At 43.6% G+C, this 143,788-nt stretch overlaps 4 protein-coding genes across 7 annotated transcripts in view; 3 read left to right on the top strand and 1 right to left on the bottom strand.

The window, feature by feature from the left end:
* Positions 1–13,115: 13,115 nt before the first annotated feature.
* Positions 13,116–13,893, bottom strand: LOC115781336 (MAGUK p55 subfamily member 4-like). Its single transcript, XM_030730967.1, has 4 exons — positions 13,866–13,893; positions 13,621–13,703; positions 13,452–13,526; positions 13,116–13,358 (listed from the first exon to the last, which is right to left on the bottom strand). Exons 1-4 carry the CDS (start codon positions 13,891–13,893, stop codon positions 13,116–13,118), a joined length of 429 nt encoding a protein of 142 aa, XP_030586827.1.
* A 4,010-nt stretch (positions 13,894–17,903) lies between these two features.
* ska1 (spindle and kinetochore associated complex subunit 1) lies at positions 17,904–27,157 on the top strand. Of its 2 annotated transcripts, XM_030732138.1 has the most exons (8): positions 17,904–18,226; positions 18,343–18,524; positions 21,220–21,305; positions 21,402–21,517; positions 23,026–23,120; positions 23,790–23,912; positions 25,120–25,289; positions 26,777–27,157. In XM_030732138.1, the coding sequence occupies exons 3-8, from the start codon at positions 21,224–21,226 to the stop codon at positions 26,923–26,925; spliced, it is 735 nt and encodes a 244-aa protein (XP_030587998.1). In that variant the 5' UTR covers positions 17,904–18,226; positions 18,343–18,524; positions 21,220–21,223; the 3' UTR covers positions 26,926–27,157. The 2 variants fall into 2 exon arrangements, with proteins under 2 accessions (XP_030587998.1, XP_030587997.1); XM_030732137.1 differs by having other exon boundaries at positions 17,904–18,524.
* A 2,123-nt stretch (positions 27,158–29,280) lies between these two features.
* On the top strand, positions 29,281–114,818 carry LOC115781526 (A-kinase anchor protein 13-like). 2 transcript variants are annotated; one of them, XM_030731211.1, is made up of 48 exons: positions 29,281–29,699; positions 53,738–53,781; positions 55,740–55,899; positions 56,909–57,006; positions 58,061–58,138; positions 58,254–58,443; positions 60,008–60,200; positions 64,104–64,320; positions 65,715–66,255; positions 67,469–70,519; positions 74,776–74,825; positions 83,701–83,773; positions 86,082–86,182; positions 87,545–87,713; positions 88,752–88,926; positions 90,011–90,070; positions 90,802–90,861; positions 91,650–91,836; positions 91,924–92,017; positions 92,158–92,283; positions 93,116–93,158; positions 93,475–93,586; positions 96,857–96,989; positions 98,922–98,989; positions 99,667–99,724; positions 101,078–101,252; positions 101,594–101,700; positions 101,883–102,026; positions 102,110–102,219; positions 102,307–102,450; positions 103,556–103,681; positions 103,773–103,890; positions 104,022–104,142; positions 106,225–106,355; positions 106,462–106,538; positions 106,624–106,690; positions 106,863–106,977; positions 108,167–108,249; positions 108,335–108,526; positions 108,602–108,754; positions 108,946–109,016; positions 109,505–109,549; positions 110,019–110,069; positions 110,158–110,373; positions 110,545–110,823; positions 111,850–111,969; positions 112,067–112,289; positions 112,382–114,818. In XM_030731211.1, exons 2-48 carry the CDS (start codon positions 53,749–53,751, stop codon positions 112,438–112,440), a joined length of 8,997 nt encoding a protein of 2,998 aa, XP_030587071.1. In that variant the 5' UTR covers positions 29,281–29,699; positions 53,738–53,748; the 3' UTR covers positions 112,441–114,818. The 2 variants fall into 2 exon arrangements, with proteins under 2 accessions (XP_030587071.1, XP_030587072.1); XM_030731212.1 differs by lacking the exon at positions 92,158–92,283 and having other exon boundaries at positions 89,990–90,070.
* A 7,841-nt stretch (positions 114,819–122,659) lies between these two features.
* Positions 122,660–143,788, top strand: part of enc2 (ectodermal-neural cortex 2) — a 21,969-nt gene continuing 840 nt past the window's right edge. The window contains exons 1-13 of one of the 2 annotated variants that reach the window (XM_030732389.1): positions 122,660–122,814; positions 127,280–127,353; positions 132,768–132,985; positions 133,115–133,220; positions 134,188–134,433; positions 134,544–134,633; positions 134,826–134,989; positions 136,824–136,971; positions 138,264–138,460; positions 139,186–139,291; positions 140,810–140,953; positions 141,237–141,653; positions 142,915–143,788. The exon at positions 142,915–143,788 is cut by the window's right edge and continues 840 nt beyond it. In XM_030732389.1, the coding sequence (XP_030588249.1) occupies positions 132,804–132,985; positions 133,115–133,220; positions 134,188–134,433; positions 134,544–134,633; positions 134,826–134,989; positions 136,824–136,971; positions 138,264–138,460; positions 139,186–139,291; positions 140,810–140,953; positions 141,237–141,623 (1,770 nt within the window). In that variant the 5' untranslated portion in view covers positions 122,660–122,814; positions 127,280–127,353; positions 132,768–132,803 and the 3' untranslated portion in view covers positions 141,624–141,653; positions 142,915–143,788. The remainder of the gene's footprint in view (positions 122,815–127,279; positions 127,354–132,767; positions 132,986–133,114; positions 133,221–134,187; positions 134,434–134,543; positions 134,634–134,825; positions 134,990–136,823; positions 136,972–138,263; positions 138,461–139,185; positions 139,292–140,809; positions 140,954–141,236; positions 141,654–142,914) is intronic. The other variant, XM_030732390.1, reaches the window with a different exon arrangement.

Genomic DNA, 143,788 nt, shown 5'->3' on the forward strand with positions numbered 1-143,788 from the left:
CTAGTTTTACTGTATAACCTCTTCTATATGAGCTTATTTGTTCATGTATCTGATTTCCAGATAACTCAGCTTTGGAAAAGGAGGGATACAGAAGTTGTTGTTGCAGTTGTCCCTTCACAAATTAAGGGTCGGAGCTTTGTCATCCACCATTCAGAGCTGTGCTCTCTTCGTCCACATCAGTGGTTGAATGGGGAGGTATGTGTATGATTGTCTTTTTTCATTTAGTTTCACTAATTTATGCAACACTTTGCATGCAAATCTGAATATTTGCCGATATGAATCTTGAAATGACCAAGACTTTTGTAGACACTCAATGTAGAACTGATGATAATACTTATGCAGATCATTGAAAGCCTGTTTCATGTGGCTGCCCATGCATCGGGAGTGGTGGACACCATTTACATCCTCAATCACTACACAGCTGGTGTGATTTAGTTTGGGGACAGAACAGAGCTTCCTCGCCAAAGTTTACCTAGGGTAATATATATCTTCATTTGTTGCTATATTGTGTCAGTTTAAGATGAACAAATAGAACTTTTATGTTTACACATCAGCTACATCAGCTTCAAACTTCCTTTACAAAACATTACATAATACATCCCATATGTAAACCTTGTTCTCTGCTGGCCACTACATAACATACCTTCGAGTAATGTTGATGTCAACCACTTAATAAAATTAAGCTCACAATATTGATCAAATTACACCCACATTAATTTAGGTCACAACATGTCACTTCTCTGTTCCTTACTTAATAAAATCAGTATCACTGCAAGTTTAACCCTCCCCCCATCTCTATAGCGGAAAAGGTTATCCACCCTAACAGGTATAAGCCGGTACTCCATTTGTTGAGGTTTTTCATAACACCTTTTTGACAGAAAGTGTACTTGTCACTAAAAGAAATTATTTACATGTGTGTAAAGATTAAAGTTGAGATATGAGCTTAAAATTTGTCTTCAGCATTTGACATGGCTTCTTAAAATATATATCAATGCTATTCCAGGTGAACTTTGACAACTATGAAGCAGTTCTATCTTTTGTGCTGGTGAACAACAACCACTGGAAGTTGCTGGTTTGTGGTTTTTCCTTACATGAAATGAATATATATATATTTTTGGTAGGATTACAGCCAGCCATATTGACATAAGTTTCAACAACATTGTTCCCTGTTATGTTACTTTTTCTTTGTTGGTGTCTTTCAGTACATCAATACAAATGCCAGCACAGTATTCCTGATGGATCCTGCACAACTGTCATCAGAGCTCGAGGACTCCAAAAATGCAGCTAAAAGAATACAGTAATTCAAGCTTTAATACATGTCTAAAGTTATTTTAGAAATAAAAAGATAACTTGCAAAGTAATCACATAGCTTTTATGGAATATCCCTAAAACTAAAGTGGTTGTCATTTTGAGAAGCTGATAGTTGCATAAGAGGGGGGCATCAGTTGTCATGAATGGAATTACAAAATACAATTGCTCTTATACAAATCATTTCATTTGTTATCCAGGGAATACTTCAAGATGAGAAGGACATGCCATGGGAAAACAGATTGGGTTGGGATCCGATGGAAAGAGGGGCTATGAGACACCCCATTCAACAAGATGGAAGCAGCTGCGGAGTCATTGTAGTGAAAGTACATTGAAGAGTTAATGTTTTGTTTTGTGCAAGTATGGGAGGTGTGAACGTGAAAATAACATCATAGGGAAATGTAAATTACAATGAAATAACAGTTTGTCTAGACTGCATGTATTTTCTAGATTTTGGTAAGTCTTAAGTCACTATTGCACAATGGATCCTGTAGGGAAAAAACAGAACAGGGATCAGTGCAACATGCCACACAGTCTTTGCAGTGACAGTTCTTTTTGCATCTTCTAAATGTATTTATACATTTGAGTATTTGTGGATGCCTTATATAATGTGTGTCCAGATGTAACTGTTAGGGTCTGTTGCATTATTATGCCATGAAAACAATGTCTTTCAAAGCAGTGTTGTTTCTTTAGATGGCGAAAGCACTGATGGAGGCCTTTCCTCTTATGCCAGATGTGGAATTTGACACCAGCAAAAAGGCAATGAAAGAAGAAAGAAAAGCTCTGGCTCTTCAAATCCTTGAAGCATCAGGTATAATATATATATATATATATATATATATATATATATATATATATATATATATATATATATATATATATATATATAAATACATATATACACACACACATACATACATACACACACAGCTCAAAAAAATAAAGGGAACACTCAAATAACACATCCTAGATCTGAATGAATGAAATATTCTCATTGAATACTTTGTTCTGTACAAAGTTGAATGTGCTGACAACAAAATCACACAAAAATCATCAATGGAAATCAAATTTGTTAACTAATGGAGGCCTGGATTTGGAGTCACACACAAAATTAAAGTGGAAAAACACACTACAGGCTGATCCAACTTTGATGTAATGTCCTTAAAACAAGTCAAAATGAGGCTCAGTATTGTGTGTGGCCTCCACGTGCCTGTATGACCTCCCTACAATGCCTGGGCATGCTCCTGATGAGGTGGCGGATGGTCTCCTGAGGGATCTCCTCCCAGACCTGGACTAAAGCATCCGCCAACTCCTGGACAGTCTGTGGTGCAACGTGACGTTGGTGGATGGAGGGGGACATGATGTCCCAGATGTGCTCAATCAGATTCAGGTCTGAGAAATGGGCGGGCCAGTCCATAGCTTCAATGCCTTCATCTTGCAGGAACTGCTGACACACTCCAGTCACATGAGGTCTAGCATTGTCCTGCATTAGGAGGAACCCAGGGCCAACCGCACCAGCATCTGGTCTCACAAGGGGTCTGAGGATCTCATCTCAGTACCTAATGGCAGTCATGATACCTCTGGTGATCACATGGAGGGCTGTGCGACCCTCCAAAGAAATGCCACCCCACACCATTACTGACCCACTGTCAAACCGGTCATGCTGAAGGATGTTGCAGGCAGCAGATCGCTCTCCACAGCGTCTCCAGACTCTGTCACGTCTGTCACATGTGCTCAGTGTGAACCTGCTTTCATCTGTGAAGAGCACAGGGCGCCAGTGGCAAATTTGCCAATCCTGGTGTTCTCTGGCAAATGCCAAGCATCCTGCACAGTGTTGGGCTGTGAGCACAACCCCCATCTGTGGACGTCAGGCCCTCATACCATCCTCATGAATGAATGAATGAATGAATGAATGAATGAAGTTTTATTGCCATGTGGGTGAACAAGTTCACACATTGGAAATTGCAGTTACAGAACACCATCCAAGAATACACAAACACAACACACATAGGGGGATATGTGTCCTCGGGTCTTGCAGCCGACTTGCAGCGCTACCTTTGGCAGGAGGAGAAAACAACACATCATGGGGAAGTTAGGTTAAAAAAAAAGTCATCTGGTACAGTGCTCAAAAGAGCACTATACCAGGGTCCAAAAAAACCACCTTAGCAAAGCATTTGCACATGTAAAGCAAGGACAGCGGCGGTAGGTGAGGTCAGGTCAGGAGGGGATGCAGACGGAGACGAGAGGTGGGGACATTGTGGAGCCAGATGCCAGGATCCAGCCAAAACAGTTCGCTGATAGTGGTGGAATTTCATCAGCGGCCGTGGTACACCAGACCCAGCTTCACAAATCACAACGCGGAGTGGGGGAAAGAGCAGCCGCACACAGAGCCCTGGAGAGAGATATGGTTGCCAACCCAAGGCCGGCAGGGGAGCTGAATTCCTGATAACAAATGTTGTTTTGGAACAGGCTGCTTGTTTTTCCAACAGCCTTCAGTCTTACTGGGAAACCATTCGAAAATCCAATATTCCAAATTCGTTGATTGCCGTCCTCACTGTGCAGAACCGAACTATATCTCCTGATCTAACCCCTCTCGCCTGCGAGCTCGCTAATCTTGCGGCTCAGGTCCACCAGGCTTTGAGTCTGAGTTTGTACGGCTCTGCTCAGCCCTTCCACCTGGGTCGGCAGCCTCTGCAGATGTCGAACCGCCGTCCAGATTTTCTTAATTTCCCAGTAAAGCAGGTATCCACCGAGCCCAAACAGAGAAGATACCGCTACCAAAAAGCCGAATATATAGGCGTCTTCCACGTCTTCCACTCCAAGGGCTGAGAAGCACACAGGTCTCCACGAGCTCCAAGAGTCGATGACGTATCCAACCGGGTCTGTTCCACTCGGACACGCAGGCTCCCCTGTCCCGGATCTCATAGTGGAAAAAATTCGATCAATGATGGAGAATGCCCAGTTTGCCAGATCCATGGTTCAATCTTGTTCTTATTCGGACAGTGTGTAAAAGACGCTCTCACAGCAAGCAGCAAGCAGCAAGCGGAGAGATGGGGAGGGCAGGGAGAGAGAGATAGTGCGACCGTCTCCGACAAGAGCAAGAAGAGAAGACAAGTCGGCTTCTAACCGTTTGTGCAGACACATGCACATTTGTGGCCTGCTGGAGGTCATTTTGCAGGGCTCTGGCAGTGCTCCTCCTGTTCCTCCTTGCACAAAGGCGGAGGTAGCAGTCCTGCTGCTGGGTTATTACCCTCCTGCGGCCTCCTCCACGTCTCCTGGTGTACTGGCCTGTCTCCTGGTAGCGCCTCCAGCCTCTGGACACTACGCTGAGAGACACAGCAAACCTTCTTGCCACAGCTCGCATTGATCTGCCATCCTGGATGAGCTGCACTACCTGAGCCACTTGTGTGGGTTGTAGAGTCCGTCTCATGCTACCACAAGTGTGAAAGCACCACCAACATTCAAAAGTGACCAAAACATCAGCCAGAAAGCATAGGTACTGAGAAGTGGTCTGTGGTCCCCACCTGCAGAACTGCTACTTTGAGTGTGTCTTGCTAATTACCAATAATTTGCACCTGTTGTCTATTCCATTTGCACAACAGCATGTGAAATTGATTGTCAATCAGTGTTGCTTCCTAAGTGGACAGTTTGATTTCACAGAAGTTTGATTTACTTGGAGTTATATTGTGTTGTTTAAGTGTTCCCTTTATTTTTTTTGAGCAGTGTGTGTGTGTGTGTGTGTATATACATACATAAACTTCATAATATAATTCATCATAATATTTGGTTTATTTCCTAATTTGATTACAGTGTTCGATGACCAGAGTTGCTGTGCAATGTGTGCTGCCTACAAGCCCCCACTTTCGGGACCTCAAATGACAGACTGGGTAAGAGTATGAGTTGTCAATGTGAAAATCTGAAGCATAAATAAAGAGTAACTCTAGGTACTGATAAAGTCGTAAATAACATATGCCAAGCAAGTACACACCCTACTGTGTGACTGGAGAGGAGTATTTACTGTATTACTATACCGCTAAACATATACGTTTTCTGTTATATTTTAACAGATCCAGTGTGACAGTTGTGACAAATGGTTCCATGCCCTGTGCCTAGACATCAAGAGCAAACAATATGAAAAGGCAAAGAGAGGCAGCTGGAAATGTCTGTTGTGCACGTAATAAAAAAATCTTTCTACCCTGTTGAATGTAGTTCAAAAGAAATAATTTGAAATTATATGTAGAAAATAAAACTGTACTTTGTTTCAATAGCATTAAGGCTGTGCCTCATCTGTCTAGTGTAGTAGCACAATTTCACACAGATTTTGAGTCAGTGGGTCACATGACCTGGAAGCTATTGAAGAAAAATCAGAATTTTTGGATAAAGAAAATCCTAAAAAATATAAAAAGGCTTAAAATGGAAAGAAAATGAGTGTGCCTCATTTGCCTAGTGTAGCAGAATAATGTCACACAGATTTTGAGTTTGTGGGACACATGGCCTGGAAGCTATTGAAGAAAAATCATATTTTTTCACATAACAAATTGCTAAAAAATATAAAAAGGCTTAAAATGGAAAGACAATGGGTGTGCCTCATTTGCCTAGTGTAGCAGAATAATTTCAGACAGATTTTGAGTTTGTGGGACACATGGCCTGGAAGCTATTGAAGAAAAATCATATTTTTTCACATAACAAATTGCTAAAAAATGTAAAAAGGCTTAAAATGGAAAGAAAATGAGTGTGCCTCATCTGTCTAGTGTAGCAGAATAATGTCACTCAGATTTTGAGTTTGTGGGTCAGATTACCTGGAAGCTATTGAAGAAAAATCTCAGTTTTTGGATAAAAAAAATCCTAAAAAAATATAAAAAGGTTTAAAATGGAAAGAAATTGAGTGTGCCTCATTTGCCTAGTGTAGTAGAATAATGTCACACAGATTTTGAGTTTGTGGGTCACATGACCTGGAAGCTATTGAGGAAAAATCAAAATTTTTGGCTATAAAAAATCCTAAAAAATATAAAAAGACTTAAAATGGGATAAAAATGTGTGTACCTCACCGATGTAATTTATTGGCATGATTTGATATTAGTTTCCTCACAGGTGGTGACAAGATAAGGAATTTATTGATTTTTGTTTCTCAAGAATGTTTGGCTCGGAAATTTATTGATAGTCCCTAAGTTAACCTCCGCGCGAGAGAACAGGGAGCGGCAGAGAGCGGCTGGCCGAAATCTGAGTCCCTGAATCGGATCAACTGCGAGCTAGATGCCGCTAACTCTGCGGAGCTTGAATATCCAATATCCAACTTGAAACTAACTTCACCGCGGTGCGTGACTCCCCGATCACGGCTTTCGGCCAGTCCATTGTTTCTGTTTCAGTGATCTGAACACTCTGATATCCAGATAATTGATATACCTTCCACAGAATAGCTGCAGCATCACTACATGCTTTCCCTAATCAGCGATACAGGAACAGCTGACTGTCTCCACTTTCCCTTAGCATGACCCATGCTAAGCGCTTAGCTTGGCCGATGCGCTTGCTCGGCTCTACAGCTGCTTAAAGGAAAAAACGTTGCCTTGTTTGTTAATATGTCTGTGTAGATTCTCAGTTATCCAGGTCATAGTAGTCTCTGGAGCTTGAAAAAAGGCGACTGGACTTCTTTTTGTTTCTTGAAGACGTTTCACCTCTCATCCGAAAGGCTTCTTCAGTTCTCAACCAAATGGTGGAGAGACCCAGGTATTTAAACCCCTGTGGGCGTAGTCCCCTGGAGGTGGTTATGACCCTCTATTGATCATGTGCTTGAACACATGTGCCCAGGTGTGAAGGGGGCGTGGGTCATATTTAATCAGTGGTTTCAGTTGAAACCAACTTAGGACTCCGCTCCATTGTTTCCTGTGGCCTATTGAGGTCACTGGAACAAAGGTGTGAATGGGGGTTGAGACGTCTGGGAAGGGAGCTCAGGACAGCACTGTAAGCGGGGGAAAGTTGGTGACGTAATCCACCTCCTCTGTTCAATGATGGTTGTTCACAGTGGACATAGATGGCTTCTTTCACTCCTCTTTCAAACCATCTGTTTTCCCTGTCCAAAATGTGGACATTGGCATCCTCAAAAGAGTGCCCTTTTTCCTTCAGATGCAGATGTACTGCTGAATCTTGTCCTGTCGAAGTGGCTCTTCTATGTTGTGCCATTCGTTTGTGAAGAGGCTGTTTGGTTTCACCAATGTAGAGGTCCGAGCACTCTTCACTGCACTGAACAGCATACACTACATCGCTGATCTTGTGTTTGGCGGGTTTGTCCTTGGGATGAACCAGTTTTTGTCTTAGGGTGTGACTTGGTTTGAAGTATACTGAGATGTCATGCTTGGAGAAAATTCTTCTGAGTTTCTCTGACAAGCCTGACACATATGGGATGACAATGTTGTTCCTCTTGTCCTTCCCATTCTCTGTAGTTTGTGTTTGGCCTTCATTCCTGTGCATCTTAGCTGATTTGATGAAGGCCCAGTTGGGGTAACCGCATGTTTTGAGGGCTTTCTTAATGTGTGTGTGTTCCTTATGCTTCCCTTCTGCCTTAGAGGGAACACTTTCTGCACGGTGTTGTAGGGTCCTGATCACCCCAAGTTTGTGTTCCAGAGGGTGGTGGGAGTCAAAGAGGAGATACTGGTCTGTGTGTGTGGGCTTCCGGTAAACTTCAATGTTGAGGCTTCCATCTTCCTCGATAAGCACCGCACAGTCCAGGAATGGTAACTTGTTATCTCTGGTGTCCTCCCTGGTAAAACGTATGTATTTATCCACTGAGTTAATGTGACGAGTGAAGGCTTCTACTTCTCGGGTTTTGATTTTGACCCAGGTGTCATCTACATATCTGTACCAGTGGCTAGGTGCCGTCCCTTTGAAAGAACCAAGAGCTTTACTTTCCACTTCCTCCATGTAAAGGTTGGCTACAATGGGAGACACTGGGGAGCCCATGGCACATCCATGCTTCTGTCTGTAGAATCCATCATTGTATTTAAAATATGTTGTGGTAAGGCAGAGGTCTAAAAGTGCACAAATCTGATCTGGGGTGAAGCTGGTTCTGTTCAGTAAGGAATCGTCTTCCTGTAGTCGTCTTCTGACGGTCTCCACTGCCTCAGTTGTAGGTATGCAAGTGAAAAGTACCCTGGAGAAGCCACTCCATGCATTTATGGACTCCCAAAGATCCACAAAGAAGGAGTCCCACTTCGACCCATTATCAGCAGTATAAACTCGGTCACCTACAACATTTCCAAACACCTCGCCACCATCTTATCACCGCTTGTTGGCATCACACCCCACCACATTGAAAACTCTACAGATTTTACTAACAAGGTCCAGAATCTTGTACTGGATCCAGATGAAACCATGGTGTCCTTTGATGTGGTTTCACTTTTCACTTGCATACCCACAACTGAGGCAGTGGAGACCGTCAGAAGACGACTACAGGAAGACGATTCCTTACTGAACAGAACCAGCTTCACCCCAGATCAGATTTGTGCACTTTTAGATCTCTGCCTTACCACAACATATTTTAAATACAATGATGGATTCTACAGACAGAAGCATGGATGTGCCATGGGCTCCCCAGTGTCTCCCATTGTAGCCAACCTTTACATGGAGGAAGTGGAAAGTAAAGCTCTTGGTTCTTTCAAAGGGATGGCACCTAGCCACTGGTACAGATATGTAGATGACACCTGGGTCAAAATCAAAACCCAAGAAGTAGAAGCCTTCACTCGTCACATTAACCCAGTGGATAAATACATACGTTTTACCAGGGAGGACACCAGAGATAACAAGTTACCATTCCTGGACTGTGCGGTGCTTATCGAGGAAGATGGAAGCCTCAACATTGAAGTTTACCGGAAGCCCACACACACAGACCAGTATCTCCTCTTTGACTCCCACCACCCTCTGGAACACAAACTTGGGGTGATCAGGACCCTACAACACCGTGCGGAAAGTGTTCCCTCTAAGGCAGAAGGAAAGCATAAGGAACACACACACATTAAGAAAGCCCTCAAAACATGCGGTTACCCCAACTGGGCCTTCATCAAATCAGCTAAGATGCACAGGAATGAAGGCCAAACACAAACTACAGAGAATAGGAAGGACAAGAGGAACAACATTGTCATCCCATATGTGTCAGGCTTGTCAGAGAAACTCAGAAGAATTTTCTCCAAGCATGACATCTCAGTATACTTCAAACCAAGTCACACCCTAAGACAAAAACTGGTTCATCCCAAGGACAAACCCGCCAAACACAAGATCAGCGATGTAGTGTATGCTGTTCAGTGCAGTGAAGAGTGCTCGGACCTCTACATTGGTGAAACCAAACAGCCTCTTCACAAACGAATGGCACAACATAGAAGAGCCACCTCGACAGGACAAGATTCAGCAGTACATCTGCATCTGAAGGAAAAAGGGCACTCTTTTGAGGATGCCAATGTCCACATTTTGGACAGGGAAAACAGATGGTTTGAAAGAGGAGTGAAAGAAGCCATCTATGTCCACTGTGAACAACCATCATTGAACAGAGGAGGTGGATTACGTCACCAACTTTCCCCCGCTTACAGTGCTGTCCTGAGCTCCCTTCCCAGACGTCTCAACCCCCATTCACACCTTTGTTCCAGTGACCTCAATAGGCCACAGGAAACAATGGAGCGGAGTCCTAAATTGGTTTCAACTGAAACCACTGATTAAATATGACCCACGCCCCCTTCACACCTGGGCACATGTGTTCAAGCACATGATCAATAGAGGGTCATAACCACCTCCAGGGGACTACGCCCACAGGGGTTTAAATACCTGGGTCTCTCCACCATTTGGTTGAGAACTGAAGAAGCCTTTCGGATGAGAGGTGAAACGTCTTCAAGAAACAAAAAGAAGTCCAGTCGCCTTTTTCAAGCTCCAGAGACTACTATGACCTGGATAACTGAGAATCTACACAGACATGAAAGGAAGAAACCCTTCTCAAGAAGAAATCCTTTCTATGGACATTGGGAGACCCATGACCAGAAGCATGTACAAAAATCTTCTAAACCTCAACTCCAACCCTGGAGAAACGAACCCTGGACCAGGTGAGGGGACTCCATTGGGTGCTGTCAGACCCAACATGAGAAATCAGCAGCAAAACCCAAACCCCACACAAAGAAACCCTGGACCAGGTGAGGGGACTCCATCGGGCACTGTCAGACCCAAAGCAAGAAATGCACAGCGAAACCCAAATCCCAGAGAGAGAAACCCTGGACCCAGCAAAGGGACTTGGCATCATCAGGGCAATCCCAACTTCAGGCCCAATGATGGCAGACCTCCACAGAGTGCGAAAGAGGAGATCGATATGCTGAGATCCCAACTGCAGCAGGCTCTGCACATGCAGAAAACCAATCACCACCAAATGGTAGCTGCAAACCATAAAGCCGCTAAGTACAAGGTCCAGCTGGATTGGGTTAAGCTGCAGTTGGACTGCTGCAGAAAAAATGCACAGAACACAATTCAAGTTCTCCAAGCACGCAGGAACAGGCCCGAGTCTGACACGGAGGAGAACTTCACTGCTCAGCTGAGTGAAGCTCCTACTGAAGGCCCTGCTAATGCAACAGATGTTGCAGGTAAGAGTCTCCTAACTGGTGAACCAGATGAGACCTGTGATGAGGAAGTGAGCAGCCACCATGCTGCAGAGCTGCGTGTGCAGGCCTCAACACCAACCATGGAGGCTCCACACACTGACTCTGTAGAGCTCAAGGTAACCAGAGAGGCTACCTTAGAAACTCAGTGTGAGAAACAGCAGGAGCACATCAACCAGCTCCAGGAGCAGCTCCTCAGGGCTCGGGAGCAGCTGGAAGAGGAGGCTGAAAAACGCCAAAAGGAAGAAAAGCGAGCCCGCTGTGAGATCACAGAACTCAAAGCTAAGCTCTGCACCAGTGAGGCCCTTCTTCAAGAAAATGATTTGAAGGTACAGAACTTCAGTGAAGAGCTGGAAACCTTCAAAGCTTCCTACAAGGAACTTGTAGAGAAGCAGGAGAACATGAAGGATCCTGAGGCCCAAACTGAGACACTGAAGGAGACTCTGGACACCCAACAAGGGATAGAGTCCAGTGCTAACAACCTAGAGGGTCCAGAGGAAGCACCTAAAAAGAAGAAGAAGAAGCATGGCTGGCTGTGTAGACTATTTACTTGTGGTAGTGCAGCACCCACATAATCTCCTACATAATCTCATTTGTATACAAATCAATATCAAGAGCAAATAACTATTCACTTTGCTCCCCCCAACCGGTCACGGCAGATGACTGCCCCTCCCTGAGCCTGGATCTGCTGAAGGTTTCTTCCTGATTAAAGGGAGTTTTTCCTTCCCACCGTCACCGCGTGCTTGCTCACAGGGGATCGTCTGATTGTTGGGGGTTTCTCTTTAATTCAGTTCAGTTTCATGTACAGCACCAGTCACCCATATGGATACACTCAGCCATTCATATAAAAGGGTGACTGGTACTGTAAATGAAACTGAATTGAATTAATGATGATTTGTAGGAGATTGATAAATTTGACCAAAAAATAACAAAATAAAACAACTGGCTTTCAAACAAAAATCTGAATTGTGAAGACTTTTTTTTTTTAAAGCATTTCAAATGTCAAATTACAGAAGCTTAACAGCAGAAATAACTATGTTTACAGTCTGGTTAAAAATGGTTTTGTTTTTTGCTCTGTGGACGGTTTTCACTGCATTTGTTTTGTTGATAAGTATTTCAATAGAATTACCAATCAAATCATAATCAGCCAACTCCACTTTACTGACTGCACAGTGCCCAGGTCCTGTGGCTGCAAAATACGCCCATGCCATCATCCCTGCACCACCGTGCTGACAGTTGGTATGAGGTGTTTGTGCTGATATGCTGTGTCTGGTTTCACCAAATGTGGTGCTGTGCATTACGGCCAAACGTCTGCACTTCCCTCTCCGCTCTCCAAAGGACCTTGTTTCAGAAGTCATTTGGTTTCTCCTGGCAAACATTCCAAAGCAGTCGTTCTTGTTAGGCCTTTCTGTAATTGTGCTGTCACAAACATTAACAGCTAACATGCTAACTGAGGCCTGTAGAGTTTGAGATGTAGCTCTTGGGTTTTCTGAGGTTTCTCTGAGCATTGCACAGTCTGAGCTTAGAGTGAATCTGCTGGGACATCCACTCCTGGGAAGATTGTGGCATCGTGTTAACAGAGCTGAATGCTCCAGAGCAGCAAACTGCCAAAGCTTATACTTTTATAGAGATGCTCACACTCATTGATCATCAGTTAATCAAGTGCATTTGATTACCCTCTTAAATTCCTGTGGAAACGGTCAAGATCGACTCAGTTTTTGGGACACAAGTTGCTAAAAGGATTCTTTGTAGCTGTTAGCATCATAAGATAATTACAGTCTAAACAGTTAAAATGTGTGGCTATTTTGAAAAAGTGTGTTAGAGAAACAGTTTCATAAAAAAGTTGAATTAGCTTTTGCACAAACTACAGCTATTTTATAAGTCATGCACTTAGTGTGGTTAGGTTAATTGTGATTCTAAATTGTGCATAGGTGTGAATGTGAGTGTGAATGTGAGTGGTTGTCTCTGTCTTTGTGTTGGGCCTGCAACATGCTGTCAAAGGTGTCCTGGGTGTACCCTGCCTCTCACCCCATGAGAGCTGGGATAGTCTCCAGCCGCCCTGCAACCCTGCAAAGGATATGTGGAAGAAGATGGATGGATGGATGGATGGGCGGGCTTCACTGGTTGTGTGGAGTGACCACTGATCTACAATTTCAAAATATTAGTTCAAAATTGGTGGTTGACCTCTTACTTGCAGTCTAAGCTTGACATCTTTAAAAGCGCCATATCAGAGCGTCTGCGCAGGCTGGTGGAGGGAATGAGGCCGGCACATGCCGTGTTGCTCGGGAGTTCCTTTGCCTGCCACCTCAGGGTGTCTGTCTGATCCACCATCTCCAGGATGTCACCTCTTCTCAAGCTCATGCCGGCGTCGGCGCAGGAGATGGTCGGGTCCTGCTGAGGGCTGTAGTCGGTCATAGCCCGCACATACAACTAACAAGCAAACAAAACAACATGTTTATAGAGTGTGTATACTTTTTATGCTAAAAGAGGCAAACAATAAGGAAATTTTGGAGAAAGACTTACCATGGTCTGGTTGTGGATCGGCCTTTCTGTGATGGGAATGACTTTAAACATGATGGTGCCGTGTGACCGAGCTTGCTGATTAGCTGTAAAAAACCAACAGGATCAGAGGTGGATACAAACTATAAACAACAACAAAAAGCATGACATTAGTTTAACAGTGACCCACCACAACTTGGATGACTTGCTCAGGCTCCATCCCATCCACAGGAAAACCGCTGACCTCTATGATCCGGCCCCCTGCATGAAGCAGACCTACACACACATAAACACAAATATGGACACAAAAATAAAGTTTTTCACATCTCTTGATCTTTTATTTCAGGTGTTTTTCTTCAAGGAAGAAAAAAGATCCACACAGCAGCATGGCTCCTGGATAAAAATTACATTTAATAAAAAACCTTTAAAGAGACTAACGTTTTAGGATAGAGCTGTCTTTCCTCATACTTGACAAACAATGCAGGAAACACGTTATTTATACACGCCCACATCTAAAAAGGGTCATGTGATTGTAGGTGCCTTCTAAATAAATAAGGGAAAAGAGGAGCAGCAACAAACGTGTATAAAATCAGCAGTCAAAGTGAAGATATAAGCAGTGGTATTTAAAAATAAATATTCATATGTAAGTATATTATGCGCCAGTGACGTGCGGTGAGGGTCGTGACTGGTGAGGCACTGACGTCATCACATCAGATTTACAAACATATAGCTTATTCACCATTTGATTGGCAACAGTTGTTTTGTTTAACATTAACATAGTCTGAAGCAAACCTTTTAGCTCCGGTGTTGGTCTTCCTTTAATTATTATCTTCTGCTTCGATTGAAAGTCCAGTTTAGAAAATTCTTTCAGTTGAGTTATGTAATCTTCCATGTTGAACATAAGGCCAAGCAACAGGAAAAACTAACTGGCCTTGCTAACTGTTTATGGTAGCTTGCCGCCGAGGAGTCGTAGAGTCCCTGGGATCACCAGCGCCCCCTACCATGAGGCACGAGAACTGCGTGCCTCACCTAGTGTCTCTTCGCAGCAGTTTCATGATCGCTCAACACAAGAATGCATTACACACACATACAGTTAAAGAAAAAACAAAAAAAAAACTGCATTATATACACCAGCTAAAATATAGAAATTTAGTTCATATAGTAAAAGTGTTAGAACATTTTAATAGCCACATGCAAAGGGAAAGTAATCCGGTCTCACTGCATAGCATGCCAGCACAGTTAGTAGTCATTGGCAATGACTATACTGAGCCGCACCACGGATTGCGCAATCCGTGGTGCGGCTCGCCGGGCTGGTGCCTCACCGTTCGTCTCTTAGTATTTGACCGGCAAATGCGAAAATTCAACGATTTTGAAAAAAACTAATCTAAAAATGGTGTAGTTAAATGGAAAAGAACTTTAAAATACAAATCACTGAATGAATATAACCATTTAATTTATTTTTTAATTTTATATTTCCACGATGACAGGTGAGGCCGTGCCTCACCTGCCTCCCCTGACTGCACGTCACTGTTATGCGCCAATAAACAATCAAGGTAGATAATAAGGAGTAATGAATAAATACACGTGTATAATCCTCATGATTATAAAAGAATCATGAAATATCACAAAATAAGAAAAAAATCTGAACAAATTACTCAGCTCAATAAAAGAAAATCATAACAAGTACCTGCAATTCAAGAAAAGGTCATTGTATAATAAAATGAAGCTAAAATATATAGAATATAAAATGCACAAATACAAAAATCAGTGCATAATGACACAATCATGGAAAAATAAGTACTGGAAAGAAAACCAAAAAACAGGAACAGCGAAATGAGGAACCAATAAAATTATTATAAGGAGGGTCTCAAATCAAATTCTTTTTTAAAGGGCACATAGCATGCTTTTAAATCCTTCCTTTTCATATGTAAATCATTCACTTGTGGTCTTTATAAAGCAGAACTGCAATGCTTTGCTCTGAATTCCTCGTTATTGTAGCTGCACAGACCGCTGCTTTACCTTGTTCTGAGGCGCGTCTTTAAATGTGAACGTGAATAAGACACTTCACGACCCACCCCCCACTCCAGGTCGCAGAGCGTTCCACTCCACCCCGTTCGGCCATTTTTGTAGTTTTATAGCAGCGATAAGATTAGCTACCGGCAGAGAAACAGGAGGGCTTTCCCCACTGATGTTTCGCCACTGTCCATAAGTATAACCGTTATATGTGACAGTTTCTCACCTTTGGGGCTCCTGCATGCAAAATGCCGGGCGTTCTCTCCGGCTAAAGCGAGCCTCGATAGCCCGGTGAGCTGACAGGTAGCGAGGCGAGCTGCTGGTAGAACAGTGGCAACGACAGCTGCGAAAACGGGAGCACTTTTTTGCAATTAAGCAATATCTTGATAAGACGAGCTGATATTTGAGGTTTACACGTTTACATTCTCGCCTGAAAACAGTTTAAAAGTTTATTTTGTGTCACACAAACAGTCATTATTCAAACTTTTTGGACGCTATCCTCCGCTATTTTTGTGTTTACGTTTTGATGCGCAATGAATCATGGGATATGGTAGGCCAAACCGTACAGCGGAAGTAGCAGTCTGTCATGGTCTACGTATGGTCTTCCAGAAACCTGTGGCTATTTTGTTTCTACTAGCACCACTCCTGTGCTCTGCCTTCGTCACCTGACGATCTGAGAGCCAGACTCACTGAAGTCATAGCTGGAGAGGGTGGAGAGCCTGGAAAGAGAGAAGAGGAACTCGAAGGATGGAGAAAGAAGGCTAAAGAACAGTCTGTGTGGTCTTCTGGAGGATTTCAGGGGGAAACGGAGACTTAATTTATACTCAGGTAAAATGAAAACTTGCACCGTGTGTCATACTTTTCCCATCTTTTTAAGTCTCTGTTGTTTCAAGAGTACTTACTAATTAGTTTGTGCTAATTGGATTTTCAGAGGGAGTTTGCTGTCACTCTCCACTTTAATGGTCTGAAAGCCTGCACCTATCTGAGAGAGTCTCTCCATATTAATCTCCTACATCTACATACACTGCAGAGGAATTTATAATGTAATTTGCAAGATGTGCACATTATTTATGCCATTATGAGTGAACGGGGTGAAAGGCAGACATAGCTACAGCCATCATTATTAACAGTACCATCAATAAATAATCAGAAACAATAAATAAATGAATGAATGTTGGCTGTTCGGCTTGTTTTTCTCTCGGATTTTTAGACAAGTCCTACAACTACACAAAGCGAATTCAATTAAACAAACTAGACAAAAACATCAAATGTATTCATCTTCTTTTTAGGGCTCTGGACTAACAACCCTTCATCAAACCAGTTCATGACCAGCTTCTGCTGTCTAACAGTGCAGTGCGACATGTTTCAGTATGGGTAATATGGCAGCAGAGGATGAGACCCATGTCCCTGTCTGCTTTCTCCAGCCGCAGAGGAAACTAATGACTCTAAACAGGAAACTTCCACTCGTCCATGTTTGCCAGGTTTTAAAAAAAGCCACGTGTGCCGTGGTAGTTTGGTAACTGATGATGTACCCGCATCATTTGATCACATTAAAAACAAAGGAGGGCTGATGACTCCCCCTGAGGGTACAGCAAAGGTGCTCAGATCAGCTGAGTGTTTTATTTGCCAGTCAGCATCAGGGCAAGCTGTCAATGTGTCCATACAAATAAAGACTGATTGATCTTCTGTTTGACCACTGTCTGCTCATCAGACTGTTTTTGCATTTGTTCTTTTTGGTCCCTTTGTTTTTGTGTAATAACAATCATAATACATTTAATGTATAAACATTTTATAAAAGTTGGAAAATTCTACCTTTTTAGCCATACAATTTTATAGTATGCAATAAAAGAGGGATCTATAGTTTTAGCATACAGTTTCATTGCTAAAAGAAAATGAAGTCGATCGGTGTCTATTGCAGTGCCGTATTTTAATTTGAAAACTTTGTTCATTTTTTTTGTCTTAAAGATTGTCATTAATAATACTTGAATAATAAAAATCACTGAATACAAAAATGCTTTTTTAAGTTCAGAAAACCTGCAGATGTTATTTCTACATGTTACATTATTTCTGGCTATTATAAACATTTATCATCACAGTAACAGCGTTACAAATATTGGGAGCTGTAAAACACTCAAAAACATCAGAAAATACATACTCTGGTTTGGTGCCTGCATCCTAAATATACCTGCAGTATTTAACATTTATAATTATCAGAGAAAGTTACGTTATTTTTGTTGCCTATCAGTTTCCCGATATATAATAGTGAATGTGTGAATGAGGCATTAACTCAAAGGGCTTTGCAGAAAGGCTCTTTAAGACGCTCAGTCCATTTATTTGTATTACCTTACTGCGCAGATTTGCCACATCTACTATGGCGGACGAGCTGAACGGGCCGACCCGTCACCGCTCTGCCACCATTTCCCAGAGTCCTCTGTGACGGAACAGCGCATGCGCTGGCCTCGACGTCTCCTGACGTACCATTTGAACTGACCCGGGAAAGCAGCGCGGGATGAAGCTGACCTGGTGACCGTCCTCATTAAACCGTGTCTGCGGGTTAGGCTAGAGCGTAGTACGGAGGCTTGCTGCGCCGTGGGCCTGGCGTAAGACACGGATCCTCGTGTTTAAGAACCGGAGCGAACCGGTTACCGTGCGTGGGTCAGGCTGCACCCTTACATCCGTTTCCCTGTGACTGCTCTCAGTAGAAGCATGACAGCATAATGATGAACAATGAGTTGTTATCAGAGTGTAAATGTCAGATAACCCTATGTAACGTTTTCTCTTAGCAGGTAAAAATTATATTGTGTTTTCAAGTTCCTACAGTAGTTTCAGAACAAGAGCCTGGCTAAGAAATGACATTTCCGTCCTTTGAGGCGATAAAGCTTTTAACTTGAAACGATTACAGGAAGTGCTGCGTGTTGCGGTGACGTTAAGATTGTGGAAGACGGGAAAGGTCTGATGGATTGTTACAGCGTTACTGATCGGCTGTGATATCAGAGAGAAACGCAGGTAAACACTGTAAGCTGGTGCACAGGGTGCAGCGCTGACTCTTCAGGTCTGGACCCACGGACACCCACAGCTTTGAAGGTGAGTTGTTTTCTTGCGTGTTAACTTTCATGCATTAGAACATAGCACCTTTTTTTCCCTGGGCAGGGCACTTTAGTGTTAAAATGCAGTCTTAAGACTTCATTCATATTAACAATGTGCTCATTTCTAAACCAGAGCACAGCAAAGAGTCTACAAACTAAAAGCTGAGTGGACGAGCGGGTTTCACGTGTTTGAAAGGCATCTTCAGGAGATTGGATTTTTAATTTCATTTTTTCACACACTGGAGAACTGTTATGTGGAAATTCGTGGATGGCTTGGTTTTGTAGGTTCAGGCTTTTCTGGGTAAATTGTGACAGCTCAGGTGGAGCAGGATTCATCCAGAGAGGCTTTATTACAGTCTGTGGAACCTAAATCTGTGTATGACCCGTGTTAGCTTCAGAAGGGTTTGTGGTTACAGCACACAGTGCTGTGTAAAAGTCTTGAGCCACCTCTGTCCTCATCAGAAATGGTCTGAGTGGAAGGCCGACTGCCAGGAAGCCATTCTTAAGGAATGAAGCACAAGAATTGGACTCAAAATCAGTCGTAACAGGTCGGATGGGGTGATTAATCCAAATTTTTGGTTCACCAGTTATCAGTATGTATGGAGGAGATCAGGAAGGAGGTGCAACAGCCATCTGTAAAACACGGTGGAGGCTCTGTCATGGTTTGGGACTGCAAATCAGCCAGTGGTGTTTGGGATCTTGTCAAAAATTGGTGGAATTGTGAACACAGAAAAGTACCATCAGATTTTAAAGCTCAGAGATCCACAGCTCAGGTGGGGGAATCTGTCCACAGGACAGCACAAATGTGGTCTTTATGGAAGAGTGGAAGAAGAAAGCCATTGTTAAAAGAAAACCATAAAAAGTCCTGTTTGCAGTTTGTCAGAAGCCATGTTGGAGACACAGCAAACATGTGGAACAAGGTGCTTTGGTCACATGAGACCAAAATTGAATTTTTTGGCCAAAATGCAAAATGCTGTCTGGCAGAGAATTACCCCTGCACATCAGTCTGAACACACCATCCCCACTGTCAAATATGGTGGTGGCAGCATCATGCTCTGGGGCTGCTTCTCTTCAGCAGGGACAGGGAAGTTGGTCAGAGTTGATGGGAAGATGGATGGAGCCAAATACAGGAAGAAAACCTGCTGGAGTCTGCAAAAGACTTGAGACTGTGGCGGAGGTTCACCTTCCAGCGACCCTAAACATAAAGCCAGGGCTACAATGGAACGGTTTCAAACCAAACATATTCATGTGTTAGAACGGCCCAGTCAAAGTCCAGACCTAAACCCAATCCAGAATTTGTGGCAAGATCTGAAAACTGCTGTTCACAAACGCTCTCCATCTAATCTGACTGAGCTTGAGCTGTTTTGCAAAGAAGAACGGGCAAAAATTTCAGTCACTAGATGTTCAAAGCTGGTGGAGACATACCCTAAAAGACCTGCAGCTGTAACTGCAGCAAAAGGTGGTTCCACAAAGTACTGACTCAGGGGGGCTCAGTACTTTTGCAAGCCACTGTAATTGTTATAGTCTATCCTTAAATGCCAAAGAAGAAGAAAGCCCATAAAACAGGAAAAGCTGCACATGGATGATGGGAAATAGTGCAGCTGCTGCAATATCTCTGCTTTGATAAGAAAGGCAGAGTCGGCTATGAAAGTACTTTGTGTTTGAGGGGATGTGGCGAAAGGATAATTGATTCACAGTTTCCAGTTTATCAAAGCATCTACAAAAACAGATTTTCAGATCTACTCAAAGAATTCAAGTTTAGTAAGTTTCAGTTCATCAAAATTATTATCCAGCTTACATTATCCTGAAATGCACATTTTCATCTTGTTTGAGACAGCCGTTGCTGTGAGACCCGCTTTTGTTCCACAGGCTGAAATATTTGCAATGCCTAACTTTAAATACTCGTGCTAACATGCTAATGTAACTGTGACATTAGCAGGCTAATCTGCAAACATCCTAACATTTCAGTCTGTCGGCAAAACATGTTAACATTTTAAATAAATGCTCTGCCGCCACGTCAGTGTTTTAAAAGAACTTCTTAATAAAGAAGTTTTAGTATGTGGGCTAATCTTTTTGTTTTGATATCAAACTGAGTGTCGATAATTGTGTAATTCTCAGCTGACGTTGTTTAGTTCACTCTGGAACGATGAGCCGTCACAGAGCCACAGTGTATAAGCTGCACTTCTCACCAGTTTACTAAACTGTTTGGACATATTCCCATACCTACATACAGCATATGGATTTGCTAGTTACTACAGTAACTATCAAAGTACTGCTGCCAAGTTAAGAAATCTCTGACCTCTTGTGCATTATTTCACTTTATCATCTCTCTCTCATGGTGTCATATTCACGCTGGCTTGTGGAAATGTGTGAATGGAGGTGAGGATCATTAACGGGACTTCTGTATGACAGAACGCGCCCACATTAGGAGACGGATGAAGCAGCAATCTTCAATATCCCATGTCTAAAAAGTACTTAAATGTCTAAATGTAAATAGTAGTGTCTCATGTATTTTTCTATGAAATTTTACTTTTATTTCCATATTGTACAGTTTGATATCACCATGCTAAATGTGAGGTTCCTCTGGTTTGACCAAATTTATTCTAATTTAGTTTTATCCCTGACATTCACCTGTATGCAGTTTAGAGTTGTAAATTACAGCTTTCGATGATTTAATTTCTTTCTTTTTTTAGGAAAATGACTGACCTCGAGGATCTGAGCCACCACATTCATGACAGAATATCATCTATAAAACACACACTGGATCTGTCAGTTGTTGGTATGACACATTGACTTGTATGAGCTCGGCAATGGTGTTTACATCCATACTAACCACTGCTACATGCTGTCACACAAAATGTTTCTCCACATATAGAGTTGCCGCAAAATAAGATCACCAAACTTGGACAGGAGCTCTTTGCCCTTGAGAGACTTCTGGAGGAGTTTGAAAAAAGTGTTGGCCAACAGAAAGACCACCTGAAGCATCTGAAGGTAAAGCTGCAACCTCCACAGTTTGTTCTCATTACTGCATTAACTAGTTACTCATTAATACTGCCTTCCAGTCCAGTCCCTATTCATTTTTAGCATGAACACTTGGTTCTCCTTTGCTCAGAATGGACCTTCATTGGGTGGCTACATGCACAAATGTCCCATGCACGCTAAAAGTAACGTCTAATCTTATTTATTAGATTTTTTTTTTTTTGACAGTGTGATAAGCAACATGTCGACTAAATGAAAAGCCAGTTAACAAAATTTGGTTTTCTTTTTTCCTTCAAAACTTCTTTGGGGATGCCAGATTGTTTTGATGAATACAAATAATTAAAAAATTGTTCTGAGTGAAATACACTGCTCAACAAATTAAAGGAACACCTTTTAATCAGAGATTAGCATCATGTCAGTTAAACTTCTGTGATATTGATGTGGTCACTAAGTATCAGAAAACCATCTTTTCTGACTGGTTTTCACTAGTTCTGCATTTGGCTAGGGTCAGTGTCACTGCTGGTATCATGAGGTCATACCTGGACCCTACAGGGGCTGCACAGGTAGTCCAACTCCTCCAGCATGGCACATCAATACGTGCCATTGGCAGAAGGGTTGCTGTCTCCCAGCACAGTCTCAGAGCATGGAGGAGATTCCAGGAGACACTTAGTTACACTAGGAGAGCTGGACAGGGCTGTAGAAGGTCCTTAACCCATCAGCAGGACCAGGATCTGCTCCTTTGTGCAGGAGGAACAGGATGAGCACTGCAGAGCTACAACATGACCTCCAGCAGCCACTGGTGTGAATGTGTCTGAGCAAACAATCAGAAACAGACTTCATGAGGGGAGCCTGAGTGCCCGACGTCCTCTAGTGGGTCCTGTGCTCACTGCCTGGTACTGTGGAGCCTGATTGGCATTAGCCATAGAATACCAGGATTGGCAGGTCAACCACTCGTACCCTGTGCTTTTTACAGGCTAGGCAACAGCACCCTGACTGCCATCAGGTGTCAGGATGAAATCCTTGGACGTATTGTCAGAGCCTACATTGGTGCAGTGGGTCGTGCACTCCAGGTTGCACCTCAGACTGTCCAGGAGCTCAGTGATGCCCTCGTCCAGAGCTGGGAGGAGATCCTCCGGGACACCACCTGTCGTCTCTTTAGGAGAATGTCCCGACATTGTCAGTCATACATACGAGCATGTGGGGGCCATACAAACTACTGAGGACCATTTTTGAGTTGCTGCAATGAAATTTTGTCAAAATGGACTAGCCTGCTGCATCATTTTTTTTCACTTTGATGTTTCTGGTGTTTTTGAATTCAGCCTCTGTAAGCTGATCATTTTCACTTCCATCAATGATTCATTTGTTTTTGTTTTTATCTTTTTCTTTATTTATTCTTTTGTTCCTAACATATTACCCACTGCATATCAGTATAGATATCCAGCACAGTATTCCTTTTTTCTGGAGCAGTGTATTTGGGGAGCAGAAGGTTTTAGAATGTAACCATCCCGTCTCTGTCTCAGGAACTCGATGAGGTTTTCCAGAACTATCTGCAGGATGTTCAGCACATTAAGGACAACATCCCTGCACACATGCCCAGGAAGAAGGGCCCACTCAAGTGAGAATCTCTCCATTACTTGCTTAATGTTAATAGAACACTGGGTGAGATTTATTTTTAATAAAAGCAGTGTTTCTCATATTTAAACCACTGCTCAAACCACTACAGTGTTTTCATTTCTTGATTATTTTCCCCTTTCAATAGAATGCAATCTGCAATCAATTCACTGCTTCTTTCTTTTTCGAACATTCAGTCACCGCTGTATGCATTTCTGTAGTGGCAGCGTCTCTGGTCAGAGTGCTGTTGTGGCATTCCTGATATCGTTCACACGCTGAAACCAAAACTCCTTGGGGTTTCTATCCATATCTTTGGGGGTATCTGGAAGTTTTAGTTCTTGTTGTGCTCTGGAAATCCACTGCAAGGAGGTGAGTCGCTCCAGCAGGTGAAGAACTGATTCATGTGCTGCTAAATGGAGTTCACCAGTCCTGCAGAGTAGAACGGACTGCAGCTGATGATGGAGATGGAGATGGAGGCAGCAGACTACTTTCACCTCTAATTCACCAAAAAGTATCTGGTTATTAGATTATAGGCAGGATCCCCTTGTAAATGAAAGATGTTCCTGCACTTCTCAGCATACAAACACAATATGTTTCCTTTGAACCGTTGCAATACTTTGCTCACCGCACCCCCAAAAAGTAGTAATGGCTGCCTTACCTGTCATTTTTTTAGAGGAAACGAACCTGCAGTAAAGCAGAAAGAAGCAGATGTTCAGCCGGCAGAAAAAAAGAGCAGCAAGAGTTTTGTGAGAGAGATGGAGTTCGTCACTCTGCCAGAGTTTGAGAGCATCCCTCAGTAAGTATCATCCCTCAGTGATATTCACAATGATATGTGTAATATATATATACACGATCACCTTTTTGAGACCTTCTCAAACAGTGCTGCAACAGTTGTCACACGAGAGAAATGTAAACAGCACAACAGGAGAAAATCTATAAATCGGTCCCAGAAATCTTTAATATAACCAGTCCAGATATCAATACAAGCTTTTGCAAATGACTGTTGATCTGCCAAAACAACATATCTGAAATCATTTCTAAGGCTTAGAAATGGTTTAGAATGTAAAAATAAAAAATAAATGATTTAAAATACAGAAGCTGCTCGGAGGTTCGAATCCTGGCCAGGGCATGCATCCAGTAAGGGTCCCTGGGCTGGTACCCAATCTGAGTGTGGGGAGGATGATGGCGCCCCCTTGTAGTAGAGGGATCAACTAGCAGTTGCTTCTTGCACATGTTGGAACATTCAGCTACTAGTTTTATGTTTGTTTTTTAATGCCAGTCAAAGAATCCATAGCCCCTTTCAGTAATTAAAGCTTTTATTACCTCTCGTTTAGATTATTGTAACTCTTTATATGCGATCGGTCGTTACTTCGTCGCTTGCAAGCTGTTCAAAATGCTGCAGCTCACCTTCTGACAGGAAAGAAACGGCATGATCACATTGCACCCATATTGGCCTCCTTACACTGGCTTCCAGTTCATTTCAGGAATCAGTTTAAAATAAGAGTCTCAGTGGTTTGGTGCCTTATTTAACTAAACTTTTGAAACCCTATCTTCCTACCGGAGCGCTGAGGTCTGTGAACCATCTGCTCGAGTATGCCAGGACCCGGGCTTAAAAGCAGCGGCCATAGAGCCTTTTCAGTGGTGGCGCCTCATCTTTGAACAACTTACCCTTTCACATATAAGCCCAGTCATTTTAAAACACTCTCAATCATTTTAAAACACTTCTAAAAACATATTTCTATTCACTTGCTTTGAGGTCTATTTGAGCTGATTACCCTGGTTTTTATTATGCATTTTTTTTTTTCTTTTACTATTTTACTATTGTTCCTCTGTGTGTGTGTGTGTGTGTGTGTGTGTGTGTGTGTGTGTGTGTGTGTGTGTGTGTGTGTGTGTGTGTGTGTGTGTGTAATGTGCAATTTCACAAACTTGGATTATCTGACGCCTACTGGATATTTATTCTGTTGAGATATGAAACATTATCTTCCCGATGTGTGTCCATGCAGGTACATGAAAGGACGTGTGACATATGACCAGCTTAATGCAGCGGTGGACGGCATTAACACGGCTGTAACAGCCAAGTACAAGATCATCCACCAGTCAGTCAGAGCACTCAACAATCATGCACGGAAGCTGCACCAGCGCTTTAAGGACCAAGAGACCAAAGATACCAAAGGTATTCTGCATTGACTTTGTTACTGTGGGGTTAGTGGGGTTAGGCTAATTGGTGATTCTAAATTGGTGTGAATGGTTTGTCTGTCTCTCTGTGTTAGCCCTGTGACAGGCTGGCGACCTGCACAGGTGTACCCTGCCTCTCGCCCTATAACAGCTGGGATAGGCTCCAGCCCCCCCGCGACCCTGAACAGGATAAGTGGAAGAGGATGGATGGGTGGATGGATGGGTGGATGGATGGATGGATGGATGGATGGGTGGATGGATGGGTGGATGGATGGATGGGTGGATGGATGGATGGATGGATGGATGGATGGATGTTTGCTACTGTTTGCACAGGATGACATGTTTGCAAGACAGATTTTTTTTCTTGCTTTAAGCACTTGGCAGCATCACACAGAACTGATTTGAAGGTTTTATTCATCACTTTTAACACACACCTGGGTCTGTCCCCAACACAGCAAAATACTGATCCTCAGCTGATAGCCTCAGATCCCTGGGTGCAGCCCTTCTGGCTGGTCAAAGCTGACCACGGTTTTTTAAAAGACAGTTGTTTATGTCTGCTTGTATGCGATATCATTTCAATGTCTTATATATATGACATTTTTCTTTGTCCTTCTATTTAGTGTTAATTAATTTTACCTTCATTTTGTCCCGTTTTGTTTGGTCTCACGGTTTGATTTTCTCTTTGAATGTCTGGCTTCTGTTTTTCAAAGCACTTTGGAAACTGTGGAAGGATTTTAGAGATGTTATAGACTCGGTTGTGAACTTTGATGAAGTGTGTTCCTGAGCCCACGCACTGATTTCCACTATGAATCATCTCTGTTTATAGTCCAGTGCTTCTCGAGGGCACTGACAGCACTGGTATTGGTGTACAGCCCTGTGAACCATAAATGATTGAGTCCACAACTCTTTGTCGTTTTACGCTGACACTCTTTGCACCCACAGTCTTTCACAGTGATAAACCCCTCCCTGTCTTTACCTCTAAGCCTCTCTGGGTTGCTCTTTTTACTAACCTGTAGTTGGTTAATACCATTAGTAGTTCAATAGTTGCCAGGGTTTTAAATATCTTCTTATTGCTCTAAAGAAATGACACTTACTTCTTTTTGCTATTTTCAGCTAATTATAGGGTTTAAAAGATTTGCAGACCTTTGACTTCTGCTTTTATGTTCTTTGGGTTTTTTAAAACACAGTTTGACCACTTAAAATTGATGCAATCAATATAAAATCATTTTGGCCTGAGCACATCAAATAAACGGTCACGTGCTTGTTTCTCTTTTTCTTTCAGCTTTGTGGGTGAATCATTAGATGCTGAACCCTTCTGCTAAAATCTATAATAAATAAAGATATTTGAGATTACTTTTTTTGGGAGCTGGCTCTGTATAAATACATTTGCATGTCCAATTAACTCAGTTTCCTGGAAAGGATTGTTTGTAACACACTAAGGAAGCTCACTGACTGACTGCACTGTTGTGCTTAAATGTTTTGCAGGCCAGTACTTTGTTGTGGAGGATGACATTCGTGAATTTACCCAGATGAAGGTGGACAAACGCTTTCAGGGGATTCTGAACATGCTGCGGCACTGCCAGCGCCTGCGGGAGCTCCGGGGGGGGGGGCTCACCCGCTACGTGCTGTTATGAAAAAGACGGGTTCTGCTTTTCTTTTCCTCGGTGTGGTGATGTAGTAGGCTGCCATATTTGCAAATGGCTTACCTGCATAACTGTCAGATGTTTTTACATGAGTAGTCTGATTTTTCTGAATACTTTTGACAACCCAAACATTTCACTGCTAAACTGCTGTGCATACCTTGTATTAATGTATGCTAAATATTATAATAAATACTAATGATGTAATGATAATACCTTTACCTGTCCAAAAGCTTTATTATGCTTAAATTACATTATGTGCCTGCAGACTTAATGCTCTCCTACATTGTTATTAAAGAGGACCCAGTCTTCTCTTTTCCACACTGCTCAGTTCCATATTTTACTGCTACTAAGGTAGCTTTATTTGCGTCACAGTTTAGAAAAATTCTTACTTTACTACTATTAATAATAACTTATTTGATTGATAGAGTCTGGCTGATCCATCTGCCAGTTCTGTGTTTGACACCCCTGGTGTGGAGTGTCTGGCATGTTGCTGCTGCTCGCTTTCATGTTTGAGCCAAGTCTTGAGCCAGGCAGCATTCTGCCTAAGCACAGCATCAGCAGTATCTGGCTTTGCCAAGTTGGCTTCTAGGAGGACTGCATGAAAGTGTCTGTCAGTAGCTTGTGTGTGTGTGTGTTGAACTCCCACAATCCCTCTCTCTGCATAACCACAGAGCTCTGCAAACAAACACCAAAGTGGGACCATAAATCCTGCAAAAGCAGAGATGCTCAGACTTCCCTCTTCCTGCCCACTGCCGCAAGCTCTTCCGGAGGGATACCGTGGTGTTCCAAAGACAGCCGAGAGACATAATGTCTCCAGTATGTCTTGGGTCCGCCCTGGGGTCTCCTGTAGGACATGCCCAAGGGCCCCGTCAAGGAGGTGTCCTGTTCAGATGCCAATCATTTACCCTCCACAGGTAAGGGAAGTCCAACCTGGTATTAGCAAGGTGGACCTAATAAAGTGGCAGTGAGCCACTGGTATGCATAAATGACAGGAAACAGCAAAAATCATATAAATCTGTTTAAATGTTATTAAAGCTCACCTGCAAAATGACAAACATGCAACATAAAATGATCCAACTACAGAAAATAGTGTGACTACTGCTGGGATCTGCATAATCTGTGACTGATGACATATTCTGACGACTTCTCTTCTGCTTTATCATGATTATAGATTTAAATTTTCAACCAAAATTCAGTAAAATTGTATTTTTTTATTATTTTTTGTCCATTTATCTGCACTCAGTAACTTAAAAATTGTGGTCTAATGTTTTAATAATTCTTGTGAAGCCTGATATCAATGGGAGGACAGAGGTCATTGTAGTTCCTTCACTACATCTGTGAACCTCCTCTGAGGTCTTCCTCTTTTCCTCCTGTCTGGCAGGTTCAGTATATCCACTGTTGCTCTTCTGCACATGTCCAAACATCTCGGCCTCTAACTTTGTCTCCAAACTGAGACAATGTTGGAGATGTGAGCTGTCCCTCTGATGCACTCATTTCTGATCTTAATCCAGCTCCTTCTGACCCTCTCTGTACTTCTCCATCAGCACTCTCAAACATCACATCTATAGTGCTCTTTCCTGGCATGAAGCCATACTGCTGCTTACAGATCACACCTCTTCCTAACCTAACTTCAACAGTTCTTTCCCATATCTTCCTGGTACGGCTCATCGTCTGTATCCCTCTGCTGTTGCTACAGCTCTGTACATCAGCCTTGTTCTTGAAAATCTGTTAAACAATCTAAACTTAGCACTAAAACTAAGGAAATTTGTGTTTGGTTGATTATTTCTGTGTTGCAACAATGCAAATAATGCAATTAATTCTATACAGTTGGAAAGCCTGATTATTTCCCTTAAATGGAGCCACATTTCTAAGGGAATGCATTTGTGGGTTGTGCCTGTGAAGATCTTCTCTGCCAGTGCCAAACAGCTGATTCTGCTATTGACTCTTGTTGGTGTTGTTTATTGGATTGGATGATTTAAGTCTGAAGAAAATGAGACAAATTGGCAACTTAACAATTAATTATTTTAACAAACGCGGGCCTCAGCATCATGTGAGGCCACAACGGCCTGGCACCTCCGCCTCATGCTGGTCACGTGCTGCTGTGGCACAGCCAGTGTGGTTGTTGGTCACAGAATAGGCTGATTGGAATGGGTAGAAGTGTTCCATGGGAGTGACCCACAAATGACATGTGGCTCCATTTGTGAGCTGTTTTATGAAGCACAAGTTGTGCAATGAGTTTCAGTGTGATCTTCTGGTGTACTGTTGTTGCACCACGAGGGGTCAGTCTTTCTTACAGTGGGCTTTTCACTGAGTTCAGCGCCACAAATCACAGTAAACACAGTCTGCTCGTTGTTCTCAGAGTGCACGCCAATGACAAGAAACAGACTTTAGCTGGAACAGCCTTTCAGAGCTCGTTGTTGGCCGTGATCGACAGCAGCTGGACACAAAGTTCCCGGGTTCACAGCCGCAGGAACAGCGCTCCCCTTAACTAAAGCAGACATTAATTGTCCGACCAAACTGTTGCTGCCAGCAGCTCCGTCCGGATGCTGTCAGAGGCTCGCGGCGCTGTGACTCTTCAGCAGCGCGTGCACCGACTTTGACTTGAAACTTCCGTCCGGAAAAGCGGCGTCGCCTCTGCGCACAGCCTGACCCCGAGGCTGCCTCTCCGCACGGACCCTGTGACAGGAGCCCGGGGACCTGTAGGACACTCGGTTTGTCGCGCCTGTCACGGTGAGCGGAGCTGGCTGCGGGCAGAAAACAGCGAGGTAAGCAGAGGCTTTGTCGGGCAGCGCCGCTGTCTGCGCACTTTCTGGTGTTCGCAACTTTTGCGGCTCCGCACGAGCGCTGCGGTTTACGGCTCGGAGTTTGGAAACAAACTGCTTTTCTTTGTTGTACCTGTGTGTGTGTGTGTGTGTGTGTGTGTGTGTGTGTGTGTGTGTGTGTGTGCGCGCGCGCGTCTGCAGCTGTGATTTTAGCCACTTTGGGCACGTCAGCGAACAGCCGCGGCGGCGCGCTCAGCAGCGCAGCGCTGGTGTCTGTGCTGATCCTCAGAGGGACAAACTGAAGCTCAAGGAGACTCCGGTCAGCCAAGGCCTCGCTCAGTGTGAGAGGCAGCAGCCTGGCTGTGGGGGAGGCGAGAAGGCAAATATCACAAAGCAAACATATTAATAAGGTTAAAAAAACCCAACAACAAATAAAGTACCCTGAAAATCAAAATAAATGCAATCAACTAAAATAACAATAGACTTAAATCAATAAAAAATAATATCAGAAACGAAATATCTAAAACTCAACAAAGGAAAATAAGCAAAGTTTCTAATGAAATGCTCAGTGTGTGAAATGTTGTGGACGGGGCAGTAAAGGGTGTGAGGGCAGGGATTCAGTGCAGGCTTGAAATAAACAGTTAAGATGACAGAGCAGTTCTCTGCTGGACAGATGTGCTGCATGAGGAATGAAAGATTTCCTCTCTGTCCTCGCTGCACCGGCTTCATGTCCTTCAACAAGCTGTGAAATGCTCCTTTTGAAGAGTTCATGAAGAGGCGTTCACAGACAGCCATGCTGTGGTGGATGTGTGAGTGCTGATGGGAGGGAGGTTTGCTAATCTGTTCATTCTCTATACAGCTGTTAGCTTTTCTCTCTCAGTACAGTTGAGCTGCTTACTCAGCACCGGCGCTCCCATTCATGCCAGCCTTTCCTGTTCCAAACACTGGAGGAGGAAGGCTCATCCCTCGTACCCGATCTATTAAATGGGCCAGGTCTTGGCCGTGATGTGACACATCCCTTCAGTTACACTTTCTTTGTCTGTCTCTACAAAAATGTTTTTCCACAGAATGCCTAATATATGGCCACCTCCAGTTTTACCAAAGCCAGTTCTTCTTCTCCAAAGCAGCAAAGAACTCTAAACATTACTTTTCTGTTTATTCGGCTCATTCGCTGACTGAAAATATTCAACTGCTAATTCCTACAGTGGTGGGAAGCCCCTCTACCTTTGAGGACTAACCCTGCAACTCCTGGATGCAGATGTACTGAAGCTGGTGCACTACCGTCTTCTTCTTCTTCTTGTGGCTGCTCACTTTAGGGGTCACCACAACAGATCAGCTGCCTCCATCTCCCTCTATCCCAGCACTCTAGTGTTACACCAACCCTCTGCATGTCCTCCTTTGCTATGTCCATGAATCTTCTCTGAGGACTTCCTCTTTTTCTCTTACCTTAAAGCTCTATCTTCCAACAATATAACCAGTATATCCACTGTCCCTCCTCTGCACATGTCCAAACCATCTCAGCCTCACCTTGCTAACTTTGTCTCAGCTCAGCCTGAGCTGTCCCTCTGATTCACTCATTTCTGATCTTGTCCATCCCGGTCACTCCCAGTGAACACCTCCATCTCGGCCTCCTTTTTGTCAGTGCCACAGTCTCCAAACCATCCATCATAGTAGGTCTCAGTACCATCTTGTAAACCTTCCCTTTCACTCTTGATGCCATCCTTCTGTCACAAATCACCCCTTGACCTTTCCACCTGTCTCACTCACCTGCACCTCATTCACACACTGACTGACTTTCATTTAGAGCATACCTCCACCTCTCCAGGCTCTCTTCCACCTGCTCCCTACTCTCACTACAGGTCACAGTGTCATCTGCAAACATCGTAGTCCACAGAGACTCCTACCTGACCTCATCTCTCAGCCATCGCAAACATAAAGGGGCTCAGAGCTGATCTTTGATGGAATTCCACCCCACCTTGAATCAAACAATATATATATTGATATTTTTTCTTCCCAAAAGGTATAAACAAAAAGGCACTTCTGAGTCAAAGCTACATGTTCCAGATGTCACACGGGCACTTTTATTAACATTCAGCTGTAGATGTACATGAGAAATTGCTCAAAATTAAACTATTGGCATATTTAAATAATAATGCTCCTCAAATAAATTAATGCTTTTTTCCTCCATAACAAAAGACTCACAGCTGTGCTATTAAAATGTAAACAGAAACGATCCAGAGCAAAAATAGCAAAAGGCTGACTGATTCTTTAAAAAGCCAGTCTGCAGTGAAGTACACTTCCTCCTGTGTGTACTCCTGTACATCTAGTACTCTGCACAAATAACATAACATATAAACAGACTGAATGAACAAAGGTCCATGTGATAGTGCTTTAGTGGTCTCTTCAAGTGTTGGTGCTTCATCTAAAACTGTCTTAATAGGTTGCCGTGGGAAGTGCTCACGGGCCGCGAGCTTCACTGTCCGGTTGACGGAGAAAAGAGTGTTAAAGTGCTTGGACCAACGGCTCATGATGGAGCCCTTGTCTATCTGTCTTGTCTATCTTGTCTTGCCATCTGTGCCGTGCAGTGGACTTTGGACATGAAAAGAAGGACCATAAACTGCCTTCAGGAAGCCCTTAGAGTCCCTTCTGTCCACGCATAACTGGGTCCTCTGTGCTAGAACGGACCACCACTTGTTCTGGATCTCTCGCAGCTTGCACTGAAGTTTGCTGCAAGCAAGAGGAAAAGCTGCCTTCTTTTCCGGGCACCCCATCTGCCCGAAGTTACTAACATACATTATATCCAATGTTTATTTATATTCTCAACATAGAATAGAGTGCTTCAAATATAAATGATAAAAAAATAAAAGATTGGCACTCAGAAAAAACCGAGGGCCTTTGAGGAGTTGATCCTGTTTCTCCTTCCTGGTATGACCTGCCCTGTTTTGTTCTTCTAATTGCACTGATGGATGAAGAGTTTGCATGTGCCTGTGCAGGTTGTTTTTGGAGCCTGCTCGATAAGAAATTTTAACTTTGCACAGGCTACGCTCTGAAGTACTGTTGCGCCGGGCAGAGAATTTCAGCTGTTCTGAGCGGATCACTATCACCGCAGTCTTTAAGCCGGGGCAGCCAATAGGGCGGTCCACCGGCCTGTGAATTTTTTCTTGCTGCAACCCTACAGGAAGCTGCGTCAATCTTTTATTCTGTTTCAGAGTTATCTACGTTTATGTAATTTACCTGAAAAAGTGAAGTAATTTGCTTTTTTTGTTCAGCACAGCAGACCCGTGTCAGTGCACTTCACTCTGCCCTTATCAGTTCATCTCATCATGTTTTCCATCAAAATAAATGAAGAGTGATTCAGAAAAGACAGATAAGGGAATTTGTTAAACTGTAGGTGAACTAATAAGGGTAATAAGGTTTACTACAGAAGAAGAGCTAACCAGTGACATCACGTGTTGGATACCCCCTGTTCTTGAGTTCAGACCGTAACAGAGGGGACTGTGTTCATTTTGTTGAGTCTTAAATGCTCTTCCACATATAGTTAGTGAGCATCTGGATGGTCTGTTTCAGATCAAGTGTGGAAACAGGGGAATTTGAAAAATGAGCAGGCCTTCTTTATGTTGACAGACAGAATGAGTGCTGTGGTGAGAACAGAAGACATTTCCTGAGCAGAGTACACGGGGGCTGGCAGACCGAGATGATGTGTGTCGTGTTTCTTGAAGGGAGGAGAAAACTCTGAGAACATGTGGCTGTCAAGCACTCCTTTATTTATAGCTTTATCTTACAGGCACTTTAAAAGGCACACTGGAGCACACAGCAGTCAGCCGTACTATGTGGGGTTAACGAGTGCTGCATGTTTTACTGTTGAGTCATCCTCTCTCTGTCAGTCTCCTAGCATGTCTTTTGAGCTCTTCATATATTGTTCTAAGTTGTACTTGTTTAGGGTGCTGAGATGCACAGCAGTGCTATGTGTGCATGTGTGCTTTGTTAAATAATTTATTAAGTAAAATATATCTCCTCCAAAGAGTCTCTCATTCTGCAGATGAACTCCAACTCCACCGTCTGGGCCTGCAGCTGTTCTGCAGCAGTGCTTTTTCTGCTCTAGGTGACTTTGGCATAGTGGTAGATGACCCAGCTCTCCACCTTCTTCAGTTTCTAGTTAGAGTGATCCTTAAGCAAACAGAGCAAGAACTAATGTGTCCAGCTGCAGTCCGAGACAGTGGAGTTAGAGTCCATCTGACCACAGGAGGACAGACTCTAGAGAGGCAGCTAAGTGATATTAAAGCCACAATATTAAGTCAGCTGGTGAGGAAATATGAGATGGGAACAGCTGACACTCTGCGCTTCTTCATTTCTAGCTTTATCTTCCATCTCTCAGGTTCTTTAGATGCTTAGCAGCAACTGTGAACTGTCAAAATGGGTAAACTGATGACCAATCATGGTGCAGCTGTTTTTCCCAGGATGAAAGTGCAGAAAGTTGATGTTGAGATTTTCCACATAGACTTCCATTGTAAACCGGGCACATCTTTTACTGCAATCTAACCCATCCTAGGCGTGTCCAGATTCAGGGGCTACATCCTTTGAAGGACGCATTCATGGGTCGATTATGTCACGGCAAGGCGACGAAGGCTGTCCAAATTCAAAAGCACCTCCAAATGTGGCCCACAAATGCGTACTCCATTTCCCGGGTTTTGAAGGATGCATCAGGTGGATCCTTCGCAGCGCACCAAATCCCAAGATTCATTGCGGGCTGAAGCTGACAGGGCATTTTTTCTTTAAAAATGGCAGTAGTGGCAGACCAAGTAGAAGGAAATGAATACACTTTTTTATTATATATTTTTAAAATATTTTTAACTTAAAATTTTTTTTTAAATCACCTCATAAACTTATGTGGCAGGTCCTGTAGTCTTTTAAAAGTTCATGTACACTGCTCAAAAAAAATAAAGGGAACACTTAAACAACACAATATAACTCCAAGTATATCAAACTTCTGTGAAATCAAACTTTCCACTTAGGAAGCAACACTGTTGCTTCCTGTTGTGCAAATGGAATAGACAACAGGTGGAAATTATTGGCAATTAGCAAGACACACTCAATAAAGGAGTGGTTCTGCAGGTGGGGACCACAGACCACTTCTCAGTACCTATGCTTTCTGGCTGCTGATTTGGTCACTTTTGAATGTTGGTGGTGCTTTCACACTCGTGGTAGCATGAGACGGACTCTACAACCCACACAAGTGGCTCAGGTAGTGCAGCTCATCCCAGATGGCAAATCAATGCGAGCTGTGGCAAGAAGGTTTGCTGTGTTTGTCAGCGTAGTGTCCAGAGGCTGGAGGTGCTACCAGGAGACAGGCCAGTACACCAGGAGACGTGGAGGAGGCTGTAGGAGGGCAACAACCCTGCAGCAGGACCGCTACCTCCGCCTTTGTGCAAGGAGGAACAGGAGGAGCACTGCCAGAGCCCTGCAAAATGACCTCTAGCAGGCTACAAATGTGCATGTGTCTGCACAAACGGTTAGAAGCCGACTCCATGAGGATGGTATGAGGGCCCGACGTCCACAGATGGGGGTTGTGCTCACAGCCCAACACCGTGCAGGACACTTGGCATTTGCCAGAGAACACCAGGATTGGCAAATTCGCCACTGGCGCCCTGTGCTCTTCACAGATGAAAGCAGGTTCACACTGAGCACATGTGACAGACGTGACAGAATCTGGAGACGCCGTGGAGAGCGATCTGCTGCCTGCAACATCCTTCAGCATGACCGGTTTGGCAGTGGGTCAGTAATGGTGCGGGGTGGCATTTCTTTGGAGGGCCGCACGGACCTTCATGTGCTCGCCAGAGGTAGCGTGACTGCCATTAGTTACCGAGATGAGATCCTCAGACCCCTTGTGAGACCATATGATGCTGTGCTGTTGGCCCTGGGTTCCTCCTAATGCAGGACAATGCTAGACCTCATGTGGCTGGAGTGTGTCAGCAGTTCCTGCAAGATGAAGGCATTGAAGCTATGGACTGGCCCGCCCGTTCCCCAGCCCTGAATCCGATTGAGCACATCTGGGACATCATGTCCCGCTCCATCCACCAACGTCACGTTGCGCCACAGACTGTCCAGGAGTTGGCGGATGCTTTAGTCCAGGAGATCCCTCAGGAGACCATCCGCCACCTCATCAGGAGCATGCCCAGGCATTGTGTGTGGCATTGAGGCCACACACAATACTGAGCCTCATTTTGACTTGTTTTAAGGACATTACATCAAAGTTGGATCAACCTGTAGTGTGTTTTTGCACTTTAATTTTGTGTGTGACTCCAAATCCAGGCCTCCATTGGTTAATAAATTTGATTTCCATTGATGACTTTTGTGTGATTTTGTTGTCAGCACATTCAACTTTGTCCAGAAAAAAGTATTCAATGAGAATATTTCATTCATTCAGATCTAGGATGTGTTATTTGAGTGTTCCCTTTATTTTTTTGAGCAGTGTATATTGCTATATATAAAATGAACCTGAATGTCAGGAAAAACGCATGGCTATTTAGTTTCATTAACCCTCATCCTGTACATAACCTGTGCATATTGATATGGTATTCATAGATATATGCAGACTGAGTCATAATATTGATGTGAGAGTAAAATGATAAAGTGAAGTCAAGGATGACACTCAGACTTAACCTGAGGAGGGGGGGAAACTGAGGAGCTGTCAATCATGAGGGAGCAACTGCTGACTTTGCATAGGGTGGATTTTGTTCCAGTGAGGATGAATTCAGTTGCTGTTTAAGAAATTTTGAGGTAAACCAGGATTTGATTTCAGCAGGTGGTGAGGGAGGAGGGTGGGTGTGAAGTTTGGTTTGGTGGATGTCAGAGCTGGGTGTCATCAGCGAAGCAATGGAAGTGGATGATGATTTTGGAAAAGATATTGTCAAGGGAAAGGAGGTATGTGATGAAGAAAAGGGGGCCCAGGATGGAGCCCTGGGGGACACCTGAAGTGACAGAGGAAGGGTGGGATCTGAAAGACTGGAGTTTGATGAACTGAGTGCGGCCTGTGAGATACCAACAAAACCAGTCGGGGGGGGGGGGGGGGGTTGATGCCAGTGGAAGATAGAGGAGGATGTTGTGGGAGATAGTATCAAAAGCCACACTGAGATAAAGGAGGATGGCGAAGGAAAGTAGACCAGCATCAGCTGCCATGAGACGGTCATTTGTGATTTGTCAGGAGAGCAGTTGCTGTGCTGTGGTGCAGCAGAAAGCAGACTGGAGTTGTTCATACACACTGTTTTGAGTTAACTGGGAGTGACTGTTTTTTTAAACAGTAACAGCACAACAGGCTGATGTCTGCCTGAATAGGAAGTCTCTGGCAGTGTTGCTGGATCTACCAAAGCAAGATCAGCGACATGGATGCGGTGCTGAAACTGAGACCTGTGGCTTGTCCTTTCTGTTCGGCGAGTGGAGCATCACACAGGGCGGTCTGCAGAGGGTGCTTTGGGTGCTTCCTTCCACTGTCCACCACATCGCCCATCAACCGGGTTGCAGAGCTGGCTCAATAATAATATAATTTATCTGTGTAAATCAGCTTTTTTGTGAACTCAATCAAAAAAAGCCTGTTTTCAGCTTTGTGACATTTTTCCAGCCAATCTGTGCACACAGATAAGCGAGATGACAGTACAGCTGCTGAGTTCCTCGAGGATTAAATCTTTGGACTATGTTTTTTCAGCTTTTTTTCCACAACTCTCTCCTTCATTCTGTCACGTTTGCTAGGAGACAGGAGCTTCGCTGAGGTAAGGGCAGAATAGCTTGTGATGCAGATCTGAAGGCTTGACTGTCCAATTTCACAGCCACTCTTGGTAAATGGACTAGTTCTTATATAGCACTTTTCTACTCAGTCTGAGTAGTCTGAGCGCTTATACAGCATGTTTACATTTACCCATGGTTAACTAAGCTAAGTGCTTCAATTATCTAACATTCACACTCCAAGTTGCATCAGAGAGCAACTTGGGGTTAAGTATCTTGCCCAAGGATACATTGGCGTGCAGCCTGGAGAATTGAACCGATCAGTAGGTGACCTGCTGTACCTCCTGAGCTACAGCCACCCCACTCTCCTGGCTGCATGATGCACCCCTTGAATCTGGACACACTCAGTGTCACCCACTAGGGTGCTGTTTTGGCTAATTCCATTTAATAATTCAGTGCATTTTGGGGGAGAGTGAAGCCCAGGTTTGTTTTTTGTATATGCACTTAACAGATGCCCCCTAAATGTGTTACAGGCAGGGTGGTTGTGCAAGCAGGACAGAAAGCAAGTTTAGGATTGGAATGCATTTGTGTCACTGCAGGGGAGGAAAGGCTGTAATGAAATTGGAGGAATGGAGTGATAATTATTTATTGGCTTTAGCTTTTGTCTCATGTGTCATTCGTTTTGCTCCATGAGCTTATCAACGTGCCTGTGTCACTAAAAGCAGGCTGTCTTACCCCTCTGTCTCACCATGGTAACGCTGTTCAAATCATTTCCAAACTTTCCGTTTCAGGACAAAAGTTGGTCCATCATCCGCCATCTTAAATCACAGTGATAATTCTGCTGGGTGATCTGTGGAGTAATTTCCTAAGGCGGTCACTGTGTCATCCCTGTGGAATTTGGCGCATGTAAAAATATCTTTGCAACTGTAATTGCCTGCAAATCAGAGTCTCCACTGTCAATAGGCTGTTGTGGCTGAGTACCAGCCAAAGCTCAACTCTGATGATCACATATGTGGCCAGAATGATTTTCCTTGAAACACCTCAGCGCTCAAACACCACAATTTCTTCCAAGCTTTAGTTTCCACAAACCTTACTCTTCACTGTGGGATTTACACCTACAGCAGGTAAACAAAAACTTCAGAGCCTACAGTGTAATAATTCATTCTTTCAAGCTTTAAAAGGTGACCGCTGTAGTACAGCAAATATATTGATTCATTTATAAATATTGGTGATATCCAATTAAATTCAGTTTCATTCATATAGCACCAAATCACAACAACAGTCACCTCAGGGCACTTTATATTTTAAAGTAAATACCCTACAATAATTGGTTGTAGCTCAGGAGCTAGAGCAGGTCATCTACCACGCGGAAGGTTGGTGGTTTGATTCCTGGCTGCTCCATTCTCCAGCCAAAGTATCCTTAGACAAGAGACTGAACCCCAAGTTGCTCCCGACACGTTCATCGGAGTGGTATTGCGTGTGAATGTTAGATAGAAAGCACGTAGATGTAGAAAGAGCTTGTATAAACTTGTATGTAAATGGCAGACATGCTGTATAAGGTGGTATTAGTGTTCAAGTAGAGTAGAAAGGTGCTCTATAAGAACCAGTCCATTTACAATAATACAGAGAAAACCCCAACAATCAGACGACCCCTATGAGCAAGCACTTGGCCAAGAGGGAAGGAAAAACTCCCTTTTAAAAATCCCTAAACTGAGTTACAGCTCTTTCAGAAAGATATATCTGCTGTAATTAAATTTGTTCCCCACTGCTGTGTAGTCCATTATTGTAAATTTAAACATCATTAAGAAATGATCAGGCAGAAGAGGGTGTTCGGGGGATGCTGTTAAATGTTCAGTGTCTATGTCATAACAAGTACAAGAACCAGACTGTGACTAAAGTGTGTGTGTGGGGGGGCTCATTTATATTTTGAGAGAAGCCAGTTGAGTCTAATAATAGTATAAATGCAGTGTTGAGGCTGTCATTTTCAGCATCTACATGGATGTTAAAATCACCCACTATAATTAACTGAGCACTAAATCAGAAAAAAAATCTTAGAAATCAGACAGAAACTCTGAGTAAGATCCAGGTGGATGATAGATAACAACAAATAAGTTTTCCAGTTAGGGTGGACAAGGCTAAGAGTCAGGCTTTCAAAGGATTTAAAACTCTGTGTGGGTCTGTGGTTGATTTAGCTGGAGTGGAAGATTCATTCCACTCTACATGTTTGGTATGTCGTACTTCCCCCAGACAAGAAGCCTTCCCATCTCAGCGTGTCTGTGATTTTTCCTATAATTATTCACAGAAGATTTGTCTGATTTTTTTTTTTTTAAATTACTGTTAAAATACCATTTTTTAAAGTTTACTACAGAGAGTATATTACTAAAACTGCTGCTAAGGCACCTGCAAACTTTGTGACATCATGTTGAATTTGTAATAAAGTGCAACTGAAAAATATGCAGAAGTCATTTCCACATGATGGGATGATCTGATAAGTTCAAATATGCCTGATTAATTTATTTTGGTCAGCTCAGGCTGCATTCATGAAACCTCCGACATCAGAAGATCACTCTTGTTAACGTGGTGCAGCAGTGAGAGCATGGACTCTCCTCAGGAGAAACTGTCAGTGTCAACAACAAAAAACAAACCAGCAAAAACTGAATGTCAAGTTGGAAAACAATTTACAGAATTCACATAGTAGTGTGGACGCCATTTTATTGGTAGTCTCCTAATGTCCCGTTTTCTGGAAGGCACCATCAGGTTTGCTGTACTCAGTCACATTTACAGTGCAAAGACCTTTTCTCTGCCCCCACAAAACTCAGTCCAAATACACACGCTGTGTCTGTATGCTTGTGTGTGGTGCATTACGTGTGACTTACAGTGTGGTCGTGTCCTGATGATTTATATGTGGTGCCAGCCGTGACAGAAACAAGTAAAATGCTGGGACTTTTTTCCCTCCTGGCTCCTCGCTCTTTCTTATGATCAGCTCTTTGTCAAAGACAAACATTCGGATCATTTCAGCCGTCTCCCTCCAGGAATTTGCTGACATTTGAGAGTCCTTACATTGATGCTGTGATTGTAATACCTTATAGTGAGATAAAGATTGTTGGAAGGAAGGATTGTTGATGGTGTTTGTGAGGTGGAGTATGTTAATAACTCTGTGTGCTTTACAAAACTTTTCAGCAATAGATATTAACATTTTTGATTCAGATTCAATGTATGGCTCAGTTCTTTGTAAAGACATGATAAGAAAAGACATGAGTTTGAACGATATCTGTATAGCTTTAAAGGCCACAACGTCACAATCGAAGGGCTGTTTTGATTTTCTTGATTATGTTTATTTTTTAACTTTACTATTTATTATTAATATTTTATATTCTCCTCCTCACATCATGAAAATGTACTTGAGAATGAATAAAACACATTTTGACCCTGAATTTTGGCAGAAGTGGCCCAAATGATGGTAGGTGCTAAATTTCAGGTGGTCACTCTTCCTAAACTCATCGTCCAGTTTGGATTACGGTGGGCTTGTATGAACTGGAAATGTGTCAAGTATGAAATGCAGTTGTCAAATTTCAACTTTTATGATATACACTGCTCAAAACAAATCAAAGGATCACTTTTTAATCGGAGTATAGCATCAAGTGTTTAAACTTGATCAGTTTCAGCTGCTCTGGTGTTCATGAAATTAACAACAGCTGCACTAGAGGGGCAACAATGAGACAATGGTTTTACAGGTCGAGGACACACGTGTTTTCCTTCCTCCATCTTTTCTAGTTCTGCATTTGGCTAGGGTCAGTGTCACTGCTGGTAGCATGAGGCCATACCTGGACCCTACAGAGGCTGCACAGGTAGTCCAACTCCTCCAGGATGGCACATCAATACGGGCCATTGCCAGAAGGGTTGCTGTGTCTCCCAGCGCAGTCTCAGAGCGCAGAGGAGATTCCAGGAGACAGGCAATTACTCTAGATGAGCTGGACAGGGCCGTAGAAGTTCCATAACTCCTCAGCAGAACCAGTACCTTCTCCTTTGTGCAAGGAGGAACAGGATGAGCACTGCCAAAGCTACAAAATGCTCTCCAGCAGCCACTGGTGTGAATGTCTCTGAGCAACCAAGCAGAACAATCAGGAACAGACTTCGTGAGGGTGGCCTGACGTCCTGTAGTGGGCCCTGTGCTCACTGCCTGGCACCATGGAGCCCGATTGGCATTTGCCATAGAATAGCAGAGCTGGCAGGTCCACCACTGGCACATGTGCTTTTTACAGATGAGACCAGGTTCACCCTGAGCACACATGACAGATGTGAAAGGGCCTGGAGAAGCCATCGAGAACATTGTGCTGCCTGTAACATCATTCAGGATGACTGGTTTGGTGGTGGGTCAGTGATGTTCTGGGGTGGTATATCCACGAAGGGACGCACAGACCTCTACAGGGTAGGCAACTGCATCGAGACTGCCATTAGGTATCAGGTTGAAATCCTTGGACCCACTGTCAGACCCTACGCTGGTGCAGTGGGTCCAGGGTTCCTCCTGGGGCACAGCAATGCCCGGTTTCATGTGGCCAGGGTATGCAGGCTGTTCCTGCAAGATGAAGGCTTTGATTGGCATGGGGGGTTCACATAATGCACTGTTTCTCATTCACCTTATTTACTTTGTTTATACTCCACTCTGCATTTAATCATTAATTGATATTAATCTCTGGCTCTCTTCCACAGCATGTCTTTCTCTCCCCTCAGCCCAACCGGTCGCGGCAGATGACTGCCCCTCCCTGAGCCTGGTTCTGCTGGAGGTTTCTTCCTGTTAAAAGGGAGTTTTTCCTTTCCACTGTCGCCAAGTGCTTGCTCATAGGGGGTCGTTTTGACTGTTGGGTTTTCTCTGTATTATTGTAGGGTCTTTACCCACAATACAAAGCGCCTTGAGGTGACTGTTTGTTGTGATTTGGCGCTATATAAATAAAATTGAATTGAATTGAATTGAATTGAATTGGCTGTAGCTCAGGAGGTAGAGCAGGTCACCTACTATCCAGAAGGTTGGTGGTTCCAGGAGCACAGCTGAATACTTTCTGAGGTGTATGGGGCTAGATTTTTAGGCGTATGAATGTGTCAGTGTTAGATAAAAAGTAAATAATTCTGCAGTAGTCCACATTTGTTGTCTTTCAGGCCTTTTAGTGTTGCTGAGCTGGCCAGTGCATCCTTTTTTTTTCTTTTTTTTTTTAAGAAAGTACCAGATTGTTAATTTGGCCATTGAGCTCTGGTGACTGTGGAGGGCGTTTGAGTACAGTGAACTCACTGTCATGTTCAAGAAAGCCTGAGATGATTTGAGCTCTGTGTCATGGCCCATTATTGGATTGGAAGCAGCCATCAGAAGATGGGTACAGTGTGCGCTGGGATGGACATGTTGAGCAGCAATACTCACGAAAACTTTGGTATTTAAACAATCCTCAGTTGGTACTACGGGGCCCGAAGTGTGCCAGGCTACTAAAAATTGAGAGACGGATGATAAACCAACAGGAACCCTGTAAAAATGTGGGATGAAAACGGGCTGCTCCTTTCTTGCACACAGTTTAGCTGAGCAGCAGAAATGGCTGGAACATGCAGCTGTGGCTGAGCGGGCTTGTTGTGATAAGAGGCCGGCCTGCTGCCACTTCGTTGTGCAGCCAGTGGAAGTGAGTGACAGCAGTGCAGCGGAGTAGAACGGCCGCTGTGCGTCACAGCAGAAAGTAGGTTTGTTTGGATTGGCAGCTGCTGCGCCCCTCGCTTCTTCCTTCCTCTCTCGCTTTCTTGTTGGCTCTGCTTGTCCGTCTCATTCCTTCCATACCAGACATAGCTCACAGCCAGCTGAGTGAGGCTCTCGCTGTACTTCTGTGGACAAGAACAGCCAGTGTCAGCTTTCTGCTGTAAAGCACATAATTGCAGCAAGTTGTGGAAACATGCCCTCCTCTCTGCTCATGTCACCACAGCCAAGTGTGTGTGTGTGTTTGTGCATTTCTGCAGTCTTTGTATTTGACTCAGAGTGGCAGAGTGTTTTCTGTATGTACAGTATCATGCACAAGAAAGTCCTCCCACTAGATGAATAAAGCTGAGTTCTTATTTTACATGGCTGATATTTAAACTGCACGATATTCTTTTATGATGGTTTTAATCAAGCAGAAAACAAGCGTACTCTCCTCAAAAATCTTAGACTCAGGTGACTACACAAAGCTTGCACAGTTAGAAAAGCCACTTTCATACTGAAACTTCAAACAGTCTCAGTAATCCTCTGGTATCAACACTCAGACCAGTGGTTGTCAGAGTAATGTGTGGTACCCAGAGTTGTTAGGATGCTAGGAGGAAAATACTCGATACTCGAGACCATTCTGATGAAAATTATAATGTCAGCGCCTCATGGAAAGAGACTGTCGAGTGCCTTTTAAACCACACATATTTGAATCCTTAAATAGAAGGTAGATTTTTCACATTTCCAGAGTTTCTTTGTGAGTGACAAAGGTTTAAATCAAAAAACAAAATGTAGCCGGCTGAAATAACGGAGGTGTGGAAGAATGTGTGGAAGAACTTGGACATTAACACAGGTTAAAATGAGAAAAACAGGCCATAAGATCAGGGTTAGGGTTAACAGTTACTGCTGTTACTGAAAAACATCCATGTCATCCAGCATCTGTGGAATAGTGTCAAGATAGTAGACTGTAAGTGATGACTTATTAATATGTTTATCATAAAATATCTCATTGTTATGATGATATGTTTGGAGTGTGGTGTTCTGGATTGTGGCTAAAAAAAACCTACTGTTAGTATTTTTAGCCTAATGTTGCAGCATCTGCACTGTGAACGGTTGCACACAGTTGGACTCCAAAGATAAACCGCTCCAGGATTTAGTCCCCAGATAGTTTCTGTATGTATCACCAAGCCTACATGAATGAAACTTGATCTAAGTGAGCATGACTTCAAAAACAAGATATGCTTGTCACTATATTTACTCACCCTGCAGACTGCACTGGACATCGAACACCATTCTATATGTATGCACAAACCGCTATCTCTATAATAGATCTATGTGTTTTCTGTAGCTTAGGCTATAAATGCTGGAATGCTTGAATATGCAGTAATTTAGAATTATTTTACCCTAGACTGGAAAGACTTTTACGTGTTACTAGTTTTTATTGTGACACGCATACAGTAGCTGCCATCTAGCTACTGGGGTGGCTGTAGCTCAGGAGGTAGAGCAGGTCACCTACTGATCGGAAGGTCGGCGGTTCGATTTCCGGCTACTCCAGGCTGCATGCTAATGTGTCCTCGGGCAAGATACTTAATCCCAAGTTCCCCTCCGACGCAAGCGTTGGAGTGTGAATGTTAGATAATAAGAGCACTTAGCTTAGTTACTCATGAGGTGCTTGTGTGAATGGGGTAAATGTAAACGTGCTGTATAAGCACTTTGAGTGCTCAGACAGAGTAGAAAAGCGCTCGATAAGAACCAGTCCATTTTACAAGGAGAGTGCAGACACAGAAGCAGGTCACCACTGGAGGGTCCAGAGGTGGTTCAGCAGAGTAAGGTCAACAGCATTTTTAGTTAGTATTGTCCTTTTTTTCAGTGACAATGACACAATCAAGATAAGACTGAAGTGCACAGTTTCAGCTTTAATTTGAGGGGTTTGACAAAAGTACTGCATTAACTATTTAGGACCTATATGACTGCATCCTCTAGTGGTTGTGCAGCCTCGTCCTCTGGCAGGAGCTTGATGCGTGCTTGCAGTCATGGGTTCTGGCACCTAGGTTGTAGCTTGGTAGATTGGTGCCATGTGGAGCTCTTGGTCCATTTTCTCCTTTTCTTCTTCTGGTGGGCTCCAAGGAGATTGTCAGTGTCACATACTGTCTGACCTTGCATGGGGCTGCTATGGCTTCCTGTTCACCTTATTGTCATCATCATCCCAATCACAGTGTTGTCCGTTGAAGTCTCATCAAGGATTGCCCAGTCATAAGTGATGGCTTCTTTAATCTGAGCCTCTGACCATGGGAGAAAACTCATTCTTTCTGATGAGTCAGGTTGTTGATGTTAAACCACTGTAGTCGGTAATAAATCACTGGAAAAGCCTGCTGGCGCTGTGCACTGTTCCCCTCTGTTGTCTGGTGGTGGAGGTGGAGGTTAGTTAGGTGGAGCCATTGGAGGGGCACAGTGAAGGTTGTAATCCACTCTGACACACTGAGGCTCCAAGGAAGGATACAAACAAGAATTTCTCTGAGAAGATTTCTCTGTTTGATCGTTTTCTCCTGCATTCTGACTTCCACTCATTTAATGCTCTCGGGTGCTTTTGGACTTTCAATCAAATATTTTCATTTATTTCTTGCGTTCTATGATCTGTTTTCTCTCCCAGCTGCATCAGCTCTCCTCCTTGTGGAAACCCAAAATGTTTTACCTAAACATGAAAAACACTGATAGCTCCATCTCCATATTTTCCCTTCATATGAATCATGGAGACATGAAATCTACCACTTCATTGAGGTTTTCTTTACCAGAATTGTTTCCCATGCTCACAAATGGCTGGTTTTGTCTATCTGGCACACTTAATCTCTATACTGCTGTGAATCCAAATAGTTTTTGGCCAGCAAGGGGGGGGGGGGGGGGGGGGGTCCTCGATGACTTTCTCCCACGTGTTCCCAGAACACTGCATTTACTCAGCCCTTCAACAACCTCTAGACCAGGTGTGAACATGAAGATACAACAGTTTTCCTGTTAATTTTTTTTTTGTGTCTTTTTTGTTTTTCCCAAAATATAACAATTTATTTCAGATCTCTCACCTTTAAGGACAATGTGGTCCAGTCCTGGAAATCCCAGTGGAGATGGCTTGGGGTCCAAAAGATTAGCCCTCTTTGTGTGTCTGGCTGGAAATGCACTTTTCCAGGATAATCATTCACTGTCCATCTTAAACTCAGCTCTAATCAGCCGCTTCTGTCACCAAGCTTGTTGTGAAAATCTGAAATAAACTGAGGTGCACACGACTAAGTATGAGTTTTATTTACCTTTTGCAGAGGGATCAAACAACAGTACAGACAGCAGTCTGCATGCATTTTGAACAAGAGGGATTGTAAGCCTAGAATATTTATAGAGACCAGTTTTCTTTCTGCCATGGTCACAGAAAGCTATCAGAACACTGTGCAACAAAAGATAACTCGTACGTCAACATGTGGTACATCTAAAAGATTACATGGAGACAGAGGATGACAATATTGAGCCTTTCATTCATTAAGGTCAGCAATAAGGTTTTTGACACAGAAATAGCAGAATACTAATTCCATTAGTTCCATAACAAATTACAGCCATTTTCATTGGTACTGACAAAGGATATTCTTCTCTCCCTCCTCACCTGACATGTGCATCACAAACGAGTCTTATTTTCAAGTACAGTAATGATTTTGACAACAGAGTCTGCATAAGTCAACAGAAGTGCAACTGGGAAGTGTTCTGTCCTTTGCTCTAAGAGCAGCCATTCTAGCATGGCCTCTGAGCTTGTTGAGATTATGTGCATTTTAAAACTCATTGTGGTGACAACAACAAGCTGGAACTAATTCCATGATGCCCTGTCCTGCATCACTGACATACCCATCCAACAGCTGACTACTCTCTTCATCTGACGCGGCATTAAAACCATCACTCAACGCAAGAATTAGTTCCTTCAGGAAGATTTCACACTCATGAAACCGCTCACTGTAGCTTTGGGTATTTTTCAAAGTGAAGATAACTGCTATTATGGCAGGCTCCTGCACAAGAGAAAAATCTGTTGCGCAAGATGCAATGCAAACAGAGTTCTCCTGCATGACAGCTGGTGTGCCTGATGCCACAGTGGTGGCTATAGCTGTGGCTGAGGAGATAGAGCAGGTCATCCACTAACTCGAAGGTTAGTTGTTCTGGCGGTTCCAGTTTCCATGGCAAAGTATCCTTGGCCAAGATACTGGACTCCAAGTTGCTCTCTAATGTGTTCATCACAGTGTGGATGTGTGTGAATGTTAGCTAGAAAACACTTGCATGAATGAATGAATGAGGCATGTTGTATGATGTGCTTTGAGTAGAAAAGTGCTAGATTTACCATCAAGCAAACTAGACAGTTGCATGATGATTACACCTACTTAACTGATTTATGAGCGTATTCCACCCAGTATCCCAGTGTTGTAAATTGGATGTCATGTCTGAGTAAAAATATGTCAGTTTTTGTAAGTGCTTGTCTTTCTCTTTGTCTGTCTGTTGTATTGTTGACCTGTCAATACATTCAGTGTAGACGCACTTTCACTGAACTCTTTATAAAAACCTTTATTTCAGCCACTTCACACTTACAGCACTGTGACATGTAAATACGCTGCTTTAATGAAAGATTCGTATGAATAATGAATATGACTGTAGGCCTGTTGTCATCTTGCATCTTTGTGTTCGGCACTGATTTTGGCTCACATCACTTTGATGTCTGTAGCTGCCTTACTATTGAAGTCACACAGACAGCATTCACAGACAGCGTATCACAGACAGCATCAAGAAGTGCTTTGTGTCTGTGTTGGGCAGCAAAGATGCTCTCCGTACTGCTGTCACAGGTTTAAAGTGGGTGAGGGAAGCTGAAAGAAGAAATGCCCTAAGGAGTCTTCTGACTGTTGAGTGCTGTGATTTCTCCCACACTGAGCAGCAGGATGCTTAAGCAGTAGAATCCTGCCTGCAGCAGCATTGAGAATGACTTCTTTGTATTTGAAGATGAGGATACTGTTTCCCTTAACTTACTTGCTTAAGTTATGGACTATTTGGAGATCCTGAATCCAGTAGAAACTGTATCCATGAAATACTGTATAACACAGCAATGCCCTCTAGTGCACCTGTAGAGAGCCTCTTCAGACTGGGATGTCTTGAGCTCACTTACATAACTCAAAAGAGAAACATATCTGATTTGAAAGCTAGTGATAACCACATAAACTAAACAGGGTTAGTCCACTGTAAAGCTATAGTTTGGTAAGGGGGCACCAGTTTTTTCGGTGTTCGTCTACTGAATGCAGGTTTTATATGTACAAATTAAATACCTGCCAGTGTACAAAGGAACCAAAGTGTCATCATGTTAATATTTAACTCATACGTGAAAATAGTTCAAAACCGGAACAATTTTTTAATGCATTTTAAACCTTCTGCAGCCAACTATAGCCCTCTGAACCTAACCCAACACAGTCCAAAATAGAAATAAAGTGTGAGATGAACCTGAATACATGACTTTTCTATTAAAAGCTAAAGTTGGTGCCCACTGTCACCCTGCCACTGTCGAGAGGCAGGGTTCACTCTGTACAGGTCGCCAGCCTGTCACAGTGCTGCTAACACAGAGAGACAGACAACCATCCACTCTCACACCTATGGGCAACTTAGAGTGGCCAATTAACCTATTAACCCCAGTAAGTGCATGTTTTTGGACTGTGGGAGGAAACCGGAGTACCCGGAGGAAACCCACGCAGACACGGGAAGAACATGCAGACTCCACACAGAGAGAGAGGCCCAGGCCAAGGTGGGATCATCCAATTTAGTTGGATAATCACACACATATAAACTTGAGTGACATCCCATTCTTAATCCTTAGGGTCTAACAACATAAGGTTGCCCATAGGTGCACGTGGCACAAGGAAACTCTAGGTCGCAGGTCGATGATCCATTTTGTCATTGTGTCACAGTCGGGCTGTGTGGAGGAAGGGGTGGACCCAAATGCAGGACGCGGGAGACAGAATAAACTAAAAACTGCTTTAATCACAGGAGACTTAATTAACACAAACACAAAAACCCGAAATCTCCACCAGGGCAGTAAAGAACATGACGCCTGGGAGAAAGTAGAAAACAAAAACCAAACTAGAAAACACACAGCTAGGGGAAACACTGACGGTAACAAAGATGACGACGCAACAACGAACAGAGGAAAACTAAGGGCTTAAATACACACAAGGGGATTAGGGCAAGTGAAAACAACAGGGTACAACAGGTGAACCAAATGAACCTAATGACAAAGGGGAAGCAAAACTAAACACAAAGCACAGGGAACACAAGACTGTCAACATAAAACAGGAACTGACTAAACATAACAGACGCAGACCTAACACTGAAAACTTGACAAAGGGAACATTACACAAAAAACAACAAGGGAAACTAAACAGCATACTCAAACAACAATATAACTATAAACTATAAGAAACATAACCTGAAAAGTACAATAAAAGAAAGCTACACAAAAAAAACCTCAAAACGCTGGGCCACCGACCCAGGACCATGACAAATTGTATCATCACATCTGTGGCCGGATGTTCTGGACACTCAGGTGAAGAGGGTAGATGAGCTTTTAACTGATCACCACCTGGTGATGGATCAGGTGGTGAGGGAGGATGCTCGATAGACCTGGTGCACCTGGTATTCTGGTATTTTGTGGACTGGGGCACCAAAACATATAGTGAGGATCCATTGGAAATGCCTAGCAGAGACCCCAGTCTGTGAGGTCTTCAACTCCCACCTCCAGGAGAACTTCCACAGCATTCCGAGGGAGGTTGAGATATTGAATCTGAATGGACCGTGTTCCGCACTTCCGTTGTTCACCCTGCTGCACAGAGCTGTGGTTGGTGCCTGTTGTGTTGGTAATCTTGAACCTGAAGTCCTATGGGGCTTGGTTAGCCTGTGTCACTTCAGAGGAGCTGATGGGTGCCAGCAAGCCAAGCAGAATGCAGCTCAGGGGGTGGCTGAAACAAAAACTTGGGTGTGTGAGGAGTTCAGCAAGGCCATGGAAAAGGACTTTCAGACAGCCTCAAAGGGATTCTGGGAAACCGTCAGGCAACTCAGGAGGATAAAGCAGTGCTGCACTCACACGGTGTATAGTGTGGGTGGTGTGCTGCTGATTTCAACTGAGGATATAGTCGGACAGTGGCAGGAAAACTTCGAGTACCTCCTTAATCCCACTGACACGCCTTATGTAGAGGAAGCAGAGTCTGGGGATGAAGGAGATGACTGTCCCATCACTGAGGCTGAGGTCACTGAGGTAGTTAAACAACTCTTTGGCGGCAGGGCCCCTGGGGTGGATGTGATTCGCCCTGAGTTCCTGAAGGCTCTGGCTGCTGTAGGGCTGTCTTGGTTGACACGCCTCTGCAACATCATGTGGAGATCTGGGGCAGTGCCTCTGGATTGGCAGACCGAGGTGGTGATTTCCATCTTCAAGAAGGGGGAGTGGAGAGTGCGCCTAGCCTGCCACATCATTTTTTCAGCCCTCAGCAGGTTGATAATTTTATTTCCATAAACAATGTGGCATCCTTTCATTCCTGACACATTACCCCAGGGGTGGGCAACTCCAGGCCTCGAGGGCCGGTGTCCTGCAGGTTTTAGGTGTGTCCCTGATCCAACACACCTGAATCAAATATAGAAGTCATTAGCAGGACTCTGGAGAACTTGACTGCATACTGAGGTGGTAATTCAGTCATTTGATTCAGGTGTGTTGGATCAGGGACACATCTAAAACCTGCAGGACACCAGCCCTCGAGGCCTGGGGTTGCCCACCCCTGCATTACCCAGTCCATATCAGTATAGATATCCAACAGGATCTGATGTGTTTTCAAAGTGGTCCTTTAATTTCTTGAGCAGCATTTGTAACTATGAAGCAGCAGCTTCACTGCTCCTTTTTTAAAAATAGATTTTCATATTATTTTTCATTACTCTTTGTTGCTCTTTAGAGGCTATGGCTGTCACTGGGTTTGTGAACAGATTGATGTCTAATTACCCCCCCGCTGTGGGACAAGAGAGATGGGTGGCTAAGCAGGCACACACACATAAATGTACACACACATCTACACAACACATACTTACATTCACAGGAGGTTCAGGATTATCTTTGCAGACAGAGAGACAAGAGGATCTGGTTTATACTGAATGAGCCTCCTCACCCACTAATCCACAATATAAGTCTAAGATTGACTCACAGGTCACAAGATGCTGGCTTCTTTTGTATAGAGAACACACACAGCTATCATTTGATTTCCTCAGTATCTGTTTAAAAATGACTTAGCAAAAGTGAGCTAATCAGGTGGCATATGTGGAAAGCATGAATCAGCTTTCAGGCAGAGCACATCAGCTCAGAAGCCTCAATAAGAACACAAGCATGTAAATGTTGCTTCAGCCTTTGCACTGTCTGTGTAATCTGTGATGACTAAATAAATAAATATCAAACGTCCCACTGCAGTTTTTTATTTGTCTTGCAGTTTCACTGCAAGTCTCTGAAGTTGGGAATAGTTGTGATAAAACTCAATTTAAAGCTTTATCAGGATGCTAAAAATCCTTTAAACAGAGCTGGGCCTTTGTGGCCAGTCAGTAACGAAAAGACTCAGAGCTAAACGGGTGAAACGTCTGATTTCAGACTGTAATGATGTAACGATGTTATGACAGACTAGTCAGCGGGATTCTTTACAGCTTTGTTAAGTAAAAAAACTCCCACCAATTCACAAATGAGAGGCTCTAAAAGGCAAGTATCTGTTATACCGTGTGTGTGTGTGTGTGTGTGTGTGTGTGTGTGTGTGTGTGTGTGTGTGTGTGTATGCTATGAGTGTGTAAGAACAACTTGTAAGAGCTCCCCAGTTTCCATCTGACTTCCTGTTTCCTGCCTGTGAGAGGGATGACCGCATATATGAGAGCTGAATGCAGCTTTGTGTCTTGGTGACATGTCAGATTTGAACAGGAAGCTGGTCATACAGACTGCTTCTTACAAATCCACTGTTTGTTTAATGCACTGGGCAGTGTCTGAATACTGAATAATGAGGCCGAGCATTGTCGTGCACCAGGAGGAACCCAGGACTCACTGCTCCAGTGTCGGGTCTGACAGTGGGTCCAAGGATTTCATCCTGATACCTGATGGCGGTCAGGGTGCCGTTGCCTAGCCTGTAAAAAGCAGCGGGTACAAGTGGTCGACCTGCCAATCCTGGTATTCTATGGCTAATGCCAATCAAGGCTCCACAGTGCCAGGCAGTGAACACAGGGCCGACTGGAGGACGTCAGCCCCTCAGGCCACCCTCATTAAGTCTGTTTCTGATTGTTTGCTCAGGCATTCACACCAGTGGCTGCTGGAGGTCATTTTGTAGCTCTGCAGTGCTCATCCTGTTCCTCCTTGCACACATTGCACACATTCATTAACACCAAAGCAGCTGAAAATGATTAACAAGCCCCTCTGTTACTTAACTGACCAGATCAATATCCCAGAAGTTTGACTGACTTGATGATATACTCTGATTAAAAGGTGTTCCTTTATTTTCTTTGAGCAGTGTACCTGATTCTAATCTGCTGCCATGTCTGCTTCACACTGCTGGATTTGTAGCTACCAGAACACAGAACACACACCAAGAATACCTGTTCAGTCAGTACAGTTAATTTCAGTGTGATCTGCCATCAGACTAAAGCGATTTCCACATCTCCTTTATTAGGCTATGGGGTGGTAACCTTTAATGTTTAAATGTATTTGTCCAGTTTGGTCCATATTGACATGATTGAATCACAGAGTTGTAGCAGATTTCATCCCATGTGTCTGCAAGTGTAACGATACTGTGCAAATTAATTCATTTCATTTTAATTAAAGTATCTTTGCAAATATTATTAAGTTCAACAATCTTCAGGCTGTAGTCCCTCTGTGGTTCCTGAATATTTCTTTCACAAACTGCACACTGGATATTAAATAATGATTCTGCTACAGTTGTCGTTTGCAATATTTTCCTTTTTCTAACAGACTGATTTAGCATCACCGCTACGAGAACAGATACAGAAACTCTTTCATACCTTTGTGCAATAACTTTTTATAATCCATGTGCCTGGCAGGGAGGTTTCTGCTCTTTAATTTGAACATTACTGTGTTGATTTTAACAACTAGTTCAAAGTCTCTGCACACCTGAACGGGTGACAGGTGTGTTGGATGTAATGTTCCAAAGAATAATTAAATATAACAGTTAGTCATTATTCCTGTTTGGACTTGTGCAGATATATTCAACAATGTCATCTGTTTTTTTGTAAGTAAGAAAAAAGCTTAGAGGTTGTATGGATGCCACAGTGCTGCTCAACACTATGCTCATCATCTTTTTAGTATTTTCAGTAATTCCAGCTACCAGTGATGAGTTCATTTGTTGTGATAAATTTGATGTATTGTACTGACTCAGAATTTCACAGTTGGTGCATCCCTCATAAGAACCACCTGCCATTTTCATCATCAGGTCACTGCTTTTCAGTTTTTAGGAATTTTCATGTTGTAGCTTTGGTGTATTCCCTCATTTCCTCTGGTACAGTCAATGTTCAGATCTCTGCCTTGTCTTTTTCCCCGCAGTGTCTGACACCATGAAACTGAATCCACAGAAAGCTCCACTTTATGTAAGTATCTCTTCTTTTTACATGACACTAAATCTTATACTGTTGGAAAGCCTGTTTCTTTCCCTTAAATGGAGCTATATTTGTTAGGAAAATGCATTTGTGGGTTGAGCAGCAGAGTTGAGTATGTGGTTTACACCCATGAAAAACTTGTCAAATCTTCTCTGACAGTGTCAAATAGCTTACATATTAAATATATTTGTGTGTGTAAATGAACACCATCGTCTTCATATATAGCTCCCATATCCTCTTCCTGTAACCCCAGTGGAAGGAGTTACATGAAGAGGGCCCAACATCCAGACTGACACCGAAACAACTCGTACCTCAGTGTTCCAACTAGAGATCAATGAGCTACAACTCAAAGGCTACTACCAGGAGGAGCCAGGACATCAGGTCAGGGGGGGGTGTCATCATCCCCACACTCCAAGATTGGGTACCAACCTCCAAGAACAACTGGTACGATGAATGCCAGAACAGCTGACCTGAAAGAGAAGATCATGGCTCTGCTGGAAACCTGGAGCCTCCGTGACTGATTACCAAGACTACGTGAGGTACCCTCTGAAATTCTACTGGAAGATGCGAATGCAGCACTGTGGATAATCCCTACTGCAACCATCGCTGAAAACAACCAGCTGATCTATACCACAGCAACAGTGATCCTTGAGATGCTTGGCTATATGATGAACAGCCACAAGGAGCAGTACCCTCCGTGGAAAAGACAGCTAGAGGTGAAGGTCAAGGCAGCATGGAGGGAAGGTAGCCAGCTATCAGAGCTGCAGAAAGGTGTGATGAAGAAAGGGGTGCGTAAGAAGTACAACAAGCTGTCCAGACCTGAGGCCTTAGAGCAGTGCTTCTCAAATAGTGGGGGGGTGTGGTGTGCTACCGGGGGGGGCATGTCTGACCCCGGGGAACATGCTTTTTTTTGCCGTACTAGAATAAAGTGTAATTACACAACAGTAGGTTGTGGATGTGCTCTCATTGTCAGAGTGTGCGCAGTGAGTAATAGCTCTATGGTGCACATTTTTTTTGCCTACTCACAGCACAGAGCAGGCTTCACAGCAATTATTTATAGTCGCACCAGAAAGGGGGGGGGGGGCAAAAGGTTTACTTCTTCCGGGGGGGGGGACATAGCAGAAAATAATTGAGAAGCACTGCCTTAGAGACTGCCAAGCAAAGATTCACAGCCTTGGCTAACTGCTTGAAGAGGTATACCAGAGAGATAGAATCCAGGAGGATGAACCAGATGTTCTCCACTGAACTCTCAGTGGCAGGGGAACAATACGAGAACAGCCCCCTCACCAAGGCTGGAGACGGAGCAATACTGGAAGAGCATATGGGAGAAGGATGCACCACACAACCAGTAACATCCAGTAAGCATCACAGTGGCAGACATCCAGGAAAGAGTCTCAAATATGAAGAGCTGGACGAAGCTAATGAGTGGAATGGCTGACCGAAGGCCGGACGGTCCTGATCTCCAAGGATCACCAGAAGGAACCAGTTCCATCCAACTACCAGCCAATAACCTGCATCAGTGCAACATGGAAGCTCCTGCCAGGCATCATAGCAGCTAAGATGAACAGGCATGTGGCTCAATACGTGAGCAGGGGCCCAGAAAGGAATTGGCACTTTGGTCAACTGAAGTTACTGTGAAGAAGTGACCCACAGCTCATGGCTCTATGTAGCACTGAAATATTTACATGCTAGAATACTGTAAGGAAATTATTATTGCCATAAAATTTGAGGACATCATCTAACTCCACCATACAGCTTTTTTCCCCTAAACTGTTAGGTCCATCTTTCCATCATGTGCCCCCTGGTGGCTCTATGATAGAATAGCTGATGTGCTGTTTACTCATCCCAGCCTTGACTCAATATTGGCTGACTCACAGCTATCTGTTAGCCTCTTGCAGTGCTAAAGTCAACACTTGATGCCATGTTTGTGACGCTGTGTGTCCTCTCAGGGAGAGTGTGTGTTGACTGTGCAGCTTGATGATGAGCATAGTGCTGAGCAACAAGAAGAGGAGGAAGGGGAGTTTTATCTTATTTTCTCTGGATCTACACAAAGACATGTGAGCAGCACGCTGCGAGTGAGCAGTATCACACTGCAGGCCATGTGTCCAGGTATAACACACACACACACACACACACACTTGGTACACTTGAGTTTTTTGAAAAGCCGGAACAATGAAAACATGCAGAAGGCTGCAGGTGGTTGAAAGTCTGTTTGCAGGTGAAGCTGCTGTGCAGCGTGCTGTTGTGTGTTCCTGTAGTATGAGGTACAAAGAAAGTGTGTAGAGGAAAAGTCCTAATGTGAAAACACACGGTGTGTTTTCTTTCATTATTATAAAAATTTCATATCTAGAGATTAGTTCCTTTTTCAGTGTGCAGCTCATTCATGCTCAACGCTCCTCGTTCCTACTGTATCCTGGATCTGTCAGGGTGACTGACTCGTTAAGGTGGTGAACTTACTGTGTCTCCTCCTTCTTTGACTTCTACTTAATTAACAGAGGAGAAGTTTTTTTGCCTGGTGAGGATAGAGTGGATGGATGGAGGATGTCATAGTAATCTGAAACAGTTTTGTGTTGCTTCCACTAACCCCGACTTGAGCCCCATCAGGTTGTCATCTGGAGCCTGGAACCATCTGTACAAACGGAGGCACAATTTAATAGTGTGGGCTCCTGTACTCTACTCGTTTTTTTACTTGCTTTTTGTATTTATTCAGTCTTTTATTGTCTTACGGATCCCCATGAACTCAAGTAAATAAGATGTTGCATGTTTCCTTCTTAACATGGATCCCAGTGTGGTGCAAAAATAACGGGGCTGTGTTATATATGGAGGTGAGTGATGCTTCTGGCACTCTAATGTGATGTGCTGCTAATCTGAGACTCCGACACATTTCCTGCAGATAATTCAGTCCAGCCAGATCAGACAAAGTCACCGTTTGCCACGAGCCCACATTTTCTACCCTGTGAGCACATAATTTATCATGTTCTCTGGGTTTGGCTCACCTGCCAGACACTGACTGTGTGTGTGTGTGTGTGTGTCTGTGTGTGTGTGTGTGTGTGTGTGTGTGTGTGTGTGTGTGTGTGTGTGTGTGTGTGTGTGTGTGTGTGTGTGTGTGTGTGTGTAGGCCATAATGTGTGTGAACAGGTCTTGGTGACACTGTGTTTGGCTCGGCCTGATGGAACGGTGGACGCGCGCTCGCAGCAGAGCTTCTCCTTTGTTCAGGTAACAGCAGCATTGTGTTGCTGCAGTAAAGGCTCCTTTTTGTTCCAGCTGTGTCATGTTGTGCAGTGGGATGAATGAAAATAATGTGAGACAAAGGCAGAAGCTAATCACTTCCAGCATGATCAGAAAAACCTTTATAGTTTGGAATGTGTGCGCATGACAACAGAGAGCATTTGTCTTAATATGTTTGAGAGCAGTCTGCACTGACAGATGTTTAGCAGCTGCTTTGAAGCTGGTTACAGGTACACACAAAGTTATTATTTGAATAATAAGTGATCTCACTCCTCGGATTATGAGTCATCGTTATTGATTGATGAGTGCACTGGTGAGCTTGTATTGGCTGATATAAAAACAAATCTTTTTTTTTCCAAGCAAGACAAAACCTAGTATGAATTCAAATTCAGGGATCTTGTGGTTAAGGATTTTTTTTAATATAAGAACCATTTAAAATATATATATATATATATGACACTTTTCTCCTTTGAGCAGTCAAAGCACTTAATTATACAACACGCCTCATTCACCCACATCCACTTCTTTCTACATCTGAGCGCTTTCTATCTACAGTCACATCGGGAGAAATGCAGTGTTCAGTATCTTTGGATACTTTGGCATGCAGATTGGTGCAGCCAGTGATCGAACCACCAACCTTCCCATTAGTAGATGAGCTGCTCTACCTCCTGTTACAGCCACCCACAAGAATCTCAGCGATCTCAGCATACCACTACAGCACGCACACTGCTGGTGGCACACGTACCACAGTTTGAGAACCTTGGGGACGTGACCTTGGGCGCCTTTTCTGACATGTCTGTGCTGCAGCTCTATGCAGTTTTTTTTAATATGTTTCCAGTTTCCAAAATGGAGAGGAATGTTCTTTTTTTCATCGTGTTTAAGAGTGATAGGTGAGAAAGATCACTGAGCTATGAGGAAGCAGGCAGAGGTGAGCAGATGTGAGTTTAGGTGCTTGGCCATAATAGTACGAAGGCAGTTCACACATATGACAAAAGGCCTGTATCAGTTTTTCTGAATGATGACCGCAGTGTGTCCTGTGTAGGACTTGGCTCTCAACATGACCCACTTCTTGCTTGACAGCACCGCTGCACAAGAAGCATTACTACTGAGCAGTGAGCAGGTAAGTGAGACGAGTCAGAGGGGTTCTCAGAGTGTCTCAGTGACATTCAGAGATGTTTTTGGGGCAGACACGTTTCCTGAAGGTCTCAGAGGAGTGTCCCACCTGTTTGTGTTAGAATCCAGTAGAAGCTGAGAGACTGGACGAGAGCCTAGACCTGAAACATGTCAGCCAGCCTCAACACGGGACTGCACCAAAAGCACCCTGCAACACACACACAGGTGTGGAGGAGGAAACGGTCACAGTGACAGATACACACAGATCCGACACAGGGATGGATGTCTCCTCATTATTGAACAGCTGCCCTGGTGAGTGAGCATGCCTTTACTTTGGATTTCATTTCTATCAGACAAAGTCCAAGTCACTCTGACTTGGGACAGACAGCACAGGCAGGTAAGGGCTGCACCTGCAGGCCCACTCTTCTTACTGTGAGCTGTCTGGACTTCAGTCTGCAACTGATTTTTCCAGGAGCTCGAGATGTGTTCAAACTGTCACATTCTCTAGTTGTAAAAGTAGCATTTGCTATTTTATTTTATGTTTTGTGCTCATTTACATACACACACACACACACACACACACACACACACACACACACACACACACACACACACACACTCGTCTCAGTATAAAGTAGGCCAGGTGCCCCAACCACAAGCTACTTCCTCCAGCTCTCCCTGGGGATCCCAGTATGCTTCCAGATTATAAGGGATATGTAATCCCTCCAGCATAATCTTTGTCTGCTTGTGGTCTCCTCCCAGTTGGACATGTCCAGAATGTCCCCCTGTGGTGGTGTGCAGGTGGCATTCTGGTTGGTGGCAGCAGTCCTTAGTTCCTCACCCTGACCTCTGCGAGTTCACAGACCCCACCGAGGAAGCTCACATCAGCTGGCTGTGGCTGTAATCTTTCTAGAGTCATTACCTGGAGCTCATCTCTAAACTCATCATCATCATCATCATCATCATCATCATCATGGCTGTCATTATCTTGGATTGAAGTCAGACATGGAGTGCTTAGCAAGCTGCATCCATAGGCTGTATGTGTCACACAGTGCTGAGAGCATGCAGTAAAATCCTAGAAACGCACTCACTTTGTGTGTCTGTCTCAGTCTGGCAGAATGAAAAGTCTCAAATCTTCTGTTTATAGCAATAAAAAATGATTCTGTCCGTACACAGAACAAACAACAGCAGCCCTCAAACATCACACCGAGCTCCGGAGAGTTCAGGTGCTCCACTCCTCTTCAAAATCACCAAACTCAGACCATCACAGTCATGCACTCAAGCCACAAGTTCCTCACAGCTGTTACAAATGATGGATATGAATCAGGGATATCTGCTTCTATTAGAAATGCAGAAGCAAGGAAACGTTTTCCTTATTTAGGTGTTGATGCCATCTGTTAAGCAGAGCACTGTCACCCACACTTTAAGTGCTATGCGAGTCAAAAGTCAGCACTCTTTTATGGCCTGCACTGGTCTGGTGGAAGGAACAGAGAGCACAGAGGCCAGAGGAGGCTTCATTCAGCATTAGTTTAGTATTTTAATTTGTCTTGATTTCTGCCCACAAGTATTTAATGAAATTATGTAGATCCACAGACTATGAGTTGAGTCAGTTTTTGCTGCTGTTTGTCCTGCAGATCCTGGAAGAACTCCCAGATACACGTTTATTTGCTCTATTTCTGCTTGTTTAGTTTCTTTTTAATATTTCATCTCATGCATATCACATGTTTCAGGAAATCTGGCTGGCTGGCTGATAACGTCTCATTTTTTAAAGCTGTTGAATCAGTGCCGGGATACTCCGCACCTCCACCAGGAGGTGTTCTGTGTTCTCAGCCGACTCCAACCATCATTTTTTTTTCTTTCGTTTCTTCTTCTCCAGCTGTGAGTGAGTGCCAGCAGCCCTCCAGCCTGCTGCACTTGGCAGCCAGTCACAGTCTGAAGACAGTGCCGTCATTCCTCCTGCAGCAGCCAGGAGGGAAGGAGGCACTGAGGAGGACCAATACTCAGGGTTCAACGCCAGCATGCCTTGCAAAGAGCAGAGGACAGCAGCAGCTTCTGGAGCTCTTTCCACAGTGAGTACTGATATGAGCAAACACTGGACCCCCACCACTGTAGGCACACAACTCCACTGAGACGGTTTCTCCTCTGTTGCTCTTGAACGGATGCTAACATAAGTTAAAGCTCAGGTAGAAGCACATGAACTGAAATAAATCTCCACTCTTTCTAGAATACAGTACATGTAGAATCCAGCATCAATATTATGACTATAATAATAATAATATTAAGAGCTGCGCAGTTCACTGATGTGCTGCTTCGTGTTGATTAACTTGTTTTGATTAAAATTGTCTGCATTGAATCTGCTTTGCATTTAGTTTCAGAGAAACCTTTTGACTATTCATGGGTTGGCTGTGAATAGCACCATAAACAGAACTCAGCCATGAAAACTTTGGCCAGCCATCGTCGGCATCTGGACTGTCCTTTATGAGGCCATGAGAGCTAGATTTAGAAATACATGTTCATATTTGTTTAAGTTGTTCCTCAGAATGAGAACAAGCAAAAACCTGCAAATGCTCGTTCCCTCCTTCACCGCAGCTGCCCCCCTCTGAGACAGCTTCTTCTGCATAATATAGAAATAACTTATAATAACTAAGAAAGTGGAGGCATGTCTTATAAAAATGTGTCTTTAAGAGGGATTTAATGAGGATGAGGAGCTCACCGATCAGATCTCCTCAGGCTGATTGATCTAAAGTGGTGTCCTGACAGAAAAAGCCAGATCACCCTCGGAGAACTTGGTTGAGGACCTCAGGTGGCACCTGGGCATGAACAGTGTTAGAAGATCTGAGGTATCCTTCAGTGCAAGCTCAGAGCAGCTTTAAAATCTATTCTAAAATGAATGAATACCAGTGAAGAGAGGCTAAACAGGAGTGATTCTCTTTTTTTGGTTTTAGTAAGAAGTCTGGTTGCTGCATGATGGACCAGCTGTAGTTTGTAAAGTAAACTTTGTGGCTCAAACAAGCGTATAATGAAATTACAACAATCTAATCTAGAGGAGAAAAAAACAATGCATGACCGTCTCTAGATTTCTTTTGGATAATATTGAGCTGACCTTACTGATTCTCCTAAACTGCATAAAACCAGATTGGAAAACTGAATTGGCATGCTCATTCAGACTGAGGTGGTACAATACAGGCTCATAGACAAGGAGCTCAGGTGTGTTGTTGTGTGATAGATGCACTGAGGCAAATACTGATTAATTCTGTCTTATCCATATTTAGCTACAGGACGTTCTGTGAGATTCAGCTATATCTTGGATACAGTCATTCAGTGCACTGACTTTAAGAATGTCACTGGAGCTCAATGCTGCTTTTCATCTGTGTAGAACTGAAAACTAACACTATACCTGCAGAGGACGTGGGCCCAGGGGTAACATGTACAAAGAAAACAGGAGTGGTCCCAGAACAGGCCCCACAGGTCATCTTTGTAAAGGATGATTGTAACTTGCCAACACACGTAAAGATCTATGTACACAAGAATGAGTACGAATAAAAGCACCTGAAAACTGGCACTGACAGCTGACAGTTTTTTTTCAGTGATGTGGGCAAACAAAATGACAGTAGCAAGTATTTGTTTTGTTTGTCTGTTCTCACATTTACACATCAAGCAACTGTCATTCAGTCCAACTGAATGAAAGTATGAGAACAGAGCTGAAGCTGCTGCAAACTTTTTACAGTCATGAATCAGCTGTGACAGTGTTTGTGTGATTCTGCCGCAGAAATGAAACTTTTCTAGATGAGCACACAAAGACAAACTAAATGTGGAATGCTTTAGACAAAACCATCAGAATGTGAGACTATTACAGCACTATAATGATGTTTCATCTGTGTGTGTGTGTGTGTGTGTGTGTGTGTGTGTGTGTGTGTGTGGGGAGCTGGAATGTAACAGTGGAGTTAGTAAGTCAAAGACAATTCCTCCTCCTCTGTCGTTCCTTTTTCCTTTTATTTGTCTCGCCCTGATGACCTCGCACTTTTTCATCCTGTTAGCTGTTCCAGAAGCAGAGGAGGAGTGTAAGGAGACATGAGCAGAGAGGAGAGACCCAGCTGCTGCTCGCTGACAGACAAACACAGCCAGGCTGTGAGGTGGCAGGGAGGAGCTGTTACTGTAGCAGTGTCTGTGTTTTGTTCCTGTGCTGTGATCACTGAGTGTGCCCCGTGCTGCTGTGTGTGTCTACGCAGTCTTCAGTGTGTCCACTAATCCTATTATCATGTTGAAGGGGGTGGCTGTAGCAGGTAATCGACTAATTGGAAGGTCAGTGGTTTGATTCCTGGCTGCTACAGTCTGCATGCCAAAGTGTCCTTGGGCAAGAGACTGAACCCCAAGTTGCTCCTGATGTGTTCACTGGAGTGTGTTAGATGTTAGACAGACAGCACTTAGGTGTAGAAAGAAGTGCTTGTATGAGTGAATCTGTGTGAATGGGGTGTGTTGTATAAAGTGCTTTGAGTGCTCAAGTAGAGCAGAAAAGCACTGCATTAACTACATGCTAACAAGGGATCCAGCACCTCAGAGATTTTAGTGCCTTTTAGTTTATGTTTTAGATTTTCACAGTACGTCAAGTGTTGATGAGCAGCTGAAGGCAGTTTCTTCCTCTGGATTTGGTGGAGAACAAAAACAGATTTGTGGCTCTGTGTGCTGATGATCTGTCACTGCTGAGTGAATCTGGCTGTTCGCAGGTGAACCGAACTGCTGCATTAAACGGTTGCTCTGAGGAAACAACCCCCACCTAAAATAGTGCCATTGCCCCACCTTACTGACTGTTTTTCATTTTCTATTCTCCAGACCACAAAGTCACCACCATATATGCACAAGTGTCATCAGGGCTCTGAGCCAATAAGCCATTGGTGACAAATGATCTGTTCCATAGCTGTTTCCACCCAAAGTATCCAGAACTTAGATCCTCAGAAGCTTTTTCAGCCTCTCAAACCTAAAAGGGTCCTTCAGGCTGCTGCTTTTCCACTGTAGCCTAATGACCCCTGAACATTCAGCACATTCATCTGAAAGCAGCACATTTTTTGTCAATTTTGAGCAATGTACAATTCAAGCCCAGTGGGCATCAGTGATGCAGGTGACTGTACAACAACACCATATAAAACAAACAGATAATTGTAACAGCATCACAGAGCAGCTGATGGTGAATTCCTGTTGATGGGCTCAGTAAGTCAGAGCTTGGAAAGAGATGAGTAGTAGATGCAAAGCCTGTCCCCAAACCTCCCACACTTTGTCAGAGTAATCCCTTTCAGCTGTGGACGTTGAAATACTTTCCCCGGTGCTCAGACCCCGTCCCAGCAGTGGACCTCCTCCAAATGTCCCCCATCTCTGGGGAAATGCTCCTGTTTTAAACAGAAGGACAGAGTCAGCAGATTTAATAGAAATGTGCAGCATTAATTTTGTCATTGTGAAGAGCATCAATATCTGTGTGTGTGTGTGTGTGTGTGTGTGTGTGTGTGTGTGTGTGTGTGTGTGTGTGTGTGTGTGTGTGTGTGTGTGTGTGTGTGTGTGTGTGTGTGCCCACATGCATGTGGGTATCTGTAGCTTTGAGCTCTGTGATCCAGCTGACTGGTTGGGGCTCCTCCTCTTTAGGGAGGGCATGGATGAGTTGTGTGTCTCAGACAGGAGGTGATGTGAAGTTGTGTCTTCACCTTATAATTTTTCCAGTTTCCTGATTTAGCTCCTCCCTCTTTGTGACTTTACTTTTCTGTTTGACTGACAGTGGACAGGTAACGTGTTCCTCTAAATCTAATCTTTGTTCCACATCCAGTGATAAGATAAGACGTGTGTGTGTGTGTGTGTGTGTGTGTGTGTGTGTGTGTGTGTGTGTGTGTGTGTGTGTGTGTGTGTGTGTGTGTGTGTTACAAAGAGGAAACAAAGAATGTTGAAATACCTGCTGGGATAAAGTGGAGGATTATTTTGTATCATTGCAGCTATGCAACATTCTCAGATGTCCAAGCAGGAGCCAAGGAGACCCTGCAGGTTTATCCCAAAGGTGTGTTTGAGCACCATGCCAGTGTGGGTACCTACACCCTAACATTCCTCCTGCAGAGCGAGGGGGGCGCAGAGGCAGACAGCAGGGGACACTGCTGTTTACAGGAGGACGTAAAGGAGCTGAGGAGACTAATCCAGCTTCACAGACACACCGAGGTGAGCAGACAGCGCACAGCTTTTTCCATTTCCTGACCTCTTATGGACTTTGGCTTGTTTGTATGGTGTGTGTTGCCTTCATTTCATGCAGCTACAAAGTAAACTTTGTAGCTGCGTTGCTCTCATACTGCACAGGGTTCTCAGACACAGTCAGCTCTCTGGTATCACTGTTATCCCATGATGTGGAAGTGAAATTAAAGGTGTACGGCTTCATCATTGTCATCTGTGCTGTGTGTGTGTGTGTGTGCGCGCGCGCGCACGTGTATGTGCACAGTGCACCGTTCTTATTGGGTAACTTGCAGTGTACAGACAGAGTTAAGCAGGGTTTCTGCTTGCTGCGATGTGACGGTGAGATAACGAGTACTAAACACACCCTGTTTGAACTCCTTTTCACTGCTGGAGGAAACACCCAGCATTCACATGCTGACACATGCATCATTTGCAGTGGTTACAAAGTGAGCTTGCATAAATATGGGCTGTGTTGCTAATACAGATCCAACCTGCCTGCAGAGGAACATTTAGGCTGTTTATGCTGTTCAGGTGATGGTAATGAGAGGCACTCTTTTATACCACCAAGTGAAAAACATTACATAAGCATTTAGATAATGTGCCCCAGCTGTGTTCTTGTACGGAGTCTGATATCATTCATCACCTCTTAAAATAATAGGCCGAGTCATTTTTTAACAAAATGTTTGGTCCAGTTTTTTGTCTCTTCTGAAAAAAACTGAAAAAAATGACGTGGGCCATTTTTTTAAGAGGGTGATGATATGTTTCCTTATTGTGATCAGCTGCAGCTTGTGTTACTGCCAGCAGGTGTCACAGTCAGAGTTGGGGGGCTGTACTGTGAGCTGCTGTTAGCCAAAACAATGATGGGAAAAAAAGACTGAATGACACAGAATTATCATCTTTTTTTCCATCTTTTTTTTTTTAATCTGAAGGCCACTTTATGCAACTCACCTCCAAGTAAAAGTCACTTAATTTCCTTTAGGAATGTGACTGGCTGGCCTAGAGATGCTGGTGGATAGCTGTGATGGGATTGTTTGAATTGTAGTGATCAGTCCCTCATACAGTGGGTCACTGAAGCAGGCGAGTGATTGACTGAATGAGCGGGTGACCTGTTTGACAGAGCATCAGGAGAGCCCGTCAGTCAGTCATTGATGGCTTTGACACAGATCAGCTCTTCCAGACTGTCACTGTTTTTATATGAAATTTGCTTAGACCACCATTGCAGGCCACGCCCATCCATCTGGGAATTTTGTCTGACAGCGTTCACACATACGTAAACAAACAGTACAGTAATAATACATGAGTATGTGCTAAACTGCGCAGTAATTCATTGCTGCAGTGACAGTTTTCCATTTGCACCTCATTTGGATTCCTTTTCCTTTTTTCAGGGTTCAATCATCCCCTCATTGGAGCAGAGAACACACGGGGACGACTCGGCTGCTGTCAGTCAAACATCCGGTACCAGTGCACATTTTTGTCAAAGACAGGAAAAAGGGCGCAAACACAAAGGCACACCAGCTGCCAAATCTGCTGGGAGGAACAAGAGAAACAAAAAGAGAACTACCAAAATCACAAGACCTGCAGCAGCAGAGTCTTCAGGAAACCAGAGCAGAGAAGCTGCACAGAGGCCCTGCACAGCAACAGGAAGTGGAACTCTTTCATCAAGAGAACGAGCAGTGGCAACTGTGACTAATGACACAGGAATACAAGAAACTCCATCACCCATAAGGCCAGTATTGGGACCAGGTGTTGAAAGAAAGTGTGCTGGCAGGAAGGCGGTTGCCTTGCCTACAACCAGCATCGTAGATAAACAGGAAGGGCAGAAGCAGGAAGTGGAGCTGCTGATGCGTAAGCTGGTGTCAAAGACAGGAAGAGACGCACAAAGTCTCAGAGCAGAAATCAGTGTGGAATCAGCTGCAGAGGGGACAGGTACGTCCTGTAACAGTGTTGGTAGCGCTCGGCGAATAATCATTGAATGCAGAACTTTATTATGTTGTACATCATACCTGCTTTGGCATATATGATAATTAGGCTTGTTAACCAAGAAATGAAAAGCGTCTTTGTGATGGTGACGGAGCAGAGAAGGGGAAAGGAATGATGAGTTCATGCTTTTCTGGTTGTGTCACAGCTGATTGTTTATAGTTTGTACTGAGTGTTCAGTAGATACACAAAGATATCTGTGCACAGTGTTTAAATCCAAACTTGGGGATTTAAATCTGCTTTAATTGCTATTTGATGACAACAAACAAAATATTTTACATTTTCTCACTTTTTCATTTTTTGTGAGGCTTAGCAAATAACTGTTTCTTTGCACATCCAGCAGTTATAGTTGTAATTAATGATCTTTAATGTTCAGTGAAACCATTGTGTGTGTGCTCTCTACCAGCCCCTGAGGTAGAGATCTGGCTTTGAGCTGCTCTGTGCTCAGCGGCGTCCCACTCCTTCCATGTAACTGTCTGCTGGTTGGTGCTGAGCAGCTTGCGGAGGCTTCCTCCACCTGCTGTGGTTACAAACTGGGTGGAGTGTAGGAGCCAAAACCAAATACAGAAATGATGAGCAGTAAAATCCCAACACTCACACTGCACAAGGCTGAAGGGGAGTGCAGAGCAGACGATGGTTCTCAGGGTGACTGCGAGCACACATCAGTTACTGAAGCTGTTGTTATTGTGTAAGGGTTGATGCAGTCCTCACTAAAGACAGGTTGGGAACAAACATTCAGGTTAATCGAATACATTAAGAAAGAAAACCATCACCCCAGCTCTCGATCGGGCTCCTTGATTCTGTCTTTAGCCGTTTCTGCACAGAAAAGTTGCATGAACCTCAGTAGAGTTTTTCACATGTAGCACACAGTGGGAGTTAGTCTGTGTCATGCGTGTTCTCACTACTGGAAATGCAGTACGTTTGGTTTAGACGTGCACGCCATCAATTCAACAAACTATTACCTGCTCAGTCTGACCGCATGCAGACTTTTTACCAGGGAGCTGGCAGGTCAGAGACTGTTTAATGTGTTCAACATGTGTATTCTCATATACATCTGTGGGTGAGTAAGTGATAAAAACACTGACCGAAGCTATGACAAGTCCAGTCTGGTTGTGAGAGACCAAAGTTCTCAATAATCCTTAATCTGCTCATCTCCTTTCAGTGACTATGGGCCAGGAGCAATCCCAGGATCCACAGGATATTCAGGCAGAACAAGAGGAACCAAGTCTAGTCAACACCATGGAGAAGAGTCCCCAATCTAACACAGAAAACAGCCCCAAGTCCACACACACAGAAAGGAAAGGCAGGAGAGTGTTATGGCAGGATGGAGGGCTGACTGGAAGCAGAATGGGATCAGAAGCAGTAGGAAAAACGACCTGGTATATGGGAGACACTTTAGAACAAGTTTCCAATGAAGATTCCAGCAGAAAGGAAGTAAACTCACAGTCAGTTTGGTATGACGCTGACACAATGGTTGAGAGAAACCCTGAACAGCTGGAGGAGGGACGGAGCGAGAAGAAACAATGTGACATGAGCTCACCTCAAGCTTTAGGTCTTAGCTCTCCACAGCCGGTAGAACAGGGTCTGTCTGCAGCTCTGAGTCAGGCACATGCTGCTGGAAAACAGCCAGCACTGTCACATGGGCCAGATGCACAAAGACAGGAAGTACACGGATCACAGCAAGAGGAGGAAGTTAGGTCAGATTGGAAGAAGGCAGGAGTGGAAGGAGTCAGTAACAGAGAGAAAACTTATAGTAGAAGCATTTCTGAAACAGCAGACTCTGAAGGAGGAGGAGAAAAAGTAGGAAGTGAAGAGAAACCAGCAAAGGGCAGAAAACGGAGGAGGAAGAAGAGGGGGAAGAAGGGCGGTGCAGAAGCCAAACTTAGCTCCAGCTCTAGTACAGAATCTCAGAGCTACTCAGAGAGACAGCCGGAGAGCCAACAAGCAACAAACTCCACCATTCAGTCAGAGTCAGAGACTGAAAGGGCAGACGAGCAGCGTCTCCCTGCTTCTGAGCCAACCTGGGGGGAGGAAGCTGATGAGGATGCCATGCAGCTACCCAGCCACACAGAGATCCAGACCCACAACGCTCCCGGAGCTGACGGTGATGTTACGAACGTGGATTGTAGTTTCGTGGCTGGGGAGCTCAGTCAGGCTGACCGTCTGAGAACAGATTGGACTGAAGTTACAGCTTCACACACAGAAAAAAGAAATGAATTATCAGAGGATGAGACCGTGAACGTTGATGACTTAAATCCAAATTCAGTCATCATCAATTCAGAACTCAGTGAAACAGACGTCAGTAAGGCCGACATAAAGGGAATTACAACTGTGCAACCAGTGGCAGCAGAAGAATTTGACTCTGGAGAGCTGGAATCAAACATGCCTGCCATTCTGGTCCAACCAACGCTGGATAATGTTGAGCCTAATGAGGATCTGACGGTTACTGGTACAGCTACGGAGTCCGTGATCCGGATAGGTTTAGTGAACTCTAAGTGTCCAGAGGAGGGCTCCTCCTTTCCTGAACAGGATACACCGCAATCTGTGGACTCGGACAAACCAGTACACTCTGTGGATCCCACGGGAAGAACAGTAGGATCTGTTGAATCTGTATGTCCCACAGCAGCTGCTTTTGTACCATCTGATGACAGAACGGATGTTTCTTCGCTTCATATTCGGGAAGGAAGCACTGAGACCACTGCAAGGGAATATTTAGAGCATTGTTTGGCCCCTGAGATGCTGAGAGGTCCGGAGTACAAGGAGAAAAAGACACATGACACGTGGGAGGGTCCAGAGGAAGGAGTTACAGAAAGAAGCCAGAGTGATGAAAATGGCAGCGGGTCGGTCCGTGTTCCGTTGTGTTCCATTAATGAAGGGCGACAGGTGAAGGAGAACTATGATGAAGACTTGGTTGCTGCAGCAGTAGCTGTTGTAACAGTAGCAATAGCATCAGCAGTGGCTAGCATAGAACTGAGCCAACATTTAGTAGGCAGTATGTCAGAGAGTTACGTGTGTGCAGGCATAGAAGCAGTGGATAGTCCATCATTAGCACAGGAGACCAGCCTCGCATCAAAGCAGCTGCAACATGATCTGCTGCACACAGTTCAGGTCACACAGCTGTCTCCACAGCTGATCAGCAGAGCAGTGACTCAAGCTGACACAGAAAACCAGCCTAGTCACATCAGCTCTCTAGAACAAGCTGAAGTATCAGGAGAATCAGGCTCTGTAGAGATACAGTCGATATGTAACGCAGGAGGGTCCAGAGAAGGGCAGCTAAGTAGTCAAGATCAGGCTAACTGTGAGCTGCCTGCATCTGCAGATGCTCCTAGTTCACCAAAACATGCCAACGAGGAAATTCAAAAAGAAACTCTACACAACAAAGTTTCTACATATTCATTACCTAAAGAAGACAATAACCAGCTGAAGTTTCATCCCAAACCTTTGCCAGAGGCAGGTGAAGTGATTACAGCTGAGGAAGACCGCCATGATCGTGTGCAGACGGTCATTTTGCTGCACGGCGACAGCCTGCTCCACTCTGCTGTTACAGATATAGAGGTTACTGTTACAGACCAGAATCCACCACTCAGAGAGCCAGAAAATGAGCCTATCTGTCCTAAAGAGGGAGCTGGACAGCAGCTGACATCCCATTTTCGAACTGGAGAGACACCTGAAAGATGCGATGGTCTCTCTGTGGAATCCAGAAACGCTGACAGCGAGGTAGGCTGGCATTACAGGTCAGAAGAAAGTGAGAGCTGTGAAAACAACTCCCCACACCTGTCAGCCTGCGACTCGCAGGTTGAAGAAAATGAGTGCCATCCACAGCTGGCTGGAATGCCATGTCAAAGTGAGCCTCCCACTTTCCCTCTTTCCTGTGGTTCAGCACGTCCTGTTACCCCCAATAAATCATGTTCCCCAGCTGATGCCACTCCAGAGGAACCAGCTGCTCCTGCAAATGTGGAATCAGGTGAAATCCTGTCATCTCAGTCATCAGCAACCGGGAACAGTGTCACTGCAATTCCTCTTGAAGCTGAAAGGGACACAAACCAAAGAGAAGCTCCTGAAAGTGTCCTTGTGAATAATAAGGATGCTGTGTTTGAAGGGCTGGATGAAGACACACTGGATACCGTGGATGGATTCGAGGACGGAGAAAAGAAAGGAGGAGAAGTAGAAGCAAGGAAAGAGATGCCCAGAGTGGAGGACACATCCCAAACTGGTAATTACAGTCTACAACTATTTTACCCCCCCCCACACACACACTTTCTTCCTGTCTCAGGTGCAACCCTCTTTTCTTTACACTTTGATCGATCTTTTATTTCCTGCTCACCAGAATTTATCCTCCTCTCCCCACAAACCTATTTTGAAGTGTGTGTCCACGGTCTACTTATTTTTTACAAGACATGTTACTGTAGCAGGATGCAGCTGCTACAGTGTTAGCTGCACCATGTCTGAGACACGGGAAGTGACACTCGCTGATATTATAAAAACTCTTCCAGAGTTTTCTCCTGTTCTGCCTGATGTAGGAGAGGAAACACATCAGTCTGTGGCAGGGCATGTAACTCGTACTGACCCTCCATTCCTAACAGGGCCAAGTGATGCAGGTGTGTGTGTGTGTGTGTGTGTGTGTGTGTGTGTGTGTGTGTGTTGTGATGGTGGTAAGCTTATTTTGTGGTTTGGGAGGAACTGATTGTATATTGCACTGTAACCAGGCGACTGATGATGTAACCAAGACTTAACAGTTACCAGTGAAACTAGCGGTAGGCTGGTGTGTGCGTGTGTGTGTGTGTGTGTGTGTGTGTGTGTGTGTGTGTGTGTGTGTGTGTGTGTGTGTGTGTGTGTGTGCGTGTGCGTGTATGTGGTTTCACCTCTAACTTGAGCCCTCATCCTGTCCGTGCCACAGGCCTAATGCATACTCAGAGCAGAAAATGTTTCAATGTCTGCATTACTTTTGAAGAAGTACATCTTATTTTTTCCAGGAACAATAATACTATAATGAGCACATTGCTTAAATTACTAGAAACAGTCACCTAAAGAGCAGTGTTCAGTGAACCTGACGTTCCTCAGCAGCCTAACAGCAAACAGTTTGTGTGTGAGGAGGAGTGCAGCAGATCACTGAAGCAATCTTACAGAAGTGGATACAAGCACCAAAATCTGTGTATTGGTCCCTCTGGAGCCATTAATGTGAAAAATCCCATGAGCCATTTCAATTTTCAAAGTTTCCAAATTTTCCAATTTGGCCGTCATTTCCATCTTTTTACTGCAGAATTTCCACCACCGGAGGCATTTCAGAGGATTTGTGTGTTTCTGACCATAAGTAAGTCAAATCCATACCTTAAAAACTTCTGTAGAGCTGTTTTATTTCAATAAATTAAATAATTATCAATAAATAAATACATTTTAAGTGCTCACATACGTGGATACATCAGCGGGTACTGGCAGGAGCTGGAGACTGAAGCACCTGAACGGAAACTCGCTCTAAATCCTGAACCAACAGGTTGGCTGAGAATCGTTACTGCACCCCACGCCCTAAACACACCTAACGAGTAATAACTGAGTACTGAACTGCTGCATGATCGCTGTGTGTCATTTGACACTATGATTAATCAGAAAGGCCACTTCATCTGAAAAAATATTGCCTGGCCTTTATGGATAGCCATCATGAAACTAGCCACCATGTTGGGATGTTGACATGGTTAACAAAAAGAGTTTATACACAATTTTTTTTACTTGTATCCGTGTTGTTCAGTTACTCGCTGCATGAGAGGAAACAGTGAGAGGACTGTGCACTGATTCCCGCAGCAGATCAATAGCAGTATGCAGCACTGGGCTTTTTTTTTTTTCATATTTTCCTTCCATGGATCCAGACTTTCTTGTAATTTTCAGTGGTCTCTGAAGGTCTTTCAAACAAAAAATGATTTGGTCATTGGCTGCTTTTTCACTCATTTTCATTTTCCTGCCGATTTTCAAGGGAATGCTGATTTTGTTTGATTTTAATTTATTAATCTGCTTAACACTGAACTATCAATCATTCAAGCATAAAAAGGCACATAACACACACAACAGAAAACTTGGAAAGAACCCATTTTAAAGTGTATCTTTAGGTACTTTGTTACTAGCAGCCTGTTGAAAAAGCACATCATTTGTTCCCATTTCTTTAGCTGAAAAATGCCAAAGATAACACCGTCTGACTGGCATGAAATAATCATTTTGCACCAACAACGGGATTAAAGTTTGGTATCGAAGAGTGCACCCCGATTACTGATCAGTAAGTGACAAAGGACCAGCAGAGGATGGGTGATGAGGGGCTTTATTCAGCAATAATCTTTGAAACCAGGTTTGTAGTGTTGGTCAGGCAGGGCTGTCTGTCATCAGTATGAAATGTTGTGTCAGAATTACACCAGCGAGCTAAAGATAAGGATAAAAAAGAAAATTCGGTCAGCAGACTGAATCTGTTATTACATCAATTCAAAGCAAAGCCAGAAGCAGGAAATGAACTAAAGCAGCTTTCTGCACACACAGTCTTCCTGTGTTTTCCCGGCTCGGTCAGAAGCTTGCTATTTTACTCTCTAATTATTTTTATCCTGACTTCTCTAATCCCACTGACTAACAGTGAAAAGGGGAAGCTATTGCGAACACAGTGCTCACATGACAGGCGAGTTTCAGCTTCTACACCTCAGGAACCACATGCTGCAGTCACAGTACTGATCGCTGATCAGAAATGACCCAACAGTTATCGAGCGCAGTCCTGCTATTGTGTCTAAGAAGTAAAGGTGAAGTTGTAGATGAGGTGCGAGCTGATACATGTCGGTGTTTTTCATCTGAAGCATATGAAATATGAATAACTGTGTGACAGATGTACGGTTGTCTCAGCATGTCCGTCCTGCTCCAGTCCACTGATCCACTGACCTCTGAGATCAGGACAGAATTTTTTACATAATGGCCCAAAGTTCATGTTTTTACTTCATCTTTTGAGCTTTGTCTCTCTTTTTTTCACATCTCAACAAAGAAACCATGAACTTCATCAACAAACACATCATAAGCTTTACGCATATTTTACAGTCATTTATATGAAGTCTGAAAATGAGAGTTTCTGTCTGACTGACCAGAGCACATCATGAGCACCTTCCTATTCAGATGCAGTAGCAGCTCTACTCTGAGCTCCTCACAGTATCTTTAAGGCTGAGTCCAGTCACTCCAGTCCTGAGGCCATGGTTCTCAGCCTGAAAAGGGGTGGTGTGACCACTCCAGGTTGGGGAGGAGTTTCTGCCACAACTGGAGTGGCTGAGTTGAATAAATATGCTCAATGAAACAATAAACAAAGCTATTTTCTCTCAGTATGGTATTTTTAGCTTCATATACCCACTCGTGGCTGCTTCATAGCTCTCATAAAGCTGGCTAAAGGTAGACCACTTTGAGCCGAGGCAGTTGAGCACTTTTATACATAATTTATATATTATACAAAGGAGTCGGAGCAATGGACAAGATTAGAGATGAGTGCATCAGAGGGACAGCTCAGGCTGAGATGGTTTGGATGTGCAGAGGAAGGATAGTGGAGTGGATATATTATACAAAGGATGATGAAGATGAAGCTGCCAGGCAGAAGGAAAAGAGGAAGACCTCAGAAGGAGGGTATTCAGAGGGTTGGTGTGACTGAGGAGGATGCTGAGATAGGGTGAGATGGAGGCAGATGGTCTGCTGTGGCGCCCCCTAAAGAGAGCAGCCGAAAGAAGAAGAAATATCACACAGAGAACGTTTTCAAGCATGCACACTTGAAGTTCATACGCTTTTCATGTTTTCAGCCAAATTTCAATGTTTTTGAATTTTTTTTCAAGAACATTTTGTCCCCTGCTAGAACAATGGCCACCTCTCAAACCGATGGTTCATGAACACACCGTGCTGCATTCACAAACTCACTGTAAGAGCTACACGGGGACAGACAAAAAGAGCCATCATAATACTGTACAAGTTCATGCTTACACAAATACAATAACCAAATTTAATATCATTCAGTGTGTGTACATTAAACACAATAAGACCAATCCCAGATTCTTATCCACTGATCAAAGGGCAGGAAGTGCACCAGCATACTATACCACTTAACTTAGAAAGACCTTAGTGAAACAGCTGGCCAGTGCTACTAATCAACACACAAAATACATTCACAAAAACTCACATTAGCTTCAAGGCTTCACGTGCTGTTAGCCTCCTGGTCAACGGTGAGGCTACGCTGCTGTCCGAGGCTCACTTCCTTGTAGTCAGAAACTTCGGGGTTAATGTGTTCAGTGACTGGCCGTTTTTTTTCCTACCAAAGCATGTTGTTGCTCTCATCATTGATTACAGTCACCGTCCTGCTGTGTTAGCCCTGCTCTGTTTCTGTTTGCGTTCTTGTGGATTATAGAGCAGCTGACTGATGTGTTTATCACACCTGGTGAGCATTAAAACTAACTTGATGATGACTTGTGTTTTCTGCAGAAGCAGCAAAGGAGGAGGAGAGAGACGGGGACAGCGCGCACGCTCTGCAGGTGAGCTTCTGTTCAGGAGACTGACTGTTAGTGATGCTGTGTGAAGGGTGAAAACAGGAAGCTGAAAGAGAAAGCCTTGCCTACTGTCTCACCTGCACACACTGAACCTGTCAGTGTTTTGTGAAGCAGCTGGGGCAGCTGTGGCTCAGGGCCCTGGGTTGTCCACCACTCAGGTCAGTGGTTCAATACCTGGCTACTCTAGTCTGCATGTCGAAGTTTCCCTGAGCAAGATTCTGATCCCCGAGTTGCCTCCAGTGTATCCATCAGAGTGTGAGTGTGTGTGCAAATGTCAGACCGGGTGCTTAGGTACAGGAAAAGGCACTTGTATGAATGTGTGTGTGTGATTGGGTGAATGAGGCTTGTAGTAAAAAAGCACTTTGAGTGCTCAGAGTAGAAAAGCACTATATTAGTAGTGAACTATTGAAACATTACGGGGAGTGACTTAAAGCTTCACCCCCTCTTTGGTTTTTGGAGTCTGTCACAGAGCAGATGAGGCAGGACGCAGGCTGGGCGGCCAAGGCAAATGCAGCCATCGCCTCTTCTGAGACTCCAGTTACCAGCTCAGTGCTACACTCAGGTCCCATGATCACCTACTCACTCCTTCCATCAGTTAGTTTTGCTCTCCATGGTTTTGGGGTTGGATCAGAGCAGGCCAAGGTCACCTCTGACACCATATAAATCCTTTTCTAATGATTCCTAATGACGCAGTATTTGGTATCCTAGAGCTGCAGGTCACAGTGGGAGGCATGGGAACCTTGAGACCTGGACCTTGGGTGTATGTAGTGTAATGCCAAATGGAGTGAGGGAAGGAAGAGGGAGGTACGAAACACAGAAAAGTGCAGGAGATGGCAGAGGATCTTTCATGAAAACTTTGCTACATTGTAGAGAAATGTTGAGTTGAACACACTGTTTGTAGTCTTGAAGAAACATTTCCTTTCTTTGATTCAGGTGTTTAATTTATGTCATCTGTATTTGCCCCCAAAAAAACCCCAACAATGAAACTTTGTATCGAATCATGTTTCTAAAGTTTCTAAAGGTTCCACTGTTTCCACGTTTAAGGTGGTTTCTGTTTGTGATGAATCGAGCCACGGGCAGCACGGTGGTGTGGTGGTTAGCAGTGCTGCCTCACAGCGAGAATGAGGCCTGGGTTTGATTCCACATTGGTCCAGGCCTCTCTGTGTGGAGTTTGCATGTTCTCCCCGTGTCTGCGTGGGTTTCCTCCCACAGTCCAAAGACATGCAGTCACTGGGGTTAGGTTCACTGGTCACTCTGTATACCATAGGTGTGAATGGTTGTCTGTCTCTCTGTGTTGGCCCTGCGACAGGCTGGTGACCTGTACAGGTGTACCCTGCCTCTTACCCTATATCAGCTGGGATAGGCTCCAGCCCCCCCGTGACCCTGAACAGGAGAAGCAGTAGAGGATGGATGGATGGATAGATGGATGGAGGGAGCCAGCTCAGCATAAGGAAGAGCTGGCACAGTTTCACCTGATATAGTCTGATATGCTCTTATTGCACATACATGTAGGTGACAAAGGAAAAAAGGATCCTCATCTGATCATGACACGTTTCTGTCCTGATGGCAGAGGTCTCAGCAGCTGGAGGGCACAAGTTTGTGCTCGTCATCCCTCTCACTGGTTCATCTCCATACAGCAGAGCTCATTAACTGTTGCTACAGTAACACATTTAATGTGTGCATTTATTGGTGAGCACGTCTATCCCGGGGAGGCTTGAAGCTATTCCTGCAACAGCTCTGAAACCCACGCTGTCTTTGTGCTGTCGCTGCTGCAGGATGTGTGTCTGTAGGAACTCGGTGATTTTCATGTATTCTTTGTTGCCCCCGTGTGGTTCGAGTCGCTATAAACAGATCCAGATGTGAGCGTCTCTCACTGCGTCACAGCTGGGTAGTGTTCAGCTGTTACCGTGGTTGCTGCTGTGTTTGTGTGCTGCTGATTGTTTACTGGTGGGCCGATTGTTTCCACTTATTGACTATAAGTTAGTTCTATGTTCCAGTGAGTGAGTAATATTATTTTATACTTTAATTAAGAGTGACATCGTCTGCCACCACCAGAAACTCTCACACACACACACACACACACACACACACACACACACACACACACACACACACACACACACACAGTTGTTGTTTTTTGACCAATTGATCCACTGTACATGGCAACATGATTTAACTTTAGTGAGAGAACTGCATGTCGGTGCTGGTTTCGGACCCCTTGGTCCAAAGGCCTGCGTTTAAGTTAACTGGTGATCCTAAATTGCCAGTAGCTGTGAGTGGTTGTCTGGCTCTTTGTGTTAGCCTTGCAACAGATTGGCAGCCTGTCCAGGGTGTACTCCACCTCTCACCCATTGACAGCTGGGATAGACTACTTCATCCTGATGTTGCAGTGATCATCCATGTGGGTGTGACGCTATAGCACCTCCATAATGTTTTTGTCCTCTGTCAGCACAGAGGCAGAGTAACTACTCGGCCACTTCTGCTGCTCTTCCATGGCTCCTGTGACGGAGGGAGTGGAGAGCGAGTGACTGACAGTGGGGAGTTAGAGAGAGGAGGAGGAGCGTGGACAGGAGGGATGGAGAGGCGGGTGGTGTTATAAACAGATGTGTGCAGGAAGACTCCCTTTCCAAACCGAACTGCAGCAGCGAGGATCATCGACAGACTTTAGTGGATCACTCTGTGGACAGGCGGGACCTTTTCGTAATGCTGCGACTTAATCACGGATCTAGGTTAGCTTGTGCCGTTGACACCACAGTTTAAGTGAACAGATTAGTATTTTGGGTCCCTCTTCTTCTACAGCTTATTGGATATAAGTTTTCTCATTTCATGGCAAGTAAATCAGCTGCCTGCAACAGTACAAACTACCAGTTGGAGCTTTTCTTTCCTCTGGACTCCTCCCTCAGCTGTTTGCATCACTGCTGCTCCAGCAGAGACCGTACAGAGTGGGGTGACAGCTGAGCTTTTGCCTGCAGAATGTCTCGCTGTCAGTGTGTGTGTAAGACCTGGATTGTCAGCTGGTGAAACTGGCAGCATGTATGAGAGACACAGGCGAAGGTACAGCTTCTGTGCCAAAGGAGAGCCCACAGTGGATGTGCTGTTGATTAAGGTAGGAAACAGCTGTTAATATGGTGACAGATAGCATATTTGAAATGTGATCATTCTCAAACACCTACAGAGGCACCATGAGTCCTTCGGTGTAGGTTTATAGCATATATATATATGCATTTATATATATACACACACAGTACTGTGCAAATGTCTTGTGCTATCACTCATTTCTTGGTATTTTGCAGGGAAATAGGTGGAGCGATTTAAAGACATTGAAAATATAAATATACAGTATAACAGGTACGATTCTAATGAACTTGAAAGTCAATATTTGGTGTGACCACCTTTGTTCTCCAGCACAGCCTGAACTCTCTGAGGCAGCTTTCTATACTTTCTTTAAGAGTCCTCAGGAACAGTTCTCCAGGCTCCCTGAAGGACATTCAGAGCTCTTCTTTGGATGTTTCTGCCTTTGGTTCTGTTCTCTGTCAGGATGATCCCACACTGCTTCAATAATGTTGAGGTACGAGCTCTGAGGAGGCCAATCTATGACTGATAGTGTTCCATTGTGTGATTTTTCTACCCAGGGATGGTTTTACTAGATCAACAGTGTGTTTGGGATCATTGTCATGCTGAAAAACGATGCTGTTGATAATCGGAGGCCTTCCAGATGCTAATGCAAAGAAGGTCAAAACCTGATGGTACTTTTCTGTGTTCATAATTCCATCACTGGCTGAGATTCAGCCCCAAACCACGACGGAGCCTCCACCGTGTTTTACAGATGGCTGCAGACTCTCACTGGTGTACCTCTCTCCTGAATTGCTCCACACATGATGATTTTGATTTGAACCACAAATTTTACAGCTGGGTTCATCACTCCATCAGACCTGCTGCCACTGATGTTCAGTCCACTTCTTGTAGAGTAGTTTTGCAGACTTCAGCCTTTTCTTCTTCTTTCCCTTCCTTAAGAATGGCTTCCTGACAGCCGCCCTTCCACTAAGACCACTTCTGAGGCTGAGATGGATCAGCTGAAGGTCTTGATGCATCTCTCAGGTCCTGTGTCAGGTCTCTGCTGGATGTTTTTCTATTTCTTAAGGACATGACTTCCTGACACTGTCCATCTGCTGTAGATAGTTTTTAGGCCTGAAACTTCTTCTTTTCTCCTGCATTTAATCAAATTTTTTAATGACACACTGCACACCATGCTGGAATATCTCAGGCTTTCAGCTAATAGCTCTTAGGGAATGAATCATGTCTTAATCACAACAGAAAACATATCAAATGTTTAAACTGAGGAACCATACAGTTGTTTAGCATTGTCATGTTGAAATGTGCAAGGCTTTCCCTGAACAGATGTCATCTGAATAGGAGCATATGCTGCTCTGAAACCTGTATGTACTTTTCAGCATACCAGAGATGCAGGCTGACCGAGCGCTGATGACAAGCTGGAAGGTCCCTCTGCTCTTTAGTACGGAGGACGCGGCATCCATGTTTTCCAACCTCTTCTGACCTCAGAACAGTTTTCCACTTTACCTCAGTGAGCTTTGGTCCAGAGAAGGCCTTTGAGAATCATATTCACTGGCTTCTTCTTTGCATATACGCACAGACATACACAAATATAGGTATATGTATTAGAAATGTCATTAATATTTCAGTGGTAGTGTGGCAGTGCAGCACCCATGTTCACAAGGCATGTTGTACAATCACAAAGGGTAACAAAACATTTTTGCATTCCAGTTGTCTCTGTTTTTACTCTCATTTACACGATTTTCAGAGCATCAGAACTTCCGTCTTGCTTTGGGTAAATCCTGAAATCCTGTTGCCAGTTTGGCTTGTTTCCTACTACGACACATCAGAGAACACACTGGGCATTGTCACATCCCCGGCATCACTACAGGACAGAATTCCTCTTAACACACAGCGTCTCAGCTGTTCGGTGTGCAATGATCAACTCTCTGAGAACTCACTGCTCTTGATACACATCTGTACTGTGCTAGGGTGCCACAAACGTCTATTACTGAAAGAACATAACAGACTGCAGTAGCCAATACTTGACTATCAATACTACATCTGTCATTTATCGACATTTTCTTGTTTCTAGGAGGTTCCACATAGTGTATTAATGCTGTTTATGTCTCAGTAAATAAAGGCAGAGTTTTAGCTGCACGCTCTTTATCACAGTGATGACTGAGATGGGTAATATGATTAACATGCTGTGTTGTAGTTTTAACAGAGATGGTTTCAGTATTTGGTGTTCCTCCTCTTAATTCAGATTCCTTTAGAGGAAGTTGTATTTGCCATGTTTTAGATCCAGGAAAAGGAGATTAATGGACAAAGACATACAGATGAAGATGTTACACAGATGCATGTAGAGACTCAGAGACCGGGGCTGTCAGATTTCACAAAATCAAACCTCACCTCGCACAAAATCATACTGAAGTCTGTTCACATCGTGTAGACAAAGTTCGCACATACACACGCCTCATAGAAACAGGCTGATAGAAGAAAACTTGGCTGGCTAAACTGTGTGAAGACTTAGTTCAGACTTAGTTCCTCGTGTTATGTTAGTTCCCTTCTTATCCAGTCTGTCCAAGTCTCTGTCTCTGTGTTTGTTCACCTCCCTGTCCTTGTGTCAAGTTAGCAGGTGTGTGACTGTGTCTCTGTGTTGCCACTTCCTGTCTTATTTTGATAGTGTCTTGTATTGTGCGTAGTTTTGTATTGTGCATGTTTAGTTTTGTTCCCCCTGGTCTCGTTAGTGTGATTCTGTCCACCTGTTCTCCCCAGCTGTTTCCACTCTCCTCTCGTTGTCCCTTGTGTATTTATTGTCACAGCGTTGTCTATGGACCTGCCAATTCTGTTATTCTATGGCAAATGCCAATCAGGCTCCACGGTGCTGGGCAGTGAGCACAGGACCCATTAGGGGTGTCTGCCTGTCTCCCGGTACCTCCTCCATGCTCTGGGACTGTGCTGGGAGACACAGCAAACCTTCTGGCAATGGCACGTATTGATGTGCCATCCTGGAGGAGTTGGACTACCTGCGCAGCCTCTGTAGGGTCCAGGTATGACCTCATGGTACCAGCAGCGACACTGACCCTAGCCAAATGCAGAACGAGAAAAGATGAGGAGGGAAAAATGTGAGTGTCCTCCACCTGTGAAAACATTCCCGTTTTGGGGGTTGTCTCATTGTTGCCCCTCTCGTGCACCTGTTCATTTCATGAACACTAAAGCAGCTGAAACTGATTAACAGCCCACTCTGATACTGAACTGATCATATCAGTATCCCAGAGGTTTCACTGTCTTGATGTTAAACTGATTAAAAAGTGTTCCTTTGCACTTTGTACCATAGAGTTTCCATGCAGATTGGAGATGGTGGAGCTGGAAGCTCGTGGTGGTTTGAGATGGAATGATCCAAGTGGATCACCGATCTCCTTTTTTTACTGTTTGTTTTTGTTTCACGCTCAGAGCATAAATATGTGATCTTCCTCCACAGCTCCATAATTAGCAGCACATCGTTGACACGTTTTCTGTCCCTAACTATGTGAATTGTTCTGCTCCTTTAATCTGGGGGTCTTCATGATTAGTGCATTTCAGTAAGTTTACTAATCTTTCTAAAAATAATACATGTAATGAAATCTTAGTTATTATTATTCATAACATATTTCATTTTGTAAGACCAGGGCATTGCATTATTATTCCATTCATGTTCATGTGGTGAATTAAAGTGAGAGCTCTTTAAGCAGCTGTCCAGCATATGCTGCTTGGGTGCAAATGCCGACAAATGCTGCCTGTTGTCTCCTACGTTGGAGAGTTGCTCTTTTGTGTGGATCTTTTTCTGCAGCATGTTGACAATAGACAGTGCAGGAAACATGGAACTAGGACAACAGATCCATTGAGACACAAGTTGTCGAGGAGACAAAGGAGTCTTTGGCTTTACTGATTAACCATCACACAACTAAATATGAGCTCACTGATGGCTCAGCCTACAGCAGTTACAAAGCAGTAGGAGTTACACAAGTCTTTGCTTCACTCACACGTCTCATTAATATCCAGCCCTGAGATTTCAATCAGCCCTTTTCTAAATGTGCATATTTGTTTTTAAAAATAGGATCAGAGAAAAGAGGTTTTGTGCTCTTTTGTTCAGTCCGCCATCTTAAACCTGTGCAGTTTTGGACTCATTATTTCTGTACCCAAACACAAAACATACAGTTGTAACTTGTACATGTCGTCAGAAGGCGAGAGCATAAAGAAAGCTATTAACAAAGACTGCTGGGAAAGTCCGTCTCTCTCTCTGAGACTGAGCTGCCTCTGCTGAGACCACTGAGGCACGCAAATGTGCTTTTTTTTTTGCCGCTAGCTAAAATCGCTAATCTGCATCAACTGGCAAGTAATGCACTCAAAAAAAAATTTAAACACTGGACACCGAAAGGACCAACACACACGAAGGATTAATATTGACACTGTCAAGCTCTTCAGACAAATGACGCTAACGTTATTAAGGTTGTGTTACTTCAGAGATGTTCGACTAACTCATCATAATATCACAAAAAGCTCTTTTTGTTTTTATTTCGTTCCTTTTGTTGTTTGAATTGTTATGATTATGGTTCATAGCTGATATGAAAACCAGAAATCTCAGATTAGTAGAACATTTCGTTTTGAGTTTGAGGTCTCGAGCGGCTCTTCGGCACTCAGCAGGGGTTCTGTCCCATCCTCGGCTCGTGCCAGGGTGGCACATAGGTAGTTAATAAAGATAGACTGATCATATTTAAGATTCATCAGGCTCTAATTGTGAATAAGTTGGTTGTGAAAAATCTTTTCTTTTGAGATGTGCTGCTAGTTCGGTCAGGTTTTTCTTCATGATGCTTGTTTTTATGTCAAGTATCATCAAAGCAGTGATGCTAGCATGTGAGGACTCAAACAGGCGGTGTTGCTCAGCTCAAACCGCTGATCTCCAGCTCCTGTTATTTCCAGCTGCCCGCTCTAGCAGAGGAAGCTAGTTGTCAGGCTTGGATTCGGGTCCAAGCACTGTTCACTGATCTCTGTCTCCACTTTCATGCACATTCATCTGTGAAAATCAGCGAGGTTTATGATTTTGTGCATTTCAATTTTTGGCTTAATTGGGGCTTTATTCGATATTATGAACCTTTCACTTAACAGAAAAGAAAAAAGGATCTCTAATCATGTGGTTCACCTGTAACATACACCCTGGCTGTGTATCATAAAACGTGTCTTCGTAGCTCTTATCTCTGCTGGCACGTGTTAGATAGCTTTTAGCTTGAATGTGCTATCGAGGTGTGCCAGCATGCAGGTCGTAGCTGCAGCTGGGCCCACTTTCATTAAAGACCTAAAGAATATTTGGGCTGGAAGAACACGTGTGCATTCGAGGATTGTTTACAGCAAAGTGTTCAGCGGTTTAGACCAGCTGATATTTGAGCGATTGCAGAATTGCAAATTGCACTCTGATAAAGGACCCTCCCTACATCGGTCTATATGACACTGGACTTACTGTGTGCAACAATCATTTCGTTGTGACCTGAGTGTGTATGAGTGCATGTGTGTCTCTGTTGCATCAACATGTAAAACGCTCAGGCGCAGCGCACACAGTATGTGGGTGAACGGCTGTTATCAAAAGTCACATGGAACCCGTGGATGTGTGTGTGTCATAGTTTAATATTGTGTTACACTGAGAACACTCACAGAAAATGTCTTATTCCTTGTTGCAGAGCAGAACACTTTATTCTCAGTCCAGAAATCCTCACAGAAACAAACCTGTGCTCAGTCTCATTCCTCTTTGTCTCCCTTCGTCTGTCTGTGGTAGATCCAGAGAGAAAGCCACATGCTCTATCCTGTCCAGCCCAGTCTTGAACACAGCGCATTGACACCATGTGAAGGTAAGGCTGACAAACTGTTCCTCTACTTGTATTAAAAGAAACCAGGTCCTTACATCAGAAAAGTATCATTAAAATCACAGCCAAAGTCTCACACTGGGTCGAAGGCCAGGGAGTGAAAACCTCCTTTAAAGTCGGCAAGTGAAGGAGCCTGTCTGACATACAGCGGCAAATTATTCCATAAATTTGGAGCTGCAACTGCAAAAGCTCGATCACCGCTGAGTTTGCGTTGCATCTTTGGAATGAGTAAAAGCGTCTGATCTGCTGACCTAAGGGAGCGGGATGGGACGTATGGGTGCAGCAATTCAGACAGATAAAATGGGGCATGACCATTAAGAGACTTAAAATTGATTCATAAATGAACTGGAAGCCAGTGAAGAGAAGTTAAAATTGGAGTGATGTGCTCTCGCTTTCTTGCACCAGATAAACATCGAGCAGCAGCATTTTGCACCAGCTGTAGGCGAGCAATGGAGGCCTGGCTAATTCCAATCAAAAGCGCATTACAGTAATCAAGACGAGACGTTATAAAAGCATGCATTACTGTTTCGAGATTACCTTTGGAGAGAACAGGCTTGATTTTTGACAGCTGCCTCAACTGCAAGAAGCAGGATTTCACCACTGCGTTTACCTGAGTATCAAGCCTTAAAGTCGGGTCCATTTTCACACCTAAATTAATGATAATGGATTTCTCATATGGGGCCAGAGAGGAAAGGTCAACACAGGGGGTACTGCTGGTGACACTGGGTCTGAACATCATAATTTCTGTCTTTTTCTTTTAAAATTCAGAAAATTTAGTGACTTCCATCCCCTGATGTCTGTAAGGCAGTCGAGGAGAGGCTGGACAGAGCATGCACGAGTGTTTCAATGGAAAATAAACTTGACAGTCGTCCATGTAACAATGAAAAGAAATATCATGTTTCTGGAAAATACTGCCAAGTGGCAGCAGGTACAAGGAGAAAAGGAGAGGTACCAGAATGGAACCTTGTGGAACCCCCTCCCCAGGGGAGGGCAGCAGAGGCAGACTTAAAGTCATCAATGCTAACATAGAAACTCCTATCAGAGAGGTAGGACCTAAACCACTGGAGAGCTGCACCTGTGATGCCCACACACTGCTCCAGCCTGGAGATGAGGATCTCATGGTCCACAGTGTCAAAAGCAGTTGTTAAGTCCAACAGCACAAGTAGCACACACTCACCAGAGTCGGTTGCTAACAAAATATCGTTAAAAACCGTTAACAGAGCGGACTCAGTGCTGTGATGAGTCTTGAACCCAGACTGAAACACTTCCAGAATTGCATGTTCATCCAGGAAAGTCTTTAGTTGAGTAAAGACAATCTTTTCCAGGATTTTAGACAAAAATGGTAGCTTGGAGACGGTTTGATACAACAGAAGAGTCTAGGACAGGTTTCTTCAGCAAGGGCTGCACAACAGCATGTTTAAAGCTTTTTGGCACCACACTAGAGGTCAAACTGCTATTTATAATGATGAGAATGAATGGGCAAGGGTAGGAAAAACTTTTATAACAAAGAAGAAATTAACCAAATTTCCTGTGTAATAACCATAACCAATACGGGCAGCAACTTCCAAATAAGGAAAATGGGGTCATTTTGGTCTTATTACCACAGTCTTTTGATGTGTTTCAAAACAAAACTGCAGTTTTTCAGTTTCTTGACGTGTGGTTGGCGTTCTGTGGTTTCAGTCCTGCAAGTTAGAAGCTGTTTGAAGTGTGTTTGTGCCAAATGAAGCGTGCAACACTGAGTTAAAGCTGCAGTTCACATGTGATTCTTTTTCTGTAAGGAAACTGTGATTATTTTAATATTTAATGCTAATTAAATATTAATGCACGCAAAGTGTAATGCACGCAAAGATTGTTATTAATACTGTATATTAATTAAATGAGTTAAGGAGAATGTTCTTATTAATGCAAACACTAACAGACAACTGAGTCAGATGGTCCAGACGTTTATTATCAGTGAAGTAATGATTTTTTTCTAAATTTCAAATGAAGTCAAATTTATCTTTAAAATAGGGGGGGGGGTTCAGAGTACAGACTTTTCTCTCACTTTCCTGGTTTCATGTGAACTTTGTAACGATATCTGTGTGTCACACGCAGACAGGCTGATTCTGTGTGGTTGGGGTGACGTGAGGTAAACTTCCTTTCCAGTGAATACCACAGTCTCTAATGTGACCACATTTTCTCTCCAACTACAGAAGAATTTTTGCTTATCAGCAAGGAGTGTTTGATAGAAACAATCTTTCGCCTTCTTGCGCTCTTCACTAACACCCCACCTACCTCCTCCTCCTCTCTGCAGACAGAGGAACGTGTGTGTCGCTGTGTTTGGTGCACAGAGATTCAGAGCTCAAAGACGGCCTCAAAGTCAGTGCCGAGCTGGGCGATGATGTCATTCAGAAGGTATAAACCCATCTAAAATAAACACATGCACACACACACACACACACATGAATTTCAGGTTTAATTTAAAGGGTGTGTGAGAAGTAGTCTAAGTGTTCTGCTGCTTCTCTCAGCAGTAACATCATCAATACACACCGCTCACATGTTCACGCTCCTGTCAGAGCATTGAGGTCAGCATCAGGTCATCAAAATTCTAAGATCTAGACTTCAAAATAGAAGTGACTGAGCTTTGTCGTTGCTCCGAGTGTCTGGAATGCCTTACGCTTCCTGCCAAACAGGTTCTACGTTTAAGTCTTTGCCCGAGAGTCGGCCTTTAATTCGAGCTAAGTTATTTTTGGCTGCCTGTGGAGCACTTTGGTCCACTCTGGTTGTTTAAATGTGCTGTATAAATAAATTTGGCATTGACCCATACATGCCCACGCTATAACACCACCACCACCATGTTGGACAGATGATGTGGTAGGAGTTGTTTCTTTCCTTCATGCTTCTCTCTTCCCATCATTCCCGAACTTTATCTTGGATCCATCTGTCCAAAGAGTTTTTCCAGGCTCCTGGATGTTTTCTGAATCTGATCGGGCCTTCCTGTTCTTTAGTGTAACCAGTAGTTTACAACTTGACCTGTGTTGGTAACATACAACATGCATGACTGCATCCAAGCTCTGATTTGTTTCAGCTCTTATTGCTGCTCTTAAAATCAAATAAAAAATGATACATTTGGTTTAGTCTGATTAGCTCTGCATGACAGAGATCACTGATATCACAGATTCTCTTTACTCTGAAATAAACTGAAAACTTTGCAACTATCAAGTAAACATCAAAAGATTTGTGGCTGGTCTGAATCCCACAGCTCCAAGATTCGAACAAGCTCAGGCTCAGGTTAGTCCTAGCAATAGTTTGGGTGACCTTTAGCCTTTGTTGGAGCTTTTTTCCAGTGCAGCTTCTGTAGGGAAATATTTGGAGGTTCCTACGTTACTGTATGGAAGCCTTTATGGTCAGAGGGTGATGAGTGCAGCTCAGAGTGACTCATTTTTTCTGGAAGGGGCCTTTTCCACTAGGTTTTCTCATAATGCTGCTACTCCAGAGACGGCGTTTGGCTCAGCTCTACATTTGGTGTTTTCCTGAGAAGCTTTTCTTACAGAAACCTTTCAGATCACTGCAATACTCAGCTTCTGAAATGACAGGATTTTTACTGCAATATGAGGGACTGTGTATGTGTTTAAGGGCCCTTGCCTTGTGGCTTACTCAAACAAAATGTTCTCACAGGGATTGGGATATTTTGAGTTGTTGGGAAGTCTTCACAATATGTCTGTTCATTTACTTCCTTGCAAACATCTGCCTCTTATTTCTTCTTTTTCGCTCTAGCCTGAGGCTCCTCCCACTTGTGTTGGACACAGGGACATTCAGACTTGTGTGTCCCAGTCCTCTACCGAAAATGCATCGATGCAAGAAGCTGTCAGTCCCAGCAAAGGAGCTTTGTCAGGGGGCACATCTCAGAGCTCCACACAGTCCTGGATGTCAGAAATAGACAGAGGTAAAGCACACAGTGTTATTTCAAGTTTTCTAGCAGAAGCTGTTATTTCCCCAAATCAATTTGGAATAGATTTAGGCAGTAATACAGCTCAGCATCATTGTAGCTCTTAGCACTTCCTTCCTGTCTGAAGTGATCAGAAACCAGATCAGAAGTGTTGATGTCAAATCAAGTTTCAGTTGGTGCACTTTTTAGCTCATGTGGCCAAAGGAGCAGTGTTTCACTGGGATTGCTGTTCCTTCTGTAGCATCTGTTTGATTTAAGGGCACGTTCGACAGAACAAGTCACCCAAAGTCAGGCTGGAGTTTGTTGTTTCAGGGGCAGTAAGTTGTGAATTGTGATGACTGTGATTCAGATAAGTTACCGTGTTCTAGTTTTAGGAGTCTCACTTTAAGTGAGAGACTGCTGTTTACAGCATAACACTGTAATTATAATGTTTTTGTTTTCATGTCAGTCATCTTTGTTTTTCTATGCTTGTCATATTTACAGAATTATAACATTGCTGTTGTTTTGTTTTTTGTTGCTTTTAAATCATTGTAATTTACAGTATTTATAATAATAGGTAAGCTGCCTTTTACTTTTACCACCACAGATTAGGGGGCCTACCTATAAGATTTTCACTCAAGTGTAAAAAGTAGAAAAATGTTAGATTATTACAAAATATTACATGTGGCCATTTATTTATTGAAGAAACTGATCAAATATTCCATGTGGGCAAAAACGAGATAATGTCTAGATCACAAACATTTTCCCGTCTCTGTGTTGCGTGTGCAGTAACTCAGGTCAGCTTCCACTGAGTCAGAGATGTTGGTGAGGTGTTTCTCTCTGTGCGGTGCCACATTAATGCTCTCTGAAAGGAGGGGGGGGGATTCAAAGTCAGCATAAAAGAAAAGGGAGGAGAAACATCCCATATTTTCAGTGTTTACTCTACAGTTATAAGAGTTAATGTGTGAGTGAATATGTTTTTTAGTAATTGTTTCATTTATTGAGATGTGCTGGGTGTGGGTCTGGAACTGTTACACATGTCCTGTTATATCTGAGGAGGAGGAGAGACCGAAGGAGCGGGAGATGAAGAAGAGAAAAAAGACGGGCTTCCAGAAACTTCAGCGTCAGCCGTGTTGCGTACATCCATCTGTTCCTCGTCTCTGTTTCGTCGCCACAGCTGGGAGCCAGGCAGGAACAGCACGGCCGCGCAGACTGACCTCTCACAGTGCAGGTACTGGTTTTTCTGCAGAGTGTGCCACCCTGGAAGCTGTTCTGACACCAAATCGTACATTAATCTGGTCCTTGGGGCACCTCAGTGTGCTATGTTAGAAGTACCCACTCAATATATTTGTGTTGTGGTAACCCCCCTTTCATACACATGAATGCAAAGATGCAGCAAGATGAACACGGCATATTTTAGATAGAGAAGCCACTGATTTATTCCAGCTGGTTCAGCCTTATCACACCTTCATATGATAATCTCAGGGGCCCTTTCTGATTGGGCTAGAGCATCAGCATTTGAGCATCACTCAAGTACAGCTCTGATTTGTGGTGGCATAATGCATGCTCCTATGCAAAGAAAAAAACAGAAATAAGATCCAGAAACACTGTCACCTCCTTTGGGATTGATATTATTTAACATGGACTGAGAGTGAGTGAAAAACTGTCCGGTGGTCAAACTAATCAAAGCCTGTGAATCTGTTTGGGAATCACGGATGCTGTATCCTGGCTTGTTATCTGCACAAAGTTCAGTCAGCATCTGTGATGGTTTCCGGGGGCACGAGAGCACATAGCAGGGTAACTGGCACATTCATGCTGAACTGTGTGTACAGGGTTTGGAGGCGCTTATGTAAGAGAGTGTGCATTGTCTGCAATCCAAACCTGCCATCTATCAAAAACCAGACAGAGTATTAAGAAATAAAAAACACAAACTATACGGTCCAAACCACATCAACGACATATACATGAAGTCACTGGAGTTTGATGCTCTGGTGACCTTGATGCTCTGCACTGCTCTACAGCTTATATCTGGTCTAACTGCTCTCCTCAGTTCCCAAACATGTTGTTAAAAGTCCCAAAACTGAACTCCACATCAACAGATATGAGCAGAAAAACAACTGCAGTCATATATGGATGAGTTAAAGCAGCAAACAGTAAGCATAAATACAGCATGCTATCAGTGCAGTGCAGTAAAAAGAGAGATTTAAGCCAGCCTCCACGTCTTTTGAGTCCACTGATGCTGTGATTTGGAGCTATACAGATGGAACTGAATGGAATTTTCTTGTCATTAACAGTCTACCTGTGCCTTCCTTCAGCTCACTGAAGAGCCTTTCAAGAGAGGTGAAACAAGCCAGGTCCCTCCGCCACAGAAGAAGGTAACACTTTCATCTGCTGCACTCACAAAGATCTCGTACTTTTTCTTTTACTGTCTCGTGTGTTTAAGCTGATATTTCTGTGAGCGATGTTCCCGGCACGTCCACACTTTAAGAAATAACTGAGAAATGTTGAAAGGACAAAACGTGTTTAAATGTGTGGCAAAGACAAGAAACCTAAGTGAGTTCTAACGGCATGACAGGAACACCACCATTCTTGATACAGTAGTGGCCAAATCAAGGGTTTGAATGTAGCTTACATTCTTGCCTTTTATTACTAGAGTGCTGTGTTTCTGTCATTTGTCCAGCCTTAGCCTGCTCACATGACAGTCTAGACACACATAGGTTCTCCCTGGCCCATCATGCAGGGCATCCAGTGGAAAAGTCATCATTACAGTGAGAACAGCAGGTCAGCAAAGTCCAGTGGGACGAGGTGGAGATGGAAACATTCTCTTTAACGCAGTCTCCAGTGCAGAGATGTATGATTATTAACTCTCCAGAATATTTGCCTGCATCGAGTTGACCTGTTCAAGCTGTGATGTGAGTGTGATGTTGTAAATTAGCACCATATGCCTTTTGTCTGACAAAGTTCAAGGAATTAATAGTTTCTTGTCTCTCTTGCCATAAAACCATCATCAGTAATCCATCTCATTCTTGATTTAAAATATCCCTTTTATCAAACATGTCTTTTGTATCTTTGTCACCATTCATCCCCTTTCTCTCCATTTCTCCAGTCTGAGCTGGTGTCCATCCAACCTGGTTTGTCCTGATCAGGAGCAAATAGACAACCGAAGGTAAACAGTGGAGATCAACAGGAATATACATATTTTGTTTCTAGCAGCGTTTTGATAGCTCTCCAACAGCGGAGCGCCTTAAAACATCACCTCCAACTATGATGTGAGACAAGCAGTCAGAAAAGTCATAGAAAAATACAGTTCGTCATTTCAGGCCGTGTAATGAAATGAGGACAGGTGCCTTAGCAGGCATATTGTGTTGTGTGTGTCCTGCTTCTCTCTCCCTGACTCTGGTGTCAACCTCTGAGCCACTGCACAGCTTTTTCACTGAGACACTTTATTGTTGTTCCCCTCTCCCTCCAGCTCTTTTTGAGGAACACAATAAATTGGGGGTTTGTCCAGGATCTGAAAAAAAAAAAAAAAAGAGGTGAACAAAGCAAATTCCAAAAGAAAACAGCCCTGATGTCGCAGTTGACCACCTGCAACATCGTGTCTGTGGAAGAAAATGGATGGATGAACTTAGAAATGGCTAGGCCTCTATGTCAGTCAAAAACCTAAAAGAAAGTCTTCAAAAAATCCTGGAAGTCTGGAAAAATCAAAAGGTTGCAAAATAACAATCACTGAGCGCAGCACGCTCACCTCTGAGGAGACACAGCCAGAGCAGATGCACTGGAGCAGGACAGCTCTTCTCACCAGCTTTTGTACTGCAGTGTTGATTGCTAAGTGGCACCAGGTGTGCACTGGCACCACCAAGCAAAAAGGGGTGTGCCACCTGAGTCAGGAAGAGAGCAGCAACATACAGTAGGGCTACTAGGCCCATAACAATGTTGATTTCTCCTTTCATCTAGTCACAGTCTAGACAGTTTAGAGGTGGGCAGATCAGTGGTCCAGATCCAGACGCAACATCCCAGCATCAGTGATCAGGAAGGAGTGCCTGCAGGCAGGAGTTCACACCTGGACAGCCAGGACAGGGGGTCTCTGGCCTCCCTAACTGAGGAGGAGCAAGAAGGAGACAGCAGCAGCATTGATAGTCAGGTGTGTCCTCTTACTTTTATTTCATCGTTTATTTGTTAATTAAAGAATTTATTTACATACTTATTTTCATTTATTGTATGTTGTTAGATATCACTGACTGCCAGCTGTTCTGCCATGGTTCATCATCCAACTCTCAGCAAATCCATGTCCATGGTCACCATCACTCAGCGCGATATACAGGGTGAGTTTCAGTCACAGTCTGTTTTCAGTCATTATTCCCGACATGTCTGTCACTTCCTCCTGTTTATTCTAAGACGTAAAGATTCTTCAAGTTCTGCAGTAAGACTTTCTCATCCTGCTGCACCCATGAATACCTTTTAGTGAGTGGGTTTCCTCCATCAAAGCGACGAATCAGCTTCTCTGTCAGTATCTCTCCGCTCCTCCCAAAAACTAGACGCTTCTTTTCCGTTGGCTCTTCCTCCAGTGATGAGGAGGAGAAGGGAGGGAGTAAGTATGATGAATGTCCCTGTAGTGTTCCCTCTGTCAGTCTGATGTAATCTAACACTGACCAGCAAAACAACTAAAATGCGTTCAACTGTCTCTGGACCTGCAGACTCACATGGATGAAAAACACATTTGCTGCCTTGTTTGTCTTTGGAAGCCTAAACTAAAAAAACTCGAGTGTCTCTCACCTCTGTTTTAATGTGTCCGTCTGCTCTGACACCTCTGACAGTGGATCTCTTACCAGCCTTTAAAACATTTTAGTGCATTAACAGTGCTTCACGGTTCTTTTACTAAAACTGTTATTATCATAATATTAACCACAACAAAGAAGCAGCCTCACTGAATGCTGCTGTAGGTGAGATGCTGCAGCATCGCACACAGAGTGCAAACATAAATTACACCTTCTAATGGCTTTGAAGCACTGAAGCCACCTGGGAAAAAAAAGTGGTTTAAGGTAGGTTATTGCCTTCAAGGAAACACTGGCGTCTAAAAAAGAAAATTCTTAAATGACAAGATGCCAGCAATAATTGTGATCTGCTGTATGAGATGTGTGTTGGCAGTGGTACAGGGCATATGTTAGTCATGACCAAGCACATCTTCTTCTCTTTCTTTGCTTAACTTTGTGTTTAGTTATTTTCTTAGGGCTAGAAGTGCCTTGGCTACACTGGAGTTCATAGGTCATCACTTTCCTTGTCATGTCAACATTTAGTATAATCAGATTTTTCTTTGTAACTGTGGCTTTGAAGACATTGTTGCAGGTACTGTTGCCATAAAGCACGAGTGTACACAGTGTAGCAGCTTGGTTGGCCCAATCAAACGATTGTTGTCTTTTCAGGTGTGACCTCATTCTCCAGTTACTCCGGGTCACTGACATACAGGTAGGAAAAGAAACTAATGAAGCCAATGCTCTTTTTGCTGTCACACTGGATAATTCCCCATGTTTCAGTCCTAAAGCACAAACTGAACTGATGCAGCACTAACCCAACATTTCCACAGATACTTAGCAGGGGCTGCATTCACTGCGTGACACCATTGTCCCGCTGGGTTTTTCATTTGAATTTGTCATTCTGGTTCCATCAGGCCCATGACTGGAATAACGGATTTAATTTAGTTCAGAGAAAAGTGAAACAATTGCTGCATTTTGATGTGAATGGGTAAGCAGAAGTAAGCAGAGTGGCTCTTTACCTTTTTCAGTATCTCAGAGGATGAGCCGGGTCCCCTGCAGAGTGAAACTGAGGGAAAAGGAGGGCCTAAAATTAGTCGGACAATCAGCTACCTCCGCAGCAAGATGGGCAAGAAGTCCAAGGTGAGAAAATGTCTACAGAATCCCACAGTTCATACTCACCATATATATATATATATATATATATATATATATATATATATATATATATATATATATATACATATACAGTGACAGATTAAAGGCATAGCTTCAAATCTAAAAGATAAGAACAACTGGTTTTTATATATATACTAACCTTACTTCAGCTTTTAAATGATAATAGAAGGAACCTTTTGTTGTTGATGGGTAAAATAATGCATCTACAGAGGGTTCAGAAAGTGTTCAGGCTCATTCACTTTATGCACACTTACTTACATTTTCCTCATCAGTCTGCAGTGATAAAAAATCCTGTTTATAAGCATATCGAGACATTTAACAGTGTGCAGAACTCCCTGGTGTACCTGTTACAGCTTCCTGTAAGGCTCTGCAGGGTTTGGACACGCTTTGCTGTTACACGTCTGCGCATTATAGCTGTGCGTAACTGCAGTTCCAAAAAAGTTGGGATACAGTGTAATTTGATTCAAAACAGAATATAGAAACTTATCAAATGTTAAAGATATTTTACGCTTTCATGAAAAATATTAACTCAGTTCAAAGTTGATGGCAGCAACACATCTCAGAACATTGTTACGTTTTAAACATTTGATGTTTTCTATGTTCTGTTGTGAATCAAATATGGATTTTTTAGTTATTATTAGTTATATTATTAGTTTTTATTTCCATTTTATGCAGCATTCCAACTTTTTTGGAATTGAGGTTGTACTTTCAGCCAGGGGTGTTATAAGAAATATGAGGAGCAAACAGTAATGTGTATATTCTTCCATGGAGAAGATACCAGTCAGTCCACTGCAGCCACTGCGCTGTTTCGATCTTTCACGGGTTTTTTTGTGCTTTCTCTTCGTGGTGAACTCTGCTGTGTGGGTGGCTGTGGCTCAGGAGGTAGAGCAGGTCATCTACTAATTGGAAGGTTTGTGGTTCGATCCCTGCTGCTCCAGTCTGCATGCCAAAGAATCCTCAGGAAAGATGCTGAACCCTAAGTGTACAGTAGAAAAGCACTATATAAGAACTGGTTCCTTTACCATTGCTGTGGTCATCATCATCTAAGTGCATATCTTTGGGGGAATTCACATAATCCTTTTGTCTGCATAGTCAGAACGCTATGCAGGTGTACAACAATAAATCTCAAGCCATATGAAAAGTGTGGCCCATAATAATGGTCCTCCCAGGAGTGTGTGGTGATGAGCATGTGCACATGTAAACACATATTCTTTGTCTAAGCCTCACTGCATGAAATCCTGTTCATCTAGAGAGCCGTGTGCTCACCGATCTCCAGTGCTGATCAGGGGGATGAATCAACAACTCATCTTTTATCCATATGACTTCACATGTGCACACACACCGATGTCATAAAAGAGACCTCAGCAATCTAAGCAGAGATGCCGGGACCCCCTCCAGCTATTCCAGAGGGACACTAAGGCGTTCGTAAGCCAGCCAAGAGATGTCATTTCTCCGGCATGTCCCGGGTCTGCCTTGGGGCCTCGTCCTGGTAGAGTATGCCCAAAACACCTCACCTAGGAGGGTCCCAGAAGGCATTCCAGTCATATACCTGAAGTACCTCAGGTGTCACATTTTAGTATGGAGGAGTAGCAGCTCTGAGCCCCTCACCTCTCTAAGGGAGAGCTGGGGAGGAAGCTTATTTCGACCACTTGTATCTGCAATCATTCTTTTGGTCGCTACCCACAGCTCACAGCCATAGTTGAGGCAAGAAACGTAGATCAGCTCGTTTTTGCTCAGCTCTCCCTTCACCAGGCCAGGCTGTGTTGGTACAGAGCAGGTAGAGTGTCCACATCACTGCCACACCAATCTGTCTGCCAGTCTTCCACTCCCCTCTCCCCACACTCGCTAGCAAGACCCTAGGATACTCACACTTCTCCACTTGGGGCAGCAGCTCATCTCTGACCCGGAATGGGCGCTCCACCCTTTTCCAGCTGAGAATCGTGACCTCAGATCTGGAGGTGCTAATTCTCATTCCTACCGCTTCACATTCGGCTGCAAACTGTCCCCAGTGTGAGCTGGAGGTCAACACAGATGTTAAACACACACGTGTCGTGATTTATCACAGCTGTGCGATATATGCTGCACGTCACTGTGGAAGCAGTGGCTAAGCTGGCATTTGTTAGAATTCATTACTCAGACTAGAATCCAGACTAGCATCATGGGAGCTGATCCATTTACTTATGCAATCTGACTGCAGCAGACCCCCCCCCCCAAAAAAACTAAAAATAAAACTAAAACCAAGTAAAACTTGAAGTGAAACCAAATATTCAAATAAACAAATGACAAGATTAAAATAAAATCGATGAAACATGAAAACACTTCGGAAACTATCAGTGAAATATTAAACGAAAAACACCAACAGAAGGTTACATCATACATCTCAGGAAAGAACTGCAGTCATGTAATCGCACACTCTGGTTCTGCTCCAACAGCAGCTTCATGAAGACTAAAGAATTCTGCAAAACACTGCAGACACTGAGCGAAAGAGGAAGTGTGTGTGTGTGTGTGTGTGTGTGTGTGTGTGTGTGTGTGTGTGTGTGTGTGTGTGTGTGTGTGTGTGTGTGTGTCATTTGCTCATTTCCTGATTTGAAAGCAGACAGAGGAGACGCAGCTTGTAGGTAGTCACTGAACCGGGATGCTCAGACAGAAGGACGGTGGCTCACATTGAAGATGTCAGAGTTCAGGGAGGCAGACAGCAGAGCGCTGCTCTCAGCCAAGCTGAGTAAGAGGTTCAATCGCTCTGTGAGGCGGAGAGGAGAGAGTCCATCAGCTGAGGTAGAGTGGAGTGTGTGATGTTTGCAGCTGTACATGGTTACATTGTAGGGACACACCTTCCTTTGGGTAGAAGTGGTAGAGACACTGTGTGTGGGTGTGTGTGTGTGTGTGTGTGTGTGTGTGTGTGTGTGTGTGTGGACAGTTGCTCTCTGCAGTCCTGACTCACTGCTGTTGTGGGTCTGTCAGTCTGTTGTGTATGAAGTTATGCTGATGATATGGCTGCACAGTAAGTCCTGTGATTCTCAGAGTACTGTAACAGCTTCACACCATGAACTCACAAACAGCAGCACATGTTCTGATTGGAGAGGCTGGAACCAGAAATGTTTTCACTAATGTTTGGGCATTGATAATGTCCCCCGTTTTTGTGGATCATTTTTTATTTTTGTAGAGCCCATAGTATGTCAGAGGAATGATCTTTGTGAGGTATTAAAAGTGTGTTTGTATCTTTCTTGTTTTCAGGACAAGGAGAAGAGAGGGGAGAGTAAACAAGAGAGCAAAGAGAGAGAAAAGCTCCCCGTCTGCCCCGCTGGCTCCACAGTGTGTCAGCACAGCACCAGACGTCTGTGCAATAAGGAAACTTTCTACTGCAACAGTAAGACTCACTCATACCGCTGTCTCTTTTCTGAGAGCCCTGCCAGCTCTCGTTCTCCCGTTTCACTGTAGCATTTCTACTCTTTCCTTCCTCCTTTTTTATTCCCCCTTTTTGCCCGTGATCGCCGCTTCCTCTTCTGTTTTACTTCTGAAGTTTCACTGTGATGCATTTCTATTATTTCCATTTGAATTTCAGATAACAGTGTTAGTGAGAACTCAGTGACATGTTTATTCCCTGTAAAATCCTCAGTAGATGATCAGAAACAGTTAAACCCTTTAAATAAGTTACCTACACCTGCAGGCACTGGCACATTTTGAATATACGCTGATAAAAGGTTAGAATGGGAACTTTGTGGCACAGTTGAGTCCATTATTACAGTGGGAATGGCCTCGAACTCTATGAAAATATTGAGGGAAAAGTGTAGCATGTGTAAAGATGCTGCGCATTGGGACAGTTTAGTCTGTGTGCCCAGAGGAGGCAGCCTAACCTGGACACGCATCCGATGCTTTGGGTTTGAATTTTTCCTGCCGGTTTTGTTCTGGCGCGTGCTTTGATGGTTTCTTTTTGGGTTTAATTTTTTCTTAAAAAGGTAAACTGAAACCATGAGAGCGGTACCTACATTCTTGAACCTTTTGAACGTATTCATGGATGCAGATAGAAGAGTCGAGTGTCACTAATGTTGAAGTGTTAAAGAGACAGAAAGATACAGGCTGCAGCTGAACAGTCCAAAACCTCCTGCCTCCTTTTCCAAATCACTTTACATTCACCTTGATGGAGAACATTGTGAGATCAAGGAAAGGTGTGAAGGAGACCAAGGAAAGGAACAGCATGGTGCTCAGAGACTCCAGCTGCACTTGGACGAGACTGCTGAATAATGTGTTGTTGTTGATGCGGGTCCACTCTGTCCTAAAGATGGACCGCAAAAAGCCAGTGAAGTTTGGCTTTTTGCCAGTACCGTTTGTCACCGTCGGTAGCAGGAGACGGTACCTACAGGCTGCACATGTAGTCCAGCTCCACCAGGAAGGTCGTCCAAAGGTTCGCTGTGTCCCAGCACAGTCTCAGGAGTGTGGAGGAGATACCAGGAGACGGGCAGTTACAGCTGGAGAGCTGGACAGGGCCGTAGAAGGGCATCAGCCCCAAGTCTCTTTATTGGGACCTGTGATCACAGCCAAGCACCATCCAGCTCACTTTCACCTGAGAGCAGCAGAACTGACACAAGGTGGCCCATCCTCGTCACAGAAAATATATAATATAGCAGCAGAAGACCACCGTGGTGCCCCTCTGTCAGCTAAGAGCAGGAAACTGAGGGTACATTTCACACAGGCTCGCCAACATTGGACAATAGAAGCCTGCAGCCCAGCTGAGTATTGTTGCTGCGCATCTCTGTGCCTGTATGAGCCCATCTTCTGATGACTGCCATGTCACAAAACTGAAATCATCTCAAACTGGTTTCTTGAACATGACAATGAGTTCTCTGTAATGGCTCCGCAGTCACCAGATCTAAATCCACAGAGCACCTTTGGGATGTGGTGAAACAGGAGATTAGCACCATGGCTGTGCAGCTGTGTGATTGTGGTGTGTCAGTATGGACCAGAATCTGTGAGAAACTTAGAGAAAGAATCTGTGGCACAAAGAATAAAGTTGGTTCTGAAGACAGAAGAGGATCCAGAGACATTAGGCTAACTGTGAGGTAACTGTGAGGTAAACTGTGAGGTAACTGTGAGGTAAACTGTGAGGTAAAGTGTAAAGAATGAATGAATGAATGGCTAGAATGTGACTTGTACTCTAAAGCACTTTGAGTGGTCAGTAAGACTAGAAATGTCTAAATATCAGTCTGTATGTTAGTGTGTTTGTGTAGGTGTGACAGAAGGCAGCACACACTCAGATGAACACACTAACACGCCTGCTTGTGTTAATGTGTGTTGCTTGCAGACTGCGGGGTCCATGTCAGTAATCGCTCCACAGAGAGTCCGTCTGTCTGCGCAAAGACCAAAACAAAGGTGGGTGTGCTGCACATCTGTCCAGGTATTGTGAGTGGATCACATTTCATTACAGTGAACGCACATACCAGAGCATCTGAAGTGAACCCTTTGTCCATCCAGAATAATTAGTATTATGTATTTATATTTTTCTAACATAGAGCAGTTTGTACATCAGTGTTCATCTTAGTGAAACTCAACACAACATCGAGCGCCTGCCTTCATATTTCAGTGCACAGATCAGCGCTTTTTATATTCAGCCAGAAACCAAAGACACGGCAGGTCTGTGAGGGTGTCATGGCTGTAGTGAAAGAGGTGGAAGCACCAGTCTGTGGCTGATGTGAGCCGGGGCTCATCGGGCATAAAACGTATTTCTCTATGGGCAGAGCAGACTCTGCGTCCCAGCAGTAACACTGCTGCAGGTGCTTTTTGTAATCTGTCACATTAAAGATGATCACATCCTGCGATCATTCTCTTTGGTTACATGTAGTTCATTTTTGTAGTTCACCATCTGGAATAACCATACTGTAGAAGACCAGCAGGAAAATCACCCACATCTAATTTAGAATTTATCTTGGAGATGACATTAAAGTAAGATTTTATGCCTAAGCCACAGGTGAGGTCAAAATGAATCATGAATCTATTTTATAGGTGGGCCTTTTACATTTCACCTGTTAATCTCTCGTCTTTGTCTCCAGCAGCAATCGGCGGTGTCAGAAGGCGTTCCCGGGTCGTCTGTTAACATGAGGAGTAAAGGTGAGAACGCACAGCTTAGCCGAGGACAGAGAAATGGTTCAAAAGAGCTCACAGGGACAAATAAATGAAGACAGAGGAGAGCAGATGAAGTAAAACTTAAGAAGAAGAAGAAGAAACAGCCTTTATTGTCCCTTTATTGTCCCACAGAGGGGAAATTTGGGTGCAGAGGGGAAATTTTAAGACAAAGACGCTGTAAAACACGGAATATAAAATGAAGCTGGGAGGTAGAGAAGCAGCATTTCTGACTGAGCTTTAGTTCAGCTCAGCACGCCCGTACTCACTCAGACTTCAGTGAAGCTGTGAGTCCGGCAGAGAGAGGGAGCTGCTTTGTAAAGCTTCTGGTGTCCCAACAGCAGCACCACGACGGGCAGAAGCAGCACTAAGTTTGTTTTTAATAGGATAAGTAAAAGTTGCATTGTACAGCAAATTTTGTAAATGGTTTTGGATAAAAGTGATGAAGAGAATGGAATGAAGGTCAGACTCTGTGAGAGGAAGTAACCGTGGTGAGAAGAGCAAAGGTGCTGACTCTGAAGCTGGCTGAAGGCCGTCCTCAGGACCTTGTTTTGGGGGTTTGGCTTTTTTCCTTTAACAGCAGAATGTTTCTCATGCTTTCAGGGGGTGGCTGAGGCGCGTGTTTGGGCGTGTTGTACTTCAGTTGGCCTGTTTCACTCTGAAGAAGCCTCTGAGTGAAGTTCAGTGTAGATTTGTGCTGATGATGAAATACTTCTTTAACTTTTTTAATATTAGCTGAATTATTACTCCCTCTGCCACATTCCTCAAACATATTAACTTTGCTGGAGATCGGCTCCATTATGTTTCCTTTATTAGTTTTTAGTTATTGCTTCCACCATGTTTGTGACAGACGTGTCATCCGTGTGATGTGTGGAGGAGCATTTGAGGTTTTTGGTGTTGCTGAGCAGGTCAGTGTATCCCTTCTTTTTAGGATTGGATTAGATTGTTGATTAGGCCTCCTGGAAGTTTGGCGCTCTCTCTGGTGGGTTTATTTGGGCTTTTTCAGTCGAATGATGGCCTCCTTCACTTGCATTGGCATTTATTTGGACCTCATATTGAGAGCCTCAGTAGACAGAGGCCAAATGCTGCTTCAACACTTCCAGATCTTTTACCTGCTTAATTTGTTATTAAATATATAAGAACCGGCCTCAGCTGTCTACCAAACTGCTCGTCAGTCCAATTACTTTTGAGACACTTTCTGGCAGGTAAATGTGGCTTGTAGTTTATGTGCTTTGTGTGGTCAGTGAGAAACAAAAGAACCATATAAATTCCAGTTCGTTGCATTTCATTGTCACATAATCGGATCCATCATATTTTCTGATGTGATGTATTTATATATAGCTACATCTTCTACGTCATCTCTGACATCAACGGCGTCCTCATCGTCACGGGAGCACTGGTCAGCAGTAACCACCCCTGACGACCAGCTTCCTGTGCTGTCTCCAAGACGACACCCCAGCATCTTCAACCCTCACAGCAATCTGGCCAAGAGCGTCTCCAGCATCAACATAGCATCGTGAGATGTTATAACAGATTAACCAGTTCATTTCTGAAAATTCCCAGTTTGCAGTAACTTTAAACCTTACATATGCACACCAGGACAAATCAGTGTCTCAACAAAGAGGATGTACACATACTTCATATGTCCAGCATTACTCTGTGTGTTCAGCAGAAGCATCTTTGTGTCTGATTTATTTAGTCAAACTGTGTTTTTCTAGAATTGTGACTACATTTTGTGGCAGTTCCAAAAGCTTCAAATCCTTATTGCAACCATGTAAAAGTCTTTGGCTGCTATATTTAAAAGTTACGATGTGTCGAAAGCAAATCTCACTCATCTTCATAGTTTTGTTCCTACAGGTTAGAAGATGTTCCACTAAAAGGCCTGAAACATCTGTCCCAGTCCACCGATTCTCTCCATCAGGGGAGCAAAGTCAACGCCTCGACAGAGTCGCTCACAGATGAAGGTAGCAGCAACAACAGCACACACGTTATTTTAACACACTATAGTTTGTTTTCCTGAGAAAGCTGATCAACACAAAATTGTGCCTGTGTGTGTGTGTGTGTGTGTGTGTGTGTGTGTGTGTGTGTGTGTGTGTGTGTGTGTGTGTGTGTGTGTGTGTGTGTGTGTGTGTGTGTGTGTGAGAAGGTACTGAGTTGATTGACAGTCAGCTGATGGAGTTTGAGCATGACATTAAATATCTGGAAGCTGATTCTTGGAGTGGGATGGTGGATAAGAAGTTCTTGAAAACCCTGAAGAAAGATGAAATCAAGAGACAAGACGTCATTTATGGTAAAATGTGCTGTGGGGCCTGAGATACACTACAGGCTGCTGTCACGTCCATACATGGAGATAAGAGTCATTTCTCTACACAGAGTTGTACCAGACAGAGGCTCATCATGTAAGGACGCTGAAGATCATGTCTGAAGTGTATTATAAAGGCCTTCAGAAGGAGCTGCAGCTTGACACTCAAACTCTAAAGAAGGTGATTAAAGGGCCAAAGAGCTGTTTGACTGTGGACACACACACACACACACACAGTAACAGCCAGTCTGTTCAACATTTTCTGTAGGTTTTTCCTGTCCTGGATGAGCTCGGGGAGATGCACACAGAATTCCTCTCACTGCTCCTGGACAGAAAGAGAGCTGCATCAGCTGAGAGACAGAACAGCAACAACTTCCTGATCTGCAGCATTGGAGATGTCTTGGTTAAGCAGGTGAGACAAGAAGAAGAGATGAGGTGTATGTATGGGTAAAAACATGTGCCGCTGTGCTTATGAATGTGATTAACTCTGGTGTTGTACACAAACATTTGTGCAGTTTAAGCATCAGAAGTTATGCAGACAGTTTGGCTTGTTTACTGGGACATGAGTTGTACCAACATTCATTTTAATGTGGCTTTTAATAATAATGAAAAAAACCTCCAGTAAAACTATAATGTAAGTTTCTAGTGGTTCTTACACTCCCCCAATCTAACCAAGGGGACACTGAGGTGTTCCCAGGCCAACCAAGAGATATAATCTCTCCAGCATGTCCCGGGTCTGCCCTGAGGTCTCCTCTCAGTAGGACATGCCTGGAACACCTCACTTAGGATACGTCCAGGAGGTATCCACCTCAACTTTTGATGTGGAGGAGTAGCGGCTCTACTCTTAGCGCCTCTCGAATGACCGAGCTCCTTACTCTAAAGGAGAGGCCAGCCAGCCTTCGGAGGAAGCTCATTTCTGTCATTTTTATCGATGATCTCGTTCTTTCAGTCTCTACCCAAAGCTCGTGTCTAGAGGTGAAAGGTGGGGAGGTTGGGACGTAGCTCGGCAGGTAAATTGACAGCTTCACTTCACTTCACCTCAACAGATTGGTGCAGCATCTGCATCACTGCAGCTGCAATTGCAGACTCGAATATACTCAAGTGGATGAAGCGTTCTGTGACTCTTGAATCGGAGGTTCGACTAACAGACAAACTCTCCTTTCCAGCACCCTGGCATAGACCTTACCGGGGAGGCTGGGGAGTGTGATCCCCTGATAGCTGGAGCACACCTTCCACCCTCCTTCTTAAAGATGGAAACCACCACTCGTCTGCCAATCCAGTTATCTGGATATTATGAGTGTAGTTTGTGACCTAAACCTGGCAGTGTGAATCAGCTCTGGGGAGCATGAATGTACACAGTAAAAGTCATGGCAGTGTTTTCATTAAGGTTAGGTCTTTTATGAACTGAATGGTGCCTCTAAGGATACAGTATTCACAGTAGATTTTATGGAAAATGAAAATGTTTACTTTCAACTTGAATGTTTCAAATTTCTCTTTTTTTGACTTCTCAAATGTAGTTTTCAGGCTGCAGCTCTGTTCGTATGAAGAAGATTTATGGAAAGTTTTGCAGTCGCCACAATGAAGCCGTCAATCTATACAAAGAGCTGCACGCTAAAGACAAACGCTTCCAGGCTTTTATCAAGGTCAGCACCGATGTCTCAGCAGCTCCTCTCTGTACACTCACCTGCAGTGCTTGGGATCTTTTGCATGACCTCAGTGTCTTTGTGTGTGCAGAAAACAATGAGCAGCAGCGTTGTGCGGCGGCTCAGCATTCCAGAGTGCATTTTGTTGGTTACTCAGAGGATCACCAAATATCCCGTTCTGATCCAGAGGATACTTCAGCACACCCGAGGTAAGAGTGAAGATCCACAGCAACGTGTGTTTCATTGTTTTTAAATGGCCCCTGGCTTCACAGTGACGTGTGCGAAGCATCTTTATTGAAGCTTTGAGAACATAATTAATCTCACATGAATCTCTGAACAGAGTCAGATGAAGACCACAGTTTTGTTTCTGAAGCGCTGCGTTGTGTGAAGGAGCTAATCACGGCTGTAGACGGTAAAGTCAACGAACAGGAGAAGAAACGACGGCTGAAGGAGGTGTACAGGTACTCAACGCTTCCTTCTCACAAACAGTCCCCTCCCTGCCGACCCTCAGCTCAAAGCACGCTCCACAAATCCTCCCAAATTAACCTCTGATATGCAAGTTACACAATTTCAGCTGATGAATAAGGAATGACGGATAAGTCCAAAAGGTGCAAACAAAAATCCAAACGGAAGGAAGCTCTGAAGCACAGAGGGATAATGAGGAGCAACAGCAGACACTCTAGCAAAGGCCACAGCCATACAGCAGACTGATTAACGATGGGAACGGGTGAAAGTAATCATGACAGTCAGGGTGAAAGCAATTAAAAACTGACACAAGAGAAAACCATCAGAATAAAACAGGAACCAGCGAAAAGCCTGGCTGTAAGCATGGCGGCTGCCAGCGACACAGAGAGCACAGGCGCGTAGAGGCAGGAAACATTAGGAACACACAAAGAATAAACCAAAACAATATCACAAGAATCCAAAACTGAAAAATAATCAAAGGCAAAAACAGGTGAACAATGTTGGACCTATTTGTACCGCCAAAATGAAAAGACCAAACTTGTAATTTGGATTAAAACTACCAATAGCAGGCATACAATCTTCCATCACTTCCAGTATAATTGTTTAAATTTTCACAAATATAAATCTCTGTCATTTCTGAGGTTTTACATATCAGGACTGTAAAAAATGATCTCATCTTTAACAGGTCCTAAAATTGGGCAAATACATCCTCAGGTGAACAACAGCAGGTGCCGTGTTACACTTTCATTATTAATTTAATAAAAATGAAAATGCAGAAGCGCTGCGTGAAAAACTGACTCCAGCTCATGATTCAGCAGCTCGTAGAACCACATTCAGCAGCAATAACTTTAAATATTGGTTTTCTCTATGATTTTATCATTCGCTCACAACATTGTGGAGGAATTTCTTCTTCACACTGCTGCTGTGCTTTGGATCATTGTCCTGTTTCAGCTGAGCTGCAGCTGTCAGACAGATCTGACTGTGGGTACTTTGGTCTACAGAGGAGTTCATGGTTGACTCAGTGACTGCAGGGGGCCCAGCTCCTCAGCCCTCCTCCACCGTGCTGTCCGCTGCTCTGAGGTGTTTGTGCTGATAGGCTGAGTTTGGCTTTCTCCAGATGTGCTGCTGTGCATTCTGGACAAACATCTGCACTGTGGTCTCATCTGTCCACAGGACATTATTCCAGACATCTTTTAGTTTATTCAAATGCAGAAGAGGCTTTCTCCTGCAATCCTTCCAAACAAGCTGTATTTGTTCACATTTTTTCTGATTGCACTGTCATGAATTGTAATATTTGACATGCTTACTGAGGCCTGCAGAGTCTGAGGTGTAGCTCTTGTTTCTTGCAGTTTCTCTGAGCACTGCACGGTCTGACCTTGGGCTGAATTTGCTGGGTTGTCCACTCATTCAAGATTGGCAGCTGTCTTCAATGTTTTATACTTCTTACTGTAGAATGATGGACTACAATGGCCTTGTAACAATTCCCACACTGATGGGCACAGCAGTTGCTTCTCATTGCTGATGTCCTTCCTCCTTGGCGTTGTGTGAACATACACCTGAAAGCTCGAGAGCAGCAAACTGCCAAAACCTCTGTTTTCACAGAGGAGCTCACACTGCTGATGATCAGTTAACCAGTGCACTTAATTATCAGCACCGGGCTGCTGCTCACCCTCCTGTGGTTCCTGTGGTAGCAGTAAGACTGGACTTTTTCTCACAGTGCTTCTGCATTTGGTTTTGGTTTTGTTTAATAAATAATGACAGTATAATGTGCTGTGTTCATCTGAGGTTGTCTTTACCTAATTTTATGACCTGCTAAAGACCAGATCACTTTTATTACTGCACTTTTCTACTCGTACTGACTGCTCAAACACTTCAGAACACGTGCTGCATTTAACATTTTTGAGATCAGTGTTAGTGTTCATCCATTTGACTCTTGGGATGTAGACCTGGTTTTGTTGTGGGACATTCTGGTCCCACAACAAAAAACCCCCAAAAAAACCAACAAAGTGAGTGTGTTTTTTTTTTCCAGTGCTCTTAAATGTGCCTGAGTGTAAACCTGTGATTATCTTGAACTGCAGTCGCACTGACAGTAAGTCCATCATGAGGATGAAAAGTGGTCAGATGTTTGCTAAAGAGGACCTGATCAGAGGGAGGAAGCTGTTGCACGATGGAGCGTTGCAGCTGAAAAACTCTGCTGGAAGACTCAAAGGTTCGTGACGTTTAAAGAAATTCAGCTGCTGTTTTGTTCTGCAGAGGAAAAAACTGAATTCATTCAAACTGGCTCCTGCAGTAGTCTTTGTGTCTTTGGGTTGCAGATGTTCACGCCATGCTGCTGTCGGATGTGTTGGTCTTTCTTCAGGAAAAAGACCAGAAATATGTCTTTGCCTCATTGGTAAGTTTTACATTTAAAGATAAGCACTCAGCACATCCATCAACTCAAATGATGATGCAGTTGAATTTGGAACCTCTGTCTCCAGGACCAGCGCTCCACAGTCATCTCTTTACACAATCTGATTGTCAGGGAAGTTGCAAATGAGGAGCGAGGTCAGTCTTCTTCTTCTTCTTCTTCTTCTTCTTCTTCTTCTTCTTTTGTGGCTTCACTCGCTGTGCAACTTAGTCTGGCGTTTACGACAGTATGAAACATACAAACCTGCAGCCGGCTGCACTGATACAAGATGGTGCTTTAGATAAATGATTTGTGTTGTGTCTCCTTCAGGCCTGTTTCTAATCACAGCTGGCACAGACAGACCTGAAATGGTGGAGGTGCTGGCCAGTAGCAAGGAGGAGCGCAACACATGGAGGGCCATTATACAGGACGCCATGAACTGCATGTGAGAACACACACACATACAGTACACAATGTTACCATACACAGGAAACACACACAGGCAGCATGTTAACACAATGAGGTATGTAACTGTCTCATTTACCAGCTCATTAACACTAAAGAGGAAGACAGCAGGAAATGCTGGGCCTCCGTATCATCATGCTGCTGCTGCGTTCTGTAGAAGAGTGTTTTTAATTAGCTGTATAACTCACAGTCCGGGATATCGAGATTACTGTCCTTATTGTTCCTTAGACGTCAAGTAAAATAATCAAAGGCAGCTTCATGGTGCAGATGCGTTGAGCTTAACTTACCAGTCCCATGAAAAACCTTTAATAGATAAAGTTAAGATGCAAACATGTGACCACAAGCTGAAAATTAGAATTTGAGTATGGAAAGTGCAGCAGCAGCAGCATCGTCGCCTCACAGCAAGAAAGATCTTCATTTGAACCACAGAGCCCTGTGGCTGCACCACTTCCCTCCAGCTTCCTCCATCAGTCCAAACACATGTTTTAAAATGGCCGTGGACGTGAGGTAGCTAAAGTGTGAAGAATAAAGCGCTGTATGAATGTATACAGCGCTAGGGTTAGACATAGTCTAAAGTGCTTTGTGCATTATCTATTAAACAAGAAAAGCTTTATTTATTTAGCACATTTCTTTCCAGCTGGATGCAGGTGGTGTTGTGTAAAGTTGGAGGTACCTTAAATAATGCAGCCATAAAACTGTGTAGATGATGTAAGAGCAGTGCAGGTAAGGGAAGCACACATGAGGAGGAAATGCTTAGATATTAATGTGAAGAAATTTAGGAAATAAAAAATTAACATTTATCCAATGGAAAATGATAATTCATGTCAGTCAAAACCATTTGAGAAGCAGGAGTAGAAAAGGATCGATTAGAATAATAACTGAGCCCAAGAAGAAGACAAAAAAAAGAAAATTATAATCAAAAATAAACTTAATAAAGTTCAAATAAAATTGTCAATAATGGAAACCACAATAGATAAAAAAAACATGAAACCACAAATTAGAACCAATAAAAGAAGCAGAAATAAAATAAGCATTTTCAAATGTATGTGTAGCAGATTCATTAGAGGTGGTCTGTTTGTGAAGCCTGCGTCCTGAGCAGTGTCGCACGTTTCTCTCAGCAGAAACTTGGATAATATTTGAACGCTGGGGCTTTATTTGTGTTCCAATAGGGAGAAGGATGAGGACGAGGGGGTTCCAAGTGAGACAGAAGAAGACAGGAAACAGCAGCAAAACAGAACAAAGGAGATCCGAGGTGAGCAGCCACGTGTCATAGTCGATACTGGACACACGGCGCCCTGTTACTCTTAGTTTGTGTGTTAATTTGTCTTTGATTCCAGAGTTTCTACAGAAGAAAGATGAGGAGATTATCTTTTTACTGGAAGAGAAGGTTCGCATCTTTAGGGAGCTGGGTAACTGCAGCGTGTCTGCTGAGGACGCAAACACATCAGTGAGGGAGCGGCTGTTGTTCAGGGCCACGCCGGAGAATGTCATGAAAGGGGAGCCGGTCATAAATGATGCTGTGAGAGAAGGTAAGCAGTCTTCTGAGGGTGTGTGTGTGTGTCTCTCAGGGATGACGTGTGTCCATAATGTTCCATCTCTCTCAGTGGAGATCCTGCATGCTTTGGTCGGCGGTGGTGTGGGTGCAGCGGGCTGTGTTTCGGTGGGCCTGACGGGAGCCAGTGTGGGAGCAGTCTGTCTGCCCAGGCGTGCTGAGACATTTGGAGGCTTTGATAGTCACCAGATGAACAGCAGCAAGAGTAAGACACATACACCAATGCGTGAAGGTCATTAAAGAGTTTTGTGTTCTGCCTGACCTCAGGTGTAATACCAGGTGTTTAGTTTCCTTTGAGAACCTTTTTCTTGCCATCAGCAGCTTGGATATCTTTGTGTTGTTGTCTGCTGTGTCACATGATTCACCTGTACAATCTTTCCCCTCCTCTTCCCTCAGATGGAGAAAAGGAAGAGGGAGACGAGTCACTGGACCTGCGCAGGACTGAGTCTGACAGCGTGCTGAAGAAGGTGTGTGTGTGTTTGTCCACAGTGCACGGAGTGGGAATATTATTGCCTACCCAGTAACACACAGGGTGCACCAGATGAACGAAGCGGCACACTTTGAGTTGGTGGGGTGAATTATCCAGTTAACTGTGACTGTGGAAACACAGTTATCCATCGCATTCAAGACGAAGCATTTCTTTAAGACGTTGCTACAGATTCTAATGTGATGACAGGACAGACTGAACCCCTTTGTGCTCTTGTATAAAATTAACTGATGTTTAAATATATAAATATTAAGCTAAGCCGAGTCTGCTGTCAGTGTGTGGAGCCAGCAGCTCAGACTGAGGTCTGCTCTGGACTGGCTAACACACGAGGCTCAGACCTGTGTGGTCCTCTGACCTCAGTACAGCCTACGTCCTGCAGTATATCGACACAGACCAGCAGTTCAGGTGCTGAGTTAGTGAAAATATTAACATGAAGTGTGTGTGTGTGTGTGTGTGTGTGTGTCTCAGGGAACCGCTGCCAGCCTACAGATGCTGCTGAAGAGAAACAATGAAGTAAGTGGGTCCTCATTTAGAACGCAGTGCTGTGCTCCACTCACACACTTCTACAGCTGAAATGAAACCACACTACATCCTCAGTATGGAAAGAGTTGCTGTGCGTAGTACTGCAGGAAGTACACACAGCAAAAATATTTTAATTTAAAAAAAAAGCTGCTTTGAAAATGATGCAGAAACTGTTTCTGTGTGTTTCTGTGTGCTTCCATCACTGTGGGTTCCTCAGTCGGACCTGAAGCTCCCAGCTGCTTCACTGTGACCTAAACTGCAGATCCTAGCACATTCTTCTTCATTTTTAGCTGTTTAATGGTGCTCTGCAAACAATTGTAGGTGTAGTACTGCCACCTTCTGGTGGTGTTCATGTTACTCCAACCTGAGCTGAGCTCACGTTTCCCTGTCAAGTGGATAGAGGTCTTCAAAAAGTCTGAGCTGTGTTTACTGAACGTTATGTGATGGTGTGTTTCCCCAGCAGCTCCAGCGCAGTGTGACATATCTCCACGAGCTGCTCGTTTCCCTGCAGGTACCGATAACACATGTTTACAGTCAGCACGGAGAGATTATATTTCAGCTGTTTCCACTTTCCTGTGACCATCTGTTCCTGCCTCCAGGCTGTGGTCATCCAACAGGACTCATTTATTGAGGACCAGAGGCAAGCCCTGAACAGCCAGCTCACCACCAGCTCCACCAGACACTCATTCTCCTCCTCCTCCTCCTCTTCCTCCTCCTCACTCTCATCCTTATCCACCTCCCGCCCCTCCTCCCTCAGTGAGCAGGAGAAGCACAGGAGTCTGGAGAGACAGCGGCAGGAGGCAGCCAGCCTAAAGGTTTACTCTCACTGATGCTGCTTTCACATAATGAATCATAGCTGTAGTGAGCTCACTACATTTTGATTACATCATTTGATAGGATTCATGTTTTCATCCAGGAGTGTCCTTAAACACTCCTTTCCGAGGTCAGCTCATATGATAGCGACACAACTTTGTGGTTTGTTTTAGAAACAGCAGGCTGCACATCAGGAGGAAAAGAGGAAGCGAGAGAGGGAGTGGGAGCTGAAGGAGAAAGCTCTGGCAGAACGGGAGAAGAGGCTGAGGGAGGAAGAGGAGGAGTCAAGGAGGAGGCGTCAGGAGCTGACAGAAGAGATGCAGATGTTGCAGAGAAACAAAGAAGAGTACCACAGAGAAGTTGAGTGGCTGAGGGAGGCACAGAGGAGGCTGGAGAGAGACGAGGAGGCGCTCAGGAGAGACGCTCAGAGACTGGACGTAAAGACAGACCAGGTCAGAGTTCACTTATGATGCAGACAGGTGAAGGTTTGAATCAAAAGCACCCTGGCCCCTCTCACTCTGTGGGAGCCATGAATCTGTGTGCCCACACTGGTGTCTCAATCAGAGCTACAAACAACTGTTTGGCTTATGAGTCTGTTTCACAGGAATTTCATATCTGTCGTAGGTGATGCTTGAGTCCCAAACTTTCAGTTTAATTATTAAATTTATATAATTTGCTGCTCTGGATTTCTGATCATGCTTGATTATATGTTCTAATTTCAGACAGAAGCCACAGCAGCAAAAATAGGTGCAACAGTAAAGTCATAGTAAAAAGATTTTATGTCTCAGGACATAATAAAAATCATTTGGAGTGCTCACAGGGTGAGCCGACAAGCATAAGCCACAAGGCCAAATGCATCAGCTCATCCTTAGCAAGTCTTCAAGGCGAATACAGCCTCAGATGTACTACAAAGCATGACACATTACACCGTGTCATTATTTATTTAACAGAAACTAAACCAAACTAAGTCCACCCTCGCTGCTCCCACAGGAATTAAGCCGGTCAGCAGCAGCCAGGCGCTTGATTAGCTGATGCTCAGCCAGTGTGAGTGAGCTCAAACTAGCTTGTAGCTTAAATCTGTGTGGACCTCAGTAGCAGGATCTCTGTATATATATTCACTCAATAGCGTTTTGTGCACCAGATTGTTTTTTTTCCATGTCTGTTTCCTCACTCCACACCAAATCCTGGAACTGCAGCACTCACAGATGGTAAACAGACCGGTTCTTATTGAGCGCTTTGTGCAGCATGTCTCACACACACATTCACACAAACACTCAGGAGCAACTCAGGGTTCGGTATCTTGCCCAAGGATATTTTGGCACGCAGACTGGAGCAGCCTGGAATCGAACCACCGACCTTCTGATTAGATGAGCTGCTCTACCTCCTGAGCTACAATAACACCATTAAAGGGAAATACTGTATGAGCATCCGTTATCGTCTCTCACATCTCCATGTATTATATGATCATTTTTTTCCAGTCAGAGCAGCTTCAGAGGTACCATCGGACTCCCTCCACAACCTCAGACGACTCCTTAAGGTTCCACAGCACCGGGTCTCTGGATCTGGATTCAAAAGAAGCAGCACAACAACCAAAAGAGGTGAGACTAGACTCCTGCTTTTAAAACCAGGTGTGTTTGTTACAGTTTAAGAAGCTGCTGTTTGAGTCCCAGAGTGACGTTTCTGGATGTACCTCAGGTGGAGCTCTCGTCCTCCGCCCCAACCAAAGAACATTTCCTCCGCATCGGATCCAAGAGGATGAGCAAAAACCTCAACCCCTTCTCCTCCGCCTCCTCCTCTAAGGCTCAGGGAGCACAAAAGGAGTCCCAGCTCCCCTCCAAACTACTTCTAATGACCAAGCCCAAAGAGAAAAAAGACAAAAAGAAGAAGAAAGGAAAAGGAGGGCAGGAGACACCGACAGGTACAGTGAAAGCTGTCATTCATCAGTAATTTCAGGAAAGAGCCTCTTTGGTATTCTGGTGTCAGCTAAATGACTCTTTTGTGTCTCTTTAGAGAACAAAGTTGGAGTGATGTTGGATGCTTCAAATGAGAGTGACATCTTCTTCTGCTGAGCTCTGAAGAAAGCACATGTGAACTACTAACACACCTGAGTAAACCTACAACTGGCCAGTGCAGCAGCCGTCGCCCACAGCATGTCTGCTCTCTGTCAGTTTGACTGCTTCAGCCTTTCTGTCATGCAGACTGCCCCATCAAAGGTGAAAGGTCAGTTAGGATAACAGACTGACATGAAGGTAACAAACTCCTCTGGAGACAGCTGGTGCAGGGGTGTAATTAAAAATAGTGAGATATCCCATCCAGCCTCCATCAGTTTGTGATGTGATGAAAGTGGATGAACAGAAGACTTTTTTCCAGCCTCAGGAGTTGGACAGTTTACATCTCCTCCACACCTCAGTCTGTGGACACGCCGACCAATACAGCAGCATTTCTTTAAGGTGGTGCTGATGCTAGCTTTAGATGCTTGTTGTGCTGCTAACTCCTGACTTTGAGAAAAATCCATTCACAGTGTGAGCAGCTTTAATCACTGAGAGTTCAATTACAGTGGACACGATGCACTCAACAGCCACTAACCCCTGACGACCCCACTGCTCCGCACTGGTGCCAGTGTAGCACATCAAGACCACAGACCCACACGCAATCGCTCACTGTCAGTGTGTTAGTGAACAAAGAGAAGGATGGACGTGGAGAAAAAGCTCGTTTCTAAAACTCTTCAGTCCCTGAGCCCGGCCATCGCATCAGCATGGACAGCAGACTCTGTTGAAGCTGTCGTTCAGTCCCTACACTTCCAAAATACTTATTTATTTTTAATCCGGTGCTGAAGTGACTCCTGGTGCTTCGTTCTTGTGCTTACATGGACAAAGTGTTTGTGCGTCTCTCTGACAGCAGGTAGACGTGGACCAGCAAGTCTGAATAGTATCACAGTTTAGTGACTGAAAACCAAGCATTCACCCTCAGAGCTGCAGCACTCTTTTTACAGGTCTTTGGTCAGAATGCAGTAATAATGAATGCAGACGTTGAATGGACTAATAATGACATGATGTGATTATGTCAGTTTATTAATTTTAAAAATGGAGGATTCTGAGCAGGTTATGGTGCTGACCTCAAACATCAGCTGATGTGACTTCACTTCGGGCTCCACAGCAGTCCGAGTTAACTCAGTGAAATTCTGTTAAAAACACAAAGTACTGATGAAATGCAGTCAGCAACGCTGCTGTTTCAGACCCAGCAGCAGGGTAACGGTTTAAAGCTCAAGTGTAAATTGAACTCAGGCTTTCAAAACAATATTGAACATATTGCCCATAAACCATGAGTGAAATCAAAGAAGCTCCAGAAACTCAAACCACTGCAGGACTTCTCTGATATCTTTTTCTTTTTTATAAAAATTCAAAATGCTTAAATGGAAAAAAAAAATGCACCTCATTCAAACAGCCAGATAGAAACAGTCTGATCTGATTTACACTGCTCGTGCTGTACCCCACAGACAGCAGATTCCTGTTTCGGGGAAGATGGTCAAAGATGCCAAAGACACAACAGAAATGAGTCCATTAAATTTTCATCACTTGTGCTTCTGTTTTTCAGCTGCATTTGTTTCTACATGACTGGATTCGTTCCCGTTGCATCACCCAGGCAGACTTGGTCAGCATGTATACATGTTAATATGTAGTTTGGTGTCATATTTCAATAAGGCTTTAATAACCCCCCTCTAACCAAGGCGGCTTCAATCTAACCAAACAGCACAAGTGACAAAAATAGTGAATGAATAAAAACCAATGATGAAAGTAAGCTGACACTCCGCTGTGTGACGCTGTCCTCATTTACAAAACACCAAATCACAACAGTCACCTCGAGGTGCTTTATGTTGTAATGATACAGCGAAATCATGTATATCGTGCCAAAGATGCCAAAGCACAAAAACAGCAGCGTTTGCTGCCTGAGCAGCGGGGTCAGCTCTCAGCCCGAGAACCGATGAACCAGCAACACAAAACATAAACATGTAACACAATGCTAAACTGTATAGTGCTTTTACACTCTGCTCTCAGCTATGGAGCAACATTTACTGATGAGAGCTTCTCTCTAATCTGCACACATTTCTCTTCCTTTCCAGGATTAAAAATACTTTGTATAGAGGTTTAAAAACATTGTTTTACAGTTGAAAGGTTCGGTGTAAGCACAGCATTCATTGGTGAATTTGGTGCACTGAAAGCATTCAAAATGAAAGCACGCTCACCTTCGGCTTCACTGTGACATCACGCTGAGATCTGTTTGAAATGTTTAAAGATAAAAACACAAGGTACAAAATTCTTGTTTTATTTACAGAGAAATTGTGGCGGCAGCGCCAGCTATTTTGTAAATATGTACAAATTAAAACTTTATTTGTTTGCCTTCTTCCTGATTTGTAAATGTAATTATTCCTCTTTAATAAACAACTATACCATGTGATGCATGGTGTGTGTGTTTTAATGTGGGGACATAATATGCTAACAGAGGTATGAATTAAGAGGAGACCGAAGCGTGACCGCCACGTTGGGGCTCCTGGTATCAGGTCGGTGGATGTGCCTCTCGTCACAGCAGCGCGTGAAGAGTCCGTTAACAGGAACGTTGGGCTGCTGTGTGACTGTAAATGAATTGGAAAGATTTGTAATCATTATACCATCAGTTTGGAGTTGATGCAGCAATATGTTTGATTAACATCAGGACAGGAGCAAGTTCACCGCCGTCTGCAGTGGCTGAGTCGCTCACCTGATCTCAGTCACTGCCAGGATCAGTTTATGTGCTCTGAAAGTAGTGGACTGTGGAGGGGTCGCTGGAGGCCTGCTAATATCTTCATTCGTTAAAAGCATTCAGTGTGATCTTTTTCTTTTTCTGCTATACAAGGTACAGAACTCAGTGACCGGCTGAAAATAGCACATTTGTCCCCTATCAAGGGTTTCTTTTCCATTCATTTTGTCCCATGAGCCCTCGTGTCTTCACCTTGTCTATCAAGGCTTTAACCAAACACGTTAGAACTCCCTCAGCATTTAAGGACTTTAATGTTACAGGCACAGTACACAAAGTTCACAGACAGTGGCCTGCTTGAATGTTTACAGCCGTTTGAACATGTGAGGTTTCAGAGAGTCTGTAGAGAAGTCTCTGTGGCAGCGGCAGGCCGCAAGGCATCGCAACCCCAGGTGCCAGATTCACAGCTACACCTGTGTGCACTACCAGAGACATAAATATACATACACCCTCTTTTTCTCAAAATTTTAACCACAGCTCATCTTCATCTTTTTATTTTATAATCGCAGGTATTTGGAACTACAGGCACTGTTGCCTCACAGCAAGCGGGCCCAGGTTTCAAACTCAACCCTCTTGACTTCTTCTGAGTTTAGTCTTGTTTGAATGTTTCACTGTATAATTTATGTGTAGTCACATTGTAATGGAAAAAACCATGAGGGAGCACTGACACAGAGAGTCCACGGCAGTTTCCCTACAGTTTATTGTTCTGGCCAAAGCCTCCTGCTGAGAGCCCTAAAGCTCAAGGCGCGCGGCAATATTACATACAAGAAACTGTCGAAAAACCCACTTTTCAGGCAGTGTATCTGTGCATTGGTAACATTTATCTGTGCATTGGTAACTATACACTGGTAACAATTATCTAAGCACTGGTATAACATTTACCTGTGCTCAAGCCAGTTTGCCCACGTCCTATGATTATAAAACATATATATATGTAAATTATACATGCAATAATATAGGTGTACACAACACTATTTTTCCAAGAAACATTTGAAAAAGAATAAAGTAAAACATCAAATAGCATTTTTTTATGCTTTGCTTAGAGTATTTATGGATCTGTCAGGTTTCCAATATGTGTCCCCCCCCAATAGGAAACTCATTCCTACACCCCTGGTAAAGACAGACAAAAAAAAACTGCTTAGATCAGACTTGGGAAATGGATATATATATATTTTTTTTTTAATTAGGATATGGGAAAACTGGTTAAAACTTCAAAGAGCAGCAGGTTCCGGTGTCCATGGGAACCTGGTCACCCCCCCCACACACACACACACACACACACACTTTGGAATGTTATTTGATCTTTTGATCCTTTAATGTTTTGCTCTCATAGAAAATTATAAATAGAAGCCACAAACTTTCCTCCAGTTTGATCAGACGTTTTACCCGAGTGCATCACAACAATCTGGAAGACAATTTGGATTTGGTATTCCACAATTTCCCAACGGCACCTGAAAGGATTTTGAAAAGTTTCTCAACAATTTCCTGAACAAACATTGTTCACCATGTCAGTCAACAAACCATCCTTCCTCCAAAATGATCTCGACATTCTTGAAGGAACCATACTGGGGAACTCCTACAAAGTGCAGTCTTTCCTCGGAGAGGGCAGCTTTGGTTTTGTAACCAAATGTCTCGACATCCAAACCAATAAAACCGTGGCTGTGAAAGTGAACAAGAACCGCCCCAGAATTTTGGAACAGGCAAAACTGGAAATGTTCATCCTCGAGCAGCTGCGATGTTTGGATCCAGAAAGGAGCAACATTGTTAAATGGAATGGCTTTTTCCTTGACAACGAGCGTATCTGCTTAAATTTTGAACTCCTCGACCAAAGCCTGTATGATTATATGAAGGACCGCAAGTACCAAGGCCTTCCCATAAGTGAGGTAAGGCCCATTTTACATCAGCTGACAAATGCCCTGTCTCACCTGAGTTCCATGGGAATAGTACACGCTGACCTCAAGCCAGGTAACGTGATGATTGTGGACCGCCATCAGTCTCCCCTCAAAGTAAAAGTTATAGATTTTGGATTGGCATGTCCCGTGTCTGCAGTGATTCCAGGTGTCCGTGTGCAGACCCTTTGGTACAGAGCACCAGAGGTAATGCTCCACATTCCATTCAATCAAGCTATTGATATGTGGTCCCTGGGCCTCATAGCTGTGGAGCTGGCCACAGGGCTGCCACTCTACCCTGGTAAAACGGAGTATGATGTCCTCAGATTTATAATAGACATTCAGGGCCAGCCACCAGACTGTGTCCTAGACTGTGGATTTGTCACCGATTATTACTTTGTTCAACAAAACTGCGGCAATCAGCGATGGAGATTTAAGTCCATGGAACAATTCCAATATGAGACAGGAGTCAAACCTCGAGAAACAAGATATTTAGAGTTTGGTGAGCTGGATGATCTTGAAGAAGTAATGCAAATGAGAACGGGACACCATAGTGGTCAGGATTTGTTGGTGAGCCTGATTAAACAGATGCTGGACTTAGATGCCAATCAGCGCATCACACCCGCGGAGGTTCTCCGGCATCCGTTTTTTCACACCGGCCTCTCACAGAGTTCCTCCAGAGATCCTTGTATTGGCATAGAGAACAGAGAAGACCAAAGCCTCGTTCTCTGTCAGCAGCCTTCCAGTTGGGAATCAAAGAGCAGACACAGCATTGACTGCAATGTCGAAAACCCAGATGAAATTCCTAAACAAACACCACTCAACATGTCGGTCACCAAACCATCCTTCCTCCAAAATGATCTTGACATTTTTGAAGGAACCATACTGGGAAACGCCTACAAAGTGGAGTCTTTCCTCGGAGAGGGCAGCTTTGGTTTTGTAACCAAATGTCGCCATACCCAAACCAACAAAGTAGTGGCAGTCAAAGTGAACAAGAACGACCCCCAAATTTTGGAACAGGCAAAATTGGAAATGTTCATCCTCGAGCAGCTGCAATGTTTGAATCCAGAAAGGAGCAACATTGTTAAATGGAATGGCTTTTTCCTTGACAACGAGCGTATCTGCTTAAATTTTGAACTCCTCGACCAAAGCCTATTTGATTACATAAAGGAACGCAAGTACCAAGGCCTTCCCATAAGTGAGGTGAGGCCCATTTTACATCAGCTGACAAATGCCCTGTCTCACCTCACTTCCATGGGAATAGTACATGCTGACCTCAAGCCAGGTAACGTGATGGTTGTGGACCGCCATCGGTCTCCCATCAAAGTAAAAGTTATAGATTTTGGATTGGCATGTCCCGTGTCTGCAGTGGGCCCAGGTGTCTGTGTGCAGACCCTTTGGTACAGGGCGCCAGAGGTCCTGCTCCGTACCTCATTCAATCAAGCTATTGATATGTGGTCCCTGGGCCTGATAGCTGCAGAGCTGGCCACAGGGCTGCCACTCTATCCAGGTAAAACGGAGTTTGATGTTCTTGGATTTATAATAGAAACTCAGGGCCAGCCTCCAGACTGTGTCCTCGACCGTGGATTTGTTACAGATGATTACTTCATGCAACAAAACTGCAGCGATCAGCGCTGGAGATTTAAGTCTTCTGAACAATTCCAATATGAGACAGGACTCCAACCGCAAGAAACAAGATATTTTAAGCTTAACAGCCTTAATGCTCTTGAACCTTTAATGATGATGAGAACGGGACACCATAGTGGTCAGGATTTGTTGGCGAGCCTGATTACACAGATGCTGCACTTAGATTCCAACCACCGCATCACACCCTTGGAGGTTCTCCGGCATCCGTTCTTTGACCTCCCACAGAGTTCCCCCAGAGACCATCGTGTTGACATGGAGAACACAGAAGACTGAAGCCTCGTTCTCTGTCAGCAGCCTTTCAGTTGGCAGTCAAAAAGCCCACACGGTGCTGACTGGAGTTTCCAAAACCAATTGAGCAGCAACAATGAAGAGTGTGCCATTCAATTTGAAAACCAAAATCAGAGCTGGCAATTTATCAGCAAATATGGAGATGCCTTCTGCTATCCTCCACAATCTCAGCAAAGTTGCCCAAATTGGAACTGAAAAACCCAAAACTCATTTAATTATCCACCAGCCCAGTACTCTGATGAAAAATGAATTACTAAGTTGCTCCAAAAAATGTCATTTTGGCTTTTTTTTCTCTTTCATTTCCACTTTCCCCTCACCCCCCCAGGCGGTCGAGGCAGATGGCCGTCCCTCTCTGAGCCTGGTTCTGCCGGAGGTTTCTTCCTGTCAACAGGGAGTTTTTCCTCCCCACTGTTGCCAAGTGCGTGCTCATAGGGAATCATCTGATTCTTGGAGTGGGGATTCTTGTGGAAATTGAAAGAGAAAAAAAAAGCCTATTAAACAACAGATATAATCTTGACCTTGAAGAAGTAATCTTCCTATTCAAGCATCACTGAGGAGCAACAATTCTAAAGTAAAAATTTGACCTTAAATTCCGATTTGTTCTGGTGGTAAATACTGAAAATTGTGGTACTGTTTAAATACACTGCTGTAACTGTTTTAAGTTATTAAATAAATAAAAATTAAAGATCTCAAACTAACATCGAGTGTTATTTTGAAATTCTTGCATTATATTGTATTATTACCTTGACAGCTGGCCTCAGGAAACCCAACTGTCACTTCTACAATTAGACAAAACATTATATATATGTATGTATGTATGTGTGTATGTATGTTGTGTGTATACAGGGCTGGACTGGGACAAAAAATCAGCCCTGGCATTTTTGGCTTAGACCGGCCTGCAACTATGTCTTAAGAGCATTTGACACTGTCTTACTCTTATTCAATGTGAGCATACCTTTTGCTAATAATACTTTCATACTTTTTTTTACACTTAATTTAGTAATGCTTTAATTACAAAGCTTTTACTTATCATTTAGCCTTTTAAAAATCTGTTATTTCACTTGTTTGAGTGCTTTTTAACCAGCACATAGGCTACAAATTCAAACTACTGTGCACACCTTTAACCTAAATATCTAAAATGCTATGATGTAGCCTAAAATGGACACTTGCTGCTCATCCAACACTTCTCAGACTTGACCGTTATTTTATCAGATTAAGGTGCCGTGGCTGCCAGATTTTGGGAAGTATGCAAATGCCAATAAATATAAATACTGATACCAATCAATTGCCATTGCTCATCATTCTCATGTAATAGAGCTAACGTTACCTCCATCACCTCAAAGTCCATGTATTATGCTAGGGTTATTTCCTGCTTACCTACTACACTTTCCTGCTCACTCTGTCCCTCGGTTTCCAAAGAGTCAAATAAATTCTGGATAATTTGCCAGAATGTTTTTTTCCCCATTTAGCCCAGATCTTTTTACATTTTACAAGCTGCAGTCTACCTGAAAAAGCATTCTTTAAAATACTGAATAAACATTTAGATTCTGAGTCCATGTCCACTGAGTACAAAAATCCAAATAAAAACTCACTCCAGTTAAAAGGTAGATTTGTAAACTTGGATCTTTAATTAAAATCATTCTGCTATAAAAAATGTCACTGACAATGAACTGTTTTCTTTCGGTTGTATTTATTCAGGAAAAATGTAACAGTTTCTTTGCCGTCCCTTTTCTGGTGTTTTTTTGCTTTTATTTGCTCTTCTGGAGTTTGATGACAGAAATAAAAAATAGACAGAGCTCACTCACATAGTAGCACTGCTAAGTCATAGAATATATTAAAATCTGAAGTCCTTCTTCAATCAATAATATTTTATACGTGCAGTAACTTATGTATATTATGACTTCTGACTATTCAACAATATTACCAACTACATTGTTTGTTTCTTTATGTTAGCACTGACCACAGACAAACAATACAAAACTAGCGTTAGCTCGCTAGCTTGGTAGCTAAAAGTACAAAGAAACAGCTCAGTGTGCTCTTAAAAAAAAAAAAAAAATCAAAGTTCAGAGTTTTCCTGCCATTAGTATTTCTGTCTGTTGTCAACTCATTTTTGAAATCCTCAACCTTTAGATGTCTTGTAAACAGCCCCAGCTTACCATGAAACATTTTCTCTAGCATCTCCTCTGCTTGTCATTGTGCCGGGCACCAACATGACAAACAAGAAGCAACCTGATTGGCTCTCTTATGAACATTTCAAGTTCCTATTGGTTCACAGATAGAACCTTATAGCACCAAGTTAAAGCTTGATTTTGCAGATAGAACCTTATTATTTTGTGAATAAAATGCCCAAAATTATATATAATTGAAAAAAATCTCTTACATATTGTTGAGAAGTGGTCAGAGAATAAGAATATGACAATAACTCAATTTCATCAAAAATGTCAGATAGAACCTTATAATTCAATCACAAGTCATAAGCCAATGAGCATTTGCGGGTTTATCCTCATTTCTGACTGTAGTTATGAGTTCACAAAAGGTTTTGTTCCATAGTTTTACATTATGTTGCATTCGAAGAGATTTAAAACTAGTGGTTGAGCCCACAAAATCTTCGTGTTTAGTGTGGTTATTGATGTGAGGGTTATGGACTTCTCTACACACCAAAGTCACAGCACAGGAGTCAGCTGCTGCTGCTGCATCACAAACAATATTAGCTTCACACAGACCCCATGGTATGAAAGGTTTTCAGACTGCTGCATGGGTGGAGTCAGTGTGGGTCCACAGCCAGGGGCTGAACACAATGTCTTGCACAACTTTTGGTTGCAAGTCTTTAAAAACTATGTTAAAGTGAACTCTGGAGCTTGAAAAAGGCGACTGGACTTCTTTTTGTTTCTTGAAGACGTTTCACCTCTCATCCGAAAGGCTTCTTCAGTTCTCAACCAAATGGTGGAGAGACCCAGGTATTTAAACCCCCTGTGGGCGTAGTCCCCTGGAGGTGGTTATGACCCTCTATTGATCATGTGCTTGAACACATGTGCCCAGGTGTGAAGGGGGCGTGGGTCCAGGAGACTACGCCCACAGGGGTTTAAATACCTGGGTCTCTCCACCATTTGGTTGAGAACTGAAGAAGCCTTTCGGATGAGAGGTGAAACGTCTTCAAGAAACAAAAAGAAGTCCAGTCGCCTTTTTCAAGCTCCAGAGACTACTATGACCTGGATAACTGAGAATCTACACAGACATATGTTAAAGTGAACAGCGCGTGATCAGCAAACACATCTGCTTTCCTAACACCAGAAAGAAGAAGGTCGGAGCGTGAGCAGCATCAGCACCGAGACTTCATGCTGCCTCAATTACTCTACAATTGAACCTGTTACAATAAATGGCTCCCGCTGTTTCCAGCTGTCACTGATAAAAAGCCGGACAGAGACTGTCTTAAACTGTGTCGACATGCAGCCGTTTAAAAGCCGCCTCTCTTTGTTGATTCCCGGCTGAATCGCCTCCTCAGAGACGGCGCGTTTCATCGGGTTAGCTCCGTGAGGACGAGGATTGGCCCGCGTTAAACAAAGTGCAATCTTATTGGCTGAGATTCAGCTGCTCGACGCAGCGGATTGGTTTACGAAAACGAGCCAGACAAACCCCATTGGCTGCTGCTCCGGGGCCGTGTGAGGGCGTCCTGCCCGGCCAGTAACAGACAGCCGTCAGGCCGAGCGCCCCAAGGAGACGGAGAAGAGGGATCCGCGGTTAGGCTTTTGTGACGGGATTGTGATGTTTTGAGTCAGTGGAGAGGTGATGCTGTACCCGGCGCGGATTTGACCTGCAGCTGCTCTGAACGTGAGTAACAGCAGCCTTCCCACTCGGACCGCTGTGGGACTCAGTGGAGGAGTGAACTCGGTGCCAGTTATTGGCACAGAAATTAGCCTCAGGGTTTAGCAGGCATTGGCACTTCAGACCTCATGGCGTGTATTATTCGCTCTCAGCGTATTTCTTTTGGAAATCAAGTGTTTGTGCCATGTAAGCGAGCGAGTTTCTGCTGGCGGCTTAAAGACGGGCGGACTCTGAGTGGAGCACAGCTAAATGAAAGCTATTCACTCCAGTCCCAGCGGAAAGCTTTCCCATTTGGAAACGCGGACAGGTCTCTGGAAATGCATCACTCGGCCGTGCTTGTGTTGGTGTTGGTGTCGGTGCTGGTACCGGTATTGGTATTGGTGTTGGTGCTGGTACCGGTATTGGTGTTGGCGTTGGTGCCGGTATTGGTGTTGGGAATAACTTCACCTGGAAGCTAACTCCGTGGACTGATGGCTAACTTGGCCTCAGACCCAAAGTTTGGTGCTTGTATGGGGAAAGTGTTTCTGTCCTGGTTGGCTGGCAGCCACAGCAGGTCTCCAGCATCTTTCAGGGACATATTTGTCTTTGTAACCATATTCTCTGATTATGCAACCGTGTTGCTCAATTATTTAACTTTGGATAAATGATTGAAGCGCGCGGAGCTGCCAGCTGCTCCATGAAGGACAATTAAAGATGCGCACATTTTACTGAGTACTTGATTTTATGTTTTCTAATATTTTGTTGTATTTAACCTGTTTTCATGTTTAGATTTTGGGTTAAGCAGACTTGGAGGGGATTTAGTGTGTTCACACTATGTGTTACTAGTAATGATCAGAGAGGTCACACACCTCACGGGAAACATCGATGTGCACAGTAATGATCACTATTAGATATTATGACTAGCGTATGGCCATTGGTGAGTTTTTCACTGTGACTGAGGAAAGCACAAAGTTCGCCAAAGTAAACGGTAGGGGGACCACCACGAAAAAAATCATAACAGACCTAATCACAAGCAGGAGCCTCAGTATGAGCCCAATGATCAGAGCGGTTACAAAGAAAATCAAAGAGATGAGTGAAAAAGAAACGGGCTGATCTTCTGTTATCTGGTCTTACAGTTAGAAACATACCAGGAAATCTGAATACCTGCCATATGTTTTTTCACTCATATAAATATGTTGCACCTGCTTTTGTTTGATAAGGAACAATGTGTCAGGCAAAAGGTAGTGTCAGTTCATTATTTATACGTTATTTTCAGTTGTGCAGTTTTGGGGGAAATTAGAAAGCTTAATAACTTAATCATCCATCCATCCATCTTCTTCCGCTGATCCGGGGCTGGGTCACAGGGGCAGCAGATCTCCCTCTTCCCAGCCAGCTTTTCAGGAGGAACACCGAGGTGTTCCCAGGTTACACAAGAGAGATAATCTCTCCAGAGTGTCCTGTGGGTGGCCTGGGGCCTCCTCCCAGTAGGATATCTCTGGAACACCTCATCCAAGAGGGCCCGGGAGGCATCCAAGTTAGATGCCTGAACCACCTCAACTCCTTTCAATGTGGAGGAGTAGCGGCTCTACTCGGAGTCCCTCTCAAATGATTGCACTCTTCACCCTATCTCTGAGGGAGAGCCCAGCCACCCTCCAGAGGAAGCTCATTTCTGATGCCTGTATCTGCAATCTCGTTAATTTGGTTACTACCCAAAGCTCGTAAGTGTAGGGACGTAGATCAACCGGTAAATCGACAGCTTCGCTTTCACACTCAGCTCTCTCTTCATCGTGACGAGATTCTGTGGCCAGGCTGAGAAAATGAGAGTGAAGCAGTTGTATCAAAGTTGGCAACACTGTGAACTCACTTTGAAATGTTGTATTTAAAATACAAAGTTAGAGAGGTGGGGCTGAGATGGTTTGGACATGTGCAGAGGAGGGATAGAGGAGATGTTGGACGAAGATGCTGAAGATGGAGCTGCCAGGCAGGAGGAAAAGAGGAAGACCTCAGAAGATTCATGCATGTAGTGAAGGAGGACAAAGAGGGCCAGTGTGACAGAAGATGATGGTAAGGATAGGCTGGGATGAGGCAGATGATCTGCTGTGGTGACCCCCTAAAGTGAGCTGCTAGGAGAAGGAATGACCTCAGAAAAGAGTGATTTTCTGTAGTAATGTTTTAAAATTGATTAGATGTTTTAAAAAAGGCAAAATTCAGTAAGTTTCACCTGAAAAGGTTCTTCTCCTCGGGGTTTATAGGCTGCATGTCTCGTTCTGCTGACTGCTGAGCAGCTGTTTGTCTCTTTTATCATTTTCTTTATAACTTTTGCAGCTTCTTTACTTTCTCTCTTTTTTTTTAAAAACCCTAACCACCATTTTTACCTAATTTTTGGCTTCTAATTTCTTCTTCAGTTTCTTGCACATAAACAAAATAAATAAAAAATTTGATATTAAAAAAAAACAAATCAGACAGAGGGTTATGGTGGATGTGTTGGTCATTGTTTGTGTGACCGGGACATGAACACTGCTCCATAACCATTGACACTGGCTCTTGGGGGTAGGTGAGATAAGAACTAAGATGGCTCCTGATATAGAATTAGCAGAGCAGCAGGGTCTGTGTAGAGCACGATATGATGGGACCCTGACCAGTACAAAGTCTATGAGGAAATGTTTGGCACGAGAGAGACGCTCATCACTGAGAACAGGAGTGACCTCTGGGACAGGGTCATGCTGCAGTGGGTATCGGTCAGAATTAAAAGCAGGCTGTACAATGAGGTTTTTGGTAAGATGCTTAATACCCTTTGCTTTTGGGTGTAAGCCAGCTAATTTGTCATTTCTGGTCCAAAAGCAGTCGGTTACTAATAAAGCCAAGCCTGCAGAAAGAACCCCTTTAACTGTGTTTACTCCTCATCAGTCATGGAAGTGTGCTTTTTAGTTAGCTGTCCAGGTTGGTAGTTGGCACTTTTAATAACCTAAGTTATAATATGCAACCCACTCAGAAATCAGCCCCTTGTTGGTGAGTTACTGACTCAGACCTACACACTCTGAGCAACACATTCAGCCATGCTAGTTATGGGTAAACAAGCTCAGGCCTACTGACTGCTAGTCTCTTAACAAAGACGCGATCAATTCAGTCCATTCAGCCACTACGTTGATATTCCACTGGTGAACTATGCTACTGAAAGATAGGATTGTGTGTAGGTGTGTGCATTTGTGTGTGCTGTAACAATATGTGTATTTATGGTGAACTGTTTGAGGTGGTATGAGACTTTTGTTGGGCACAAATGCCGATGCCTGGATTCAGTACTACTTTAACATGTCTGAGGAACTCAACTAATCTGGATGCAGCAAACCGCATCCAGCACACTGAGCCTGTGCACAGAATAAACCCATGGACTCATCATATTGGAGCCCCCACAAAAAAAAACCCCTTGTTCTCCAATTATAACAACTGCTCTACACACTATGAGGATCCATCTGTCCAGTCTCTACTCAAACATACTCTCATTACTGCTTCATATAACTGCAGTAGCACTGGCCTACAAACATAACTTGCAAAGACGTGCAGTGATTGTAAAAGTGCTCAAATTACTTGATTAAATACCTCCATGTTATTATGTTTTAATGACATTGTAGCATTGTACCTGCTCTCTAGTTAGTGCATTGGTTCTGGTACATCCCAATTCAGAGAAAAGATTCGTGCTCAGCAACTCACAGTTTGAATCATAAAGTTAGCAGATACAGTAGCATCTGCTAACTTTGTATTTTTTGTTTGTTTATAAGGCGTATAAAATTTGTTTAATTTAGGTTCAGTCTGTATTTTTTCTTTGGTCATCCTCACCTTACAGGAATGTATGTATATTTTGATCTCTCAAAAACAGACATAGAGCAACCTCCCATGCTGGCGTCCTCTGGCGTAGGTCAGATAAAGACTGGTTGAAATTTTGAGTTAACTATCTCAAAATTTAGAGTTTTTCAAAAAAATTTTGTTAATATTGTTTCAAGTTAGTTCTGCAAACCAGGAAGCTTAGTGAAGGATGTCATTTCCTTGTTAAATGGAAGCAGATGGCGCAGACGCATGCCCACTCACAATCGGGTAGTGACTGCATCAGTGAGCTACCAATCTTACAGCAAACGTGAACAAAGCGGCACCTTCATCCTCCAGGAACCGGTGGATCCTGGAGGATGTTTTGGTGGTTGTCTCATTGTTACCCCTCTAGTGCACCTCTTGTTTTATTAACTGCAATACAGCTGAATCTGATCAACAGTTTCTCTGATACTTAATTGACCAGATCAATATCCCAGAAGTTTAATTGATTCAATGCTAAACTCTGATTTAAGAATTGTTCCTTTAATTCTTTGAGCACTGTATATCACTGAATGTAGCATTTATAGATCATAATATTGCACAGACATGGCGGGTCTTTGTGAATATGTTTGAAGCCGTGAGGATAATTAATGTAAACATGTCCCTCCTTCCCTTTCTCTCTTATATTTAGGCCCGACAGGTGGTTAACTGAGGCTGAGCAGGCCAACAAGCTTGCATTACACTGGCAGATACCCTGGGCGATTGGTGAGTGTGCATAAACTTTTGTAGTTCTATTATATTTAGTATCTGTATAATGCATATTGTGTTAGCCCTGCGACAGAGTGGTGACCTGTCCAGGGTCTACCCTGCCCCTCACCCTAAGGCAGCTGAGATACACTCTATAGCAGGGATACTCAACTTGATCTAGCCGAGGGCCACATTTGGAAAATGAGAAGTGGCCGAGGGCCAGCCATTAAACTACATTCATATAAAATGAGCAAACTTTAAAAAAGACTGATAGCTTGTGCTCATATTTTGATGCATTTTATTAGCTCCACTGCAATTCAGCAAGATATATTTTGAACCATCTTGAACAGCATAGCTGGAACGTTTCCTATTATGCAGGCAAATATTGGACAAATTCAAAAATGAAAATGATTATTAACAGTTCTTAGGCATAGAATGAACATATTTCAGCTCTTTTGGTGTGAAAGCTGTTTATAAAATATATTAAACACATAACTGCACAGTGCAAGCCACCAAATGTTGGAATAGTTCAGAAATACAATTTAAAAAAAAAAAAAACTGCTTTACTATATTTCAGTTATTTTAAAGTTTGGAACAGACAGCACAGGTATGTAATCAGATGTTTATGTTTTAACCTCTTCATGCATCACATACTATTAGTTACTGACTACATGCTTAATGTGAGGTAACACATCTCATTTCCTTTGAGAGCTTACTGAAGTTTGGTTTCTGAGAGGTCAAGGCAATATGCAAGCACTGGTTGAGATGTGAGTTGGTGAGTCTATTGCGCTTTTTGTCCTTAATTAGATTCATCACTGAAAACCCCGACTCGCATATGTAAGTGGATCCGAACATTGTCAAAATGTATATAGCGAGTCTTTTAGAGTTCGGATACTGATGAACAGAGTGTGCCCAAAATTCACACAGTCTCTCCTCTCTGAACTTGGCTTTTAGGACATCATTAGCCTGCATCTGGACCAGTTCCAGCTGGAAAGCGCCCTCACTGATAGCAGGCACAGCGTTTTTTGCCTCTGCTGGGCAGCTCCCGGTGACAGCAACGGCGAACGGGTTGCGCACAAACAGTAGCAGTTGCTGTGGGATTTTGAAGTTGTGAAACCGCGATCTGAAGTTCTCTGACAGATTTTTTAACAGTGCTACCATTCGTGACAGCACAATCCCATTTGTAGGAACATCACGCAGGGTAGGGAAGTGACGTTTTTTCCCCTCTATGTCCGTCACGAATACGCCCAAGGTTGTCTGAAAAGCGCTCACTTTTTCAAAGAGCTCTCCCACATCCGAATCCCCACCTTGGAGCTGCAGGTTAAGATGGTTCAAGTGATTAGTGATATCACACAGAAATGCAACCAGAGCCACAGATTCCTGATCTTGCATAAACTGAGAGAACTCATCTGCTTTCTTTGTTTTTTGACCGGAAAGAAATTCTGTGATTTCTTTGCGCAGTGCAAAGAAGCGCTGTAGGACTCGCCCCCTGCTCAGCCATCTGACATCATTGTGCTGTAGTAGGTCTGAATATTGAGCTTCTTGCTCCTGTAGTAGCATTTTGAAAAGCCGGTGCTGTAAACTTGAAGTTGAGCGAATGTGATTTACAATTTTGATCACTGTGTCCATCACTCCTTTCATTTCACCAGACAGTTTGGCACACAACACCGTCTGGTGAATGATGCAGTGTAGTGAACTAACTGTGGGGTGGTCCGCTATGAGACGTGATGCTAAGCCCCTCTCTCGGCCTATCATAGATGGCCCACCGTCAGTTACAAGGAGGTTGATTTTATCCAGCTCCAGAGAATTCTTATCAAAGAAACTTTTCATAGAATTGTACATGGCCTCACCTGTTGCATTGCTCTTGATGGGCAAAAGGCACAGCAGCTCCTCTTTGAAAAGCTCCCCGTTAAAATATCTCACAAACACGGACAGCTGTGCAGTGTCTGTTGCATCTGTAGACTCGTCCATAGCTATTGACATGTAATCCACACACTTCAGTTCAGCAAGTAAAGTAGAAAAACTGTCCTCATACAACGTTTCTAGTCTCCGTGCCGCCGTTGAATCCGAAAGCTGAACCTGCTTCACGCGGTTAACGATGTCATCTTTGTGTTTGTCACCGGCAAACAACTCCTCCACGATTCCCAAAGTGCACACTTTCACAAGCTCAGCGTCCACAAATGGCTTGCCCTTTTTAGCCAGCTCCCAGGTTACACGCAGTGAAGCAGCGGTGGCTTTTTCAGCAGCAGTAGTGGAAGTCGTCAAGATTGTTGATGTGGTAGCATAAGACAACTTTAAGGCCTCAGTCTTGTCTTTTCGTGCAATGCTACCAACCGGGAAAGCTGCACTGAAGCTAGCATGTTTTGACTCGTAATGCCGCTTAATGTTAGCAACTTTGCATACAGCAACTGTCTTTTGGCAAATTAAACACAACGGTTTTGCGTTGGCATGAGGTGGCAAAATGAATGCAAAATCATCTGTCCATTTGTTATTAAACTGTCTGTTTTCGACGTCAACTTTTCTCCGCTTACTAACCTCACTCATTTTTTGCCAAGATATTCATTTAAGGACACGTCTTTTCCTCGCAGATCAGCAGTGATTCTTGACCTGCGCAAACTGTTCACTACCTTAAAGGCCCAAATCATTAGGACCTAAAGGGCCGTGTACAAACTAATGATTCTGTCTTACAGACAGTTCACTTTGTGAACACAAGGGGGAATTATTCAGCATTTGTTACACAATAAAAGGGAAAATTATTTTAATTTTGAGCAATTACAAGAAATGGCCGCGGGCCGGTCACCAGCCAATCACGGGCCGGATTTGGCCCGCGGGCCGTGAGATGAGTATGACTGCTCTATAGACTCAACTTACTGAACCACCTGAAAACAAACTGCAGTGTGATGAATGCATGAAGGCCAAGAGAAACAATGCAGTGCTAATGTGAATCATTCAACATCAGCTCATCAGCATTTGCGTAACCATCCAGGTCTCAAAGACACGGTGAAATCACCGACAGTATTGCATTTTATTTTCCCAAAGATGCACCCACTAAACACAGTGAGTGATGAAGGCTTCAGGAAAATGGCCAACATAAAGATATGTGATCCGCTTGCACAATTTTTAAGTCTCAAAACCTGCGTTGCGTGCAGAGTCTGGCAGGGGAAACGGTGATCTCACAGCTGTCAAATACTCTGCTATTAGTTTCACATCCATCATACAGGTCCAATGAGTGAAAGGAGTCTTCTAAGAGATGCACTGAAGTTTATGTTACTGCAAAGGAATGCAGTTTATTTTACTGCAAAGCAGGAATGTAGCACAGCATGGATGTGCAACAAAACATTTTTGTCACTAAAATCAGTGAATAATCCTGATTTAAATAACTGTAATCTCAATATTGATCACAATAATGATGATAATCATTTTGGCCATACAATGAAGTCCTACCAATTATTACCACTGCCTAACCCTTAGCCCTAACATAATCATGATTCTAAGGTAGGTATCTTACTGCCTTCTGACACATCCTATGAATGTGTGTCAGAAAATGTCCAAATTACTATGGCCTAAAACTGGGCCTCCCAAAGGTAGATATGAAAACATGAACGCTCACGTGTGCTTTGAGAGCTGTGTCATGCTGCTGTGTTGTCCACAGCGTGCTTTGTGTTTGAATGTGCTAGCACTTCCCATCCTTTTGTTGTTCATTCAAAGCAGAATCCAGGCACAGGCACAAACTCGTGTCAAATCTGTCACACCGTGTTATGACTTTACTCTCAAACGCCATGTCAGCAAATGTAGATACACACACACACACACACACACACACACACACACACACACACACACACACACACAAAAGCAGCGATTGGGATGCTGACCCAGCATTCCTTCTAGCCTGGGGTGTTCAACCAAATGGCCATCAGTGTAATTATATTGTATCAACCGCCAATTAGAAATGATGTGTTCTTCGTCGAACTGTCTGCTGTGCAGAGTCTTATATGTGCATGGAAGCCCTCCAAAAAGTTGCTGCCAAACTGACATTTACCATGCAAAAGGCTGCAAAATGGCTAAGCAGTTCTTGTCTTACTCTGAATACCAAGAAAACAATGACCACATTCTCTGAATAAACACCACAAAGGAAAGACTGCAGCGTGCCTCAGGGTTGGGCAGTTTGCTCCATACACCAGTTGACCTGTTGTCACCAATGGCATCACCCCTGTCAGTGCTCCACTAACCTCCACAGCGTAAAGTCTGCAGTCCAAATGTTAAAAAGTGTGTAGGTGATGCACACACGCACACATACACACACAGGGAGTCACTTTAAGCATGAAGTGTTCACATGCAGTGCTGATTGATTTCACCGACTGTAATTAGTTAACTGGAGGGATATCAGCTGACAGCTAAAACAGCACTTACTGACTCTTCACTTATTCACAGAATTCTAGTTCGTGTGTGTGTGTGTGTGTGTGTGTGTGTGTGTGTGTGTGTGTGTGTGTGTGTGTGTGTGTGTGTTTTCCCTCTTTCCCCTCTATCTCACCTGTCTGTGCTGCACTCTGCATGCTTCCTTTCAAAGTGTGCAGAAGCTGGGTGTATGAACCTGTGTGTGCATGCCGGACACATCTGTGAGACCCAACATGAAAACTACAGCAGCAGATTTTTTTTGTTATGATACTCAGAGCAGTGAGATTAGCTTAACGTGTCAATGGGGAAATGAGTTTGACTGGTGAGCTGGTCGATCCCCGACAAGCGAGGCACCGCTTCCTCCCTCAGCCGGCTCCTTTAAAGCAGTTAAATATTCTGGTTTTTTTCTCATGATGTGAAAAGATTTTTGGTGCTCCGTCTCGTCAGCACTAATTTCATGCTTCTTTGCGACATCATTTCTTTGCTTTATATAATTCTGCACACATTTACTTAACATTTTGATATTTTCACGTTTGCGTGTGTGTCTGTGTGTGTGTTTACCTTTATTTTATAAATGCATTGTGTATGTGGTCCCTGTAAGAAATAAACAAAAGTAGAAATATTGAGCGAGTGTGGGAGATGGAGGGCGGCCCCTCTTCTGTCAAACAGACCAAACAGAATATCCAGATGTCTCACAGATCTGACACTTGGAGAAGTGCATTTTATTTTAATCTCAGATTTTATTCTATAGCTTCCATAAAGCACTGGTCCTTGAGCCAGTCCTTTCAAACTCATGGTTCAGTTTAGAACATTTCCTCTGCGGTCCCTCAGTTCGCTGAGAGGAACTCATTCAGGGCACAGCTACCATTAGTTGAACATGAGCTGTTGTAGGTAGAAATTTGGTTCAGGTACATTTAGTGTTTGTGCGCTGTGCACAGAACTGTGTACCTGCTTGTGACCACTTGTATGCATGCATCTATACCCCTAATCCCGGCTGGTCCCGCGCTGTGACATCGTTTCCTTTCTCTGCACAGTAGGAGAGATTGCCGGAGGTGCCAAACAAAGCTGCCATGTCGGTGACTGTCCATGAGAATCGGAAATCCCGGACTAGCACAGGCTCCATGAACATCTCATTGTTCCACAAGCCGTCACATCCCGACAGCGTCCTGAGCCATTTGAACACCATGAGGAAACAGTGCATGTTCACTGATGTCACTTTGTGGGCTGGCGATCGCTCGTTCCCCTGCCACAGGTAAAGTCACGCTGGCAAAGTTTTAATGGTTGCACTGTGACACAGAGTAGCAGCTCCAGCATCTCTGGAGATCGTTTTAGATGACCTGTGAGTTCCACATTTGCTCATTTCTCTGTTTGTGTCCTGTAGGGCCGTCCTGGCAGCCTGTAGCCGTTACTTTGAAGCCATGTTTAGTGGAGGGCTGAGAGAGAGTCTGGACAGTGACGTCAATTTCAGAGACAGCATACACCCCGAGGTACTACTCTGCATTTTTCTCTTCATTTTTATCTGTTTTCCTCTTTACCTGGTGTAAATAAGCTGTGGCTTCAACTGGTCTACACACGCTTATGCTGGCACACCAACCCTGTCCACTGTTAACAAAGAGATCCTATGGTATTTGATTTTGCATGCCTTTAGTCAGCTTAAGATTTAGAGGACAGGAAGTATAATGTAAAGAGATGAGGAGAGACGGGCTTCAGCATTGGTCCTTTATCTCTTACATTAAACAAATGAGCAGGGCAGCAGGTTTTCATCTGCACAGTATTATCAGAATTAGAAACATCCTGTCCCATCAGTGGTCCGATAACCTCCTCTGCCTCCTCATCCGGGACTTATTATTAGGCTGTTCTAAAAGCTGCCCGAAAAGCTTTAGTGGAACGGGGTCTAGAAGGAGATCATCTTTCTCCCATGTTAGCCTCTCTTCATGGGTTCCTTGTAAGTCCAGAGTTGATATAAAATTTCTCCTTGCCACATACTTTCCTGAGTGATCAGGCTTCACTTTGTGTCATATTTTCTCAGTCGAGCACGTCTCTCTCAGCCTGCAGACCTATTTGTTTTCCTAGAGTTTCTGAAAGTAGGCTGGGTGGCAGAGGCTTCGGCTCTCAGGCCCCTCTCCTGTTCGGATAACGGCTTCAAATTTTCCTTATTACATTTGGCTCAGGTGACTCTAAAACATTATTTTTTATTGTATTTTATTTCTATTTTATTTACCTTTTTATTTTACTAGGATGTCAAACTAAGATCAAAATCTTAGCTGAGGTAGCAGCCATGCAAAATCATTAAAAATGCTGTGTAAACATGATCTGCAAACATCAACAATAAAACCACCCACCAGTAAAACCTCACGCCTCCTTCACTGCGTTCTTTGATCCTTCAGCAGGAGGTTTACATGTTTTTAGCGTGCTCGTACATATGTCTGACTTTCTCGTGCTCTGCTCGGCTAGGTCCTGGAGCTTCTGTTGGACTTTGCCTACTCTTCTCGAGTCATCATAAATGAGGAGAATGCTGAGTCACTGTTAGAGGCTGGCGACATGCTGCAGTTTCACGACATTCGGGATGCAGCAGCAGAGTTCTTAGAAAAAAACCTGCATTCGTCCAACTGCCTGGGAATGATGCTGTTATCAGACGCTCATCAGTGCAAAAGACTGTACGAGCTGTCGTGGAGGATGTGTCTGTTACACTATGAGACGGTAAAGAGCACGGATGTGCTTTAGAACTTCTTGTTTTCTCTAAGTTTATATATTAGTGCGTGTGAGTGTGTGTGTGAGAGTGTTGGATATAATAGTATTTGTGCTTTCAGGTGAGGGAGTCGGAGGATTTCTACAACCTCTCTAAGGATCAGCTGCTGGAGCTGATTCTTAGTGATGAGCTGGAGATTGAGGATGAACAGGTGAGTGCTCTTACTCAGTGGGACTCACCTGTCTGTCACATGTTTCTGTAATTTCTTCAGGGCCCCACTGATGTGTTTGGAAACGATGTTTGTTTCATCCCTTTTAACAAATACGAGCTGTAACCACAGAATGCTCCTTATAAAGTGTCGGAGGCGATAAATTGATTTTGTTGGTGATTTGACTCGTGGCAGGTTGTGTTTAACTCTGTGATGCGGTGGGTTCGATTCGACTTGGAGGGTCGGCGTCTTCATTTACCAGAGCTGCTGACGGGCATCAGGTTGGCTCTGCTCCCCTCTGAGTGTCTGCTGGAGGCTGTAGCTTGTGAAGAGCTGGTTATGGCTGACAAGAGGAGCAGGTAGGCAGCACCAGGGATGTGAAAAGACCACCCGCCTGAAGTCTGTTTCTGATGGTTTGGTCAGAGACATTCACACCGGTGGCTGCTGAGAGATGTTTGGCAGAAAGATGAAAACATTTTGGAACTTGATGATAAGAAAAAAAAATATTTTCACTAGTCCCAGAACTATTTCTGAAGTACTTCAGTGTAGTATTTACAATTGAACATTTTCATAATAGTCAAATAATGTAGTAATAGCACTAATAAAAATAATAGTAATACCGATAACTATTACATGTTTGGTGCTGTGTCTTCTTACCTGGTAACATTTGTGTAATAAGCATGAATCAGCACTGCCAACTTTAAAACAACCTGTTTCTATTGAATTTCATTCTTTAGCCTCCTAAAGTATTGGAACACTGAGGACATCCCTTTATTTTTGCTGTAGACTGAAAACATTTGGGTTTAAAAAGACAAAACATCTCAGCTTTTATTTCCAGGTGTTTACATCTGGATCTGATACACAGTTCAGAAGAAGCACCTTCTGTCTGAAGCCACCCATTTTTCTTGTGGCCTCACTGTTCCAGTACTTTAGGAGGGCCATGTGTGTCGGATGTTTTGGATCTTGCAGTAATCAGAATAGTTTGTAGCCACTGACAATTTTTTTATTTTTGGTGCTTTTTCTGATTGACTTTTTTTTTTTTTTTTATGTAAATGTTTACATTGAACATTGATGTACACAGCCATGTACACACATAGCTGGAACACACTGCATGCCAACTAAACAAAAGCCTAACTGCTTCAGCCACAACCATAGCTAGTGACTGGGCTCAACTTGCTCTCAAAATTTCTAATAAAGACACATGTCACTGGTTTAATTTGAGCAACTCCCAGCTTAAAATACAAACAAAAAACTAACTTCACCTAACTAGTCTTCAGTGGAGTACCAGGCTCGAGGCAACTTTAAACGCTAAATTCGTGAGCAGCAAGGAAGCCCGAGAGGTCATTCACTGCCAAACTCCGAAGCACACCCCCACCCAGGATAACCACCAAACACAGTAAACTAAAACAACAAAGCAAAATAACAAATAAGTGCGTCGATGGAAGGGCAGCACGGCCACCCAGCTGAAACACTCTTACTAAAGGGAGTCTGCCCAGTCACTGTCAGCACCTGGAGTAACCCATCACTCTCATACCAAAAAAAAAAAAAATTATTATTGGTTTCCACAAAGATATCCAAAATAGAGTCCAAATGATCCTGGACAAGCCCCCATTTATGTTACGGCCTGGCTCAAAAGCCGCAACATAAGGTGGAGACTGACACCAGAGTTTCAAGAAAAAATGGGGTTTATTTTATATCCTTTGGTAAGCCCTGCTAAACCCATTGCAACCGAGAGAGCAGAAGAGCAAAAAGTGGTGAGCCCTGCAAAGCTGACCTCATACATGCTTTTATCCACACCTCATCAGGTGTAGGTAATCAGCAATCAGCAGAGGCATCACCTGAAACTCTTACTACAAAGAGAGTAGGGATTGCAGAGGGCGTAACAGTGAATAAATCTTGTTTGGTATGCTTGCACATTTTTCCCTTTCTAATAAGACTTGTTTGGATATAAATTTCCACATATTGCTGTCTATAGTTCAGTTTTGTCTCTTATGTTTCTTTTTTTTTGTTATTATTATTCATGTCTTTTTTAAAGATTTTTAAAATTGTCTTTAAAAAAATGTTACATTGTTAATTTAATAAGTGAATTCATACACACAGAAATCAGTGAGCAGCTGTGGCTTTTAACAGACTTCAAGTAAGATGAAAAATAGATCCCATCCTCTCCCGTCTCGTGTGTCGACTGTTCTGCAGGTCCATAGTAGAAGAAGCAATGCAGTGTAAGAAGAAAATTCTTCAGAATGATGGAGTAGTGACTAGTCCTTGTGCCCGACCACGCAAGGCAGGACATACGCTACTTATACTAGGAGGCCAGACCTTCATGTGTGACAAGATATATCAGGTAAAAGGACTTTTCTACTTGTATGGTCTGTTTTCATGTAATGCAATGTTCTGTTTGAAGGGAGAAGGAAAAAAAAGATCCTACTTTTGGGACACTGCTGCATGGTTAACCAATTAAATATGAAGAATGAAATGGCATTTACAGAGCAATTTTCTTGTCCATTTACAAGATCTTATGGACCAGAGCCGCCTTTTTTTTTATGTCATCTTCACTTAAGCATAATTACATGGTCTGTGATTTGGGTCTTTTAGGGAGGGGCTAAATCACACAGGCTTCTGCTGCTCCACACAAAGCTGCTCTCAATGCACCCATGTGATCAAGCTGGAACCCACCAGCTGCAGTGCTTCCCTCTCAGCTACTAAAAAAGGGACCAATTTTGGGTGCTGTTCATAGTCCAGTCGTCCCTCTGTGGCATCACTGCTAACCGATGGCATCACTGTGGGTGAGAGAGGAGCCTACTGTTATGGTAGGGCTATCCACCCACCATAAAAATGTGTGGCCAAACTCACAATAACAAGTGCCCGGGTGAAAGGGAAACTCACATATTGGGAGTTTGTCATTTCCAGCAGGAAGAAATATTTGCACGTTGACAAACAACACTGATGGAAACAACTAATTCATGAACATAAGTGGCTGCATTTGAGCTGAACAGCCAGAATGTTGTTAAGTCATTTAACACTTTTTTTTAACTTACACCTGTAATTCTACTAATTCACCCTGTGTGTGTGTGTGTGTGTGTGTGTGTGTGTGTGTGTGTGTGTGTGTGTGTGTGTGTGTGTGTGTGTGTGTGTGTGTGTGTGTGTATATCTCACCTTCACCCTTCTGCAACACAGTCGGTTTTTCAGCACCAAAAACGTGTGGTGGAAAAGTTCACGAGCAGCCTTTTATTTGCTGATAAATGAGCATCTCTGCAGATGTGGTCACAGGCTTATTTAAAAATCATTTTTTCCTCCTGACTTCTCGTTTGATGCTGATGATGGATCCGTGTAGGGCGGTTCTGCACGTGCACACTGACTTCAAAGCGTGCAGAAGTCTGGACATTATTTCATCGGCACGGCTCGAGTGTCATCAGGTTCCTTTGTGACTGTGGAAACAGCTGCTGACTAAACAAACTGAGAGTGAAATTCAAAGAGATTATTTCCTAGCTTTTATTGGGCTTCACACAAAACACACTGAAACAGCTTCATTTATCCCTAACCTAAGCAAAATGACCCATATTTCATTCTTTTGTTTTTCTGCTTATGTTGAATGCACCAACTTATATTGTTTACATATTTATGTCAAATCCATAGGTCGATCATAAAGCCAAGGAGATCATACCTAAGGCAGACCTTCCCAGCCCTAGAAAGGAATTCAGTGCCTGTGCCATCGGCTGTAAGGTTTATGTGACCGGAGGAAGAGGCTCAGAGAACGGAGTGTCTAAAGACGTCTGGATCTATGACACGGTCCACGAAGAGTGGTCTAAAGGAGCGCCCATGCTGATAGCCAGGTATGCAGATGGCAGTATCACAGTACTGTAGAACCTTTAGGGTTGTTTTCCAGGATCCATCTGTACAGATTGAATTTAGAGTGATAAATGTAAGGTGGTGGACATTTATGTAGAATAGCTGGTATAAATTTGTTGCCCAAAAGTGACATTCTAGATTTTATGAATGTCATATAGGATATCATATAAGATACATTAATGTAATGCTTTTATAAGATATAGCAATGGCATAAAGGAGAAATGATCGAGTAAATGAAGCACGCTGCTGAAGCAGGAATCAGTTTGAAGGGATTTTTGGTGTCTACTGTAACGTTTAGCTTTGTGTCAGAGAACTGACCAGACACACAAAACGGTTCTCGTTTGTGTTCTTGTTGCTTTGTGGAGGAATCGGTGCTTCTGGCTGCATTTCATTCACTTCACTTCACATTGTTTAACAGAAAATGAAAGGGTTAAAAAATGTAAGCATGATTATAATCATTGGCAGCTTAAGAAGTCATGAACTGCAGCAAATGGCAAGACCCTCAAAGGAGCTCTAGGATGAAATGAGTGTGGCTGCAGCTTAAGTTAATAGTTCAAGTGCCAGTTTGTGTGGTGAGATGTGGTGCATAAAAACTTACTGCAGCCCTCTTCAGTAGGGTGGTTTGCACTATACAGTGCTAAACAGAAAGGGCAGCATATGCAAGCCGACCACTGACTGACGTACATAATGCCTTGCTTCCCTTCCACAGGTTTGGCCACGGTTCAGCTGAGCTAGAAAACAGTCTGTACGTCGTTGGAGGCCATACAGCCATAGCTGGGGTTTTCCCTGCCTCTCCGTCTGTCTCCCTAAAACAGGTCTGAAAGCAGTGACTTCTACCCAAAATGGATTTGTTTATTTGTAAGAGACAAGTGGCAGTTTATATACATGAGCCCAGCTAATTTGCAGCATTTGTCTCTTTATGGTTAATACATGCAGCCCTTTAAGCTCTGTGCAAAATAAGTAAAACCAACTACCTGAAACAAAATGACTGAAAAACAAAGCCAACTTTTACACACTCTGGTGTGATGACAGTTCTTTCCACATTTGAAACTTGACTCCTGTGTTGTAGGAAAGGTTTAAAGTTTTTCTGCTCTCTGTGGATTTAACCAACTGCATCTTACCGTACACAAGCAGATGTTACATAAACCATCATGGCAGCTTTCCAGCCCCCCCACCATTGCAAAGTTAGTATAAAGCTAGAAACCCAGAGTTGTCCCCAGTGCATCCATTTGTGTGTGTGTGTGTTAGATAAAAGTGCTTAGGTATAGGTAAAAGCACTGTATGAATGTGTGTGTTTGGGTGAGCCTTGTAGTAGAAAGTACTTTGAGTGCTCAGAGTAGATTTGTAAGCAGCGCTCTGCTGGTCAGCAGCTGCACTCAGACACGGCTGCCGCTTGTTTTGGAAGTCATTTTGAAGCATTGTCTAAATGAATTTAATGGTCAGTTGGTTATAGGTGTAATGGTTCACCGCGGTTAACCGATAACTGTGGTGGTAAACGGCTCTCCATAAACTAAGCACACAACTTTACCTCTGACTTCAGTAAATAAATACATCTGTAACGCATTTACAGTGAAGCTGAATCCAGTTGCACACATATGGAAACAAAACTCAGTTGCTGACACGGGCCACTTTAACCCCACTTTAACCCCAGGACACAGTGTTTAGTGTCCTTTGGTTTAACATTCATATCTAGGTTCAGGGTACAAGGGGGTGTGCCAGTGAAAAATGCAGTGGGTGGCATGACAATGGCCACATAAATTTGTAATAGTCTGTGGGAGGAACGTCAGAGAGGATATTCATGTCTCTCAGAAATACAGTAAAGATGAGGCCTTCATAATTTATTTATTATGTTTTCAATGTAAAAATCGAGGTGAGTGAAAGTGCACCACTGTAAAGAAAAGAGATGGAGAGCATCATTTAATAAAGCACCATAATAATTTTTGGATGCCATTTATTAAAATTAACAGTAATTCAGATTAAGTTTAAATGGCTGTTTTGAGGGTCTGGATGCATTCAGATTAGGATTAGGTTAATGATAGAGGAGGGCTGTGTAAGCACCTTGCCACAAACACAGACTGGAGTGTGACAGTCGGTTAGCCAAAATATTAGTCACTCATCCAGATAACAGTAAAACCATCAATGCAGGCATATTACAGATGACCCACAATGCACCTGCCAAGGTTATCTGAACGGCTGTAAAGAACAGTGAAGAACAGCCATCCATGCAGAGATTCCTCGATCCTCGACAAACAGCTCGGTTTGAATTGTTTTTATGTGTCAACAGAAATTGAAAAAAGTTCAATGTATCAATTTTTTTTTTTTTATTTTACCAGGTTGAGCGGTATGACCCTCTGAGTAATAAATGGACCATGATGGCTCCACTGAGGGATGGAGTCAGTAATGCTGCGGTTGTCTCTGCCAAACTCAAACTCTTTGTTTTCGGGGGGGCCACCATACACAGAGACAAAGCCTCCAAGGTTGGTGCTTTTGGTTGTTTACCTTTCTCAAAAAGATTTTTTCTTATGACTGAACCAGTACTGTATTTCTTTTAATCGCCTCGCCATTAGGTAATTAAATTTGCTACTTATTTATTTATTAACTTTGAGAGACCATCTGTTGTTAAATGTTCTTTGTTTCACTCCGTGTGTAATAAAGATAAACATGTCAAAGACCAATGCCACGTTTAGTGTTAGTGTTGTAAATGCGTGGTGTCAGTGATAGCACTGTAGCCATATAACTCCCTGCATGTTATTTTTCTAGGTCCAGTGTTATGACCCTGTAGGAAACCGCTGGACCATTGCTGCCGAATGCCCCCAACCTTGGCGCTACACGGCGGCCGCTGTCTTAGGAAGCCAGATTTTTATCATGGGTGGCGACACGGAATTCACAGCTGCCTCTGCTTATCGCTTTGACTGTGAAACCAATCAGTGGACCCGAGTGGGCGACATGACGTCCAAACGCATGAGCTGCCACGCCGTGGCCTCGGGAAATAAGCTTTATGTGGTGGGAGGTTATTTTGGGACGCAGAGGTGTAAAACATTGGACTGTTATGATCCCACATCAGATAGTTGGAACTCCATCACCACTGTACCTTATTCACTGATCCCCACTGCCTTTGTCAGCACATGGAAGCACCTACCTGCCTAACTGTGGGATACCAGGAGAAACTCATGCCAGGTATGTTGTGAATAATGTATCAACAATATGTCACACAAATTACTGGCTGGGTGTTTGAGCAATCCATATTTGTTAACTTCAAATATAATTCAATTTTATTTATATAGCACCAAATCACAACAAACAGTCATCTCAAGGCGCTTTGTATTGTGGGTAAAGACCCTACAATAATACAGAGAAAACCCAACAGTCAGAATGACCCCCTATGAGCAGCACTTGGTGACAGTGGGAAGGAACCTCCAGCAGAACCAGGCTCAGGGAGGGGGGGTCACCTGCTGTGACCAAGTGGGGCTGAGGGGAGAGCGACAGAGATTAATAATAACCAATGATTAAATGCAGAGTGGGGTATAAACAGGGTAAAAAGAGGTGAATGAAAAGAAATGCTCAGTGCATCATCTATTTATTTAGGGAAATGTCATAAGTTATAAGTTAATTGACACCTCTCTCTCATATTGTGACATATTGTGGAAGCTGACAGTGTCCCTGGAGTAACAAATAGGGTGGGGTCAACTTTTTAAACCTCAGTCTGGGACAGAGGTTAGATGTTAAAGACAGTGGATCACTTTCCCATCTAGCATCATGGGACAAAGACCAGTGTTTCATCACTTCAGAGCCTTGTTGCCTACCAACAGTCAACAGAAATGTAAAGCTTGAAGCCGCGTTACTCCAGTCACTGAGCTTTTTCTCCAGACCTGAAGGAGAGCACAAAATTATTATATTTTTACTATTGCTCATAATAGTAGTAATGACAGCAGCTTTTGCTCAGCTGTGTAATCTGGGAACCCATCGTCTAGTTTGCTGACCCTGGGGCCAAAGGTCAGCATTTGTGTCCTTCTGGGTGAGGAGTTCTGCTCTGAATGTGTTAAACAGGTGAAACTCACAAATGCACCAAAAACACCTGAACAGGTTTCTGTTCTCATGCAGACGTCCTCATTTAAAGCTCCACAGGTCTGAAAAACAGAGCCAGCGTGAGCCGCAGGGCCTGTGGAGCATGGTGGTGGTTCCCTGTCATACACTTTAATGTTCCCTTAATAATACGGTAACCGTTAAAGTGTATTTATGGAACCAAATGAAAAACAGCGGCAGCTCTGGCAGCGTTACTGGACTAATGCTCCTTACAAGAATGTCTTCACAGAGATGATTGTTTTTCTCTAATCGTGGACCGATGATCGAGGTTGACGACCAGCATTTTTGTTTTCTTTTTAAATATGAAGCTAATCTTTCTGTTGCTTCCTCTTTTATTTCTTTATTTTTTCCCCAGGACTCACTGGAGGAGAAACTCTGAGATTGGCTGAGGCTGACGCGACACACAGGACGATCTTTATGAAAAGGACTCGGTGTGGTTAACGGGCCCGCAGCGCACCGGTCACCACACATAAAACGACCATTACAGTGCTTCCTAAGTAATGAGATGCAGCTCAAAGAGACCCTTTGAGGGGATAGATGGATGTGTTTATCAGCAGTGTGTGTGTGTGTTTCTTTAGTGTCTTACGAGTCAAACCATTCCAGTGTAAAATCAAAAATCTAAGAGCTGCCAGATGATTTTTTTTACCCGAGTAATTTCCCTCAGAAATGCAGCAATAGAAGCAGAAGCCGAACCCGGGGGGTCAGCCTGTCACTCAAACACATTTACATCCAATATAAATAAAATAAATGCCAACAAGAACATTTTTCTTTGAGTGTAGAAAAATAGCTAATTAGCATTCATTCATTCATTCATTCATTCGTGGGACTTGTAGGCTAACAGTTGTCGGGTGTGATGGAGGTTTCAGGCTTTTGCAGTGGGAGGTTTTGTTTGTTCCTGTTTTTAATTTCTTTGTCAGCCTCCATCTTAATATCCATAAGACAGTTTCCAGTTCATGCAGAAACAGGTGGATATTCACTCTAATAGCAAATAAGTGAAAATGATGTGATCATGAAAACATATCCGGTTCCTGTTAATCGTCCAATAGTAAAAAACCACTGGAGATAAAACTCATGATGCTTTGTGAAAGTCCTGCTGTTCAGTGTCTGAACCTGAGCAGACTTCCTGTTAGACTTTATTCACCTCACTGTAAGAACCCCCACAGTCCAGATTCCCGTAGTAGCGACATAAGTGGGCCGCATGAATTCCCACAGGAGTTACATCACTCCAC

The sequence above is a fragment of the Archocentrus centrarchus genome, chromosome 6 (assembly GCF_007364275.1).
Source record: "Archocentrus centrarchus isolate MPI-CPG fArcCen1 chromosome 6, fArcCen1, whole genome shotgun sequence".
Classification (NCBI taxonomy): Eukaryota; Metazoa; Chordata; class Actinopteri; order Cichliformes; family Cichlidae; genus Archocentrus; species Archocentrus centrarchus.

What these genes read in the sequence shown, in the direction of transcription:
- LOC115781336 (XM_030730967.1), bottom strand. Translation starts at nt 13,893, where the DNA reads ATGAGGAAAGACAGCTCTATCCTAAAAC. An exon ending in CTGAGCAAGTCATCCAAGTT is followed by an intron (nt 13,527 to 13,620) that starts GTGGTGGGTCAC and finishes ACAGCTAATCAG; the next exon opens with CAAGCTCGGTCACACGGCAC. An exon ending in CGATCCACAACCAGACCATG is followed by an intron (nt 13,359 to 13,451) that starts GTAAGTCTTTCT and finishes TTTGCTTGTTAG; the next exon opens with TTGTATGTGCGGGCTATGAC.
- ska1 (XM_030732137.1), top strand. Translation starts at nt 21,224, where the DNA reads ATGACTGACCTCGAGGATCTGAGCCACCACATTCATGACAGAATATCA. An exon ending in ACTGGATCTGTCAGTTGTTG is followed by an intron (nt 21,306 to 21,401) that starts GTATGACACATT and finishes CTCCACATATAG; the next exon opens with AGTTGCCGCAAAATAAGATC. An exon ending in GAGTTTGAGAGCATCCCTCA is followed by an intron (nt 23,913 to 25,119) that starts GTAAGTATCATC and finishes GTGTCCATGCAG; the next exon opens with GTACATGAAAGGACGTGTGA.
- LOC115781526 (XM_030731211.1), top strand. Translation starts at nt 53,749, where the DNA reads ATGAAACTGAATCCACAGAAAGCTCCACTTTAT. An exon ending in GCAGCAGCATTGATAGTCAG is followed by an intron (nt 91,837 to 91,923) that starts GTGTGTCCTCTT and finishes GTATGTTGTTAG; the next exon opens with ATATCACTGACTGCCAGCTG. An exon ending in CACTCAGCGCGATATACAGG is followed by an intron (nt 92,018 to 92,157) that starts GTGAGTTTCAGT and finishes AATACCTTTTAG; the next exon opens with TGAGTGGGTTTCCTCCATCA.